Source organism: Anser anser (genome assembly GCF_964211835.1).
Source record: "Anser anser genome assembly, chromosome: 1".
Lineage (NCBI taxonomy): Eukaryota > Metazoa > Chordata > Aves > Anseriformes > Anatidae > Anser > Anser anser.
Window position 1 is genome coordinate 198,022,445 of NC_139720.1, and position 144,179 is coordinate 198,166,623.

Consider the following 144,179-nt stretch of genomic DNA (forward strand, 5'->3'; position numbering starts at 1 on the left):
TAGAGCAGTATACAGAAGTTAACATAGTGTCTGGAGTGAACATGTAACTGATAATGAAAACCTCTTATATTCATTAAATGGACACAGAGTAATTGAAAATATTTTATTTCTTTATGTGCGTAATGACAGAAGGTAGATACAGGAAGAACTCTGATTTTGATCTCAATTATACTGATTTCATAATGCTGTACTTCTATTGATTTCACAGCATCACAGAATCACAGAACGGCTGAGGTAAGAAGGCACCTCTGGGTCCAGCTGGTCCAACCCCAGCTCAAGCAGGGACACCCAGAGCAGGCTGCCCAGGACCACGTCCAGGCGGCTTTTGGAGATCCCCAAGGAGGAGACCCCACAGCCTCTCTGGGCAGCCTGTGCCAGGGCTCTGTCACTCTGCCAGCTCAAAAGTGCTGCCTGGTGCTCAGAGGGAACCTCCTGTGTTCCAGTTTGTGCCCATTGCCTCTTGCCCTGGCATTGGGAACCAGTGACAAGAACCTGTCTCCGTCCTCTTTGCACCCCACCTTCAGGTGTTTATAGACATCGATGAGATCACCCCTGAGCCTCCTCTTCTCCATGTGGAACAGTCCCAGCTCTCTCAGCCTCTCCTCATAGGAGAGGTGCTCCAGTCACTTCATCTTCTTGGTGGCCCTCCACTGGACTCTCTCCATTAGTTCTAGGTCTCTCTGGTAGTGGGGGGCTCAGAGATGGACACAGAACTACAGGTGCAACCTCACCAGTGCTGCGTAGAGAGAAAGAATTGACCTGCTGGTGATGGGTAAAGCAGCCAAGATTACCATTAGTCCTCTTACCAACAAGGAAACATTGCTGACTCATGTTCAATGATGTCCACCAGGACCCCCAGGGCCTTCTCTGCAGAGCTGCTTTCCAGCTGGGTGGCCCCCACCATGTCCTGGTGCCTGGGGTTGTTCCTCCCCGGGGGCAGGACTCTGCACTTCTTCTTGAGTTTCATGAGAGTTTTGTCAACTCACCTCTCCATCCTGTCAAGGTCCCTCTGGAGGGCAGCATGGCCCTCTGATGAGTCAACCACTCCCCCCAGTTTTGTGTAATCTGTAAATTTGTCAGATTACTCTTGCTTTCATGGTGTACATGAACTCTTGAGCAACATCCCTTTACATATACACTCTTTTTGGAAGGTTAATACTTTTCTACTTCCTTGGAAACTAGCAAGATATTTTCCACTTAATTCTATCTAGGTTTGACTTCAAACATCCTCCTACTCACTTAAAATACAGAAGGAGTATCTTATTATCTGTAATGGAAATAGGGGCTTGATGACTTGTAGTGTTCTTTGTCTTTGAGCAGCATGCCTCAGACTACTAGGTTGGAAACACATGGTTTATGCAAAACCCACAGAATTATGTGTAATAAAAATGCAGTGGATTTAATGACAACATTTCACTTGCATTGACTTTTATAATGTAGATACAGTATAGGTGGGCATTAGTGCATGTTTCAGATTTCTAAAACTAATTGACAACAATTAATTACACCATGTAAATTGAGGCAAATGTAGCATGACAGACCTTGTGTGAAAATGATTAGAGAGGAATTGTATATTTTTCACAGAGAAAAAAAAAAAAGGATAATGGTTGAGTGGGATCCTGTAAGTCATGTGTATCTGATCCTGTAAGTACATGTGTATGTGATGGAGGTGGGAGCATCCCTGGCAGCCCCCTGGCAGATAAGTATGCTCCTAGGAATCTCTGTTTCCACTCAAACTAGAGTCCTCAGTATAATTGTACAGGTAGGAACACATCCTCAGTAAATTCTTTCCTTCTCATTCCAGACCTCACTTCTCGCCCCTCTCAGTTCCTACAGTTCCTCAGTATCTCCTGTCCCTGAACACCCCAGAGTCTCCTTAGCCAAGGCGTTTTGGACAGCTTTTGAAACATTCTTGTACTGTTTCTGTGATCCAGTGCTGGTGCTATCATTCAGGTGCCAATAGCCACTAGCCATCTGAGCATACCTCCTCTTTGAGGTCTCCTTCCAGGAAAAAGGTCCAGCTGCCATTTCTAACAGTGGTTATAGTTTGTAAATAAATCAACTGCACTTCAGTTTCAAAAATGTATCCATGCAGCATTCAATGGGAAGAGAAGGAGTACAGGTATGACAGAAGTGACAATGCTAGGGAAGATTTTTAAAGATAGAGGTTTTCCTGGTGGCACATGATTCTGTCCTCACCCACATTTAGACAAATGCATACATGAACTGTGATAAGAATTAGAAGTTGACAATGGTTTTGTTTATTTGTTTGTTTGTTTTGTTTTTTTCATAGAGTGAACAAAACTACTGAGTAACAATGATTGGCTTTGCTGGCCCTTCAAAAACAAATCTTGAGTCCTACGTTGCGCAACAGGAAGGAACTCCAGCAGGCAGCTTACACATCTTTCACACCTCAAACAATCCAGCGTTCCTTTGCTGTTGGGCATACTCCTCTTTTTTCCACAAGATGCTCTCACCCACAGGAACGACACTGCTTACCCATGGCACCATTACACTGAATTGTTCCTTTCCTGGGTATACAAGCCTATCTTTGATAGCTTTCCCTCTTCAGAACAGAGAGAGCTAGGAAACTATGACTGTGGTGTGTGCTGGACTACCTCTGTTAGTACAATCTAGCCAGTTCATGTAAGACTTTGGTTAAACTCAAGCATCCATCCATTATTCTATGAATCTTTTAAAATTTCCTAGTTACAGGTAAAGGTTGGTGTCACTTCCTTTTTTTCCAAACAGGTTTATATTAATCTGCAAGGGAAAAATAGAGTTGCACCTATATTTTCCTCTATGGAGATAACCTTTGTATGAATTTTTCAGTGAGGCTGAATCACGGTGCTGTTGTGTTCCACATTGGTTCTTTTGCAGCTTTCATTGCCATGGTACCCAAGTGACTTCCAGTAGTGCATTTAAGCAATGTGCCTGTCACTTGTCATGTGGGTTCACTCGGTCTCTCATCTTCTCCCTGTATAGAGAATAGGAGCTTTCAGTTTCTGTTTTTCATCTTTCTGAGCAAAATATCTGTCACTATACTTTATTGAGTGAATGATGATGGAATAGTTTGTAATGTGCTATCTGTAATAAAACCAATTAAGCCAGCTCTAAATTAACTCTTCCGTTTCACACTAAACACATCACTGCTTTTTATTCAGGGAGACAGATGTATTTTCAGATTATGTAATTACAAAGATGAACATAGTTAAATGAAGAAATACTGCATTTTGTGTGTGTGTCTGTGTGTGTATCATTACTCAGGGTTATAGATTTTTTATTTTAAAGGAACAAAAAGTTAATATGTGTACAAGTCAGGTAATGATTCGGAACAAACAGGTCTTCTGCCTAGTTCTGTATTCAGATTTAAAATACATCTGGATCAGAAGGACTGCTGTGAGGATCTGATAATTTTTTCTAGAACACGTACAGCAATTTCATTGTAATTCAATTTGCAGTTTAAATGTCTTATGAAACACTGCATAAACATCAATAATAGGCAATTCTATAAAATATATCATATTTTGTTTATCTTTGAAATAGAAACACCAAGTCATTAGCAAAGACAGAATAATATATAAATATGATCGTGTTGTCAGAAAGACCTTCAAAAAGTGTAATGAAGTTAAAATCACACTCTCTGATAGGAATCTCTTTTCTTCTCTTTCACAGCAAGAAAGAACTATTTTTTGCTTCTTCATCCCAGCACCTTGCCATCCAAAATAATTCTCTGTAACCTCATAAGTTTCCAGATACTTGCAGAATGGATCATCAACCCTAGACTATTACTCAAACATGAAGATAGATTCAAGTTCAGTCCTTCTCTATCCTGAACTGTTCAGACAAAAAGGCGTCCAAAGTATCATAAGTACAATAGGACACATCACCTTTGGCTAGGGTTTCCATCATTTTGGGACTTTTGTAACATCCACTGACATCAGAAGATGCGCACTGGTTGACTGTCAGTAAGCAGCATAAAAAATGTTGGTGTAGGCTTCCCCACTGAAGTTGGTTGATATTCTCATGGCTTGTCAGTTCTGCAGCCTGCATGAATAAAAACACCTTATTGTTTTCTTTCACTTTTCATCAGTACCATGAGGGTGATATGATCTGAAAGAAACCACGAGAGACATTGCTGCAGTTCATGAGTGTGTCTTCAGAATTTGTGGAAGATTTGGGATAGATTAGCAAGTAAAAGTGCCTGGGGTGATATGAGCTTACGAGGCTGGAATGAGAATGAAGACCAACGAAGGCTTTGGATCCAGGAACCAGCTGAGAAAATGAGAAATGTGAGCTGGAAGCTGAGAGAGATGTAAAACTATCATGGTGAAAATGGGCATTAATCCTAGAGGCAATCATCAGTAAGCACAACTTTGAAGGAAGCAGCAGAAGAAAACAGAGAAAGGGATAAGCAGACTCTGAAATCAAAGCTTCTGATAACCTACCGGAAAAATAGGATTGTATACATTTTGGAGAAGAAGTAAACATATGAGATGTTGTGCAAGGAAGAACAGTGATAAAAAAGACCTAGAACCTAGACCTGGTTTGAGACACCAATCTAGTATCAAGCAGACCAGTTGAAATAAAACATACCTGTATCGGTATTTTGGGAATTTACAAAAAAGACAAAGGAGAAACATTTTATGACAGAGCAGGAGAGGGGAAACGAAACTTCCATGAACAGGAGCAGTGGAACACATTAGAATTCTCCCATCACAAAGTACTCAGTTACTGGTCAACAATTTTCATACAGTAAAGATGTGAAATATTATAAACAGCACATTTCTCAAATGCAGAGCCTGCCTATAGCTCTATATCTCTTTTTATAGTCATATGAAATAAGAATCAGTATGAGAACTATAAAATACACATTATAGCACTGCTACTAAACCTCCTACTTAAAATATTCTTAACCAGAAAAAAAAAAAAGTTTATCAAAGAAAGGAAGACTTGTAGAACCCATTAGAGTTTAATTTTAAGAGCAGTAGCTATGAGGACAAAAGAAACTTCAGAAACTTGGATCGACTGTGGAATTGTCTTTAACTGTGGGTACTTCAGAGCCTGGTCATGAGCACAGACATAATATTGTAACTTCAGTGAGCTCTGGATCTCCCTGTGCGTCTCCTCCTCTTGCACTTCAGTAGATGAGATGAGTCAGTGGCTCAGGCAATCATCAAAACTAAGACACAGCAAAGAGCAGCAGGCAGCATGGGCTGTGTCAGCCAGCGCATATATCTTGTACAGGATCGTGCTGGGTTAGTTGCCTGGCTAGTGCTCAGACGACCACCAGTTGGTGAAGGTGTGTGTGCTAGAGGAGTACAGGGACGTATACTATACAAATACCATCAATGGTTTTGAGATGAGAGCGTGGTTAGGGATGAGTGAGAGATTTTATTCAAATATATTCATTCTACCTGTACCTCTACAACATTTAGTTATAAACATTACTGTGTGAAATAGTAAGCCTATTATAATGTTACATAATGTGAAAGGTGACTAAAGATCAGATGCTATGTCTTCAATACATTTTTTTCAGAAAATTTTGTGTTTAGTGTATTTAAGCTATTATGATTTGTATTACTAAAATAACGCCACCAAAACTTTGTGTGTTTAAGTTATTACGATTTGTATTAGCAAAATAACACCACCACCAAAAGACAATGTTACAACTGAAACAGGATACATACAAGTGGAATGAGTTTTGCTAAACTGTTGTAACCAGAAGACTTATTATTATTTGGCTAAGAATGGCAATATTTTGCCCCTGCTGTTATCTGAAGTTATCGGAGGTGACAAAAACAGGTTCTGTTTGAAACAGGTGAGGCGTTTATAATGGGACACAAGCACCACAAACACCGTATTTCTAACCTAAAAAAAACCCCAAGAAGTTCCAGATCCATGAAAACCGGAGCTAACAAGTCCCTGTGTGTTTGCAGTCCCGCCAGCTTTCCAGGGGAACAGCTGTCAGTGCGATTTTGCTCAGATCCCCGCGGGCCACGTCGTGTGTAAAAAGCGGCTGAAGGTGAGCATCTCTCCTCCGGGGGTTTTCCTTAGAGTACAAACCCTTTTTTTTGGGGGGGGGGTGGGGAGGGTATTTCGGAGTGATCTCTTCAGAAGGCCAAGCCCTGAAAGCCAAAGGACACAGGCCGGGCAGCCCCCTCGGGGGGTCAGGGGTGTGAGGAGAGCTGGGGGTCCGAGGGGAGCCGGGGATCCGAGGCGAGCCGGGGGTGTGAGGGGAGCCGGGGGCGGGTTGGCGGCGGCGCCGGGAGACGCCGCGGCCCCTGAGGGGAGGCGAGCGGCTCCCGCCGCCCTCCCACCTCCCGCCCCTGCCGCGCTCCAACTTTGCTGCCTCTCGCCTCCCAACCGGCTCCTTCCCTCCCTCCATCCCTCCCTCCATCCCTCCTTCCCTCCCTCCTTCCCTCCCGCCGGGGGCCCGCCACGCCGTGAGGCGGCCGCCGCGGTGTGGCGGGGCGGGAAGGGCGGCGCCGAGCGGGCTCTCCGCGCTGCTCCGGCGGCGCCCTGAGGGATCCGGCTGCCCCGGGCGGGCTCGGCGACGACGACGACCCCTTCTCGCCGCGGGACGCCATGAGCCAGGCTCAGCCTTATGCCCCGAGGAAAGGCGGCTCGCCGGGGACCGGCGCCCGGCGGAACGACAGCCAGGACTACCTGCTGCTGGACGCGGAGCCGGGCGACGACAGCGCCCTGCCGCCCTACGCCTTCTACCCGCTGTGAGTGCCGGGGCGGGCTGCGGCGGGCGGGCCGGGGCCGCTTTCCTTCCTCTCCCCCTGCAGGGCAGCTTTTTTGCTTTTAAAAGGCGAAGAAACAGCCGCGGCGAGCGCCCCTCCGACCGGCCGCAGCCCCCCCCCCCCGGTGCCCGCTCTGCTGGGAGAGGGACCCCAGCGCCCTGAGGAGGAGTAGGAGGAGGAGGAGGATGGCGATGAGGAGGGCTGCCCTTTGCTGCCGTTTGCTGCCGAGCCCGCGTCGCTCCTCGTTAAAATTAACGCTGTGTCTGGTGGGTTCAACGTAGTTACGGAAATAATCACTCGCAGAGTGAGCGCACATCGCGGTCGTGTTCGTACAACCGCGGTCCTTCCCTTGCTGCGTTCTGTCAGAGGCGCGTAGCCCGCTGTAATTTGATTTTCCAAGTTTTGCTGAGTAGCTCTTGCCATTTAAAGTAGGGTGGAAAGACATGTGCCATGAAAACTAAATGAAACATAAACGACAAAGGTTCCGGGAGCCGCAGTTTTTAAAAACCAGGTCAATTAACGCTCACTGTTTACACTTTCTCCCTGGTTTTGTACTGTCAGCATGAGTCCCATAATTATCACTTGTTAGTGCTTCTGAGGAGAAGCTGTCCCACAGAGGAGGAAAATGGGTATTAAGCAATGTGAGATGAGTCTGAAAATCCCAGGTGATTACTGGAAGCTCTGTACTTTCTTTTACACAAATTGGATTTACTGCTTAACTCCATGATGAACTCCAGTTGTGTACCTCTTCTAGTTTTTTTCAGTTTTATCTAGGAGGAACTTACCAGCCATTTGTCATCTACCTGGATGTAGAAAAGGAATAATTGCAAGGAAAATGGTAATACTCACAGTGTTTGATTATTTATACTCTCACTTAAGAACAGAGTTTTCAGAAATCACAACTGTATTGCTCTTCCTAAGTGTTTTTTTGCTGTAGAGTACTTACTAGTTCAGTATGATCATATAGCTATAGGAGCATATATTATTGTACACTGGACTTAAACCCCGTGTCAATATCTATGAATGTATCTCTCTAGTGAATGATTTCCTGAGAAAAATCTAATGATGAGTAGTGCAGGGACTGCTTCTGGCTAGGTGGACTTCAGCTTTGAACTGATATGCCAATTGTTGCATTCTTTTGCTGTGGACTCATTGAGAATGGTTGTCCAGCTGCAAGAGGATATATCTTGCTTCAGTGATTTAAATACTATCTGAAAACAAGATCTTCAAGAGCTGTGGGATGCTAATGTTTTCCCTTCAGTAGTGTGTTAGCAGCTCTTGGTCCAGCACACAAGTATGGAGATCGTTTCTCATCATCTCAGAATGGCTTTGAGGAAAGCCTACATCCTAATTAGGTTGCTTTGTAGAGCTTGGGCAGCACTAAACTCAGGATTTTATCTCAAGTTGTGTCACATCAAGGTCTTAGATGGCTGATTCTGCTGTACAGAAGCCTCTCCCTGTGGAATTTTTTTCCAACAGTCTTTGAGAACAGACAGAGGCTACTGATCTGAGTGGCGGATGTGAACCTGAGGAATGTGCCCATTCTCGGTTTTTATACAGTTGCTACTAAAAAAGGTGCTCTAGGGGACTTTGCTGTTGCTGTGCTTGTTTTTTAGATGCACATTAGGCATGGGAAAGTTCGTTTGGGGCTTCTCATCTTCTTCTAAGGAGCCACTTTATGGGCACCTTGTAGACATTGCCTGCACAGAACCACTTACAAACTCTAACTAAGCTGGCAGGGATGAATGCAGTGAGCACAGGCTCCTCCAGGAAGAGGTGATGTCCTAAGTACAGGTTTTGAATTTTACTGCCTAAAGTCCACGTGCATCGTGTTTTATATACCTTTTGTGCTGTCTCTTGAGCTGGAAGTCAATAGTTTTACCAGTGGCCTTCATATGGCCAAGAACAAAATCAGAGTGCTGGTGTTTGGTATATATGATTTATAACCTTTGTAATCTGCATGTGCTAAGAGCACTTTTCTCTGCTTTCTTTTGAAATCTTCAAATGACCAGTATTTCATGATGTTACGGTGGAGAGTATTATGTGAATCTTACCTTGTATCCATAGAGTCATAAGGTCTCTGAAGATCGTGAAGATAGTGTTGATGAAGGGCCTGCATTACCCAGACAGTTAAATTATGTGAAATCTGTTGTTTGTGTGCTGTGAAATCTACTTGGGCTCAGTGTGCATGCCTTATCAAGTCTGTCCATACGTGTTTATTCTTTAGCTTCTTCTCCAGCAATGTGGCAGCTTAGGGAGCTGGTCATGCTGTAAGGTGCCATATTCTTCCATGAAAGCCCATGGAGGAATCATTGGTGGCCATTGGATTAGGAGTCTAAACTGAGGGGTCTGTGGGTCTGTCTATTGAGAAAGAGCTGTATGTCCCTTGAAACTGAATATTGTGTCTATGATTCAATGCAAACACAATAAAATAACCCTCCAGATTACATCAGTGGGTATTTAAAAAATATTTTTACTAAAACTACTTGTGCTTCACTTATATTATTTCCCGATGCATCCAGTCGCTAAGGATATTTTTGTCAAACTAACTGGAAAATGACATGCATCATTTGCACAGGCAAAAATGCCCCAAGAACATCTTGTGTGATGGTGATTAATGCAGGACAGGGATGCAGAGTACAGCTGAGGTCCAAAAAATCTGCAGTGTACCTCCTTTTCAACATTGTGAGGGGGTAGCATGCTTAATGGTGGCTTGGTAAGACTGTCATTTGACGTGCGGGCTGATACCAAGGAATAGTTTTCTTTGAGTGGTCATTTAGAGCTGACGTCACTGCCTGTGTTGTTGCTAGAACACGTTTTTCATGTGTCTCTTTGTGATTGCCTTGAAGCAGTGTAATGGCTGGATTCTAAAATATCTTTTCTAAGAGAACCATTTTTTGTATTTGCAGCTAAAGCCCTAATCCGTCAACCACTGCTACTTTAGTTCAGTAGTGTTACTTCTGAGCCTTCATACACAGTCCCTTTGTAAGAGCAAATGATTGTCTATTTAATAAAACACCGAAGTTGCCTTTTTTTTTTCTTTGAGATGATTTTTCATAAGATTCATTAATTGTAAAACAGTTCAGTTATATTAAAATCGGAATAATTGCCAAACCCACTGTCTTGGATTTGTGTCAATGAGTTCAACAGCACCGACTGTATTGTTCTCAGGTACGTTTAGGCTGAGACAGAAAAAATACTTTCATATATGTATGTATATACATAATTAAATAATCATTTAATATTTAAATACTAAATTACCTGTAGACTGGACAAAAATCTGAAATATTGACCTGTCAATGCCAACTGACTCTGTGAGTAGTAAGAGAGCTGACAGAATTACTTACATATTTGAGGCTTTATCCGAGTTTCAATACAACGTACTGAATGAGCAGGAATTCAGTACCACTCTTTCTGAAGAACAGCTTTACTGTCTCTGAGGTAACTGCTACCTTCCTTGCACACAAGACAGCCTGGGCTCAGCAGCCATGTCAGACAGGGTCACAGGCTTTTTTTGGTATGTGTATAAAAGAATCTTACTTTTATTTGCAGTGTGGTACAAAACAAAATTCTAATGGGAACTTGTGCTGAAATATCTTGGTTTTCAGAACCTCTGTTAGGGGAAACACACTTCAGACAATTCGCAGAATTTGTTATTAAATGGTTTCCAAAAGATTCGGTTACTTTCTTAAGAATTTAATAACTGTGTTTTAGAAATGTTATGTAAGTAAACATTCTTTCTAGTAATCTTCTTCCATCTAGTTATCAAGTCTGGCCCCTAATGTACCAAAAAATTCCATTGCCACGTATGTCAGAAGATTGCCTGCTGAAATACAAAAGCATGGATAAACTCTTCCTCTTTTGCAAATATTTCATTGGCATAGAATCCCTAGTTTGTAGTTTAAAAGAAGATGGGAAGTGCATTTTAAGGTGTAACCCCAAACGTGAGCACTGATTTGCAGTGGAATTTGAAAGTGATAATCCCTGTACAAACTTCTCTGCTGAAAACATGTTATTGGAGAATAGATTGCCAGCATATGGAGATAGTCAGAATGCACTAATTCAGTCAGACATCTGGTTATATTGCTTATTTATACTTTGAAATATTTTGCATTGTGAAAAAGAAATATATTTTCTTATACGTGTCAGAAAGGACAATTATGCATTAAAATGTCAGTTGTAAAGTAAATGAGGCACACAAATTATCAGATGAAAATGGGAAAGAAAAAGGTTCTGATGTGCCTTGAGTCGCAGATTATTCCTTGGCTTCTGTGGCTGTTAGATCAAGTGTTTCTCAGCATTAGCAAACCCAATACATGCTTTAAGCCACCTTCTCTGTTAAATAATATACTTAATAATTTATTTCCTGTCTCTAATATAACAGTTTCTGCTGTTGGCATAACATCATTTTTATCTGCATCCTCAACTATCTTGCTTGAAATGACCTGTAAAATTATCTTCCAGACTCTTCATTAGACGTAATCTCTTCAGGGAGTAATGTGCAACGTGGCAGCTGTGCTTCAGATTGCTAGTCTCTGCTGAGATGCTGCATCCTCTGAAAATCTCTTGCAGTGGTTTTGTTGACAACAAAAAGGTGGAAGAATTAGTACGGGGAAAAGGAGGTTGTTTCCTTTTATAGCGTGGTGGGTAGAACACTTCCTGTGAATTGGGACTAATGGATCTAGTTCCTACTGGGCAGAGGAAAAAAATCATTCCTGAATTTCTCATATTCTGGGTGACTGAATTTAATCCTCAAAGTCTTGGTTAAAAAAAAACATCATCATTATCACCAAGTCCCTGGCAAACAGCTTTTAGTTCCCTCTTTATTTTGTACAAGTATCTGTAAGAGAATGCTTCACTTTGAACTAGAGATATGCTTGATGTTGAGTTCAGCTTTTTTTTAATGTTTTTTTTTTGGTCTGAGTGAAGAATAACAAATACTTCCTTTGAATCAAAAGGAAATGTGTTTATTTGATATTACTGTGTTCTAATGTTTCCTGTCTCATCAGAATTTTTATTTCTCATCAGAAATAAAGAAAAAAGAAACCAGAATCATGCTTTTATGGTTAGGACATTCAGTAAAAGTTTCTTTTAAAAACCAGCAGAGCAGACCAACAGTCTTTATTTCACTGTGGATAGCTGAGGTCTGTTCCTAGTGAGTACTGCTGTAGCTTAACCACACAAAGTGAATGAAGCTGGTCAGGGATAGGTGGTCTTAAAAAAATTTTGGTGGTCTTCAAAATGCTCCCTTCCAGTACATCCCCAGAGCAGACTCTATTCCACAGGTTAGGTTTCCTACCGGATTGTTTTGTGCTTTGAAGCTGCTAGAAATACAGTAGGCTTATGCTGAAACTGGTACAAGACCAGAAAATTACCTCTCAAAGGTAAACTGAGCTACAGACGTTCATTTTTTGGTGAAGACTTACATGATTTGTTGGTTTTAGTTGCTAGGCTCTTGTGTATTCACTGCATACGTTCACTAATGTAGCAGCAAACTTCCTTTGGTCAGCTGCATTACCTGAGCAATGTCCTGTGGTAAGATTGTATAATCCATTTTGCTTGACCTGTAGTGATATTTCTGTAGCCTTATTCATACACATTCTTAAGAAAAAGGGTAGATCTGCAGGTCACTCTGATGCAGTTACTGAAAAAAAATGAGTTAGCTCCCTGTGGGGCCTAATTTTATAAAACTGGAAGCTTTCCATTTAAATCCAAGTCATTTGTTGGATTTGCATGGTGAAGGTGGAGTAGTGATAAAGAAATGTGTGGGATACGTACAGCATACTTTTCATTGCAAATGTTAATAACAAGTGTGCTCTTTGTCAAACACCCTCCCAACAGCATTTGCCACTGCGGAAGCTGTGGGTTATAATAACTGGCTACTTGAAGAATTCCCACAAAATGTCAATATCCCCAAGTAACAATGAATTGGCATGATGGGTCTACCTCATCAGGCTATGTTTAGGCATTCGAACTCAGCAAACATGATTAAAAGAAAATTTTGGCAGTTAAACTATATTCATCAAATTCTACTTGGTTTCTTACATCAAACTGTGCAAGGCAATGGCTTAGCAAAAGGCTACAATTTGAAAGTGCATAACAATATTCTTATATGTACATGTGCACATGTGCACACATACTTGTGAGTGTAGATACGCACATGGAGTCTTCTCAACAGGAGGCTTAAAGGATTTGGCTTGATAAGCTGAGTTTAAATGTAAGTTTTGATAATTAAATGTGGACAGAAAGCTTAGCGATAATTAAATTACATACAGTTTTCTCTGGAATGGATTAACGTTTTAATCTTGCAGTGGAATGGTTGTTGTTTGTTTAGCAGTGACAATTTAAATACATAATCAAATATATTATCTTCAGCAAAATAGATAAATTATGGAATATAAAGGGAAGATGACTAATTAAAGTCTGGGTTTATTTTCTATATCTGTTTCTACACAACTTCACCTTTTCATACCATGAGAACAACTGACAGCACACATTTATTATCTCACCAACATAATATGTATAAATAGAAATTTGTCAATAACCAAAAAATAGGAATAAGATATGGGAGATTAGGTACAAAAACCACAAGTAAGTGGAACAGTGTAGAGGAACTGCACATCAAGAGTTGTCGTCTTGGGGGCGTTCTCCAGGTTATGTGGGAGGTGTGGATGGCTTGCTTTCTGCAGCAATTGAATGTTATTTCCTTTTGCTAAAAAACAAAAGCCAAAAAACTGATTTGAAAATGGCAGTGTAGTGGATGTGGATTTGGAGGGTTAAGCCTTTGCTGTGGATGGTCTACTTTCTTTTAAAGTGGAATTGTATGGAATTGTAGTGATGAAGTAAAAATGATAAATAGTAATAATAATAGTAATTGTGAATCACTGAGAAGTAGATGTGATGCCTGCCTCGTCGCTCAAACATGCCTTCAGTCGTGTCCTTAGTCATACTGCTGTTAACGTTAACACATCATTAATTAAAAACAAAACCAACCTGAACTTGCCCATTGCCAGCTCAGAAGAATGTGAGTGGTGTTACTCGTTTTTGCCTTAGAAATGGAATAAGTACTGGTTTTGAAGTCAGTATTTACCTTAGTGAAATGATTAAAGAACTGAGGTTCTTTTTAATTATTCGATATGTGAAGTCTTCCCATGCAGGTAGAAGGAAGGATGATGAACCACAAGATGGTGGTGGATGCAAATTGGATTGAAAAACAAACAAGAAAAATGGAATACAGATCACAAGGTTTGGTGATGTGGTACCGGCAATTTTAGAGAATATTCAGACTGGGAAATTTCTATGAAACTTTGCTGCTGCTTTGTTACCAAATTTTGAATGAAACAGTGCATCTCTTAAAAATGGCATCACATACTCGTTTGAGTTAAGTCCTTCTCTCATTGAAGGTAGTGGGAGTTTTGCTGGATAGCCCAGATTTTTAGCAGGTTCACATTACAATTTTATTTTAGTTGTAAGTGAGCAGCAGCAGCTCCTGCTGGCCACCTGCAGAAATACCTGCTCAAACAGATTTATGTCTTGCTTTGTTGTGGTTCGCTGATGTTTGTGCACACAGCAAGTGGTAACCTCTGGGCTGCATGGGACATCTCATATATTCCTTATCAGACTTTGATTAATCACTACTAATAAGGGCAAACTTTTGCTTTTGAGCCTGCTGAGTTCTTAATTCCAAAAGAGAGGGCCCTGGATTTAGCCATGACCCGTAGGGACCTACCCGATGCAAGCAGGCAGCGTTTAACTCAGAGCTGGACAATACTTGTCCTGAGAGCAAGGAGGTATTAAAAAGGCTGCTGGCAGCCACAGCCATCCTGGCTCCTCTGGAATTTTTTTTTCATTTTTAATCACATCCTGATCAGCATAACTAGAAAATAGGTATGTGCCCAACAGACTGATAATGTGGGCTAAAGTGCTGGTCTGGTGCCTCCTGTCTTCTGTCAGCACTGATAATTCAGATGATTGCTGGGTTACTGATTTTTCTCTTGGCCCAGTCTGGATTTTGCCTGTTGTATGTCTTGGCTGGATTTAGGAATTGTGACTGGCTGCTTAGAAGCCTTTCAGAAGGGCAGATTCCCTCATCTTTGAGGAGTGATATATGTTTTCTCTCTCATCTGTAAGATTTTGTCTTTGGTGTACATATCTCACGTATTCTATACATGATTTTTCTCTCCTTTTTTAGCACAGGTAGCCATATCCGACTGCTCAACTTTGTTAGGCCTATGATGTGTACATGTCTTCGGCCTGCCAAGTGGTAATAACCCAATACTTGGCACTTCTTGTAAAGCTCTTTTAGTGCATTGCAAACAGGCACGTCTCACAGAGTCCAGCTGTCAGCCTTCCAGACACCGGGCATTTGGCAGCCGAGAGCAGTTCTTAGCACAACAGTGTTTTAAATCACGGTCTGTGTCAATTAAACACCTCTACAGCACCCCGCATATCGCAGCAGTAAGTAAAATGCTTCAAAGTGCGGTGCAGTTTGTGGACGGATGCTTTGGCAACTGGCATCACAAGGCTCAGAAAGTCTGTACTGTTGAGACTCATTGCAGTGAATGTTGCAATTATCATTTCTCTGCTCATCTCAGGGTCCCTCCCAGCTTCCCCTTAGCCCCACGCATGTGCAGGAGCACATCCGTGAGCTTGTGATGGGGCAGGTGGCTGATACATCTGGTCGCTTAGCATCCATCCCACATGTAACAGCACAAGCAATGCTGAGCTCTGACAAGGGCTGTGTTAACTCACAAGCCCCGCCAGATAGGGACCTAGAGCCAGGAGAGATCCAGATGTTAGCTAAAACAGTAATTTTTGCATTTTTTTTTCCCTAACCATTTGCAGTAACACCTCGTTGTTCATATGTGCCAAGATTTACAGTCACATTCTGTGAGCTTCTAATTGTGTTTAGTGATTTACATAGGATCAGAACCATTGTACTGATCTTTTCATTTTGATAATCCTTTCAGAAAATGCAGTGAACCTCTTTGAAAATCACTCCTAACCAGCTGTTCTTCATGTTCAAAGCCTAAAAAACAATTTTCCCTTCCATTTTGCAATGCAATAATTGATTTTCTATATTAGTTTAGTTCTGCTCTGCTAATCTTTGTTTTTATGCATAATTTCCTTAAGCTAATTTAAAATTACCTTCAATCAGAAAGTGTTTTCTTAAATTTATTAATGAAATATCACAAGTGCCTTAATTTTCTCATCGATTATCTGCACTTGTGGGGCTGGTTGCATTACACATGAGTTGAAGATATATTTCTATTCTTTTTTGTCACGCTAGATTCATTAATTTATATTTAATTGCAATAAACCTAATACGATCCAAATATATGAAGTAGAAAAAGATTTTGAATTGATCATTTAAAGCTTGTGGAATTTTTATCACGTGCACAAGAGGGAGAGTAATCTGGTTAGAAGTTGATATAAATATATAGTGTGTTAGTTGCACTTATTTAAAGGGAAATCCAGTGCTCTGAGAATTCCTGAGCCTCTCATAGCTCTGACATGAAGAATGGATATGCATGTTCATGGGTTTCTCAGCAGCAGTGGATCTCATGGATCTCCACTTCCTTGCTTTTGTTTTCCTCTTTGCACTTGGCTGTGGGTTTGTCCTGGCAGGAGCACATAGGCTAGGACGGCTGCTAGGAGGGTTCAGGCTCAATGTAGGCATAACACAGACCAGGGAGGTGAAATTAAATCAGCTCCTGTGCAGCAGGATACTTGAGGATATTTGCAGTAAAACTTTTAAAATTTCCACTGAGACATTTAAGTCCTGCTCTGACTAAATTATCTGACAGATCAGATGCAAAGAGCAGGCAGCTGGATGGCAGCAATTACTCTTCCTCTGTAGCTCTTCTTTTCCTCTGCCTCTAAAAACAAGTTTCCCATTAATTTCTTAAGACAATTTAGGAAGACTGCTGTTTTCTTAGCTTTCGCAAGTGAATCTTAGAATCTTACAATGCACTATTTCATTTTCATTTCTGTCTCTATGTGGAGAAATCCACATTAAAAACGCAATGAAAATCCATAAATTGGATCTAAGTCTGGTAACACTAGCAAGTTAGTTAAGATAACTCCACCTTTAGGCAGTGGGGATGGGATGAAATCTTCTAAGGCTACTAGGTATTTTGTATGGCCTGCCTTCAGTGTTCTCACTTCAGGATCTTAAAAACTAAAACCACACAGCATCAGAGCCACTGGGAAGTGTGAGCCACAGTCTGTGCTGCTGTCCTGAGCCCCAGTGAGGCCAATGAAGCTGTGAGAGTCTGTAACAACTTCTGGCTGTCCAGGAAAGATGAAGGAGTTATGGCAACACGGCAGATACTGCAGAGGAAGAACAGCAAGTATCTTGAACTGGCATCTAAGCAACAAGCAAAACAAGCAAAAACTAGACTGGGAGAGGAATGTGAGTATCTAAAGAAAAGGTCTATAGTATTTAAAACATTTTGGAGAGCACTTCTAAGAAAAAAGTCAGCAATAACAGTATTTCCAGAAGGTTTGCAGAGTGAACACTCTTTGCCGTACAAAGCAGTACAAGTGAATGTTCTCCGCTTTTCTTCAGAAAAAAATTTTAGAGGGTTAGGTCAGAAAGCTATTTAATCAGCAGCATATGTTGTGGGCACATTGGTAGGTAAACAGCAACTGATGCGATTGTGAAATTTCAGCCCTGCTTTGTATGATAAAGTAATAATGATCTTACTTAACAAGTTGATATATAAAATATATACTGGGATTTCTTTCCCCACAGGCGCTTCCAGCCTAAAATCAGCAACAGCATTTGAAAACAATGTACGCGATGAAGGGAAATGTAAAAAAAGAATCTATGCAAACATTGCAGAGACAGCAAGGCTAATGGCTCTAGTCTTACAAAACTGCCCGAGGATCTTTAATGACCCAAGGTTTCTATGTTATTGATTTTATATCAAATCAGAAAAACAACAGAAATCTCTATAGCTGTCAGTGAGAGCATTTGATAACAACTTAGAGGGAAAGAATATCCCTTGTGGATTGACCACCTTCAGCCTGTGCAGGATTTCTGACCTGTCTGCAGGAATCAATGAGGAAATCGCCAGTACAGGGTTAGCATCACTGCTGTGCATGTGTGCCTCTTCTGACTCTGCCTGTGCCTTGGTTCTTCCTACCAGCGCACAAAGTCTTGATCTATCCAGAGGGCCAGAAACGGCACAGAGGTACATAGTGAAGAGGAGGGGAAATAGGAGGACTCACAGAGGGGAAATACAGTGCCCTTCCCATCTGGATTTCTTTTTCACTGAAACTTGAGGAGGGTGTGAGAGGGCTGCTGCATGTCCAGGTATCTCCCCAAAGGCAGCATACATGCATATGTGAAGGTGCAGGACCTTGGGAGCACTCCTGGTACTAATAATGTGTGAGCAAATTCCAATAGGTTCTTGTTCCTGAGTTTTACCTCTCTTGGAAGCAGATTTAATGAGTCTTGAACTGTAAGGTAAGGTGCTAGGTATTGTGTATTGTGGATCAAGCATACAAGAATTGATTGAAATTTCACACCCATCCATGGTTTGTTTTCAAATTCTACATTTAGTGAAAATGTCAGCATCTCTGACATCTTCATTTGGTTTTGATTTAGACATGGGATTTGGGGTTGGAATGTGGAAATCCTTCTTGTGTCTCTTTCATCTCCGTGGTAGTCATCAAGCTTTCTCCTTAGTTTAAGATGCTGCCTGGGTGGTGGAGGTGGCAGCAGGTGCAGGAGAGGCTGAGGGCTTTGGCTGGAATGAAGCAACTAGCCTGACATCGTGTGGGCTCCTTCCATGCTCTATGGAGGAGACAGGCCCCTTCAGAGCATAGTTCATCAGATCTGTTCCAGGACTGGGTGAATCACACTGATGACTAAAATATAGTAGAATGATTGTTGATGAATGGCACATTTATATTCCACAATGTGCAGATGTATTGCTGCTGACTTCAGTGGGATTTGAATTCATGTGCCTGTGTGGAAAATATTACCCTCAGTCTTTAATATTTGTGAATATGTCTTTTTGACTGTATGTTTTGCAATGTATGTCAACGATGGTAATTTAAATATGGAGGAGAAGATGATGTATTTCTGGAACAGACTTCAAAAATGAGAAATATATGCAGTGAAATGTATGCAGTATGTAATTCTTTGACTAAGACTAAATTCTGACCCATATGTATATGGATAGATGTTCTGACCTTTGAATACTGAACTATGCAACATTTAGATTGACTTTTTTGGGGGAGAGAGGAGAGAATTAAGAGAAATATTTTGCATGTTAATTGTCTGCATTGCATTAGAGAACAGAGGTAGGAAGAAGAACAGAAACTAATGGGTTTATCTTGTAACAGAAATATTTTTTTTTCTTTCTAATTTAAATTCAAACGTGGGCCAAGCAATATCTTTCATTTTGATTAGAAAGTTAGCTTATAACATGCAGAAGTATTAAATCTGGTTATTTGAAAAAATAATTATAACAATTCCATGAGTGTCACAAAAGATTTTGCAGAATTTCAGTTCCTCTCTTTCCCAATTTTCCTCTTCATTGACATCGATAACGTAGAACTGGTAGTGGTGGTGTAACTTTGTCTCAAAATAGAATTTCTTACAATTAAGGCTGTTTACCAACATTCTGTGATATCAGATCATGTTCTCCCCTCTGAGTTACATGCATGACTCACTGATATCACCTTTAATAAATTTAATGCTTTTGCAGTCTGCATGCAGCCTAGCACAGGCTGGATTTGAGAACGTACTTCGGTTGTAACCAAGACTTTGCTCTGCAGTTTTTAGAATGGTAAAGCATGAATAATGTTTACGCAAAAAACAGGAACATTTTCTGTTCAAGAACAAATGGAAATCTGCTTTTTCAATATGTTGGTCACCCATGTATTCATCCAAAATTCTTGTTGTCCATCCACAAACAATTTATATGGGAAGGTTTTTTTCAATTGACTAGCAGCTGCCCTGGGAATTTAAGGAAGGATCCTGCCCACTGATGCTTGTAGGAGAGCATGCCATTTTCTCCTCAAGGCACCAGAGATGAACGAAGAACAAAGACGAACAAAGCTGAAGAAAGCTTTGGAGAGACTGGATTGCATGAGAGATGCAGCAGCAAAGTATCTTTTTTGAGTGATAAGTAATTTCTGAATATATATAGCTTTATCTGGAACAGTTCTTTTGAATATATCAATATTATATTGTGAGAGGGAGAATGTTGCCCCAGGTAGGAATTACTGGCCAGACATCCCCTGAACAGCAGCACAGTATGGCTGGCTGCGTTTCATTGTAAGAAAAACAGTACAAGTTTTGAAGCATATCATTCTCAAGTTCACAGCCTCACTCAGCAGCAGGCTGCTGCTTCTTGGTTTGGAAGGGGCATGGGGTTGGCTTTTCTTAGGGTGTGCAGTGGAGCGTCTGTATCTGCTGAGTTTGTACTGTGGGTGTTTTTTTTTTTTTTTTTAATTCGTGACCTGTTAGCATGAGTGTAGAAGGCTGTCATTTCATCCCATGGGAATCTGAAAATTAGAGATGTCACTAAAGTTCTGAATAGATTAGCATGATCCCATTTGGCACAACCTGGTAATCTTTTATAGCCTGGGCTGAAGAGTTATATTGAGATTGTTTTACCTCTTGCTCTGCTCAGTAATCCCCGAACTCAAGGCTGGGACACAAGATGGAAGAGAACAAGAAAGCATCTACTGCTGCTATGTATGCCAAAAATGATCAGTTCTGAGAATATGAGACAATGGACACTACAGCATCAAATTATGACTGCTAGTTACCTTACAGAAAAGGCAGGGTGCTATAAAGAATATAATTTGAAGGAATATTTCAAAGGAATGTAGAAAGTTAGGGGTATAGAAAATGAGAAGAATAATTCTTATTACCACCTGTCTCCAATAATCACTCAACATCTTCCTAAAAATTCAAGGTAATTTTCAGAAAACAGCAAAGCCAGCTGAAGCTGCTGCATCTTCTTCACCCTGGAATGGAACTTCAGTTTGCCCAGGAACTGGATGTGGCAGAATGGGGGAAAAGGACAGTGAAACTATTTTCATGATATTTCTCATGTGCAGCATCTAGATAAGCGATATGTTGACTAGGCTAGCTTCATATCCCAGAGATGATTTCTGCATGAGAGCAACTTGCTATTCCCTGCTCTTCTACACTGACTGTTATGTATACTGACACTGACTGGATGTATACCACTTACAAGAGGATCAAGGGGAGAAAAAACTTCCAAGTAAACAACAATTGCAAGTAGGTCAAACGCTTTTTTTATTTTTTATTTTTTATTTTTGTTTCATTCTCTGATATCATCTTGTGGACTTTGCCAAAAAAAAAGGGAATATGGTTTTCCCATTTTGCCAAATCCTATGTAAAAGTGAAAGCTTAGTAAGTTTGGAATTTCTTTTCACATGAAATGTCATTGTTTTTGTATCTGTTTTCATGCTAGAATGGTTAAACAATTAAAATCCCCCCATTTTTTTCCTGAACAACCCTTAACAACTCTCTTCTCAGAAATGTTCACCATTTACTATTTGATCAGATTGTTTCTATATGTCTGAAGTAAAAATGTTTAGTTTGGGTTGGTTGAAGCCACCTGCCATCATACACATGTCAAATCAATATTAATTGCTTTTGTTTTTTTTCCCCCTGGCTGATTGTATAGAGGACAATTTCAGCTCTCTCACAGCACATGTGATGTGACTGCTGTGGCAGACGGCAGAATTCAGAGTGTATCTGTGCACTTGTGCATGGCGGAGGGCATTCTCTGAGGAGACCAGCCCCTGTGAGACCATGGTGACCAAGACCCCAGATCTGTCTCTCTTCATCAGGAAAATGTAGTGAAATGGTCTGTGGAACTGGTGCAAAGTGATACACTTTACATCAGTTACAAAGCAACCCTCACAAGGCTTTCTTGTCCATGATATTAGGGTTTGGATCCGAATAACATCTCCCCTGCTCCCTTCTCCCCTTAATTTTAATGTATTTAGTTAAAATCTGAAAAGTGAATTTGGACAGTTTAGACAAGCAACAAAAATACTTACTGAAAGATTTTGCTTTTCAGAACCTGTATTTGCTACTGGATAACGAAAAGGCCACTTTATTTCTAACTTCTGATGACTTAGCTTTTCTCCATTAAAAGAGTTTCCATCCACCCCAAAGAACCAATGTCTTAAGGGTCTTAACTCTACTACTGTTTGTGGGATTTCAGACTAAAAAAATGCCTTAAATTTTTATTCTGCTTTTATTCACCAAATTTTCTGGATGTTTGTGTTAAGTGATAAAGAATGATGTCTCTGCGTAACTAAAAGTTTTAATTAAATTATGATTCTTCTGTAGAGTATGTTGCAAAAAAAAAAAAAAAAAAAAAACGAACAGAATTTCTCTTGACAACAAGAGGCAAGCAGGAAATAGGCTCAGTGGGTATTTGCCATTGCACATAATGTCGGTGTTCCAAAAGCTGTGTGTTAATGTGTCAGTGTGAATAAATGCCTCTTAGGAAGATTTCTTAATTCTTTGTTTCATCATAGCCAATTATTCATTGGTAAGCCACATGCTTGGGGTGTCCAAGACTGAGTTGCAAGTCCTGTTTCAAGTCAGGTAGAACAGAAATCTCAGTCCAATGGGAACTGGTGTGAGTGGGCAGACGCTTCTTCAAATCTTACTGATCTCAGGAAAATATTCCGCAATTATGAAGTTAGCTATTGTCTCATTTTATGTCTTTGATATCTCAAATCGTGTTTCTGTTTTACATTGTGCCATGTATTGGAATCCTTATCACACCTCAGGTCTGAGAAAGGCAAGCGATCTTTTCATGCTGGAATTTGTTGCTTGACTTGCTACCAATTCTGTATTCACTGAGGTCAGGATGGCAAGTACTTCCTTTATGCACAGCAGGGAACAATAAACATCATCATTGTTTCTTTATTCTTACAAAGTAATTATTTTTTAATAACAGTAATTACAGTGATTAAAAGTAAAACAAAGCCATTACTTTAAAAAAAAATATTTTTCCCTTTTAAGTAAGTACATATTGAAATGGAAAACATTTCCTCAGTAACACTTTATCCTGAAGTTATATTGCACTGTTTTTAAGTAGCATTCTCATTTTTTTTTAAAATAAAATGCATGTTTCTTCAGCCTACTTTGTACCAGATAATGGATAACATCTACAGAAATAACTCTGTTCCATTCTTGTTTTCATGGGATTCAGTTTCATGCTTTTTATCTATTTTTATTTTTCTTGGGTAACACCAATCAGCTGTTCCTTCTGTTGGTTATCAATTTGTTTTTTAAGCACTTATAAGGTAAATTCTATCAGATGCCTTGCTTCTTATTTCATATAATTAACTATACATTTGCATAGTAAAGATAAGACACATTTAATTCTTTTCCCACAAGTGGGGGAGGAAGAAATGTCTCCTGTAATGAAACTATCGAGGATTTTTTTTTAATCCAAAGAGGAAGAATTGGTTTAGATGTATTGTTTTCTCTGAATTTGTTCAAAAGCAGAACTCTGGGAAACAGAATATCTGGGAAATTCTTATTTTGTAGAAATACTTTTAGACAAACATATTAGCTGATGGATGCATTTCACTGTGTTACAAATTATAATGAATTAAGAAGTGGGTTAAGTGGTCCTTAGTCAAGCAGTCAAATATGACTGCCAGAATAATCATACCTGCCATCCTTTTGGAATTCTCTTTGTTATATTATTGCATATGTCTTTTATCTCTGGGCTAATTTCTGTCTTTAGTACAATTAGATGCAGGTTTTTTATTTTTTTTTCCCCCAAGCATGAATGACTTATTGTCTGTTCTTCTTCAGATACTGAGTAGAGCGCGTACTTCCTGCTCCTGCAGAAAGGAGTTCTGTGCCACCAAATTCTAGTCACTCCTCTAATGCCAACAGGTTCTCGTGTTGATACTTCCCTTTTACACATTTAAAAGACCTTAAATGCTTTTTCCCTTTTTCTTAGTAGTCCTGAGGTTGTTGGTTGACAGGTCAAGATAAGTGAGAGATACTCAAAGGAGGATATCTAGAAAGATTCTATATTTTTAAAAAAGAAAAGAATCTGAATGATATATGAGGATGAAGAGCTCTGAATTTAGGGTCTATACTTAGAAATTTATGCTCCTCATTAATATTTTAGGATTGTTAAATTTCATATCTGCAGTACTCTGAACAATCAAACATCATCCATGGAAGTGATGAGCAGATTGGAGTAATTTCAGTTGCATTTGGTGTCGACAGTCAGATTTTCAAGAAATAAGAAAAGACTGAATAAATCTCTTGAGTAATCATTTGGTTTTTGGTTTCAGTCCAGAAGGTGACAAATATGATTAAATCTCAATTTATTCCCATGCTGGAGCATTAGCTCAGTGCTGACTACGAGGCATGCTGAAGTTCTGCCATGTGAAAGTTCACTTCTTTGTGCCACACACCACAGGTTTTATGGGTAATCCATACAATTGTGTTTCCCCTCATTAAATTAATCACTTTTTGATTTTCTTCCATGCTTTGGTATCTTCACCTGCATTATAGGTGAAAATACTGGCATTGCTCTCGTCATCAAATTGTCACTTGTCTGGAATTCATACTTTACCACATGATGTTTTTTATTTTCAACTCTGTGCTACAGAAAATGAAAAGTATTCTGCTGAGGATTTTAGTTTTTATGCATGTTTTTCTTGAAAGACGCCCAGTAGTTTCAGCTTGGGAAAAGCAATAGAAAAGATGCTACCAGCTAAAATTAATCATTTTACAAAAATAAAATTAAAATATCTTATTTAGACTGCTAACCTTTGGCAAGCATGTCTCTGGCCAAGTAGCACAAGAAGCAGCTAGCAGAACTGCTGGTCTTCTCATGTCTTATTTAGACATTTTAAATTACTTTTAACATCCGTTTTGTGATCCTCTGTAGTTTTTCTCTTGGAGATGATTTTTCTGTTTCTCTGACCTTTCTGATGATACCTTAACCTATTGCCTGGGACTACAACTCTGAATAATAAACTGTGGTAAAGGTAACAATGAAAATTGGCTCTGACTCATGCCAGAAGTAATTCACACCACTAGGAGAACAGGTAAAGGAAGACAAAACAACCTTGTGAGGTGTCTTGAGGAGAATTCTGCGCCAGTGTTTTGCCCTGTGCTCCAATCTCCCCGTGCAGTTGTTGAGCAGTGGTATTATGGTTGGGTCTAGACACCCCAAAGACTGCAGTGAACTCATTAAACTGTGCTCTGTGATATATGTTTGTTTTCCCTTCATTTATAAACAGATATATAAACGTATATCTGCGTACACACTTATACACATTCCCTTTCCACTTTTTAAAAACAGATAGCATCAAAAGGAATTTAAGGGAATTACCCCTTGTCATTAAATGATCAAGGCAGTGAGAGCTTAGCAGAGCTCTTGGCGGCTGGAGTTATTCTGTCAGCATAGCGTCATTTTCTTCCTTATCTGCTGGAGAGGTCCAGGAGTAGTTGTGGCTACCCTTACATGGGTATGGATTGTGGGACAGGAGTCAGGAGCAGCTTCTAACATCCCATTGCGTGGTCTTATTGAGGGGGGTTACAGCTTTTCAGCTGTAAGCATTTCCTTAGCAATAGCAAACACTACTGTGCTTGCCATAATATGGCTAAGTGCCGTGCACTAGCATCTGGCAAGTGGTTGCAAACATAAGCAGAGCAGTTGAGTCAGAGCATGGCCTTTTCAAACAAGGCCCTACAGAGCTAAAGACAAATGTTTACTGCTTGAGCTTAAGTCCATTGTCCGGAAAGAGGAGAAGACTCTTGAGGTTTTATGTTCAGACTGGGCATAAGGTTGGCTAAGGAAAAGCTAGAGTCCTAGTAAGCGTTACTGCAGATGGCTCTTGTTTGCAAGCCTGAAATGCATTTTACTTCCTCTGTTTCAGTGTATACTGGCTAATATTTTCATGCTTTGTTGCGGTTGCCAAACACAAGGTGTTATCTATGCAGCTCCCCAGGTTATTATAACTGGGAAAGGGTAGTGCTCCTTAGAGCTTACCTACTGCTGGAAGATGATGATATTAATGGGACAGTTAAAGTAAATACTGTTTAAATATTGGAAAATAAACATGTGCAGAAGACGTAGACAGCTGAAGTATAAGAGATGCAGCCTGTGATTTTTTTTTTTTTTTTTTTAAGACAAACTTACTAAACATGGACCTGCAGTACAGACAGAATGCTATAAAACCCAGTTTGACAAAAGCAACAGTAGCTTTATAGCACAAATGTTAAAAAGAGAGAGCCACAATTGTCCATCTGGCTTGGCCGCTTTCTGCAGTCTGCTTGATCACAGATGCCAGCCAGAGAGTTTTGTGTCTGGGGAGACAGGAGCTCAGGGCTGGGAAGAGGGCAGGCACTGCTTGAGGAGGTTCTGCCTCTTCTGAGGCTGTCTCTGAGTATGGGGGCTCCCTTCAAACAAAATGCCACTTCATGTCCAGCTAGGAAAACTTGAACGGATTGGTAGTAGTTTAAAAATAGGAGAGGACTACAAGGCACTTATTTCTTTATTGTTTTACATTAATCTGAGGTTTAAAACAACTATTAGTTTTGACAAATATGATCATGTGTGCTTAAATCACAGCTCCATCCAACCTTCTTTTTCCATACACAAAAGGGGTAAGGAGCAGTAGAAGTAATATGAAAATGTAAATTACCTAAGTCTCTCTGTAGGGTTGAACACACATTTAAGATTGCTTCAATTCAGAAAACACTTGAGCAGGCAATTAAGTCTTAATGGTTTTAATGGAGCTAAAGTGTATTCTTAAGTGAAAACCACAGAGCCTTTATTTTTTTATTTTTTTATTTTTAAACTGAATTTAGGCTTTAGCTACAGACAAGGAAATGAAAAGAACCCATTCTAATATTTTACTACTTTTACGCTCCTACAAAGGTATTTTTTTCTAGTTCCACATCTGCATGGTATTTTCATTGTAGAGTTTAAAGAAAAAGATATTTTTAAATATGTTAAATTAACTCTTTTTTCCTGGTGTATATTTTACATCACATTCCTGATCATGATTCTGGCATAGTGTACTAATATTTAATTATGCATTTTTCTTTTATGATCTGTTAAATTGGAAGCAATAAATTAATTTTTTGGCAGTATTTATTTGAATAGTGATTAGTCGTTTGTCCAAATTCATAATAAAAATGAGTTAGAAATTTCCAAACATAAAAAATTAAGTTCCTGTATTTAACATCCATGAAAAGTCTTCATGTGGTATGTTAGAATGATGAGTAGAGAAAGTGATATTATACATACATATATGGAAATAACTTGTTGTTTATGTTCATTTGATAAAGCATGTTATAGTGCTTTAAAGCATTTGTTAGCTTTTCAAATATAACAGGGGTTATTAATGTTTATGAGTTATTTGCATAAATAGAGATTGAAAGATGATTTGGTATAGCTGAGTGGTAGGACTTCATCTGCTAAGAGGTTCTACAGGTTGTAAGGTATTAGAATGAGAAATAATTTTACACTGATTTCTTAGAATCATAGAATCATCTAGGTTGGAACAGGCCATCAAGATCACCAAGTCCAACCATCAACCTGGCCTACTGTGTCACATCACTAAACCATGTCCTTAAGTGCCATGTCCATGTATCTCTTATAATACCTCCAAGGATGGGGACTCTACCACTTCCCTGGGCAGCCTGTTCCAATGCTTGGCCACCTTCTCCATGAAGAAATTCTTCCTAAAGTCCAATCTAAACCTCCCCTGGTGGACTCCTTCCTCACATCCTACCACTTGTCACCTGAGAAAAGAGACCGGCACTCTCCTCAGTGCAACCTCCTTTCAGGTAGTTGTAGAGATTTATCATTTCTCCCCTCAGCTTCCTTTTCTCCACACTGAACAGCCCCAGTTCCCTCAGTTGATCATCATAACTCTTGTTTTCTAGTCCCTTCACCAGCTCTTTGTTGCTCTTCTCTACACACACTCGAGCAACTCAATATTCTTGGCTGTAATCAAGTGGGGAGTGTTTTATTTTGATTTGAGAACCTTAAACACTTCCACAATTTTTATTTTTAGCAAAGAAGGGTGATGGGATAATTTGTAACTGAATTACATGCAAAGCTACAAAAAAAAACCCTTTGCTTTCTACCCCAGTGGTTTCTGATTCTCTCTGCTAATTACAATATGAGTGTGTGGTTTAGTTCATGTGCCTTTCCCACGTTGTACTTACTTATATATGATAGTTAGGTAACCGTATAACAATGAAGAGCATGGCATATCTCAGTGGTGGTATAACACTTTAATGTTTACATTAGTCATGTTTAAATTCATTTTTCAGGGAAATTAAGCGTCATATCTGAACTTGCATAAATTTATTCCAGCTTCACAATAGGAAGGCTCTGTCTTGCATTTTTGTGTGAATAATGAAATTTCAAGGTATCATGTAGGACACTCATCTAGGGAATCCATTAAAATCAGCACCTCTTTCATCTTTAAACAAGCTTGAACATCTTAAGTATGTTTAGTAAGTAGAACAAGGCCTATAAGAGGCTCAGCTCTGCCATTTTTTGATCCATTATGTTGGCTAAAAATGGACATACTGAGTGGTGTCAGTTCTAATATAAACCCTTCATAATCTTTTTTTTATATATCTTTACATTTTGGTTGTGAATCCTTGCTGAATAATTTAGTCTTTTCTCTCTCTCTCTCTCTCTCTCTCTTTTTTTTTTTTTTAAATAGTATTAATTGTGAAAAGAAGCCCAATTGCAAATATCTTCTTCAGATGGAGGTTAGTGAAGATTGATGTGAGCAGTACATTAACTATTTTGGGTTTCCTAGAATCATCCACTGTAGCTTTCCCTTGTGGTAAAGCAGTGGGCCAAAACTTGCCTTAGTTCCTTGCTTTCTGTTAATGTGTTTTTGGAATAATCTCTGACTACTCTTCAGGCACCTTCACAGACACCTTCAGTCAATTGGAATTTCATTTTGTCCCCATGCTTTATGCTTTTGTATCTGTTTTGGTCTTTGTATTCTTTCTTAGCAAGTTGTGATAGTTTCTCTTTCCAGTACTTTGATGTATTCAGAAAGGCACATGGTTTGGTCAAGAAGATCTATTAACCTTTTGATCTTCCACAAAAGAAGACCTTATATTTGTCCCTGTAATATTGGCTTTTCTTACCTCCTAATTCTCATTAACTCCTTTACTTTTAGATAATTTTCCAAGATCTTATTTACACTTTCTCTGAGTTTCTTGAAATGTACTTTGTTGTATTCCACTATATTTACTTTGCAGTTATACTTCCTTCTCGTATTATAACCATTTCCCTTTTCAATTATTGTCAAGGTTCTCATTTTTTCTACTCAGGCAGTTTGATCTGAAATACGTAAAATTAATTTCCTGTTGCTTTCCAACTGTTTTGTAAACAAACAAACAAAAAAGGATAGATGATTGAAATGAATTTGTGAAATGTGATTGATAAAAATAAGCTATATTTCAGTCAGATATAGACTAGCAGAATAGTTACAAGACTGTCTCTTAAAATGAAATTTCGTGTAGGTATGGGTGATTTAAAACATAAAAAGAATAGGGAAACTATTAAAACCATTTTTTTCCAAGGCTAACGGAAGCTTTCAGTTTCTAAAGGCAATCTTTCCTTTACTATTTCAGTTCTTAATAGGTCTTTCAAATAGGGGTGATATTTCATAACTGATGAATGATAGATGTTCTAAACCTGATTTAAGAAAAATGTAGTGGAATGGTACACAAAGTTTTCAAAAAAAAAAAAAAGGAAAAAAGGTCTAGACAAATTGAAATGCATCACAGGCTAATAGAGGACTATATGAGTAAGAAGGACAATAAAGTTAATTTATCAGAACTCAATAAAGTATTTGATATAATGCCACATGGGAAAATATTTGTTAAATAATGAGATTGGTTTAGTTGAAAAAACAGGTTTAATGGAAGGCAATAGCATGTTGAGTTCTTGTTGCCAAATGTCTAACTTTTACAGCTTTCCTTCATGTAACTTCTTGCCTAGTCCAAGGGAAGAGTTACTCGTTTCTTCTCAGATGCATTGTCTGTGTGAAAACATTTTTGTATAGCAGAAGCCTTCCCAAATTGAGAACAAACAATCCAGTTCCTTCAGTCTTTTCTCAAGAGCTCCTTTCTTGGACTCTATTAATTTATTGCCACATTTGCCCATGATGTTTGGGTCACTTTTCAATCTTTTGCAAAAGAAATTGACTCTTAAGAGTTCCTGCTTCTTAGCTTTCTATGTTTCCAGAATATACTCATGTGTTCATTTTCTAGGTAGAAAGGTTAGGCTACCTCTGTAGTGGTAAAGGAAGCAGTAAATGAATTTCCAGTTCCTGGAAATGTTGCTGGGTATTGGAATGCACTCATTTAACTTATTACATTGTTCGTAGTGTCACTGAATCATAGAACAGCATGCGTTGAAAGGGGCCTTTGCAGGTCATTTAGACCAACCCCATCCTCAGGGAAGGTCCAACTAGAGCATGTTGCTCATGGCATTGTTCAGCTGAATTTGAATGTCTCCCAACAGTGGAGATACCACAAATTCTCTGACCAACCTGTGGCACAATGAGGAATTCTTTCTTTATACCAAATCTTAATTTCCTGCTTGTAGCAACTTCTGTCTGTTGCATCTTTTCCTTTCAATGTGCACTTCTGAGATGAGTCTGGCTCAGTTATCTTTATGTCCTTTCAGTAGGTTGTTGTAGAAAGCAATAAGATCTTCACCTCAGCCCTTTCTTTTCCAGGCTGACCAAGCTGATTCCTTAGTCTTTGCTTTCATCTCCTGTGCTCCAGCACATTGAGCATCTGCTGGACTTGCCCCAGTATGTACCTGTTTTTTTTGTCCTGGGGAGTCCAGATGTAGATATCACACTCCAGATGCCTCCAATAGAGGCTCACCTCTTGTACCTCACAATCTTGTAACACTGCAACTGATACAACACACTACATGATTAATTGCCTTTCCCACAAAGGCACATTTCTGAGTTCTCTTCACCTTGAGGATCTTCAGATCCGTTCTGGAAAGCTTCTTTTTATCCAGTAGGCCCCCAGCCTGTTGCATGAGGTTAATCTATCCCAGATATAAGACTTTACAATTGTCTTTGATGAAATTCATAATGTTCCATCTGGCCCATTTCCTCAGCCTACTCTTCAGTGTATCAAACACTCTCACCATCTTGATATCATCCAGGGACTTGCTAAAGGTATGCTTTGTCTTATCATCCATGTCATACATTAAACGCTATTGGTGCCAGTATCATTCCTTGATGGTAACCAGCTGCAGTTGGACTTCGTGATGCTTATCACAACTTTTTGAGCCCAAAGGTCCAGGCAATTTTCTGCTCACTTTATCATGTTCCTTGCCAAACTATATCCTGGCAATTTGTCTGTCCCACTGTGAGATCATGTTGAAGGCCTTGCTAAAATCAAGATAATTGGTAGCCATTGCTCTCCCTCAGTGCAGTGAGCCTGTCATCTTGTCACAGAAGGCAAGCAAGTTGGTCAGTAAGTGTACTAAGTTGACCATAGTAAATTGATGCTGGCTTTTACCAGTCACCTTGTCCTTCCTGTACTGCAAAGATCTTCCAGAAGGATTTGCTCTAAAGCCTTCCCAAAAGTTGAGGTTGGGCTTGGGCTCATTTGCCTACAGCTCCACATATCCTACTTCTGGGGAAGCCTGCTTTGAAAATAGGTGTCACGTGCCTTTTTGTAGTCATCAAGACTCAGGAACTTTTCTCAATCTCCAAAACATTTTAAAGATACTAGAGGTCAACATTGGGATGGTATTGGCAAGCTCCCTTACCACCTTTGGATGTATCAGATCTGGTTGATTGGACTTGTATACCCAATTGGCTTAAATATTGCCCAACTTAATTTTCTTGTAATGTAGGTAGTGCTTCACTCCCTCCAGACTCTGATAGCTGGCTTAAAGATTGGAGGAGCTTGATGGCAAACCTTGCTGGTAAAGACTGAAACAAAGAATCATAGAATATAGAATCACAGAATCATAGAATATCCCGAGTTGGAAGGGACCCATAAAGATCGTCTAGTCCAACTCTTAAAAGAAAGCACTGAGTATCTCACTTATTCATGTCCTTGGTCACTAGTTTCACTGTCCCATTGAGTAACAGCATGCTCTTTAGACTTCCTTTTGCCACCATTGTATTTGTAAAGGCCTTTCTTGTTGTCTTTCACATCCTTGACTAATTTTAAGTTTACACGAACTTTGGTTTCCTTAACTCCATCCCTGTGTGGTTGGACAATGTATTTGTATTGTTCCTTCTTCCACTGGTCATTTGGAACTTTGTTGGTCATCCATGCTGGCCTTTTATCATAGAATCATGGAATGTTTTAGGTTCAAAGGAACCTTAAAGAACATCTAATTCCAACTCCCCTGCCGTAGGCAGGGACACCTTCCACTAGACCATGTTGCTCAAAGCCCCATCCAACCTGGCCTTGAACACTTCCAGGGATGGAGCATCCACAGCTTCTCTGGGCAACCTGTTCCAGGACCTCACCATCCTCTGAGTGAAGAATTTCCTATTAACCTTTAATCCGAATCTCCCCTCTTGTAGTTTAAAACCATTACTCCTTGTCCTATCACTACACTCTCTGACAAAGAGTCCCTCCGCAACTTTTCTGTAGGCCCCCTTTAGGTACTGGAAGGCTGCAATGAGGTCTCCCCAGAGCCTTCTCTTTTCCAGGCTGAACAACCCCTACTCCCTCAGCCTGTCTTCACAGGAGAGGTTCTCTAGCCCTTTGATCATCCTCGTGGTGCTCTTCTGGACTCATTCTAGTACTTCTGTGTCCTTCTTGTGCTGGGGGCCCCAGAGCTGAATGCAGGGCTTCAGGTGGGGTCTCACAAGAGCAGAGCAGAGGGGAAGAATCACCACCCTTGTCCTGCTGGCCACACTGCTTTTGATGCAGCCCAGGATACCCTTGGCTTTCTGGGCTACAAGCTCACATTGCCAGCTCATATTGAGCTTCTCATCAACCAACACCCCCCCGTCCTTCTCCTCAGGGCTGCTGTCAATCCATTCTCCACCCAGCCTGTGTTTGTGCTTGGGATTGCCCCGACTCAGATGCAGGATCTTGCACTTGGCCTTGTTGAACTCATGGGGTTTGCACATGCCCACCTTTCCAGCCTAGACAGGTCCCTCTGGATGGCACCCTTTCCCTCCTGCATGTCGACTGCACCACACAGCTTGGTGTCAGTGTCAGATTTGCTGAGGGTGCACTCAATTTCACTGTCCACGTCACTGACAAAGATGTTAAACAGTGCCAGTCCCAGTACTGACCCCTGAGGAACACCACTTGTTACTGATCTTGACCTGGACATTGAGCTGTTGACCACAACTCTTTGAGTGAGACCATGCAGCCAATTCCTTACCCACTGAGTAGTCCGTCTATCAAATCCATGTCTCTCCAATGTAGAGACAAGGACATCATGCGGGTCTTGCTTGCTCAACTTTCTGCACATCACAACAGACTGATTTCATATTTTGAAGATTTCATATTTCTGAAGATCAACCAGTTCTCCTTGACTTATTTGCTCTCCTACAGGATCCTGCTACCAGGTCTTTTAACAAGCTCATCTTTGCTCTCCTGAAGTCAAAGGCTCTAATTTTGCTGTTTGTCTTGCTGTCTTCTCTCAGAGCTTTGAGCTGCATAACCTCATAGTTCCTGCAGAGAAGGCTGTCGCTGACTTTCATATCTTCAACCAATTCTTTGCTTGTGAGTAACAAGTTGGAAAGTTCCCTGGCATGCTTTTTGCCTAAGCCATCTGCAGTCTCCCAAACAATTCCCCTCACAGTCTGAGAATTAAGAGTGATGCTGGAAGTGTTCCCAGTAGTTGGTTTTCATGCACCCACTGTTCTTAACATCGAGAGGTTTTACTGGAAGTGAGCATAGCACCATGGTTGTGGACCAATAGTAGGCATTAGTGACCTGAAGCGTTCCTGGGCATTTTTACTAGTGTGGATGTAGCCGAGCAGTAGTCCTATAGGCCTGAAATGCAAACAATTGACTAAAACTGTGAAATACACCATACCAGTTAGTACCAATGAGAAGAGCACACCTCTTTGTTCTGCAAGAACAAACTTTCTTTAGCTCCAAGAAGAAAGATGTAGAACAAATGATAGAGAAATGTAATTGTTTCTGTGCATGTGTACATGGTACTTCAAGCACAGTCATCCAGCCCTGACCTGGGGAAGCTGTAAATACAGAGTCCCTTGCTAGTAAGAGACAAGTGGTCTGTCTGATATCCCAGTACCTCAGTTGCTCTACTGTTTTTTGTTACTCCCAAAGTCTTCCATTGGACTTCAGTTTGCTCTATGCTTGTTCTGGAAGAAAAGCCTAAAGAAGTTGCTGATACTCTTTTAATATGTCTAAACTGGTCCATGAAAACTTCCAAAGTCCCGCATCTAAACATGCTCTGGAAGCTTCCAGGGTCATCATATTTAGCCTTACGTCCTTCTCACCCCCCAGTTCCCCACTTTCTGCACACCACACCTGTCTCCATTTGGTTTTATATAAAAGAAACTCTTAAATGCAGTTTAGGAGGATGCCATAATCTCCAGAGTTTACTCAATGCTCAGCTTTAAGCTTAATAAATAGATCTCCCATGACGGTTTAATTTAGCTGTGTATTATAGCCACAATACAACCATTGAAAAAAAATATCATCTCTGACAATACAATGAATGGGAATTTATTTATAGTTGTATGATAGAAGAGTAAATGTGTTCTTGAATCCTAATACAATCAAAATGTGTCATCGTAACAAAAAAGAGAAATTATCCTGAGAAACACTTAAGAATTTAGTGTATCATGATATTTCATCAAAAGATTATGCACGGTGTTCTAGGTTAAACATTTTTTTTTAAACTGTTTGTAGTGTCTCTGGTGGATATTATAATTCCATTAACTCCTGTATATGATACTTCTTAAAACAGTAATATGGCACACTTTCTGTAAGTTTATTGAAACTACTTAGAAATTTTTTGCATAAGTAATGCTGAAGTTTAAATCTGTGTATTGATATGGTTCTGCAGCTCCACCTCAGCCATGTCAGTGTGAAAGGAGGTGTCCTTCAGTGCTGTGGCTTGCACTGACCTGGAGCTCATAAGCCAGGATTTGTGCAGAATGACCATCTCGGCACCAGTCAGCAGTGCTGGACAAAGATAGTACCTGGATACTGTGTGTCATGTACATACTGGGCCATATTTGCTCCATTGCTGAAATAAATTATTTCTCATGTGTCCCAAAGTGCTGGAACATTTCAGGAGTCCTGTGGACTCAATAACTTCAGTTTCTTGCCAGCATGGTAGTGCTAGGCTGGCTTTGTGTAGTGCAAGCTGTATGTCCCTGCACCATGCCCTCACTGTGCATATTGTCACAGCTTATCTTTTATCTTTGTAATCCAAGAACACCATTACACTGCTAGTAGAAGGCTAGCTGCATTAACCACGTAGAAATACTAGTTTGCAGAAAACTAAAATTTCTTCTATGCAGAGGAATGAGATTTCCTGAAGTTTTAAGCAACAGCTGATTCATGTCTGAATGATGGATCATCCACAGCTCAAGGTGCATGTGAGGTTCATGAACTGTTTCTCTGTGTTTTACAACAGTTTCTTATGAGAATTTTTGCTTGTCGAAAACAGATTATCTTGTTACTCTTGTGCGTCATATGGATTTTCCCCTTGTTAAAACAGGTAGAACTGAAAATATTCTGAAAGGGGATGTAAAGACAGGTCACAACTAAAGTCTGCAAATATTAACAGAAACAAGGCTTATCAGTCTAATGTTCAGTTGATGCTGGAGGATACAAAAACTTGCTGGATGAATAAGGGTGAGTCTTGAAAAGCCCCTTGAGAGCACTGAATTAAGCCAACTAAAACACAAAAATTACCCATCTTATTTAATCTGAAAAGTAGAGGGCTGATGGCTATCACTATAACCAGAGAACTTTAACAGTGAAAGTCATCAACTTCCTGGATGTGGCGGTTTCACACTGATGGGCAGCTGAACTGCAGCACACCACTCTCAATCCCTCTCTCAAGGGAAGAGGAGGAGAAAATACAATGGGAAAAGGCTCAAGGGTCAAGATGAAGGTCAAAAAGACAGGGCAAAACAGACTCAGCATAAGGGAGACTCATGTAATTTATGGCCTATTACCACCTGCTCCACCGGGGGCTCCTCCACGGGCTGCAGCGTGGAGATCTGCTCCGTGTGGGACCCGTGGGCTGCAGGGGGACAGCCTGCTCCACCAGGGGCCTCTCCACGGGCCGCAGGGGAACTTGTGCTGCGTGCCTGGAGCACCTCCTGTCCTCCTGCTGCACTCACCTTGGGGGCTGCAGGGCTGCTTCTCTCTCAGCTCTCACCCCTCTCTCCCAGCTGCTGTAGCACAGCAGATTTCCCCTTCCTTCAATCTGCTCTCCCAGAGGCCCAACCAGCATCGCTCATGGCTCGGCTCTGGCCAGCAGTGGGTCCCTTTTGGAGCCGTCTGGAGCTGGCTCTGATCTGACCTGGGGCAGCTGCTGGGCTTTACTCACAGAGACCACCTCTGCTACCAAAACCTTGCCATGTAAACCCAGTACACCTAATCAATGACTTGCAATGTCACTATCAAAATTCAGACCAGTAATAGAGGCATGGAGGTGAAGAAGGAAAGCACAGAACTTAAACTGCAACATTTTCTGAAGAATATAGGGAAAGATAAATTGAAGATAAGACAATAATTTATAATATCTAGTAAAAGCTATAGAGCAGATAAACAATATTCCGTAGAAGAAGTAAGTGGCATGATGTGCCTCCAATGCAAGCTATGTATTCTTATGTTCTGCTTTCAGAATAGTATCTGATAGAGAAGATTGCTATGATGAGGCTTATATATGGCTTTCATACAGCCATACTGTCTGATTCCTTTACTCTTCTTGATCTCAAATGCTGGGTGCAGTGAGTTGTTGGATCATGGGAAGGTTAACCATCAGCCTCTAGCACACTGGATTCTGAAGAGAACAATGGGCTCCAAGTGCCTACAGTACAATTAATTTCTCTTGAAGATGCTGATTCCTCCCTTTTAATGGTGAAAACAAGAGTTGAAATAATTATTTTATGCTCAGAAAGGGACATATTATTATGTAAGTCTATAGAGGAGCAATGGCACATGTTTTCTGCTGCATGCTCCATCATCCTGGTCCTGTCACTGTCCAGACTGGAGACCTGTCTGGAGCATGCTGTGGTTGCCTTCCAGCTGGCACAATCATTTTCTTTTCCTGGAAACTTGAAGATGTTGAAGCAAAATTTGAATAAAATGATGCTTTCTTGGGTCATGTTCTGCTATGGAGTTAGAATCTCAGTGGAATGCACATCTAGGAAGTGGGAAGAGATCTAAGGCTGTATCTACACTAAAATATGAAGTGTGCTGGGGCCACTGAAGTGAATTGGCACTGAACAACCCATGAGCATTTATTAAATGGTCATGCTACCAAAACAGGATGGCAGTGTTCAGACTATCTAATGGAAATTTTCTATGGCCTGGGTTAACTCCTGAGTACTGTGGGAATATTTGGGAGTGCTAGTTGGCTGAGTCCAAACGCATACCAGGGTCTATGCTAACAAATTAGCCATACAGACTGAGTTCTACTACCCAGGAACATTCCCTGGCACTTATTCATTTATTAGTACAGACATAGCCTAAGGACTCCAGTCCTTGAACAGGAGCCCTTTGTGTGAGATGCTGTCCAGACACCTAAGAAAACATTGTGCCTTTGTGATCAACAGGTTTACAAGGGAGACTCAAAAATATAAATTTCATTGTGATATCCAGCACCTATTGATTCTGTTTGCAGGTGTTTTGTGACACTCCGGAGTGTTTGCAAAAGGTTGGAAAAGGCACACTGGGTCCTGAAAGAAAAACGTGGAGAGAGCAGATGCCCAAGAATAACCCTAATAAAGCTCTTATGTTTCCAAAACAAATAGTAAACCTTGCATACCCCAGGAAACATGTCTAGTTGAATGACAAGATTTTGTTTCTCCATATATTCCCGAAGACAAGCATGAAACAGAACAAAGAGGAGGAAAGAATGCTCTGGTGGTATTGATGGACTTGATAGGAGAGGGAAGCAAAAAAGCCTGAGGTCTCAAAGCCATTATGAATGTATAATGTTCCCAAAATCACAAGTTTTTTAAATCTACAGTTGTTAAATTATATGTTAACATACTGTATGAAAAGTAGAACCTAAAAAACTAGTTTGAAAACTGCAGTTTGAAATTAAAGAAAATTAAAAAAAAAATGGGATGAGAATATTTCATAAAGCATTTGAAAACCTCTTCTATGGGGCTTGAAAGAGGGTATTAGATGGCTTCTCATAGTGGAGATAATAGGGTAGTGGTAGAACATGATTATTTTAAATGTTAACAAAAGATAGACAAATTGATTGTTTCATTGACAAAGTTTTTTCTCTTGCTGATTTGTGTTAGCTATCCAATTTTAACTTTTGTTCCAAGAATTCACTTGGAATTTATCTGCTGTCTTTGCCTCCTGTGGAAATCTAATGAAATACATGCCAGTAAGGCATTTCAAATCAGTAAAACTGTTAAAGCTCCAGTTATCTATGAGCATTTATATTTGAATGGCAGAGTTGAAGTCTAGCATGCAAAAAGGCAATATGCAGAATTTTTCTAAATTTACACAGATTAGCTTATATTTTACGTAGTGCAGTAAAGCAGAATGCGTCTGTTTTGTGAGATTTGTAATTTTGATCATAGCAAGTCAAACAGTGAAATCCCATCCTCAACACACTGAGCAGCAAAACTTTGGATGGTGTGAGAGTTTTATTCCCCCACCCCCCTTATTTATTTATTTTTTTCACCTTGATGTTCTAACACAGTGTGGTAACTGAAGTAAGATGGCTGCTTATTTTAATAGTGATTTATTTCTTCCCAACAGATAGTATTACTTGATCTCATCACAGGACTTTTCAGGCCCTTTTTGACCATTAAGGGTCCAGAGCAGTTCCCACACAAGTCAGTAACACTTGGATCTGATCCAGAGATTTTTGGCTTTATCTAGCTTCTGCTGACATGGTACAAATGCAGCTGCCTGGGGATTTTTCACAGCATTATTTGACCTTTTGCCAGAGCTTAGGCAGAATATCAGAAAACTAGCGTCTTAAGAGGGCATTTGTTCATATTTGAACCTCTGGGATCCATGCTTTAAATCTAATTTCTGATACAACTTCAAGCATAATTCTCTGTATCTTACTTTATAGACAGACGTACAATTCGAAAAATGAGTATACTTCGGGTTCCAGAGGCAATGTTACTATAGTCAGAGTGATTTAAGAACATTAGCAAAGATCAAGTGTGTAGATCTTTTTGGACCAATTATTATAGACCTGAGTAGGAGTGTGAAAAAGTCTTTGATCATCTCAGGTAACTTTAGTGATGTAGATCTGGTATCTACATCTTAACTAGGCATGCTTAGCCCATTTTATTATCGGTGGAGATAAACAGGCACTTCTAATAAGCAATTCAGTGTAGATATTTACTTGGGGCATTGAATCATGCTGTAGAAGGGCTTATTTCTGTCCATCAGCTGTGGTGAAAGTTTGGGGTGCCTCACTCGGCTGCAGATGTCTGCATTGTGTGTGCCTATATTTAGTCAGATCAATCCCATCTGATTGTGTCACACATAATGGGTATGATTAGACATTATCTTATTTTCCAAGTCAGTTCTGGTGTCAACATGAGTAAATATTCAGTCTTCATTCCATTAAAAGTCATCAGACTATTTTCTCCTGTGCTGATGTTTAATTTTTTTTGAGGAAAACTGCACCATACTGACACAGAGTATATTTCTTATTAGTGGATTTTTCATGCAGCTGAAGTTAGAAGGCTTGAATGTAGTAACACAGACTGCACACAACGGGAAACAGCATGTTTGACTGTGGATCTCCCTCCAGATCTCTTTAGTAGTAGAAGCGTGAATGAGTCACTGTTCTGAGTCATTTCTGAGAAGATTTGGAGATGCCTGCTGCGTTCTGCTCGAGTGTGTTGAATTCTGAGGACCAGTATGAGGACCAAAGGCTAATTTGGTTCTTTCAGGTGGAGTCGCTGCCATCCATACAGTCCCTCAAAAATTCTGCAGCTGTTCAAAACAATGTGAGTAAAGATTAGTTTGATAAATGCTATTAAGGACAAGTAACAAAGAAAATTAAGTCAGAGGTGGTAAGCAACTTGTTCTTTGGGTTGTAATAGAAAAAAATGAAGCATTAATTTAGAAATAAAATTTATGAATTTGTGGACTTAATCATAACAAGCTCTGTTTAATCAAACTTGAATTTGATTATAGATTCAGATGTTTTTCCCAGATTATTGCCCAGTGTCTGGGCTTTAGTGTCAGGGACCATTGCAATACTTGTTCCCTAGACAGCAGCTTTACGCCCTGATTCTTGCAGGCCCTGCTAACACAAATGCATACACATTGCTTTCTTGTGCATCTCCCCCATCTAGAACTGAAAAAGTTTTAAAGAAATGAAGTAGAATTCATTGTTGAACAGAATTTTCCTATGACCTAAAACGTGTTTATGTGATTGTTTTAGCAAGGAGCCTTTCTCACAAAATGAGTGAATTTTATTTAGTTATGCATAGTATTTCCATATAACTTTCATCATGTCATTGCCTTCAGTGTGCATGAAATCAATATGAGTTTTGATTCTGATGTAGTGACCAAAGGGATTTCAGTGCACGCAGTGGTAACTGAACACGTCTGCCTCATGCAAAAAGCGGTGGCTGCCCAGCACAAAAGCGATTTCAGAAAAAAAACTGTATAATAATAAAGGAAATAGAACATGAAGAGTGGTGTTTTATAAAGTATAGGAGGCTTATTACTTTTTTACCAGGGACAGCACTTAGTACATACTTTAATCCTAGCAAAACAGGCGATTTAGGAACATTATTTAGCTTCTGGCAATGTTCAGCAAAAAGCTGCTCTAGACATAGCAATACCTACTGCCACATAGATGTAAGGGGTTACATTTTTCCTCTGATTTGTTGCATGATATTAATTATTCAATCTATAATAGTTTTGCTTTTGCAAAGCCTGAAGAAAAGTACACTGTTGCTCAGGGATCTGGTGACACAATGATACTGTTTCCAGAAGTGAAAGCAGGCAAAATTTGATCTCAATATGTCCGATACCAAGTATGAGATGCTAACACAAGACTTATTTTTCCTTTTAAGGTACAAAAATAGTAATTTGGAAACCAGCTTGTGACCTTGAAGATGGGAATTTCAATGTATCCCTTTGACCCCAATCAAACCATTTAAAACATTTTTAAGCTTTGCATTCATGGGCCTGCAGAGAATTCCAAGTTAATTTTCAGGTTTTGCTCCATGCAATCTCTGAAATTTCATTTCATTCTCTTTCATTTCCTCACTAATGAACTTCAGGATGAAAAAGGAGTTCCCCAAGAAAATAAGCTGCTTCATCCTTTACCTTCACTTCCTTTGGTCCTATACAAAATATGTTAACACTGATGGGAATTTTTCCTTTGCTGCCTGCAGATTTTGGATTTGAGTTGCTACTGCTTAAAGAGAAGCAGAATCAGATTAGCTTGTTACTCTTTCAACAGAAACGTAGTTATCTAACAGATAAAAAGCCTAATGGAATATGGACATCCAGGTCACTTCCAAGTAGTGATATCTACAAGTTTGTTTCTGGCAATTTACTTACTTTTTTTTTCTTCTTCTGAAAGACTAATAGAGCAGGGAGGTCAGCTTGAGGGTGTCCAGTGTTTTTGTGGAAGTGTTAGCAGGTAAAAGAAGCTTTTCCTGGGTTCAAGGTAATGTGACTTTTGGGAACCCAACTTGTTCAGGCTGTTTCCCTATATGTTGTAGATGTAGCCCATGATTTCTTGGGGAAACAATTACAGAAATCCTTCACTGTGTGCTGTTTCACCTACTATTTTGTGCTGCACCCAGCAGAGAGACCCAGAATGGTAGCAATACAGATGTAAGTGAGCTGGCGTAATTCTTTTATACAAGAGCGGGGACTGAAATTTCAAACAGGAGCTGTATATTCATTCATTTTATTGCAGTCCATTAATCCAGAGGGATTCCTGAATGCCTGTACAACATGGTTACTGGAGAATGGCATTTCAAAGACGTACAGATGTGTAAATCTTGCATTATTCTGAAGCAAATTTAGGAATTTAAGGATATAAAAGAATATAGAATAGAGAATATAAAAGATTTTTATTTTTTTTTTTCTTTGTAACTCTGTGGCTGTTTGGTGGTATAGTGTGAGAATTCCTAGTGTTCTGAATATGCAGGTGTGAGGAGTTTGGACAGGGAACTTTCACTGGCATTGAAATTCAGTGAAATGCTTTGTAGGGCATAAGAATTCTCAAAGGAACACAAGAATCATGAGGTCTAAACAGAGCAGACCAGGGTGTTTTTCTTTCTTTCATTCTTTTCTTTTTTTCTTTTCTTTTTTTTTTTTTTTTTGGTCTCTCTTTGTTGAAAAATGTTGATTTGGTGATGCAAAACGAGAATAGGAACGTGCAGCTGGAGAGGGCCAGGCACTGTGCTCTCCTGGAGTGTGTATGATCCAAATTCAGGCCATCTGACACCAATGGATTTTAGTTTTGCAGAGAAACATCCAAGATCGTATACTGCTTCAGGAAACTGTGTTTGTATTCTTGAGTAATTTCCTGACCTGAGGTCCTGGTTGTTAACTTTTCCTTGAATTTTCTCATGCTCTCCCCTATTTAAAGAACATTTTTCCACTTTGGCTCATCTGACTGCCATCTTGTCATTTTTTAAGTGCTTTAAATAATCCAGGTGCCAGCATGAGATGTATGTTTATAAGTCAGATTTCTTACATTATTTTCCTTCTTGTCAGCAGTGTTTCCTGATACATCTGTGGAATGATAACACAACCCTTTTAGGTCATTCAACCAATTTTTTTGGGCCAGTCCAGCAAGTCCTACTCAGAAGACTCTGACTTCATTCAAAGTTTTTTCTTTCTCTAGGAAAAACTCTCCAATCAAGACTTAATGTTACTGATCTTGTTTCAGTGATATTTTTTGATATTTGATATTATTTTCATAATTTATTTCAAATTTAAAGTACTTTAGAAATATTTTTCCTTCCCTGACTTATTTTATTGTTTGTTTCTGCTTTTTTGTTGTTGTTGTTTTTTGTTTGTTTTGTAATTTAAATAATTCAGATCAAAATCTGAAAAATTATGCCTTAAGGGCAACAGAAATGAAAGGAGACGTAGTCTCTGTTTTGGGATTGTTTTTCTCCTCTTGTTTATTTGTAATACGGTTAGCATCCTTTCAAGAAGTTCATTATTGCTATTGTCAAGCTGTCTTCATTGCTCTAGCAATTACTTGTAAGCAACAACTTCAACACAGGTACAGTATACATGAAAAGTTATGCAGAAGAACACTGAAGAGTTAGACCATCTTAAACATTGTTATGGTTGATAATACAGAGAAAGGGAATGTAACATACTAAATGTATCTTCTCCCTGCTATAGCAATGAAAACACATTGATTTTCTTGGAAAAGCTGAGGTTGACACAGAATATAAGCATACCTTTCTTATTACTGACATTTCTATAGAGTGAAATAAACACCAAAGAAACACAACAAATTCAGTTAAAGTCCCTGGCCTGAACTTCAGAAAGTTTATAGGACTCACAGTTATAGGCTGATGTAGAAAAGATAAATAGAAGGAACAAAGAGTACAACTTGTACATGAAGGCTTGAGAACAAGGTCCCTACATTTTGTATTTGTAAGTAATTCTGCAACACTGCAGTTCTCCATAGATAATACGGAGTTAATCGGAATGAAGGTAAAATTCAATGAATTTTTATGAAGAATACTGAGTATTCATTTCTTTGTGTCTATTACTTCCATTGTTTCAACTTTATTTCATCCTTTCTTTTTATTCAGTTTTGAAGTTATTTTTATTTTGCTCTTAATTCTTAATTCTTCTTAATTCTTTAACTATTTGTGGAAATTTTCTCATAATGGACAATGGAAGTCTCTGCTTTTTTGCATGTTTCTTCTCAGACTGTCTCATAATGCCTGCCTTTCTTTCCCAGTAATCTATTCCATTATTATTCTGAGAAATAGAAAACACAATATCCAAATCATGCAGACCCTAAAAAAAAAAAAAAAAAAAAGTGCTGATTTCATCCACCTTATTTTTAACTTCTGTTAGTGCCAGGAACTGCACAGCTTTAAGGGAGCACAAAATGTGCTTGAGTAAGAAATGAGTTTATTCTGAAACTAAAGGTTACATTAAATGAATCTATCCACTGTTTTGGATAGCTGAAGTAGTTTTTGTACAGTGAACTTGGCCCAGATGCTTCATATCACTATTACTTATTTATAGGTAAAATGTAAAGTGTTAGAGAAAAGGAAAAGCTCATTTTTTGCTTACAGGAATTCTTTATTTAGGTCACGTAAAAAGAAGGAAATGGGAAATTTTATACAATATACATGAAATGTGGATAAGGAAATGTAGTTCTGACTGTGTTTCCAAAGATACCACTCCACATTCAAGCTGCAATGAAATTTGTAGCAAGTTAAGGAGAGGGTAGAACACCAAACGCTAGCTTCTTTCAACTAAATTCAGCAAAGCTTTTGGTGATCTGGATTACTTTTTCTACTTCCACAAATAGAATCATTCGATAGTTATTTTTTCCTTTCTGTATTAAGTACTCCAGTGCTTTCACTTTGGTATTCTGAGTAGAGATCATTCTCTGAGTAATGATATTGCTTGTCTTGTGTGTGGAGATACCAGACATTTCTATAGAAAGGTTTTCTTTTGGGCAACATGCAGTTGATATATGACAAGATTTTGATTTTTGGCATAATAAACTAAAGTTTCGACTTTGGGATGGTTTGCTTTCTCTGCTTGCTGCCAGGATGGGGAATTTAGATGGATCTGGGCAATTAAATAGCTTAACTAATGTAGAATGAGTCAACTAATTTGGTTAGATATCTACTCAAAGTTGTCCAATGCATTAGCTTAATATTCTTTATCAGTGGGGAAATGAAGCGCTGCACAAATTCCTAGAATAAAAAATCAGAATTTTTTTTCCAATTCTCTCTTAGTGGAATTACACTTTATTATTTAACCATGTCAGACTGCCTCCCATCCATTGGTTTTGTAGAGTAAGGAAGTTGAACCAATGAAAGATTCACAGATTCACAGATTCACAGAACTGTAGGGGTTGGAAGGGACCTCAAGAGATCATGGGGTCCGACCCCCCTGCCAAAGCAGGTTCCTTAGAGCAGGCTGCCCAGGTAGGCATCCAGACGGGCCTTGAATATCTCCAGAGAAGGAGACCCCACAACCTCCCTGGGCAGCCTGTCCCAGTGCTCCGTCACCCTCACTGTGAAGAAGTTCTTTCACATGTTGGTGTGGAACTTCCTGTGATCCATTTTGTGGCCATTGCCCCTTTGTCCTGTCCCTACAAACCACTGAAAAGAGGTTGGCCAAATCCCTCTGTCTCCCACACTTCAGGTATTTATAAACATTGATAGGATCCCCTCTCAGTCTTCTTTTCTCAAGGCTGAACAGACCCATGTCTCTCAGCCTTTCCTCACAGGGAAGATGCTCCAGGCCTTGTATCATCTTTGTGGCCCTCCACTGGACTTTGTCCAGGAGATCCCTGTCTTTTTTGTACCGGGGAGCCAAGAACTGGACACAGTACTCCAGCTGAGGCCTGACCAGGGCAGAGTAGAGGGGGAGGATCACCTCCCTTGACCTGCTGGCCATGCTCCTTTTAATGCACGCCAGGATCCCATTGGCCTTCTTGGCCACCAGGACACACTGCTGGCTCATGGCCAACCTGAAAAGGCCAACTAAAGCCAAAGCTCTGTGCTCAGCAGGTCTGCCTCTCTGGCTTCTACTCAAGCCACGTCTTCTGAGGGGAGAGGTCTGGACCTGTGGCACCCCTCTCCTTAACGGAACCTTTCTAAATATTTAAGACCATGTTTGGTGAGAGCTTCTGTGAACATAATTGCATTACTTCATCCCAGTCTGTTACATTATTTGTTCAGTTGTGGATTTTTTTCACCATTCTTGGCCCAAAGCATAAGTTCACATCTTTATTTATTCCTGAAAGATCAAAATTAATGTAGATTTTAGGTGGACTTATTATTTGTATTGTGAGACAGCTTTTCAGTATATTATAGAAAGAAATTCCCTAAGCTGAACAAAGCTGGAGATAAACAGGAATTTAGTTGTTCTCAAACACAGTTTAACCTTGTCACAGCCTGAAGTACCTCAGAGACTTTTGCTTGCACAGGTGACGTTGAAATAATTCTTTTCAGTCTCCATATGCATATTTCATTCCTATATAAGCTGTGTGTTCACAAAGTATGTTCATGATGACGATAGGTAAACTTGGGAAGATCCAACTAAAGGCCTGTCATGTTCTGATTCCTCTGCATCACCTCATCTGTGAAAGCACAGTCAAAAAAAGCAAGAACACTTAATATTTTTCAAGGAGTGTAATATGAGTGGATTTTTTATAAACTTATTTAGTTCTGAGCAATATTTAACTGCTTGAGGTGGTTACTAAACCTGATGAAGACTAATGTTTGTGGTTCTTTTTTTTTTATTTTAAATTTTTACTCTGCAGAGAAAGTAATGATTGGCTGGGCTCAATATAGTATTACCCATGTTATTATGTAAAAAAAAATGTTAGTTGGTCAAGATTACCTACTCTTTTAGTGGGCTTAGCAAAACTTGCTATAAAATGGCTGAATGCAAAGTTAGCACTCTTGGGAATAGAAGGTGAATCCAGACTCCATATGGTAAGTCCATCTAGGCATATACTTTCTGTTCCTTCTGTGTTACGTCCAGGTCTTGTATTTCAATGGCCATCTTTCATTCTGTTGCTGGTTTATTCAAAGGGAAAGAATGTGGAAGAGTAACTCTATACCACATATATTATATATAATTATGGTATTTCAATTTGATAAATTATTTGTTATATGAAAACTCTGAGCTTTCTGTGGATTGAGGAATCAGAGAATCCTTGAAAATAAATGTTTTATCTATCAATAGCCAAGAGAGTTTGAAAACAAGAGAACAAGCCCTGTTAATTTTCTGAAGTTCTTTTTAAGTACCATAAAAATGTTGCATCAGATAAGTGATACTCACTGGAGTATTTATATTTTCTGAAATCATTTGACAAGATTCTTTGCTGAAGATTATAAACTGTGGTAAAGTGTTGTTGAGTGTCAGATGAAACAGGATATTGGCTAATTCCCAGGAACCAAAGAACAGCCATAGATGGATCTTTTCATAATGGAAAGGGATAAGAATGGAGTAATCTAGCAGCCTATTCATGTGAGAAGAGAAATTCATTACACTGCTGGGCTTCTCCTTGTCTCAGAGGTGAAAGACAGTTGGAAGAGTGGTAATAGCAAAGAGAGGAGATGCAAACAGTCTCCTGTGTCCTGAAAAAAAATCATACCATGTGCTTTGGGAAAATAAGCTTACCCTTTATATTTAAAGAATCAGAAATTAAATTGGTAGATGGGCTTTTTTTAACCCTAAATCCAATCAGGTCTGGATTGTCATCTGATTTTAGGGATAAAACCTCTACATTTATTTCTTACAATTACAAGGCAAGGGATTTTGAGCCCTGATTTCCCGGGAAGGCAGTTGTCTATCTGCCAGAATCTGGTGTAACTCTTTGCACTTTGTGGATCTTCTCTGTGCATATTCCATGGGGAAGTTCAAACCAGGCTGCCCTTGCAGTATGTTCTAGCCTGGTTTCTTGGTACCAACATCTGTCTTTTAAGCTCAGACCGTGTAAAGTACAGCCAATCTCTGTCCTAAACAGCTTGCATTTTACATATAACAAACAGAGAACCTAAAGGATTGGGAAGAATGATGAATCATTTTTCATTTTTTATGCTAGTATTTGAATTTTATTGTATATTAATATTTCCAGGCAATTTATAAATATCTGCTGGCAGGTTTTCAGTATGGAGAAAGTAGGTGGAAATATTCTTTCTAAAGAACATTGATTTAAAAATGAATGAAGGAGGAGTTAAGAAGGTGCTTGGGGAGAAGCATTTAACAAATGAGGTTAATTATCACATATGTCAGTAAGCAGAGTTCAGTTTATCAGAATAAAACAAAGCTGAATGAACACAGACTATGATAAAAGGTAGAAAGGTACATTAAAATTAAATAGCAATATTAGCAAGATTGTGGAGTTTCTCTGCTTTTAAAATGTCTTCTTGAATGTGGCAGCTTTACAAGCTGAAGTGAAATTAATCTTTAAACAACCAGTTCCACTGTTATCAGAAGACCAATGCCTCAGGACCATAATAGGACATCTCTTCATATCCGAGGCATAACTTAAATATATACTTCCCCAGCATTGCTTGAATTTTCTGCTCTTTCCCCTTTCCTTTTTTTTTTTTTTTTTTTTGTCAACAGTATTCGACAAGGACTTTTTCTTGTCCTGCTGTGCAGTCTCCCACAGATCTGCCTGTTCTTGCAAACAAAGAGAACACTGTGTGAGCTAATGTTATTGAAGGCTGCTCAGTAAAGTTTGTCCATTATTTCACAGATTTAGGCAGTCTTTTGCAAGTTGCACCTACCTATAGTGTCCAGCTATGGTCATCTAGTGTCATGTCCCCTGCAGTTCCACAGCTGGCATTTTGCTGGAGCTTATAAATGCTTAACTCGAGACTCCTCTCTCTTTGCCCATACTCTTTGCTTTGGACATATGAACCAGAGATCCCTGGTACTGTTACTCCCCTGGCTGCAGACAGCCTGAAACTACAAGAAATATGAACCGCCCAGTTATTCCAAATTAGATACTTGAGTTTTCCTGCCTTTATTCCAAGGTCACGCAGTCCCACCAGCATTAAGCCTTACAAGTAGTAGAGCTATTAAATGGGATTAAAATGGGATTAAATGTACCTCACTGAAATCTCATGTGGTTGAATCTTTCTTTTCTTTTATTTATTTATTTTTCTTTAAAGGTCAAAATACACTATGCAAAGTATTCTTCATACATTATTATGTGTGCTACTCAGAAGAAGGTAACTACTTTCAGAAAAAAGGTTCTGAGCTGTGCCATCCAATACTTTAAAGGACTTGACTTTCAACCTGGAGTTCTTGGATGACACAGAGGAAAATCTTCCTCAGCTGTATTTTTTTCAGTTAATTACTCTCAGAGAAGTTAATCATCAGCTACATCAGAATCATCAGTCTTACGTCAATGGTTTTCTCCAGCTGTGAGCCATAGTTGTATAAAGTTTTGCAAAGGCAAGAAGGGTTGGATGTGGAGGAAGATAGACGATAATAAAGTGAATTAGTGTTGCTTTAGAGCTTAGATGCGGTTGCTGCAGCTTCAAGTGTTCACGCTATTGAATTTTGATGTCTCAGCTCTGGAATTTGCTAAAGAAAAATACTGGGCCGCTACAGAGCTAATCAATTAATGGTTGATCTCCCTGTCTTTCTGATACATTGTACTCAGATGCTAAAGTATTTTAAACCTCTTGTTTAATTTCAGACATTAGAAAGGAGCCTAAATTATGATCAGCTGTATGAACACCTTAGTCCTTCAAATTCTAAAGAAAAGTTGCATCTCAGGCCAGCTAAGTATAAGTCCTTATAGTTATGTGCACTAATCTCTTCAGTGTATTTTTCTCTTAAGCATGAAGTGGTTTTATAAATATAAATCCATTACCTATAAAGTACCACTATACTAAATCCATTCCACGTATCTATGGTAGAATTGTGGCTTTACTCATAGAAACAATGTAAATACAATTTTGTCTCAAGTATATAGACATACATCCCGTTGCCTAATTTAATTATCTTTATCCATACTCAGGTTTACACACTGTTCATACAGAAAGGAATTTTAATTAAGCTATGCTGTTACAGCATGCACACATTTATGTGATAATTACAAATATAAAAATTAGTGAGCTACATTCCTAACTATTCTAAATCCTAGCATGAGAGAAGAAATAGTTGTTTGAGGAGGTTCCTGTGCTTTTCTTATCTATGGGGCATCAAAGGAAAGTTGTTTACATGTCAGGGTAAGCTCAACAATCTCAAAACCCTAGAAAACATGTCACTACTATGTGCTCTTTACTGTTGTGGGGATCAGAACAGATTACAACAAAAGTTGTTGGAATCTGCTTTGGGCTTTGCAAATGTCTATGGGTACAGGAACAGGAGTACCTTTACTGAATCTTTCTGCCCAGTGTAAAAGATTGGAAAGACAGACCTTTGGAATCAACTAACTATGTATTATTATATATATGATTATATTTGTATACGATTATAGATATAAAAATATATATACAGTGGTTAAGTTACAGACCTCTCAGTATCATGTCTCCAACAGGGGCCTAAAAGAATATGCCTCAGGAAGATGATGAGAACAGTGAAAGGAAGAAGCCATACTTTCCTAGCTTCCTGCAGTTACTGCTCAGAGACTTCAGAAACTGTGCATTTAATACCAATGGTGGATTTAAGTTCTCTGAATTTCTTTAATTCCCCCTTGAATCTATTGTTAACTGTTAACATGCACAGCGTTGTGGGGTGGGTTCCACATACCAACTACGCAGTATGAAGGAGTACCTCCTTTTGCTTGTTTTGGAACAATTATCTGCTAATTTCACTTACTGCTCAATTTTCTTCAGCTTCTTTTGTAGGGGAGAGTTGCAGGCTCTGCTTGTAGTTATTCTTGGGAAAAAAAAAGGAGAACATGCAGTATAAGTCATCATCAGCTGTCTCTCCAGTGCTATTTAAAAACATGCCTATGTGTGGTCAAAATAAAAGCAGACACGACAGAAGGAAAATACACACCATGGAAGTGCAATGTTGAGTTGCCAGACAGTTTTAAATATGTTGTTCTGTCAGTTCATAAGCATATGCTCTCCAGAGGGTAAGTGTGTGTGTGAATGGGGATTTGCTCTTTCCAGTCTCCTCCTGATCTTTCCTGTGTATTGTCAGTAGCAGATATTTCGTCTGTTTATGGTGAAGCAGAGGTTTGAGCAAAAGACCTGTGCATGAGCAGTCCTGGGGGCAGTGAACCAGTTAAGGGAATCACAAGCGTCTGTACTTGTGAACTGTGGAAACTGAACAGATAGTAAAGCATGAAACACTGAGAAAATATCCTGGCCCTTCTGGACTCATAGGTTTCAACTTGTTTTATGTTAAGTGAATCAGAACACAAAACTCAAGATGTAATTCCTTTCAGGCTTTGATGCAGATCAGCTAAGGGACCACCATTAATGACTTAAATAAGAGTAATATAGCCAGGTTCTATTTATGACATGAGCAACCACAATGCAGAGCCTGATAGAGAAAATCCACTTGAGATTACATTGTCTGCTTTGCTTTTCTTCTGTCTTCTAGACCATCTGCCTATTCACTTCATCATCACCACTGATAGATCATCATTGCTGACTGAATACAAAATGTTGATTAATACTTGTATATATTTTCATCTTAGCCTACTGTGCCAACTAATAGAGCTCACAGTATGGATGTGAAGTGAAGCAAAACAGGCTGGTGCAGTGGACAGAGGGAGATCACAAGGAAACAAGGAGGTCGTACAAAGCAATGTGAGAGTAGTTTTTGTGGCACAGACCAGTATAGCTGTAGGTACTTGTTAAGCAGCCTTAATCTTAAAAATAGTAAAAAAATAGATTTCCTTACACTGCAGTGTGACTTTAACAAGCGCTGTCACCAAAAGGATCAAGCCTCCATCTCTCCTCATTCCCCATTGCTTATTCCTTGTCCTCACACCACCTCCTACCATGGCCAGCACAAGTGTTTCCATCTGCATGATAAATTGGGTCGAGGAGCTGGGCTTAGAGTAAGCATTTTTATTCAGAAATATTGTCCTTTGGTTAAGCTCCTTGATTAAGGTCAGCCTGGAGTTGCCCCAGCACTTATGTCAGCATAACAAATGGCATGGTGCGGGAGCAGAGGGCAGGAGGGTTTCTGCAAGAATGTGCATGAAACATCCTGACCTGATTCACTAAGTGGTTAGCAAAAATGTTGCATCAAATAAATTGCGACAATATAGGAATGAACCTGTTAAACTGAATAGAAGTCAATTTTAACCATTTTGAAACAAACAAACAAAAAACCATCTGTATTTGTCTCTCTGTCTCCATGGGATCAACAACTTTTGTTAACCAGATTTGGTGTGGAGAGATGAAACACAGAACCTTGTCTGTAATTTATACTTTGAAAGTCAATGTCTCTTTAAGAATCTTAGAGTTTCCACCAGGGGAGTACCAAGATCAAGTTGGTTGTATATCATAGCAGATTGCTTTGTTTGTATTCAGTTTTAGCATTGGTACAAGTATCCATCCTCTATTTTAAGTGCTTTTATTTATAACCAGTGGGACACAGCACTAAGGCACAAACTAAGCAGTAGCATAACATTCCAGAGATCTACACAAGAAGTGGTTTTTGCTTTTATTTGAACTTCCAAAAGAACTGTAATAGAATAACAAGGGATATCTTGTTGATGTCTGCTACGTCATTACTAATGTGATAATGTTTTGTTTATAGAGGCATGTTTGTCATGGGCAGCCAGCTGTGTTTGCATTATAGCCATTTTAGTGATTCTGAAAGTTCTAGCTGGACAATGCTGAAGCTTCACTTAAAAAAAAAAAAACAAAAAAAAAAACCACAACAATATGACCCACTAGCAAAAATGATTTTAGTGCAGAATTCTACAATTTCTCAAGAATAATATTATGATAGTAATAACAAAAGAATATTAATAGGAAAAAATGACATTAGGAGAATCTGGGGAATGTCAGTGTTGGACCTGATATGAACTAGATAAACCTGTTCAGTGGTCTCAAACCTAGGTAAACAAATGGATCCTAAATTACCATCTCAGGCAATGTCAGACCTTGAATTTTTAGATTGCTAGCTTATTATCACAGAGAAGCTTGCTTGAGGCAGCAATCCATCTAGCAACTGTGAATCTAGAATAGTTTTCCGTGATAGCAGCTACTGATAGTCTACTCAGAATAAGGTGAGTAATGAAAGCTGATAACTCACCACAGATAGCAGAGCAGACATCTTGTAAAACCTATACACTGTATACTATTAGTAGCTTTGGAAAAGGCACAATTTGAACTGGACAGCAAGCGCTTGACCAGAAGACCGAATTTCCCAAAGGAGAAATAGTTTTCAGCGCTTATAAAGGAAACTGCAGAAACAACCATCAACCGCAGTGACGAAGTCAGACACTGCCTGGCTAACTGAAGAATAAACAAGACACAGGACATTTAATTTTGCAAAGCATACAAGCTCAAATAGGCCTATAAAAATTGTTTAAGGCTCAACTCCAAAGGCATATAAATACCTCCAGAATCACAGAATTACTTGGTTAATCTAAAGATAGCTTTACATAAGGCTGTAGGAATAGATACACAATTTACATAGCCCTCGAGATATGCTTATCGTGAGGTATAAAAAGCATGGCAACATAGTCAATGATATACCTTAGGTGTCTCATAGAAGAAACCCAAATCAGTTAGCAATGTAGCCAGTTATGAAATTTACTTTAAAGTTTTTTTCCCTATGTATTTAACTTGCTTTTAACCTTTTTTTCCATTCATGTAGCTAAAATCCTAGCTGTAATTTGAATAATTAAGACTTTTTGATTGCTGTTTTGCTATTGTATAGTATTGCTGAAATTGATAAATTTTGGACTGTACACCTCCAGAGAAGTAAAGGATGTAAGAAAATTATGTGGTGAGGCCCCTAAAGATGTTTCCAGGAAAACGTACAGAACTTGGAGCTGTGAAATTGTTTTAAGAAGCCGAGAAAATTGGAGACTGATGTTACCAAGTGCCAGGCTTAGTAAGGAGTTCCCTCTGGTGGGCACATACCCTCTGCAAGAAACTTTATGGCTTTAAGCATCCTCAGAGTATTGCAGTGAAACTGGACAATTACACTTTAATTAAAGTGTATTTCAAAGGGTGAATGCATTCAGCATTTTCTTACAGTTGAGAAAAAATGTTTTAGCAGATATGCATAAATACAGATCAAGTTTTGTAGACAGATGTTATTCTGAGCAAGAACTTCAAGTACAATTCAGGTTTTCAGTGGTGACCCTAAAATTAGACTTCAAAGCTTATGTTTAATGTCCAGGCTTATTGTTAAAAGTTTTCGGCAGCCAGCATGAAATTACATATGTACTCAGGTACAACAGGATCGTCAGTCCTACAAAAAGCAGTTCCATGGTAGTCTTCTGAAGCTTAAAATTACACTAGTCCTCAAATAAAAGGAAGATAAAAATCATAAGCTCTCTTTTGTCACACTATCCTAAGCAGTCTCAACTCATTTCTGAGTGTCATCTGTCCTGCCTTACCATCTTGCAGTGTTTAATCTGCTGTTTTCTTTGCCTTGCAAGTATATGGTATTGTATAAGTATTGTATATAATGAGTTCTAGGCTGGTAAAGCACTTGCTTCTCTTCTGTTCTTAGGAAGGAATTAACATCCCCTTTCTTCATTTGAAAGCTACCAGCAAGCAGAGTTCTCTAACCTTGTACTTGTTGTTCCTGACAAATCTTTAAGCAGACTCAGTTAGGGTTTCCAGATTGCCTTTCCCCTTGGACCATTCTTCTGCAGACACTATTTTCTTAATCACTTCCCTAAAGTTTTCTATTTCCTTGTAATTCCCTTTTCAGTGGTGGGCATCTTCTTCATCAATAATAAGCCAACTTTCTTATTTCTGTAGTGAAAGAGCCAGCGAGAAGCAGGAAGAATGACAAATTAAATGCGGAGCCTGGGAAATGGCTGTTTGCTCTGTGTTGTGTGCTTTCTCTACATCAGACATTGAATTGCCACTGAACTATTTTTCAGGGGAAAGAGGAAAATCTTCTGCTATTCCCTGAAGAAAACGTTAGTCAGACCATTACCCTTCCAGTTTCGCATCAACAGATTTGACCTTTTCACCAAGCCATGGACAAGGAAATACTTTCTAAAATCAAATTGTTTTTAACTGCTTCTGTACAAAAGCATTTGCACAACATAGTAAAGCAGCTTGGAGAAAACACTTCTCAACAGTATATAAACAAAAAGTGGTAACTGTCCATGTCTCAGAAGTGCCTCCAGGGCAGTCCCAGTGGACACATTAATTTCTGCCATAACTTCAGATAACATTTCCAAAGATTACATATTTCATACTTGGTGTTAGATGTGCTTCTGAGGAAAAAAAAAGCACAAGCCAACATGTCCCCTGCCATACCCCCCCCCAAAAAAAACCCAACCAAACAACCAAACAAAACACCAAAACACACAAACAAACACCAAAAAAAAAAAAAAAACACCAAAAAACACAAGCCCCACCATGTTTGTCCAGGATTTATACAAGTAGAAATACTCGTATTTGCAGCACCCTTTCAAGTGCTGCAGAACGAAATACTTAAGGGATGTTCATTGTGGGCTTTTCTCACATCTATTTCAGTCTCTGTCTTTGGTTATTTGGAAAATATTCTGTAAAAGTCCACCTGTATTTTTGGCTTGTTATTTACAGAGTTCTTCAGCTCTAGCCCCAAAAATGTTTTAGCACCAACTTCAAAGGTTTATGGAGCTAATTTGAATCTTTATACCAATGTGGATATTAAGAGATGTTTCCCATTATCTTTAAGCAGATTGAAGATCATTCAATTAGAAAACAGTGGCAAAAGAATCCACCTTTTACATGTCAAAGATAATTATTTCTGATGCTGTGTGTGTGATGGCCCCACAGGCTGTCCCCGCTGCTCTGTGCTGTGCTACAACCTGGAGACAAGAAGAACCACTGCCCTGGCCTGGCATTCAGGCCCGTGAAATGGGGCTGTATCAGATTTAGCAACTGTGTGATGATGGTGAATTGCAGAAGATGCGTGGCTACCGAATAACATGTTCTGAGGGGTTTGTCTTCCCTCAGAAAACAAGTATGTCCCTGTTAATGACTTGCAGGGCAATTGGACAATATGGCTAGGAGAGACATGGAAACTGGACATCTTATCCAATTCCTCTTCACCAAGCAAGGTCAGCTATCTCATAGCCATTCCTACCAGGGCTTTATCTTAGCTGTTCTTCAAGATCTCTAGTGACTGAAAACTCAAGATTTGTACAAATATTTGTTTCCAGCCAGTAGCTGTCTTTACATTTAAAATTTTAACCTAATATTCCTTTCTACAGCCTATCACTTTCTGTCCTGTAGCATGGCATAAAATACAGTTTCAGACAACGTCTGTCTCAGCTCACATCCTATCTCTGGACTAAGTATATAATATTTAATATTATATACATATTATATAAATATATTTTTATATGTGCATTACAAACTGCATATTATATATTGTTATATACGAGATATGTTTATATTTACATATTTTATATATACATATGTGTAATAAGGGAAAGTAGAAGAGTAGAACATCCAAGTAATTCTCTCTTCTGTAAATATCTTCTCATCAACAAGTTTTAGGGTCTTCAGAGGTGCAGGGTGCCTACCAATTCCAGACCTAAATAGAGATAAATTATTCCCCCCTTACACCATAATTTGAACACTATCTAAATTCTTTCAGTCTTCTCAAGATCAAACAAAATCTTCTCATACTTTATTTCACATCTTCCAGACTTTTGATCAGTTCTGTTGTCATCTACTAAACTAATTCCAGTTGGTCTATACTGTTTTTTATTTTAGACCACTTCTTGTCAGGCCCATTCAAAATCCTGGCATTGCTTTCCTCCTGTTTTTGATTCCTCCTAGACTAAGTTTCTGTGAAAATGTAAAACATGGAGTTTCTACTCTATCATCCAGGAAATTTATTGGAAATACTAAATAATACCACATCTAAGTCAGATTTTCTGAGCAACTTGTGTTTATAACCTTGGATTGATAACTACAATTTTCCAAAGAGTTGTGCTCTCTCTTCAAGGTTTCATTCAGCCTCTTTAGTTTGCATTTAGAATGTTATGTGTTACAGCAATGAAAGTCTAAAGACCTGCAACATATACAAGGGTCCTGCCTGGTTCAAGATGATTTATTCTTCGGTGTTTGCTGTTGATGGCCTTATTTGGTGCTACTTGTATCTGATCTTGTAGCTAATTACTAATTATAGGAAGTTCAGTAACATTTTATGAAAATCTGAAAATGATTGATTTCATTTACATCACCTTTTATCTTTGTTGTTGATTTAAAAAAAAAAAAAAAAAAAAGAGGCCTGTGGCTCTTTCAGGTTTTCTGGAAGCTCACCCAGAGAGGTGATTCAGAGATGATTACTATGTTTTTGACATTGTTTCAGCCAGTTACTTGAGTTTCAACAAGCAGTGGATACAATTCTCATGCTTAGTAATTGGCCAATTTTCATAATTCTTGAATTTAGGACATTGAGTAACTTGTAATTAAGCCAATGTGGCCACATACTGTACTTCTTCCATTCCCTTTGCTCTGAGAGTATTTATGACTTTAATATTTTTATTTAGGATGTTGTTGGCAGTCGCTACACTCTTTTTTTCCTTAGCCATACTTCCAGCCCATAGATTTGCATTACACATTTATTTCCTCTTCATGAGAACTATGGTCACTGTGTCTGTTTGTGCATGAATTTACTTAAGTTAATAGCTTCAGTGTAATCCCTCTCACTAAAGCATGGTCATGAAGGCAGAGACATAATTGGATTTAGTAAGTTTATATGTTCTAATTTCCTAAGAAGCTGTATAATCTTACTCCAGAGGTAATAAAATTTTGAAGTTTAGCCAAAGCCCAAGTTAAAATGAGTTAACAGAGTACCCTTACACAGTATGTAGTTAAGGTCTTCAAATTTTTGAATATAATAAAGCCTTTTACATGATTAAATGAAAAAGAGGAGGAGGCTGTGCTATCACCACCCAAGCTCATTCAGCCTTTAGCTGCTATTACAGACTCTCCTAAAATGCTTTTTACTTTGGATTATGATGCTGGAGATGCTCACAACTGTCTCCCACCCCCAGACTTTCCCAGCTCGACAGCTCTTCTTAGGGAAAGTCAGTGTCCTTGAAAAGAGTTGTGGTTTGAAATAGGATCTTTCAACACAGTTCTTTCAGTTCGTAAATTAGACTCTCACTTCCTGAAAGCTGATTAAGGAGAGTCTGCAAAGGCAGGAGACTTATCTCTGTCCTCCAGAAGAGTCATTAATGCCCATATGATGTCTTGGATGTAAGTGCACCAGTGAGATAGCCAAAGATGTACATTTTAACACAAAATAGTTGCTAATCATTTTACTGCAAACATTGATGTGGGATTACTGTATGGTTTAGGAATGTGTCATTGAGTGGGGTTTTGTTCTGTGGCAGGTTTAATGCATGGAAGTAGCAGGAAATGAGATTAGCTTGATTTAGCTCAGCAAAATGAAGGTTGAGAGTGTGTATGATTGCTTTGTATTTGTGTTTTGCAAGTAAACATTGTCAGGGGAAAATGCTACTTAATTTGAAAGACAATTCTGGTTTCCAAACAAAACCAAATAGATATAAATTGGCCATTATTACATTTAGACTGAAAATTAGATGAATGTTTCTAACTGCAAGAACAATCAAATTCAGGATTAGTTTTTAAGTGGGATTAGTGAGAGAAAATAAAACCCCAGCAAAACACTAATTTCCTTTAAGACAGAACTTGATATATTTAGGGGAATTTTTTGAGATGGTTTCCGTGCTTCGTGGCTTTCTGTGTATGGACTTGACTCCATGATTCTTTGGTGGTCCACATTTCTACTAAGTTATATCCATTAAAGGAGGCCTTAATCTCATCTAATCAGCTAGGATCCTTTTTGAATAATTGAAAAGTACAGGTATTCCGCATGAATATTTATGTTATCTTAAAATAAATATTAAAGGTAGACAGTAGAATTGTCTCTTCTTTATCTAGAGAGTAAATCAACATTAATCTATAAAAGAATCCTACTGTTCCTATAGTAGACATGAGTTGAATATGACCCTTTATAATTCTCAAAGTCAACTCTATTTTGATTTAAGTGGAAAATACAGTGGAGGCTGTGTGACTCTGCTCTCTTGTGTTTCATTTCTTATTTTATAGGACTCCTTCCTGTAATATGGTACCCAAAATGATGCAGGTATTCCAGGCTTGGTTTTGCTGGCTCTCAGACATAAGTTAGTACTGTCCTTTAGACTACATTCCCCCAAAAGTGCATTAATTATCTGTTTCAACTAACAGTTATTCAGTATCTTGTAAAGGCTGATATTTCATGTTGCTTCATGAATTATGTGGCCAGAGTCTGTGCCAATAGGTGCTAACGTAGGTATCTTCTTGATAAAAAATTGAATGAAAAGACCCTAGTAATGGTGAAATAAATTTAAGAACATCAGAGCATAAGACTGAACATCCTCTTCTCAATCAGCAAGTTCTTCTCCCTGCTTTGGGAGGCAGCCAAGTATCTTATACCTTTCTTAACAAACTCCTGAATTAATTTTTACTGTGTGTATCTAATTAAACAGAAATAATAAAGTAGAATAATTTGCTTCCTCTGTTACGATTAAACATATTTAGAGTCTTGTGCTACAAGAACCAGTTTTAATTACAGAGCCTTAACTTTAATTAATTGCAATTGCAAATGGGCAAAACAGGAAATTTATTTCATACATATAAAATATATTGATTCAGGGAAAAGCTATTGAAAATGGATTACACTGAAATTCTAGAGCTCTGCATCAGAGATGTGCTACAGCGAACAATACAAAAATACTCTATTTCAGTCTGTAATAAGTTCTGCTCCAGAAGATGAGCTACTGTCTAGGGAATGTATGTATTTAACTTCCCATTTAAGCAGTGATTTTCTTATAAATCCAGGCAAGGAAAGAGGAAATGTTACTGGACAAACAAGCTGATTCTAAGTGTTCTTTACTAGCAATGATTACTCTTTGTTTTGATAAATCATACCAAATGTGTTGCTGGAATTGAAACATAATCAGTTTCTACTATTTAAAAAATGAAAGTGTTTAATGAACTGTAGATTTTTGACAGTTAACTGAAGTTCAGTTAGCCTGTCAGTAAAAAAATTGGTCAATCCTGTAACTCAAGGGGTTGTTTCCTTTGACTTTATACGGATCGAAAGCTAGCAACATCATTTAATAATGGCTTAATTTTGCAAGGCAGGTGAAAATATGTGTTTTAAATCAGTGATATAAGGTGCGGTAATTTACACTGAACATACCTCTATTTTTGAAGGAATTTTTAAAATTATGATATTTTATTATGGGCTGAATTTATTGTCTATTCAAATAATGTAAATGTAAATTATTTAAATAATGTTTAGCAGTAAATGATGCTGCACAGATCAAGAAGAAAGAAGTAATTCAAGACTAAGTATCTAGATTCAGTTTGCCAGAATGCTGCTCAATAAGATGGCTTATACGTTTTCAGATTTTTCTGCTATTGCAATTCAGTGGTTAGCTTATCCAAAATTGAAAAGCCAATTGGGAGGTAAAAAAGTTGGCAAACTTGTTTCCTATGAATAAAAATTCCTCTAGTCACTATGCACTTTGAGAGATGATAGAGAGCAGCTTCGCTATGACATCTGTCAGCTCCCTCTGTCCCCTGGATGCAAGGTTTCAGGATTGATGTATATCTACATCGCTGAATGTAGATAATGCTGTTTGGCTTGTGCACTTTCAAGGTCTAGGCACAGACTTTCCTGGTAAAAACTGAAGCAGAGAAAGCATTGAATACCTGTCTGACCTATGATGTCCTTTGTCACTAGTTCTACCAGCCTATTGAACAGTGGGTCCACATGAATTCTTTAGCCCTCTTTGTGCTGCTATTTATTCTTAGAAGCTGTTTTTGCTGCTCCTCAATCATCCTTTGCTACTTTTAACTCCAGCTGAACTTTAACTTTCCTAACGCCCTCACTGTGTGTACATTTATTCCCTCAATGTTTCTGCCAAAAGATAGAATCAGAAGGATAAGGATAAGCAGAGATGTATTATCATGACTTGAGCAGATGCAGTGAATTTAGGCTATCGTCTTAGGCTAACATAAACATAACATATGTTATATGAATGATGATAACTATCCTATACTCAGTACATCATCTATGAAGAGATGAAGTTTGTGCTCTGAATCCTTGTGTAATGGTGTCTATTTACCTTTATCGATTATAGAAGCTGAAGTGTTTAAACTTATTAAATTGATCTTAGTCTTTGTGAACACTTCCCTTGATATACAGGAGAGGCATCATGTCTTTTTGGATAGTAGATATTAGCAGGTGGAGTATTCATGTACACACTTGTTGCACATATGGAAACAATGGGAGAAAAATGGATGGAGTAAGGTTTGAGGAAGATACTGTGATACCAGTTGGAGCAAAACAACAAATATTTCTTAAAAGAGTGTGGTTTGGGTCTTTAGAATGAATTGATGTAAATTAAGATTTACATCAGAGAATGTGAGTCCTCTGGCAAATTCTAAGGTGAGAGGTGTTGCAGTGATTGTACTTAGAAGGTGGTCATCACTTGTAGTAGCTGATATGCTGACATATATTTTCATTAAATAAAATCTCTCAAAATCTTTCCTTTGCTAAACACAAGAAATAGATTAAAGATCAGTACACTATAGACACCTGTTACTTACTGCCTGCCTCTGCTGCCTGTTGAGTCAGGCAAAACTTGCACTGAGAAAACACCTACAATGGCTTTTACTGAGCAGAGTAAAGAAATAAGAAAGGGGTTAAAAAACTGTATGGTTTCAGGACTGATCAAGATATTAGAGAATTTTTACTTTAAATTTGTTAATTGGTCTGGAAAATCAAACTTATGCAAGGTATAATTAAAGTGCTCTGTAACGTGTGTTGTATTTCAGAGTTCTATGAATCTGTAACAAATACTGAAAGAAGTATGTTTAATTTCAATAATAAAACTTTCATTTTGTTATTTTGAGCACCTAGTTTCTCTGCTTAGATGTTTCTTTTCTACCAGTTATGTCCTGCATTCAATTTAGCACACACATTTCCACTAAAACACTTGCAGGTATGTCAAAAAAACTGTCCTCTCTTTAGTAAATTTCTGTTTTTATCACCAATATTTTCAACGATGCCAGTTACGTTATCATTTTTTTAGTTTTCATGTTTTCTGTGAAACCTCTTCAAAGGTGGACTTTTCAACACATACAAATATATACATATTTACAAGATATCTGGAAATATGAATGGATTTTTTTCAACTAGCAATTCACCTATAAGACATCAGCGTATATATCCATGCTCTCATGTATGCTTTGAACCAACAGTAAGTGAGACAGTCCTTAACAGAGATCTCAAGGAGTAGAAGAGGATGGGGTCTAACTCTATTCCATATCATGACATAGACTCAAGAAAGGCTATAAACTTGCGATTGTAGTACATTATCAGTACTGTCTGCATATTGAACATTATAATTGTTGATTTACTCTATTCCATACCTCTAATAATCTTGCAAAAGAAATTGCTCTATTGGATTTAAGATATTGACAATTCAAAGCATTTCCAATGATGGGAAGGACTATATCTCCGGAACAGAGAACGTAAAAGGCAGGAAGGAAATGTATAGCAAGGTTAAATATAAACAATCTAGAAGATTATTATTAGAAGATATTTTTTTAATTTTACTTTTTGTAAGGAAGTTTTGAGTCAGATTCAAGTGATTGATTTTTTTTTTTTACTCTGTCATTTAAATACTCAAATTCGTATTCATTGGTATGTATTTAATAAATAAAATGTTTCTCGCGGTTATTATTTTTTGGAAATATTAAAAATACTGAAGCGTCTGTGAGCTCACATATGTAAAGAGTCATTAAGCTACCATTCGAAAAGGAAAAAGATGAAGTTGTAGTGAATATTGTGTAGTTTAACAGTAATTTCAGGAGAGAAAATGATTTGCAATTGAATTTCTGTTGAGGATCAGGATCTCAGTTCTGAGATAGCAGTGTCATGAATTAGATTTTCTTCTTGTTAAAAAGAGTGTATCATATTTTGCCCTTAAAAAACACAGCAGGTAATTCAACATTCCTCAGCAAGCTTAGTTTTGAAATTGTTCATTTTATGTTTTAATAGTTAAATAGTTAATGAGTAAGACAAGTTAAGTGAGGGGTGAGGGTTTCAGTGGTAGAAACAAAAGGATGGTTCACATTTCAGAGCTGTCATTAGGCAAGAATTAGTAGGATTTTAAGGCAAGCCACTAAGTGGATGAATTAATAGGAGAATATCAAGGTTATGTACTGTAATAATGAAAAGGATTGTGGAGATGTGGACGAAGAGATGTCATACAATGTAGCAGATACACTTTTGTTGTGTAGGGATTCATTTTATGACTGAGCAGCCAATTCTAGATATCATAAAAACATCATCAGGGCAAAGAGGAGAAATCAGGCTCAAAATGTAGGCTAGACAGTAGTACTACTATCAGTAGTACTCCTGATGTAGTGATGGCAATAAAATAATAAAAACAATTGAAGTCTGCCTGCCTGCTTTTTTGAGGCAGGTGGCACTTTGGAAAATTTCCATGTTCATGGGTCCTGCTGTGTTGTGCAATCCCTCATTCCGTGGCTGCTGACCCCTTTCATACCACAACTTAGTTTCACTCTGAACTGTGACTTAGCACTAAAGTAGACCGAGAAAAGAGCTTGGGGTGAAATGGCATTCCGGGGGACTGGTGGCTTTCTGGAGGGCCACCTGAGGACACACATGTTCATGAGGTGTCACTGGGACTCCTCCTACCAGCTGAGCAGACAAAGGCTATTTTCTCTACAGTGTGCTGTTGATACCATCAGTGTCTGAACTGAGGCAGTCACTGCACGTTACCTTTCATCACTGTTCTCCAGGTCATCTCTGTATTTAAAATATATGCATTTAAACAATGAACTTAAGATCTGATATTCTTTTTTGCTACTGAGCTGTTACAGTGAAGGTCCTTAAAATATCCCTGCTAGGGCAAGCAAATATGTCATAAAGTAGTACATTCATCCAGCAAAATGTAATTTTGCTTTTCTTGAAGCAATTCACAAACTTAGCTGAATGCTTTCTGCTGAAAATACTCTTCTAGCCAAAAAGTGAAATCTTAGCATGTACAAATGTTATTATAATGCTATCTTCTTTTCTAGATTGAAATAAGAAGCGCTCTTTTCATGAAGTGACTATGCATATTGAAGGGAAGCGTGGGATATGAGACAATGCCGAGAAGATAAGTTTGTGTAGATAGAAAAGTACGAGAGAAACAGAGGATGGTTTCTGTGTAAACCTGGAAAAGAACCTTGCCTTTAAAACTGTTACTCTACCTGTGTAATATAAAGCACAATCCAACTTCACTGAAGGTTATGCAACAGATGTGGAGGAAGAAATAAAAAAAGAAATGTGCTCTTAAATGACGATTGACTAGGGCTTTCTCTTCTTGTTGAAAGAAAGTGTAGCTCACCATGGATTCCAGATCTGTGTAGTGACAGTGGTTACAAATGCACCAAAGTCAGGATTTCTGGTCTTCATACTACATAAAAATATGCTGCAGATATATGATGAAAAATGTTTTTATTAAATATTATTTAAAATGGATATGCCCTTGCATACAGCAGAATTAATATTTTCTTTATTTCCACCCAGCAGAGGCAATGAGAATAGACTAGCGCTACGACGACAAACCATTCTCCGGGAGAAGGGGAGGAGGCAGGCCAGTCGAGGGCCAGCGTATATGTTTAATGACCGCTCAACTAGTCTTTCTCTTGAGGAGGAACGCTTTTTGGATGCAGCAGAATATGGAAATATCCCGGTGATTCGCAAAATGCTGGAAGAATGCCCCTCACTCAATGTGAATTGTGTGGACTATATGGGGCAGAATGCCTTGCAGCTAGCAGTTGCCAATGAGCACCTGGAGATCACAGAACTTCTACTGAAGAAGGAGAACCTGTCTCGGGTTGGGGATGCCTTGCTTTTGGCTATTAGCAAAGGTTACGTTCGGATAGTAGAAGCCATCCTAAACCATCCCGCATTTGCCGAAGGCAAGAGGCTTGCATTAAGTCCAAGCCAGTCGGAGCTCCAGCACGATGACTTCTATGCATACGATGAAGATGGAACACGTTTTTCCCATGATGTTACACCAATCATCCTGGCTGCTCACTGCCACGAATATGAGATCGTCCACACTCTTTTGAGAAAAGGGGCTCGGATCGATAGGCCACATGACTATTTCTGTAAGTGCAGTGAATGCAATCAGAAACAAAAGCATGACTCTTTCAGCCATTCTCGGTCTAGAATCAATGCCTACAAAGGTCTGGCCAGCCCTGCTTATCTGTCTTTATCCAGTGAAGACCCTGTAATGACTGCCTTAGAGCTCAGTAATGAACTGGCTGTGCTTGCCAATATTGAAAAAGAGTTTAAGGTGAGTAGAGTGATACCTATTCTGACAGACACAGAATTATGAAGTTCAGCCAAAGGATTTTCTCCTGTTCCTTGAACAGGAAGACATTGGCGTCTTCATTAATCAGAACAATAACACGAGGAAATGTGTAATTGTTTCATGAATGGAACATTTAAATTTCTGGGAACTTCTTTTTGCTCTATGCTGATTGTAATTCATGCTGTGTATGTAGAAGGAGTCAGTGTCACATCCTATCAGGCAGTATAGTAAAGGAGGCTAGTAAAGGAACTCAGTGAAGTTAAAGGCTTTTTAAGTGTTATACAGAATTTGTAATGTTACACAAATGCATGATTTTGAAAAATAACCAGCAGACCCAGAGATACAATGCCCATTAGATCCTTCGAGCATGAGTGTTCCTTTTTTTTTTTTTGTGTGTGTGGATACACTGGTGCACAGCCTACAAAAATATGTACGACGGTTTATTTCTATTATTTAAGACAGTAAGAATCACAGTTTTTTGCTTTCAGTAACCACCACATGGGCCTTGTTCGAACATAAGGATTGTTAATTTTGACTTACTGTTGTGGTTTAACCCCTTTGGTTAATTAACTAACTAAGAACCAGCTAAGAACCCACAGGCTCTCTCTTACTGCCCCACCAGTCAGATGGGGAGAGAATTGAAAAAGGTAGAAGTGTGATAATTTGTGCATTGAGATAAAGACAGTTGCATAAAACAGAAAGAAAAATAAAACAAAGCAAAGCAAAGAAACAGCAAGTGATGCACAACATGATTTCTCACCACCAGCTGACTGATGCCCAGCCTGTCCCAGAACAATGGCAGCTTCCCCGGCCAACTATCCCCAGCTGTTATTGCTAAACATAACATCATATGGTATGGGACATCCCTTTGGCCAGTGTGGGTCAGCTCCTGGCTGTGTCCCCTCCCAGTTCCCTGTGCACCCCCAGGTACCTCGCTGGCAGGGCAGTACCAGGAACTGAACAGTCCTTGGTCTGTGTGAGCACTGCTCTGCAGCAACTAAAATATCAGTGTGTTATCACCAATATTTTCCTCCAAAACCTGAACACACAGCATCATACAAGCCTCTAGAAAAAAAAAAAAAAAAAAAAAACTCAATCCCAGCCCAAACCAGGACACTTAGATTAACTAACATCATTTGGACTGGGACCCTGTTGAAAGAAGGTGCTAATATATGATATAACTGTGACACGGCAAGATATCTAGACTTCTCTACCAGGAGATCAAACCCTCTCCAAAGCATTAAGAGAATCATTTCCAACATTGTGTTAGGAAGAGTGTGAAGTTGCCACGATCAATATTTAATGTTAATCTTTTAAACACAGCTTCACAGCTTTTAAGCACAGTTCTCAAGGCCATGAACCTGTATTGGCTCAGCTAACCTGAGCTGAGATGCTGCAAATCTGAATTAGTTGCTCCTAACTCATGCTTGCGGTGTATCTTCGTGGCACCAATCCATATATAGGAAGCTGAAATCTTTAAGAGGGAAAAAAAGGAGGTGGAATGTGCAAGGGGAGCTAAAAAACAGGAGCTAAACTGCTGGATAGGAACAGGGGTGAATTTTTATTTTATATCAATAAGACCAAAGTCTGGAAAGAACATTTCAGCTTAATAGAGAGGATAAAAGTCTGCCCCATGAAGTCCCTGGTAGAAATCGTTAGGACCTCGGGACTGACGTTTTATCCAGTGCTTGCATGTACAGTTTAGAAAAGAGTATTTAAACCACATACTCTTGTTTCCTTTGCTTTAGCAGCTGCTGAAGATATGAACAAAAGGACTTGATTAACTTAAAGGGGAGTAAATTTAGAACAGAAGAGAAAAACATTTTTATACACCATAAATGCAGCCTGTTAAGTTCACAGCTATGTTGAGTTCAATGGCGTGTCTGATTTGTAGGGACCGTATAGCTCCGTTTACCACAGTTGGAGCGACACAAGTTAAGATTGTTAAATAAAATCATCATTTGGAACTGTCAGCAAGAATTGTTCTTCAAATGTGTGCTGCAGTACAGAACTGACAGGATGAACAGGGGACACAGTATTTGTCCCTGGTGCCACCAGGGCCCGGAAATGCAGCACAGGGTGTGAGAAAAGATGGACTGGTTCAGACAACAAGCTTCTGCAGCCTGTACTGCTGTGCCATGAGGAGGACCTTACTCCGTGTGACATGGCTCAGCCCCGAGTGACATTTAAAAAAAGATCCTCTTTTGTTGCTGTTGTCTTCTTTAAAATTAGAGCTCTGCTTACAGGATAATATTGTGTGAAGAATTGCAAATGAGATTTTGAGGTACTGTCACTCAACAGAAGCAGGAGGCTGGACAAGAGGCAGAGCAGCTCCGTATTGCTGAGCATACGTCAGCCAAGCTCTGCTGGGGACACATATGGGCTTTAGGATAGGGTGAAAGTGAATAGGAACAGTGAGGAGCAGGTGCACAAGGCAACACAGAAGTTTAAGTCTCTGTTAATTTAAGGTTTAACCAGGAGCAGTCAGCTGGTAACATAAGGTCTTTCAGGAACATTTTTGTGAAACGCTTTTGTAAGTACTAAAATCATATGGCCATTCTGGATAAATATTGAAGACAGTGGAATATATTTATATGTACACTGATAAGTGTTAACATTTACACTGTACGTAAGTAGTAACATTTACAATATCTAGACAACGTGGGGGCTTGACTGCAAACTAACTGGCTTAGGTTCAATGCAGACAGTACAAAGGTTGTGTTTACAAAGCTGCAGGAAATGGACACTGTCATCCATTCTGAGTCTGGGCTGGTCTGTGAGACTGCCAGCTCATATCACAGCAATTTATCTAAAAAATTGTTACCCTTACTTTCTTCAGGAGTTGACTACAATTATTTAGATAGACTGTGAATAAAAATGTGGATTTGGTTAAAATGTGTTATACGTTTGTGTAATTAAAGTATATTTTCTATGCATGGATTAGCTGGACATGGTAAATCTTTAGCTCCACCTAGGGTTTACCTGAGCCATTTGAAATATTCAAAAACTTTCCTAAATGAAAATTGAGCTTACTGGCAATGCACTGTTTTAAAATTCACCTATTTTTCAGTGCTGATGGAGTATTATTTGAGATAACACTGACCATGAAACTGTGATTCAGACCCAAATTCAAATCCCATAGTCAGCAGAAAGCACTATTCTCTGGAACAAACTCCTTTCTTTGCTTCAGACATCTGTAGGAATTGTCCTTATACATGTTTTGGAGGATAATTCTTTATTATGGATAAATACAGAAAAAAGTAGAGGATGACTGTCGAAGAAAGAGTAACTGGACTGTTGTGTGTAGTATTTCCGTACCAAGCACACAGTTAATTTAGGCTTCCCGAGTAATTTTGAAATCTGCAAGATTTTCTGAAAGCCATTTAATTTAACTTTGTACAACATAGCTAAGTGAGCAGCTTCACAAGGTTTGATAGTATATGAAAACTTCTTATTTGGGGGATTGTGTTCATATTTTCTTTCATCTAAATTCTTTGCCCACCCTAGAGCTAATATCTCTGCTCTGTCCATAAGTATGTGGATGATATCTGACAAATGTTGTCCTGCAGAGATGTGGCCTGGAGTTTTGAGAGGGACAGCTGTGGCCCAGCGCTGCTCAAAAAGGAGAAGATTTGCATTGAATGCAAAGTTCTCTGCAGCTATAATGGCGATACACTGTTTTATTGTACAATGTGATGGAGTGGAAAACCATATTTTTTTCAATAAATGTAGATGCGTTGCTGTTTGGTGTAAATTAATACCCCAATAAAGTCTTCTGAGTTTTCTTTCCTGGTGAGAATCAAAATCCAAACTATCATCTCAAAGCCCAATTTTCTGTTTGTTTTCAGTTATACAACCCCTGTTACAGAAATAAGGTCCCAAGTCTTGATTGTGGGTATTCTTAGCTCTTTTAGAGAAAAGTTATCATCACCTTTTAGAGTTGAAGACCTGAGACATGGAAGGGGTAAAGGCTACATTTGTAAGGGAGATAATATGTTTGTCTACCTTCTTAGATGCCTAGGCCCAACATTTAGGATGCACTTGTGTTAACAAGGCACTGGTAAATCCTAAATCCACCAGGAACCAGTGACTTTTCACAGGAGGCAGCGTGGAGAGGGCTCCTTTCTTCTGGGAGGAGAGGCTGTGGTGATGCCAACGGTGCTGTCCTGCTCATGGGGTCGGAGGTGAGGCAAATGGCTGGCCCAGGACATGGCTGGCCCAGTAGCCTCTTTGCTCCCTTACCGGGGACACCAGGAATGGCAGCTGGGAAGGACAGGTGACATCTCTCAATGGTATCCACTGCCTCATTCCTCTGCCACCAGGGTCCTGTTCCCCCGATCCCTTCTCCACAGTGCTCGCCCCAAACCTTCACCTTCCTTTTGCAGGGTGGGAGCAGCATGGGGTGCTGTTCCCTCAACCTTGGTGTGCCAACATTTGGCAAAGTGGAGATTTTCCTGAACTGCCGAGAAGCCCAGAACCAACTTTGGCACATACATAAAATAACACACCTACCTGCTTACAGAATTAGGGGCTGATTCTTTTGAGCCTCTAAGTGTAAATTAATTTCAAACTGTCTTTTTAAGTCTTGTAGGGCTGCTTTTTTAATTCATTGTTTACAATTTGGAGTTTAAAAAAAAAAAAAAACAACTTGTGGAATTCTTTATGTGCCATTGGCTATTTTAGAAAGTGAGCTAAGCCAAACAAATTACCATTTTCTCTTGGTTCACATTAATGGTAAGAAACAGGAGAACTGGAGGGGAAGAAGTGTCTGTTTGTCTGTGACTGAGACAGTGAGATGGTGGGAAGCGTGTATTGCAATTAACCATTTCGGCTGTTACTACGCATTTAAGTGGACTGAGGAAACAAGGGACACAAGGCAGCCCACGCAGCAATCTCTGCAAGTTAGCAGGCCTGATTTCTTAGTGGCGAAGTTCCCTGGCTGGAGCCACTTTCCCTTGTGCTCAGAGGCTGACAAATCTTCCTGCAGCAGTTTAAGACATCATCCCTCCTGTCCTCCATAATCTTCCATAAGAGGAAAAACTCTTCATAAGGGAATACATCTCGAGACAGCAGACTGTGAACTGGAGTAGGGCCGTGTGTTGCCTTTGACTGGCTCTACTGTGTTACAACCCTCTTGTGCCATGGTGGGATGGTGATGGTGGTGTTTCATGGGAGGGGAAGCTGCTTTATTGATTTTGCAAATGAGAAAATAAGCTGATGGAGTTTACTGATGAATTTATGGGGTGCTAAAATATATTATTATACTGTTTGAAGAGCTTATATTGTAATGGGACAGTTTTGCAAAGTATGACTGGGGGTGTCCAGCTGTTTTCATGTGTCCATTTAGTAGACATTTTAGTAGAAGAAAAAAAAATATTTTTAATTAGGGTAAAGAATTTTACTTGGAGAATGGCCAAAGGCATTGGAGTCCACCATGGGGTAATGGTCTCCTCACATACTGTTTTGAAAATCTATATCATATCTCAGTCACCAGAGCTGGCAAGTACTGGTGAAGTATGTGCATGACTGTGCATGTATATGTATTTATCACATACCACAAGATATGCACATACCAGTATATTACAAAGTAGTTACTTATAAAGACTAAATTATTTCATTCATAACTTTATTTTAAAATACTCATTTTTTTCATTTGATGTTCAAGTGTCAGATATCAGCCTAGAACTGTTCATTGTACCTAATTGTAAAAGGGTATATAGGTTGATTTTTATTTTTCCTTTGCCTGGGAATCTCAAAAGGCTGCTTTTCCTCCAGCTCTGAGAATATTTCAGTATTAAAATGATTGAATAGTAAGTCTTATCTTAGCCACCAGTACAAAAATGAAAGCCAAAGAGAAGGTGATATATTACTCTCAAGAAATGTCTTTCTATGTTGCCAAGAAGTTGGGATTTTGGTTAATCTCTATAGTTATTCATTTGAATAGAGGAAAAACAAATAATACAACAGTAAAATATACAACATGTCATGAAAAAGTTAATTGGATTATTTAGTTTCTGTCTTCTCTGCAGAGAAATGCAAAATTCTCTGACAAACCTGAGCTATCTTGCTTACATTACATTATTAAACATATAAATCACAAACATTTATGGAGTCCTACAGCGGTGTATGTATGCATCTATGAATGTCTGAATCCATATAAGTGAAGTGAAATGTAAAACTCAGATGCAATCCTTTAATATATCCAAGTAATAAACTCCTGCTATGTTGTTATGGTTAATAAAGAACAAATACATATGAATTACACTCTCAGCAAATAAATTAGGACATTCTGCATAGTACAGATAGTGGTTTGTATTCCTGGCTGTGCATTAGTTGGCAGTTAGTATAAGGAAGTATTTCAAAAAGGGACTAAACAGAAAGCAAGAATGGTAGAAGAGAGAATGCTATGAAAAACAGACCAGAAGAGGGAGAAATGTTCCACTGTAATAACATTGTTTGTAGAAAGCTACTTTGAACATGAAACTAGAGACTGCATGAGCACTTCTGTATGACTTTTTGTTGTTTTTTGTTTCATTCTTTTGTTTGGGAAAAATGTACAGTAGTTACATCTTTTTAAGACTTCCTAAAAATTAGTAAAAAATAGTAAATTAAAATTATTAAAAAAAATAAAAATTAAAAACATCAGAAAATTGTAACATATGAATGAGAAAATCTCTCAAAAGAACTAAGCAAGGGGTAATAAGTCTATACACATTATTTAGCTTTAGATTTACATCTCTATCTGTATGCATCTATCTACCTATCTACCTAATTTAACTTTTGTGACCCAAACACAGCTGCGAGCAAGTAGTGGTTAATGAATTGTGGGTTACAATGATCTCTTTTCTGTTTTGGCTTACGCCTTTTGGTAACCAGTGACTGAGAAAACTAATAGGTAGTTAAAGCAATAACCAGCTGAACTTGCCATTACAGGGCAACATTTAGGCTGACTCACCAAAGTCTTTTGTCAGATATTTGATCTAGAGAGCGTTGAGTTGAAGTTAGAAATATGGTATCACTGTGCTGTCTGTACCACTGCTGGAAAACAGTGATGAAGACCTGTGTTTGCAAGGTGAAAGAGGTGTTAGAAAATGAGACAGAGTTCAGACAAGATTTAAAAGAATAATTCAAGACTTAAGGAAATTAAATATAATTATGTAATTCTCAAGAAGGTTGGGAATTGGTTTAGTCTTGCTCTCTATAGGACACTCATCCAATTTTTAATATCTACAGTGTAACTTTCTACATTTGAACTAATTATCTAGATTTCTGTGATAGTGAAAAATCATTTCCTCTGTGCTATTAGTATCTCAACTTGAACTAGTCATTAAAATACGGTATTTCTAAAAGTTTTATTAAACTTTTGATTGGCTATAAAGCAAGTCTTGAGAAGTAACTTAGATGTAAAACTTGATGATCTAAATGACCAAGATGAGATGTATCCTAATCTTTGTGAACATTCAGGGGAAGTAAATGCTGGATAGAAAAGTGCTGTTAACCTACCACAAGAAAGCATAACAAGATGCAAAAAAAACTATTGATGTTTAACAAATGTATAACTGGAATGCAGAAGTATTTCTCTGTTAGTTCTAAACATCAAGTCACTTTATTTTTTCCTTTCTTTTCCAGAATGATTACAAGAAATTGTCTATGCAATGCAAAGATTTTGTAGTTGGACTCCTTGATTTGTGCAGAAATACAGAAGAAGTGGAAGCTATTTTGAATGGTGATGTAGAGATGAGCCATAATAATGGAGAACATGGTCGCCCCAGCCTTAGCCGCTTAAAACTTGCCATTAAGTATGAAGTAAAAAAAGTAAGCAATTATGTTGATGAAACATAGATGACATCATGACGGCATTAAATTGTGGGAATATTGAATGTTTATGGTATGGTAGCTTCTGACATTTAAATGAACATTTGGGCCCTTCTACCAACAGTATATTACAAACAAAAGAATACTCACCCCAAATAGCTAGCAATATGAACAAGAAGCAGATATGCAGGGTGGATACTGGCCACAGTGAGTATGCAACTTAATTGTTCTAAGAAAATACTAGCTGTATGCAAATTTTTTAGGTATTTACTTGGTTTTAGTTTTAGTGTATTTAAAAAAATAAAAAGGTGGAAGAAATTTGTACTAATTCTGAAGCCTGGGAAAGTATAAGATTTAATAAAAACCAGAGGATAGCACAGCAGCCTCGTGCTACCACTTTTGGTCAGGCTGTTATGACTTAGAAAGTTGAGAGAACTTAATGAAACTGTGTGTGTCACAGAAAATGTGTATTTTTCTGTATGGATGATTGGAGACACAATCTAGGAGTAAAAGTACTACAGTGGGCTCTAGGCACCAAGCAGTGTTGAAAATATGACTTATAATCACTTCTTTGGCTGACTTTCCATTTCCATTGCCAATTTAAGACTCTGGTCTGCACTTGAAATGTACTCAGTGAATAGGATCAAGCTGAGTTAGTGGCTACACCCAGACCTTTGAATTACCCAGAAGCTTCTTTTGGATAATATAGGTTGATAAGTTCCAGGTGATGTATATATGTGAGCCAGGAGAAATTATTTGATGAGATTTGTGCAAATGAGGGACACAAGGATTTAGTTCAGGAACAGACTTAGAAAGCAGGTTACCCAAAAGTAGGGCTATCTCATCTCAGAGCAGAAAGATCTTTGATAAAATTTCTATATAATGAAACAAATCAGATCAATACAGTGAAAATAATCAATTTCTTATTTTAATGAAAAAAGTAGAAATGGAAACGGAATGCTTAAAAATCCAGTATGGACTGAATATACAGATATAATTGTGCAGGAAGAGCTGCAAATTTTTTATGGAAATGGAGTTCACATCTCTAGGGCAAACCTTAAAAATTGATATGTGAGCAATATTTACAGTGTTCATGAATGAAAGAAGTCAAACTTTTCAGTTTTGCAGTGTATATCTAAAAGATTCCATAATCAAGTTACAAATAGCCCTTCCTCGATTTCCTGCAGAAGTGGCAGTGGTATTCTTATGTCAGCTGAAAAAGTGATATTTTCCATCGTGGCATGTGAAAGTATGGTGTATTCTTTCTTTCATAACTGAACACTGTATAGCATCGTTTGCAAAACAGAAAGACTTAAAGTTTTGGAATTTCTGAGGTAGCAACATGAAAATTAGAGATGTTGGAAGCAAGTGGAGTTTGCACAGATAGAGTTGATGGATAATTATGCTTAGATGGAAATTAGTTTGTGATGGAACACTGTTTTTAAGTTAATGCATGTATTGTTGCTGATAGCAACAAGCCCATTTCTGGGAGATTATTCTCATCAAAAAACCTTTTTCTTATACCCCTGTTAATGCTCCTTTGAATATTAGCTGAGTTTTTGCTAATCTCACAGTCCTAAGACACTTCACATCTGCTATTTTAATAAAAGGTATTCTAATAATAATATTCTTCTGTTGTGTTTGTTTTCTTTGTTATAGTTTGTAGCACATCCAAACTGCCAGCAACAACTTCTCTCAATCTGGTATGAAAATTTATCAGGTTTGCGGCAGCAGACCATGGCAGTGAAGTTTCTAGTTGTTCTCGCCGTTGCAGTAGGACTGCCCTTCCTTTCAATGGCTTACTGGATTGCTCCTTGCAGTAAGGTCAGTTGACAGAATCTTGTACTGGCTGTTTATTAACATTTATAACATCTCCATGTAGATTCCTGGCTGGCAAAGATGAAGCACGGGTATATGTATAAATTACTGATGTGCTCAAATAATGCTTCAGAAATGTGTTATTTTAAAGCTGAGTTAAAATGGAATGGCTACAGTATTACATGTTCTGATAATTGTGACAGGTAACTGTATTGTGTTAAATGCAAAGTATATTAAGTTAAATTACCATAGCTGAACAAGAGTCATCTTGTAGAAACTATAGAAACAATGAGTCAAACTGTTCTTCATTTAGTTGCTGCATTAGTAGTCAAGTGCTGACTACTAATCCTCATTTTCCATTTTCTCAGAGATAGACTAAGTTCAAGCTATGGGTTGACTCTAATTGCCTCGAAGGTAATTTTATTTTTGATGATTGAAAATAAGTAGATAAAGGTCACAAAATCATGAAGCCAGAAATTAGCACAATCATCACTGGTTTCCTAGAAGTCAAGGTGAATTTTGTTGACTTGTCAAGATGGTGCTGAGGCTCATTGTATTCCATGAGATTTTTAAAGCAGCCACACAGCCTCCCCTGCATCCATTTATAACATGATGTTGTTTGGATTTGGGTGCTACCACTTCATCTCTTTGGGTGACACATATACTGTGGAAAGCCTTTCCACTGCGGACAGTTTAGTCTCTAATCTCTCCAAACTTTGTGTTGAAACTCTGTTTTAGTTAGTTACCACTATCCATTGCAAATGGACACTGATGGAAGTTTTCCTTTGAGAGCATATTAGAAGGAACAAATGGGATCCTATAAGGATCTTACAGGGCACAGTATAATATTTTGGCAGGCTGAATCCAGTGTACATATGATTCCAGGGAAAGAGGAAGGTTCAGAGAGCATTGAAGTCTTTTTTTTTCTTTCTTTTATTGTTCTGTGAGAGGGAAAAGGTGGGTCTTTTCTGTTTTGCTGTATTTTTCATTTCTTTCAGTATGAACAATAAAAAATCAGTTATATCATTTTCACTTTTCTATATAGTGACTAGGATTTTTATGAATGTTTTTGTCTGAAAATGCACCCTGAGATTCAACACTTTAGTAATTGTTTTTCAGCTATAGCAGTGACTTGTCTATTTGTCATTTCCCTTTTTCAATGATTTATTGGATCTTAAAGTCATTTTGAACAATCGTACATTCTAGAAAAGCTATTTCAAAGTAGCCTTTTAAAGTCAAGTTTCAAGGGACAACATCCATTAACATTTCACTTCGTCTGTTCCTTTTCAATCATCTCATCCTGTGATCTATATGTTGGATGTTTCATTATATTCTGCAAATGTAAAACTTAATCCATCTTTTTCAACAGCTGCAATTTCTTTTCTTGTACTTCACTCATACTTCAAAATCTGTTTTTTTTTTTTTTTGTTTGTTTGTTTGTTTATTTGTTGTTAGATTTTTGTTTTAAAGACAGTAACGTCTACTGTTTAAGTTCAGGATAGGATTGCTCCAATAAAGAACATTATCTATATCAATGGAGTTCATTCTGTGTATGAACTGATGGAATTTTATAATTCCTTTTTCCTACTGAGATAAATTACCCATACTTTTTCCAGATATGGAACTGTAGGGCACAGTGACAGAAGGAAGAGAAGACAGTATTTATGGTGAAAATAACAGCTGGCATTGAAGTTATTCTGATACGTTTCTTTAAATTCTCATGCCATTCTTGAGAAAGGCAAAAAAAGGTGCAGCCTTATTGTCTTTGTAACAGTTACAACATCTCAGACAGTTACTTGTGCAGCTATACACTTTTCTTTCTAGGAAAAAAATCATTTGAGCTTGACACACATATTGTGAGTTTCACATCTGGAAGAAATTTCAGAGAAAACTGTGGACAGAGTCCTGTTGATTTGGCAGGAATTCACCAGTGTTAGAATTTGAAAGGAGTAACAAATGGCCTCTTAGTGAGAGATCCACTCATCTTAGCTGGTGATCCACTTGGAGGCACTTCAAAAGTTTTGTGAACTATTTGCTCTGGTTTTCTAGCTGGTAGTTTAGTTTAACTACAGACATAATTAACCGAAACCTTCTCAAATACTATTTAATCGCATGACATTTTGAAAGACTAAATATTATTTTCAATTTTCTAGAAGAATCTTTATAAATTCTGAGCTGTTCAGTTACAATTAATAATAGAATTTATATTAATAATTTTATGAATTTATGCATAATTCAGCCAGCCCCTGGCCAAGATGGGGATCTGAATTTGAAATTCAGTCTTCTTTCCCAGTTCCCAGCCCACTGGTGTTGGGATTTCTGAAGAAGTAACTTCATCAGTCCCTATGTGTTTTTAGAAGCGTTCTGAGGGCTGTACATATTCTTCTATTTCACTGTGGTGGAAGAAAAGAAATTGAGTGTTATGTCCAGTACATGAGTAGCTTGGAAAATGTTCCCCCTTAAAAGTATATGCATTATCCCTTTTTGTTACCAGGCTTTTTTCCTTTGTGACAGATGTGCTACCCAGAGTCCTATTTTATCTTCTCTGTATCATTGTCATACTCCATAATGTTATGATACAGACTGTTCTTGCAGATTCACATGGAAGGAATAACATGAAACACTGACTCCAGTCCTGAGACACTTCAGGTGACCCTATGTATGGGGTATATACAATACAACTAACCATATCTGGTCCTGGAATCATAGCATCTTAGAATGTCCTGAGCTGGAAGGGACCCATGAGGATCATCAAGTCCAGCTCCTGGCTTCACACAGGGCAACCTAAACCAAAACCAATATATAAAAGTCTGTCTAAACCATAGTACAAAGGCACTTAAGTTTAAAAAAAAAAAAAAAGAGAGCATTTAGAACATCATGTCGTTGGTCTCTGCAATGGGAAGTAATTTATTATGTCAAACTGTTAAGTGAAAGTGTATTAAAGAAGGACTCTAGCTTATAGAAAAGTCTCAACATCCCGAAAGATCATGCAGTGTTTTACATTTCTCTCTTTCTTGCTCAGAGTCCTATTTTCTGACCTATATCCTCTCCATAAAGACATTCAGGATTTAAAAAGTGCCATTTCAAGATTTTCTTGGATCACTTACGTGTACCAATGTCCTAGTAACTTCCAGCATTTTTGTGATCAGTCAGCTGTGGTCAGTTCTGCCTCCAGGGAGTTTTTTACTACATTATTTTGCTATTTTTTCTGTTTTGGAAGGGGTGGGGGTCTAGGAGTTCAGTTTATGATCAGGAGGTATATTAACACTACTTTCCTCAATATTTTTTCTTTTTTTCTGGCTATGACTCTTTCTGGCATCTGTCTCCTAACCCATCTTCGTTTGTGAACACAAGCTTAGTGCATTTAAAAGGACACTGTCAAGGTACTTTATCTTCAAACTCTGCTTTATTCCGTGTTGTTTATGACTGTTCCTTGCTAGACTGAAACAAAATATTTTCCCATGACAAATATCTGCTCTTTTTGTAGTTAACACAAAATAATTGGTTGTTGAAGATTGTCTCATGAGGCCGAAGGAGTATTTTACTCAAAAAAAATAAATTAGTTTATTGAGTGAGAAAAAATGAATGGCATGGGTTTGCAGAATAATGTATAATGGAGAAAGAAGATCAAATGTTGTGCCTGCTAACCTTGACAGTGTTCCTTTAAGAGTACCTTCTTTTTACATTTGTCTAATTTTCTTAATGTTTTCTGCGCCTGAGACCTTACCATCGCATCCTCTTATTCTTTGTTTCTGTAAAACCTGATTGTAAAGTTGGCAAAAATCTGATTTTGATATTGAAACAAGTGTAGCAAAAATACTTATGGCAATAATTCATCTTTCTGCCTTCCCTCCTTTTTTCCAGACCACAAATAGTCATATATTTCACCTGGGATCTGTGACACTTGTTTTCAATTCTTTCCATAAAATTTTTGTCAAGATGCTATAAGAGTGTTTTTCTACAGCTGCCAACTCAGTGAACTAGCTAAGACTTTTGCTATTAATACAGGCACTCTTAAGACATCCCCTATAGTAAATAGCTGCTAAAAGTTCAGCTTTGTGTGAACTTCTATGGAACTTTTAGTTTTTTTAAGTGCTGCGCTAAACTGTTTTGAAGTCATGCTTAGTCATCACAAGGTTGAGGATGTTTCCATTAAAGGAGTCAGGAAGGAAATTAAGACACTACACGACTATAAACATACCCTCCTGAGGCCTAACGACATTTTTTTAAAAAGGGAGTAAGCTGGAAAAACTGCAAAATAACTGTGTTAAGTGGAGTATCATGTCAGTCAGGAAACAGAATTCTTTATTCATAACGCACTCCTGGTGATAATTTAATGCCTTTAGTAAGTGTCAAAATCCCATTCTCTTTGCTGCCTCATAAGAGCACTGGAATGTAAATTTGAAAAATATTTAACAGCTATAATAAATATTTCTCTTGATTATCTATAATAGACATAAAAATGCCCCAAAGGAATTATAAAATTATTTCTAAACAGTGAGTTAAAAATACATATATGGTGAAACTGAGAATCAGAATTATCCCTCTGAAAACAGCAAATAAGCAGAAACTTTTAAATGTGATTATCAGTATGGCATCATAGTACAATTTTTTTTCCAAGTCTTTGTTCCTTTGTGTTATTGAAACATATATTTCTTTGTGTTTCTGTTCTTTTTATACATTCTTATTTTGGAAGAAGGCAATGCAATATCTTTTTGTTTTATAACATCTGTTGCAGCTGGGGAGGATAATGCGTGGACCATTTATGAAGTTCGTAGCCCATGCAGCTTCTTTCACCATTTTTCTTGGTCTGCTTGTCATGAATGCAGCTGACAGATTTGATGGCACTAAACTCCGACCTAATGAAACAACAGGCAATGTCAAACAGCTATTTAGGATGAAAACATCCTGTTTCTCATGGATGGAGATGCTCATTATTTCTTGGGTAATAGGTAAATATTAGTTTTTGCTTAAGATTGTCTTACTATGATTTCAGTGAAGCTGGACCCAATTTAGTCCTTTGCTATTAAAGTTACATGTAAAAATTGCATCAAAGGGAATTTATTCAACTAGCTGCATTCCCACATTGGCCTCATGTTTCTTACTGGATGTCAGCAGGCCTTCACATGTGCTTCATTACACATATTCAGGTTAATCACAAATATTTGGGTTAATCACAATCACAAATATGCAGGATAAGGACCTTGGTGAAATCTGCATCATCTGAATATGAATGAATGCAAGTTTATGAATGTCAAAGGAAATTGTCTACAATTTTTTTTTTTTTTGAGTCAGACGGAGTGTCAGCTCTCAAGGGGAAGGATTTCTACATCATGGGCCAAGGTTTTTGTATCCAGTTGTCTCTTTCTGTTAAGATTTTCTTACTTTGCAAGTATTTCTTCAGAATTAATAGTATATAGCTTAATGCATTGTTATTTGACAAAAGAGAAGCAGCATATAGATCCCTCAGTATTCAGCTGTAGATTTTTCCATCCCAGCATAGGGATGAAGTGAATGCTATGAATAGTACTTTGACATGACCCATTCAATGCAGCGACTAAGTATTACTCCACATAAGAACTTGAGCACAGACCCTCAAAAATATCTTATCTCTATGATTCCTATTTGCAAGTCTAATTCCATTTATTTCAGTGAAGTTTAGATTCCCAAATATTTTAAGGATCTGGGTTTTGGTTGTTAGTTAAGTCAGTAATATGTGAGTTACATTCAAGCTAAGGAATCTGCTTCCAGCTTATGCATTTAAAAATGTTTGCTTTTATGAGCTATTTGTGAATTGGAGCCATTTGCACATCAGCTGAATCATACAGCTTTAAAAGATATTGACAATTGTTATTTATTCCATCAGATAGCTGTATAAATGAATATAATTGTGTATTGTGGGAATAATGACACTTAGATTTCCAAATATTCTATAAATATGAATGTTTTAATCTGATAATAAGGGACTAAAAATATTTTTCCAATTTAAATGCATAGTTTGCTAATTTAAGCTATTCTTATTTATTTATTCTTATTTATTTCAGCATCATGCAGAAGCAGGTAGTGATTTAAGAAAAATTAATTCAGTGCATACAGATATAGCATTGAATTTAATTACTGTAATTAACATTATAATTGTCCTTATCTGAAAAGTGATGAAAAGATCTTTCAGATGATTCGATAAGTACAAAAAACGGTGACATTACAATTTGTTTTTCTCTTATTAGCTCTCTTAAGAATTTGATAAACTTAGTTCATGATTAAATAAATTTTATCTTGAAAAGGAAAAGGATTTGCTCAATAAAAAGATGCCATAAATGATACTGTATTCCTAGATCTTATTATTTTTATTTTCTATGTAATAATTAATATTATTGATTAGGAATCAAACAGATACCTTTGCCCTGTTGACAAAGTATTTGGTCTGATTCCTACTTGCATGCTCATTTATCATACAGACTATATACCCAGGGTCCTCTACAAATGGGAAAATGTGACTTCTGCTATGAGTTCTGCTACTGCAATACAATCATGCCAGAGCATTACTCCTCTTTCAGTCTTATTCTGTGTTTATAACAGATGGGAATACTCACTTCCCATTCTTTCTTTGAAATCTTTTGGAGTTGAACAGGCAAAAACAGTATTAGAGATTGTTAAGATTACTTACATGAAGTAGAAGTAGTGGCATATATATTTGTGATATATATATATTAATTAACAGGTTCAAGGATTTTAGTGTGTGTTCAAAGTCCCAAAGACCAAAATGGTTTTGAGTTTGACTGAAACCAAGAGCATATTCTAAACATAACACAGTATCACATAAAATGAATATGAAGCTAAAAGAACATACTGCTTTTTCTGTTTTGTCTTTCACAGGCATGATATGGTCTGAATGTAAAGAAATTTGGTCTCAAGGTCCAAAGGAATACCTTTTTGAATTATGGAATATGCTTGATTTTGGCATGTTAGCAATTTTTGCAGCATCATTCATAGCAAGGTTTATGGCATTTTGGCATGCGTCCAGAGCCCAGAACTTGGTTGATGCAAATATGAAAGACCTGTCAAGTCCAACACTGGAGCCCAACATAAAATACTACACCTTGGGTGAGTTGATTGCACATGGTTAGAATGTATTTCTTGGGCCAAGAGTTGTTTTTCTATGATTAGTACATTAGTTCCACAATGTAATTGTTAAAGAAATTCCCATCCCTGCTTTTCTTTCTCATCTCTACTACTTGTTCACAGTTCCCTTGGCTATGCTCATACTTCTCTTTGGGGATTATTCTGGGCATCAGGCACTGAAATCATTTAAGTTCAAAATAGCCCCACTGTCATCACCCCACCCATAAAGATTCTCTTTAATATCTTTATCAGTGATCTGGATGACGGAATTGAGTGCACCCTCAGTAAGTTTGCAGATGACACCAAGCTGGGTGGAAGTGTTGAACTGCTTGAGGGTAGGAAGGGTCTACAGAGGGATCTGGAGAGGCTGGACTGATAGGCCAAGGCCAGCTCTACAAAGTTCAACAAGGCAAAGTGCCAGGTCCTGCACTTGGGGCACAACAACCAAATGCAATACTACAGGCTGGGAGATGAGTGGCTGGAAAGCTGCCCAGTGGAAAGGAACCTGGGGGTATTGGTTAAGAGCCAGCTGAATATGAGCCAGCTCTGTATTCAGGTGGCCAAGAAAGACAACAGCATCCTGCCTTGTATCAGAAATACAGTGGTCAGCAGGACTAGGGAAGTGATTGTCCCTCTGTACTAGGCCCTGGTGAAGCCACACCTCGAGTACTGTGTTCAGTTTTGGGCCACTCACTACAAGAAGGAGCTGGAGGTGCTGGAACGTGTCCAGAGAAGGGCAATGAAGCTGGCGAAGGGTCTAGAGAACAAGTCCTATGAGGAGTGGCTGAGGGAATTGGAGTTGTTTAGCCTGGAGAAAAGGAGGCTCAGGGGAGACTTCATCACTATAACTACCTCAAAAGAGGTTGTAGTGGAGTGGGAGTCTGTCTCCTTGCCCAAGTAACAAGCGATAGCACAAGAGAAAATGGCCTCAAGTTGTGCCAGGGGAGGTTTAGGTTGGATATTAGGAAAAGTTTCTTCACTGAAGGGGTTATGAGGCATTGGAACAGGCTGCCCAGGGAAATAGATGAGTCACCACTGCTGGAGGTATTCAAAAGATGTGTAGATGGGATGCTTAGGGAATGGTTTAGTGGTAGGCTAGGCTAATGGTTGGACTTGATCATCTTAGAAGTCTTTTCCAACCTAAGTGATTTGATGATTCTGTGATTCCATGATTATTTTAATCCAGGTCATTTAAACTGTTCAGTCACACAATGCTATCCTGCAAACATTTGCGTTGGCACAACTGAGAATGTGATGTATGGTAATGCAGGGGCAGAACTAAGCATTGAGATGCAGAAACTTCTTAAACCTTCTTTGCCAACACAGCCAACGTGTCTTTCAGCCTAAATCTTTGCTCATAGACTCTATTATATTATTTTAGTACTTCTCAATCCACTTTCTTTATCAGTAAGAGATAAATATGTTCATAAACTTGCTTGTCATATATGAGGAGTAGAAGCTATTTCATGTGTATGCATGTACACCGAAGCCTGCTTGGAGAACATCTTTGTATGGTAATACTAGCATGGATAATATTAATAGTTAATATTTAATGTCATAGGTTTTGTCATAGGCTAGCAAATATAATACAGCTCATCTGGAGACCTGAAAGACATCTGACTACTAACCCATACTGAAACATCTGCTGTCTTTGCGTCTAGTTATCCATGAAATCTGAGGTAAAGCTAACACAGCTATGTCTGCTTATAGAAAAAAAGGCACAGTATTTTGCCATACAGACATTTTCTCATTTGAATGTAGAGTGTAGTTTTTCAGTAAACAAAAGGATATGCACATACCTACAAGAAAAGCATAGTGGCTAGCAAGACAATGATTGTGCTAACTCAGCCTTGTTATGCCTAAAACTACAGTCATTCATTACAATGTCATGACACATGAATACTGTTATGGGAGTAAATTCCTTGAAGAATAACAGTTTCTGACATATGATGAACGTTCTGAAGCATTGTTGCTCAACATCACTGTATATGGATATAATATATAGCTGTTCAAATAACTGACTTGTATTAAATGGTTATTTGTTAGTTAACAGCTCAAAATAATATTTTTACAAAAGGCCAGTGACTGCCTTCATTGCAGTATAAATTATTTGTTTTATTTTCTGGCATTTACAGTAGAATAAACACAGATGACAACACTCCCTTGGGATGCAGGAAAGCCATCCCAGGTTGACCTGTTCTCTTTGCCTGAAGCACAATCATGAATTGAACTCAAGCCTCCCATCTCATGGGAGAATGCCATAACCTCCAGCTAGGAAGCATCCTGAAGGGTATTACTTTAGGTTTCTCCTTCTGACATTTTTCTGTAAAGATTTCTTTGAGTAGAAATTCAAACCTGAATGTTTCCCCTCTTCTGTTGAATATGTTCCCTTTGAAACAGCAATAACTAACTCACTCACTGATTCAAATGACATTCAAGCAATTTATCCAAGTGAATTAGCTTCAAAAGAAGGGATTGGTAGACATGATGATAGAAAAGATGATGGAGATGGGTGTTTGGTATGTACCAGGAAAGAGCCATTACCATTTTACTATGAGAGATGGAGTAAATAGAAAAACCAGAGAAGCATTACTGTTCCCACAGTTCTGGAGTTACGGAGGGCACTTGATTTTAGATGCCCAGGTTGAAACAGTTCATTTTAGATAGCTCAAACGTACCCCATTTCTAATTTAATTTGCCAATTTTTTATCACTTAACACTATAAGCTTAATTTTACTTAAATTCACTTGTGATTCAAGTCCCAGAAATTTGCTTTAGTGATATTGCAGACCATTTTCATTTCTTGCTTTTCCTTTATAATCAATGGATATCTAATCAGTATAAGCAGAGCCATGAAATGGAGGTAGCACTACCTGGCTGAATTCAATTGACCAAACATAAGGGACTAGTGCCATTTGAGTTGCCTAAGGTTTTCTCCCTTGACTCCAGCTGCTGCTTTAAAAAAAAGACCTCTATCCTATATCTCAGATAGCCTGGGCGTCACAAAAAGATGTCTTTGTTCAGGTGTCTGAATCGAGCCCAGGCATTCACTAGGCTGCACTGATTGTACCTCCTATTTTTATGCCTGTTTGCAGCCATCTTAATTTCAAAATGAATCCCATTCATGGTTTCTTGCTATTAAAATGACACTTCTGGTGAAAGCGTAAAAAGAACAGAATAAAACACTAGTGAAAAGGTAAAACATTTCCCCACTCCTAAGCATAGGAGATGGACTAGTATCCCACATCTGTGTCAGTCTTAGTGAAGTATCTTCCCTTCTTTCACTTTAATTTCTGTCAACATCTTCATGTAAGAAATTTACTGAGCACTGGGAAGTAGTGGGCAACCACTGCTGGCACTATTTGAGCAGTTATACTTGGCACAAGGAAGTCAAATGAATATCTAAGCACTTCACTCAAAGGAGGACATTGTTTTTCTATGTGCTTTTTAAGTTCAAAAGGGTAAAAATTAACGGCTCCTTACTTTTAGGCAGCACAGTTTTATACCTTTTTTCTAATGAAATAGGTCAAAATTCATGATACAACATACAGTAAAGGAAAACACATGCAGGTTGTACTTCAGCTGTTTCAGATTTGCATAGCTCCACTTAACTCAATTCTAACTTACAATGACTTTGGTTCACTATTACCGCTCCCCTAAAGACAGCACTTCTGTGAACAACCCAGGGTGGACTTCAGAATGCTAACAGAAATTCTTATCTTTTGTTTCTAGCTAGAATAAACTGGGATCCGTCTGATCCACAGATCATATCTGAAGGCCTGTATGCTATTGCAGTAGTACTAAGTTTCTCCAGAATAGCCTACATCTTACCAGCCAATGAAAGCTTTGGACCACTGCAGATATCACTTGGCAGAACTGTGAAAGACATCTTCAAGTTCATGGTGATATTTATCATGGTGTTTGTAGCTTTCATGATAGGCATGTTTAATCTCTATTCCTACTATCTGGGAGCAAAACAAAATGAAGCATTCACAACGTAAGTACTACTGATTTGACTGTAATAATTGTGAGCTATTTTTATGGGAAGATAGTTGCTTGCATTGTATGTATTAAGTTTACTAATAGTTTCATAAGGTTTACATCTTTTAAAATACCTCTTTGTGTTGTATTAAGTAGTAATTTTTTTATCATATATATATATACATACATACATTATATTATATACTTGAATCAGCAGATGAGCTCCTGATCCCAACAGTACTACGATAAATCATGAAGAACAGGTTGGGAAGGTGAGGAGTAGTTGCAATTTATGTGAGAGAAGCAGGAATGCCTGTGCATCTGCTTAGGGATAGATAATGAGCCAGCAAGAATTTACAGGTCGTGATTAGAGGGTAGACCAACATGGGTGATTTTCTGGTGGATGTCTGCTGCAGACTGCCTGATCAGGAAGGTGAAATAGATGTGGCTGTCTTCAGACAACTGGGAGAAGCCTCATGCTTGCAGCTCCTGGTCCTCATTGGAAATTTTATCCACCTTGATATCTACCAGATGGGCAACACAGCAGGGCACAAGCAATCTAGAAGGTTTCTGGAGGTCATCGACTATAACTGCCCAACATAGGTGACTGAGGATCTGATGTGGAGAAATTTGCTACACCTGACTTTTACAAACAGTGAAGAACTGCTTGCGGATGTGAAGGCTGAGAGTAGCGTTGGCTGATGAGATGGTGGGGTTCACGTTCCTGAGAGGAGGGAACAAGGCAAACTGCAGGACCACCACTGTGTACTTCAGGAGAGCAGACCTTGTCCTTTAAAAAGAATCTTGTATGAAGAGGAGGTCCTGGAGGAAAGGGGAGTCCAGGGGAGCTGTTTGATTTTCAAGAATTGCCTCTTCAACGCTCAAGATTGGTCCATATTACTGGGTAGAAAATCAAACAAAGGTAGCAGAAAATCTGTATGGATGAACAAGAGTGACTGATAGGTTGTAATGTCACTCAGAGGGACCTCAGCAGGCTGGAGGAATGGGCTGACAGCATCCTCATGATGTTCCACGTGGGAAAATAACAAGTCCTGGCCGTAGGGTCATAGTAACCCCAGGCACCAGGGCAGCCTAGGGCTGAGCAGCTGGAAAGCAACTTGACAGAAATAATTGTTATTGATGCTCTTATGATATCTTCCTCTTTGTGTTCCTGTTTATCTGAAGGTCCGGTCCACGTTCACTTCCAAGATTCCTGAGCTACTGGTGTTTCCTATTCGAGCCTGCTCAGTACTCAGTGCAACCCACTTACTCCATGTAGCATCAGTTGTATGCTTTTTTTCTTCTCCTACCATAAGAAGAGAAGTTCTGAATTTACTCTATCTGTCAGGAGTTACTTGGTATACATTTGTCATGCCATCTTATTGCTAGCCATGATTTTAAGATAAATCACCCGAGTGGATACTCATTCTTTTCCATGCCCTGCAGTCCTTGCCCACTTAATTTCTGACTGTCATAGTATTTAAACTATAGCTGTTATGAGGCTTGCTCAGCCAGGAAATAAACTCGGCCAAGAAGGAAAAAATTGCTACTACTTTTCTTCTTATTATTAGTTCACACAATAGATAAAGTACCTAAACCAATTCACAGATGGTGTACTGATAAAATATTTTATGCAGAGAGGTAGATTCAGAACTATAACTTACGAGTTTCTTTTGACTTTTTCTCTTAATGATAATGCAATAAAATTGAAAATGTGCTTTGCAATGCTACTACATTTGGGTCATGGGGAAATAAGATCTATTCATCAAAGCAAGAGAAAATATGTCTACAAGGAGGTGAAGATAAGAATAGATTCCCCAGACATTTGGACTTATGTTTATGCATGTGTATGTCGATACAGAGAGAGAGAGAAAGAGAAAGATATATATATATATATTATCTGATTAAGAGGAAATACATGTATTGAAAAGAACTAACCTGAAAAAAAAAAAATTAGTGTCACAACACCATGGCTTATTAACTTTATCCTGAATTTGTGGGAACAGTGAAAACTGAACTTCAGGATTATGGTCATGAAGCATTTTTGAAAAATGTTGCTTTGCAGTCAAACAAGCTGCTTTTTTTACAGTTTCAGAATGTTGATCATATTAATGGTATAATACTTAATAACAATTGAACTATTCACATAATTATAATGAAGTATTTACAGGTTATTTTTTGTTATTTACATTCACATTACAGGCAAGTATGTTGCATGTAGAATAAAGTAGTTTATAATGATTCATTGTTATATTCTTCTGAGGCTGTAAATATAATTCCTAAACTGAATCAGATATTTTTATTTTCAGTCCTAAATATTAGGACACATATATTATGGAACAACATATACATATGAAATTAGATAGTCTACTTCTTCTGCACAATATTGCTCTGATACAGGTGTACATTATGATAGTAGAAAATTTTGTACACTGTGTAAAAATGCTTACTGGCAATTTATACAGTAAGACTATACAGTTCTTGTTCAGTAACATATGCATGTGTTCAATTTCTCCTTTTAGTGTTGAAGAAAGTTTCAAGACATTATTCTGGGCTATATTTGGACTCTCAGAAGTTAAATCAGTTGTCATCAATTATAAACACAAATTCATTGAAAATATTGGCTATGTCCTTTATGGAGTCTATAATGTTACCATGGTCATTGTCTTACTGAACATGCTTATTGCAATGATCAACAGCTCATTCCAGGAAATTGAGGTAAAAATTCCATTTATGATGAAATATCACCTAATTTAATGTTATATCTAATTGTCTAAATATCTTGGAAATCCTGTTTTCTTGTCATCTTATAAGCAAAATAACACAGAGAATTTTGGGATATGTTACCAGAAAATATTCATTCCACTGTTCATTTTTATTACAAATCAGCTGGCAATTACTCAGCTGTATGTGCTCGCAGTAAAAAGAACCAGACTGAACCAAGAAACTGCTGCTGACCTGTCTTATGTTCCTTATAATGATATGCTGTATTGTGTGACTTCATGAATCTTTCCTATACCTTGTTTGTAGTTATTATTTGAGCAGTGTCCCTCTTGTGTCAAGGATGTTGTCATTCCTATGCCTCTTGACCTTGGAAGTCTAAAACATGCTGTTTTCTTATTTTTATTTAAACAATCATTGCTTTAGTCCTCTGCATTCAACAGAAATTTAGCTGACAAAGTAATCAGCAGGGCTACGGAAAATCAGCATGAACTTTTCATGCCATGCAATACAAAGGGCTAAATCATTATAATTGATTAGGAAAAAAAAAAAGCAGAGCTCCAAAAGCTAGGCCATCCCAGGTTTTCCTGGGTGATGCCTTACCACAAAGCAGCTGACTCAGGTTGTTTGACACTACCAGTTTCTAGGCATTGGCTTGGGGTCACAGCCATTATCCAACCTGATTAAAAGCAGTGCACATTCTCCAGATTCAGATTTTTCTGACTGAGAAGAACACAGAAAAAACAATTAGGTTTACCGCAAAGAAAACTACACTGCTACCCAAAAGTATGGTGACTGAATACAAATAGCTTCTAAAAACAGCTACAGCATATTTGAGCCTGACCTCAGTCCTTTCTGCAGAATTGACTTCCCTTGATCTTTACAGGAATGAGTAGAATGAGTATTTTGGCCATTGTAAATGTTAAACATAAACCATGGCAATGATAGCATACCTGATTTAATCGTATATTAAAGCAAGTGGAAGGAATTTGATAAAAATCATCTAATCCTCTTTAACATCATGTTTAAAGTAATAAAGTAAAATTCTTATTTAAAATTCTGATGCTATTTCTTTTTCAAAAAGAAGTTTATAGATGAAATTAATTGCTACAAGAAGAGATCAGTAAGATAAGAAATCAAAGCTTGTAGTATCATTGAGGGATTTACATTTTTGTTATGTTAGAATAAGATTTTTCCATTTTATTTACTGAGCATGACAATGTTCCATGCAAGTGACTACTTGACCAAGCCTGAGAGGATGAATTTGAATGTTGCCATGAAGCTTTACATTAGGCATTGTATTGCGTGCTTTTAGGTCACCACCATAGGATTATTAGTCTCATCACAAAGAGCACAAGCCAAGAAGTCGTTGTGATGCCGTATTGCAGACTATTAGCACTCATTCTGGAGTAACTAATGTCTAAAGCAAATTCACTTTGTTCTTCTGTAATTGCATTGTTTTAAATGGATTAATAAGAACAATTCTATTAATTGAAATGTGGTTTTCACAGATTATAAACAAGCTCTTAACCTGTTTGAAATTAACTTCAGCCAATTACATTGAAAGCACACATAACATTTAGCTAGAGCATCTTCAGTTGTCCAGATGCTATTAATAATGTATTAATAGAAATGTTTCTGCTTTGCAGGATGATGCTGATGTAGAATGGAAGTTTGCAAGGGCTAAACTTTGGTTTTCTTACTTTGAAGAAGGGAGGACTCTTCCAGTACCCTTCAACTTAGTGCCAAGTCCAAAATCTTTGCTGTATCTCTTACTCAGAATCAAAAAATGGATCTCTAAACCATTTCTGTGCCAAAAGAAAAACTTTCAGGAAGATGCAGAGATGAATAAGGTAATTTAATAGTGCGTATATTAACTACTAATTTTAAAAGATAAAAACATGTTTAACTTTTCATTGTTGGTGTTGACCCATTTTTCTAATGGATTTCCTTATCTGCTTAGTCCAGACTGAAATCAGTCACTAGGTACAGGTTGAAATTTACTTATTTTTTTAACATAAATATTTGTCCACATCTATAATCAGTTAAGTTAAAAAATATCGTTGTAAATTTACAGTTCTTCCTGCTCCCTGTCACAGAATCAGAAAATAATTTAGGGTGAAAGGGACCTCAGGGGTCTCTTGTCCAACTGCCTTCTCACAGCATGTCAGCTCTGAGGTCAGACCAATCTGCTTAGGACTTCATTCTTGTCCAGTCCTGAAAACCTCCAAGGACAGAGACTTGACAACCTGCCTGGGCAGCCATGCCATTCATTGCATTACTGTTCTCAGGGGGAAAAATGTCTCCTATCCAAGCTGAACCTCTCTTGTTTCAGGCTAAACAAGCCCAGCTTCTCCAGCCTCTTCTCACAGGGCGAGTGCTTTAGCCCCCATCATCTCTGTGGTCCTCCACTAAGCCTGACAGGAGTGTACTCCTGCATCTCCTCCAACACCTGGTCATTGATAAAGATACTGGAAACCAATAATGAGTGGTGTCCCTCAAGGGTCCGTACGGGCACCAATGTTATTTAATATCTCTATCAATGACGTAGATAGTAGAGTTGAACATACCCTCAACAAATTTGCAAATGACACCAAGCTGGTGCCTTTGATATGCTAGAGGGAAGGGATGCCATCCAAAGGCACCTTGACCAGCTTGAGAAGTGGGCCCATGTGGACCTCATGAAGTTCCAAGGCCAAATTCAAAGTTCTGCACCTGGTCTGGGGAAATCCCCAGTATCAGTACAGTTGGTGATGAATTGATTGAGAGCAGCCCTGCAGAGAACGACTTGAGGATACTGGTAGATGAAAAATTGGGTATGAGCTGGCAGCGTGCACTTGCAGCCCAGAAAGCCAACCATAATCTGGGCTGCATCAAAAGCAGCATGGCCAGCAAGTCGAGGGAGGTGATTCTCCCCGTCTGCTCTGCTCTTGTTAGACCCTATCTGGAGACCTGCGTTCAGCTCTGGGGTCGCCAGAGCAAGAAAGACAGGGACGTGTTACAGTGGGTCCAGAGGAGGACCTCAAAAATTATCAGAGGGATGGAATACCTCTCCAATGAAGAAAGGCTGAGAAAGCTTGGGATGTTCAGCCTGGAGAAGAGAAGGCTCTTGAGTGACCTTGTAGCAGCTTTTCAGTACTTAAGGGGGGTTTATAAGAAAGATGGAGAAAGGAATATGGGTAATGGTTTTAAAATGAAAGAGGGTAGATCTAGACTGGATATATGGATGAAATTTTTTACCTTGAGACACTGGAATAAGTTGCCCAGAAAAGTTGTGAATGCTCCATCTTTGGAAGTGTTCGAAGTCAGGTTGGACAGGGCTTTGAGCAATCTGGTCTACCGGAAGATGTCCCCACCCATGGCAGAGATGTCACACTAGATGATGTTTAAAGGTTCTTTCCAATGAAAACCATTCTATGATTCTGTATTAAAAAGTGCAAGTCCCAAGACAAGGCCCCTTACTACCCTCTGAGTGCAACTATCCAGCCAGCATTTTGCCCAGTTGTCCAGGCTAAAATCCTAAGGTAGGTACAAGAATATTTTGGGATATGGAGTTAAAACCCTTACTAAAATCAAGATAGATTACATTCCCAGTTCTTCATTCATCTGCAAACCCAGTAATTTTATCACAGAAGGCCATCCGGAGGGTCAGGCAAATTTTACCCTTTGTAAATCAACACTTACTGTTGTTCTCAGTCACCATCTGCTCCTCCATGTGCCCAGAAATGTTCTCCAAGAGGACTCAGTCCATTGTTTTCCCAGTTACCAAAGTGAGGTTGAGTGGCTTGTGGTGCCGGCATCATCATTTTGGCCTTTTCTGAAGATGAGTTTGACATTTGTCTTTCTCCAGCCTTTGGAGACCTCTCCCAGTCTCCACGATCTGTCAAAGATGTTATCATCTTTGCAAGTTCTCCAACTGCTCTCATAACCCACGGATGCAACCCATCAGATCCAATGGACTTGCCTGGGCCAAGTTCTCTCAATTAACCCCTGACTTAACCCTCATCCACGGTCGGTTGTTCAAAACCCTCTTCAAACCCCTTCACTAAGCACAGAGCCCTGGTAGACTGTTGGTGAAGCCTGATGGAGAGAAGGCATCAAGTCCCTCAGCCTTACCTGTATCCAATGTCACTGAATACCCTGCTCGACTGAGCAGCAGGCCCATGTTTTCCCTGGTCAGCATTTTACTGCTATTGCAGTAGTAGTTCTTATTGCCCTAGCAAAAGCCAGCTTAAGGTGAGCTTTGGCTTTCTTAACAGCACCCTCACATGCCTGGGCAGTGCTTCTGAAATCCCCTTATCCAGCCTGTCTCTGCATCTGCCAAGAAAGCAGCTTCCTTTTATTCTAAGCATTCTGTTATGTTTTATACAAGTACAATAAAGGGCACTTGAGTTTATTTATTGCTGTAACTAATGGTTTTATTTAAGGAGTTTATAGTCAGTCTGTTTTTCTTGCAGTGGTTTGGTATAAATTAAATTAATTGCTTTACAAGAACGTAGGGCTTAGCACATGAGTTTACATGGTGGTAGAAGTGTAAAGACTAGCACTGTTGTAACGCAATATGGAAGAAGACCTTTGCAAGACACCTAATGAGACTTGCTAAGTAGAAAGGTGAGCATATGGTAACACTCACACACGCAAAAAAGAAATTACAGGTTTGTCTGTGTGGCAGAATCAAATGTGTCATTCATGGAACTTTAAAAAGTGAAGGGTCGCTGTTAAAATAGGCAGCAGACTGACCAGAGGCCTCCTCAAGGTTAGTAGTTTTTAAGACTGTGGCTATAGTCGTTAGACAGGGAGCCTGTGAAGAAATTACATGCCTCTGTCAGTTCTCAACCAATCTGATAAACACTTTTCCCATCACAGTTATCAGCTGAAGAGTAAAAGAGAAAATAAATTCATTACAATCCTAGAAGGAAAAAATGGACCTATATGGAAAAATAGTGTGCCTCTGACAAGCCTCTGCCTCTGGTTAAGTTCATAATGGTTTATAAAAGGAGACAGAGGCATTATGAACACTGCCAACAAACTCAAGCTTGTTATTAATTTCAGATGTCTCGTGTGTGCTACTGATAAACTTTCTAGCCTTTCACAGACCTCGTGTCATTTTATTTGGAAAATCTAATACTAATCTATTTAAGACCCATCAGAGATAATATCACATTTGCTTGAATTTTCAGTGACTCAATATTTTCAAAACTTTTCATCAAGCTGCTTGATGAAAATTGATTTCACAACTTCAGTGAGTGATAAGGTCATCATCGAAAAATGAACTTTAAGGAGATACATGCAAACTTCAAAATGGGTGATGGTGAGAAACATTTGTGACTTTGAAATGTGCATAAGTAATTTAGAAGCTTATTTTTAATGATGGCTTTAAAAATGAAATTTCTGATCCAAAACAACTTAGGTACACTTGAAAATCTCATTCTTGCAATTACAATGGATTTTTATCATTCCTTTCCAAAATTATGTTCGTACATAGCAATTGAGATAGCTAGAATGGTGCTGCCTACTAGCTGCAGATGGTAGAGTAACAAATGCTAAATTATACGTTCTTACTTTGCAATCAAAGAGCTATAAAACTGAAAATCAAATTAAAAACAAACAAACAAAATAATACCTTACACTGAAAACCATAATGCAGCTGGAGTTGCATCTATTCTTTTCTCAGCCTTTCCAGCAAGGTGATTGATATTGCCAACTGATTACGTTCTTACTTCCCTTTTGCCCTGCCATATGCCACAGAGTGGATCTATCATGTGCTGCCATCCTTTGCACTTCTAAAAGTAAACTAAAATGTTTTCATGTCCACTATTGATGATACATTACCGTAAAGTCTGTTTTATGGCATAGTCTCAAAGAAATTCTTAGGCTCTGGGGCTTTTAGCTTTGCTCTCATCCCTGTGCTAGGCAGGTTTTTCCTGCTGTGGCTGCCAAGGTGGCCATCCTTGCGTGAGGAGCTGCTGGAAGCACAATGAGCTGTGTGAAGGTCAGAAGAGATCTGGCAAGAGCAGACCCAAGATTTGGTGGCTGTGACTGTGCAAATGCAGGACTCAGGGATGGCTTGGCCCTATTCAACTAGCTTTGTCCCCCAGTAGGGTTGTTGCAAGTGCTAGTCCCCAATCTGTTCCAGTTGCCAAACTGCAAGGGAGAGAGTGAGTTCCTCTGGTGCAAGTCATGCTGGGGAGGTCTCCAAAAGTTTACCGAGAGATGCCTTTACATTGCAGTGCCCAGAAATGTTAATGCACGCTTGAGTTTACTGACTCAGGCCCAGTCTGAGGGTCTTTCCCAAAGCCAGTGTCTTCTCGGTGCAGAAGCAGCAGTAGCACCAGAGTGAGTGTAAAGGTGAGAAGGAAGGTGGGAAGGGGGGAATTCTGCCCCTGAAGCTAGCTCTGCCCTTATTATTGTCAGCAGAAAACAAAGGCGGATGCTGATAATGCTAAATGGCTAGTATGGATAATGTTAATTAACATAGCTGCATTCAAAGTGTAGCACACCGGAAACGTCTTGAGACATGTCTACATTATAATAATGAAGACTGTGAAGACGTTTTCTTACAAGCTGTTGTTTAAGACCTTCAGATTTCTGCTGTAGGGTAGGATTGATGTTTTAAACATCAGATAAACAAGAAAGATAATCCAAAATAAATAAATAAATAAATAAAATAATAATAATAAAAAAGGAGTTTTAAAGAAACCTTCTTGAAGTTTTATTCTAAATCAAAACAGTGCCTTAGGAAAGACAAAGTTTATGTTTTAAGAGTCAAAGAACCTGTTCATCTTCCTGAGCAAATAGTGGCAGATAACCTATATAAGGCATTTTTTTAAACCATGACCTTTCAGAAAAGAAATAAGGAACTAATTATTGAAATAGCTTTAAAACCTGACTCAAACAATGAAAAAATATGTTACTTTCTCTTTCCTAGAATAAAACAGTGATTCTGAAACTTGCACGAGGGACCTCTGGTTATGAGAGCAGAAACTGAATCATTTTCTGGGAACCCACACTCCTGGTCTAAGCACATGCAGTTTAATGGCATTCCACTAAAGTCATCAGCTGCTTCTGAAAATTGGGATTTTAAGACATTAAGAAAGTGCTGCACAAAACAGCTACAGTCATTATAGATGACTGTTCTAACTGATTGCACTGAAATTTAAGCAATACTAGAGAAAGATGTAATGCGAAACAAGTTTAAACAAGAACATTTTTTTCTAAGAGCAGTGCTCCATGCATGCTGCATTTTTCTTTCACACAACACTCCCAGAGGAGAGTTATTTTTGTTAGGGTTCATATGATTGTTGTATTTAAATTACTTTTTCTTTCCTCTCCAGTTACTCATGTGTGGATTCTCAAAAGATAATAACTTAAAAAGATGAAAACTATTTCAATCATTAAAGTGACAAGCTGAGTTTACTCTATTAGTTGTTTTCAGGAGAGGAAAAAGCTATACAAATGAAGCTTAAAGAGTTTACAGATTTTGTTTAAAAATGAAGTTATAATGAAATCTTGACAATCTCTGCCACCAAGTGGCCACTCAACAGTGTACAATAAATGTACATTGTGTGAAGCACACAAATGTGCTTCCTGCATAGGAAGCAAACTCTTCATTTTATTCTACCACATTATTTCCAGAAATTAGGAAACCAGAAGCTGAAGAAGAAGTAAGATTTTTTTTTTCTCATTTAATCTAGTAATGAAGGTGAGGCCCAGGAGAATACTTGTTAGTTTTAAAACCCTCAAAGACACATTGATTACACAGTCATGTAAAATCACTAGCCACTATTTATTTTTTTGTTATAAATCATCTAATGCATATTTTAAGTTAAAACATATTTAGATAAGCTTACATTTTCCAATGTATATTCAAACCATTTAAGGTAGCTTTATTCAAGAAAAAAAAAAAGCAGCAAAAGATTTTACACATCTTTAATTCATTTTCCATCCAAATTCTGCTTAATATGTTACATAAATATTAATTGTGCTATATATCTCTATATCTTGTGAATTTATTTTTGCTTATTTCAAGTAAAAATAATCTGAGTTAATGTTTTTAAAAAGATGTGTACATATACAGAGAGAGAATCTTTCTAATGAACAAAAGGAAGTTCTAAATTCAGCGTAAATTTGATATTAATTTTAAATGAATATGCTGTGCCAACAAATGTGATGTTTTCTTCAGGAAAAAAATATCAAAGTACAAGTGCTAAACAAAATTTTAAAATATTTTAATTATTCCCTGTTTACTGATTTATTAAAACTTATTTGCTTTACTGTAATAGTGAAAATAAAGTTCTTGGGAATTCTGGAGAACTAGAAGACTTAAAGAGCAAGTTCTGCAGCAACAGGGAGAATTACGAATTTTAATTAATGTCCTCTTTGCTGATTATGCACCTGAATATCATGTGTCATTTAGCATTTTTTGTACATATACAGTTCCCAAGTTTTTGGTTTTAGCCTTTTTTTGTGTTAATACATGTAGTGTAAGTTAGACCAAAACCCCAGTAAAGCTCTCTCCTGAGAGCTTTAACCTTTTCTAATTGACATCTGGTGAATATTTACCACGTATTCTATAATCCTACTCCCATTTACTCTCAAAGTTCAACCACAGGAAATTCACAGTGTACCTCAGGAGGTTATAATGATTTCTGTTGTACGAGGAACAGCTACATGAAAGCTTCAGCCTTCATTGGCAGGTGTTGGAGTGTGGGCTGCTTGCTGTGTGACATGGCTGTGCAGCTGCACAAGCATCTAACCCTCCCCTGCTTTCCCAGCTTATCCCTCATACCAGGCTTCAAAGTGCTCTATTTTGCTTAGTTGTAGGTGCTCGATGCGTTAAGACACAAAATAACCAACAAAGGGAACCTCGCTGAAAGTGTAGTGTGATCCCACAGGATCAGAGGTACTGCACTGGGAGCCTAGCGTTTTAAACCAGTGAAAGCCTTATTGTAACTTGTCTACATGTGGAGAAAGTACTTTTTAGTGACAGTCCCACTTATTTCTCGTCCAGACCAATCACAGCTTATATTTCACACTTTTTTATTTCTTGCAGTACCGCTTTTTGTACTGTCCCCATATCAATCAAAATTCATGTAATTCATTTTGGTTTGAGACTCTTAGTGCAGTCCAACCATCCAGCTGGAGCCCCCATTCATAATTTCCTGAAGCTTTAGTCCTTATCAAAGATGTAAATCGCAAACAAAGCCTGCAAGTTGCATCCTCTTGTTTTCATCAGGGTTGAAGACCTTTGTTTTAGTACGTGTAGTAAAGAAGATGCTTTTCAGAAATACCAGCTGATAATTTCGTGGTTCCTGGAAGGAACTGCAGAACTGATTACATTTATTAATGCAAGCGAGGGAAGAAACAAACTCGCTGCATATGTTGTGGTAGTGGGGATCCCATTAGTTACAGGCGAGTGCTACAAAAGGAAGGAAGGGCAACTTTGCCACCTTGCCTTCTTCCTCGACTTCCACATGCTGTGTTGTGTCCTGACTTTCCTTCACCCATTGCCTACTGAGCTGCTCTGCCTTCTGCCTCCTGACATGGACCCCCTTCCCTGCCTGCAGACCCACAGAGATGGGGGGTCTGCTCTGGTCCCTCGTGCACAGTAGGAGCCGGTGAAATGCAGAGGAAAGGGAGGAAATCTCCCAGTTCCTCACTGTCCTATCACAATCTGAAAGTGTTCGGTCAGCTCCTGTGATGGAGTTCTGCACAGGTATAAAGACTGCCACAGTAACTTCATACTCCCAGAATTGGGTTCAATAGTTAATGTTCTGTCGTACAGTATCTGTGTGGGGCAATTTAACTTAATATTGTTCTTGCATTTATTTTGTATTATAAGCTATGTTTCCATTTCAGCTTGGTCAAAGGAAGCAATCAAGTATAAGAAGCTCCGATGAAATCCACTTAAACAGTTTAAACAATCCTCCAAGACAATACCAGGTAAAAAGCACTTTATTTTTGAACTAGATCAAGAAGTTGTACAACTTGTAGATCAGACTGACAACATAAGGACAGTTTGAATTTAAGTTAAACAAGAATCAAGAGTAAATCCACAGACTTTGTATATATCAGAAATAAATGCAATGATTTAGGTACTTACAGTAAAATTTCAATTTTTATCTCTTTTTTTTGGTTGTTGTTTGTTTGTTTGCCCATATAGTGCAATATTTAATTTTTTTTTTTTTTTGATTTTACACACAGGTTGAGTCCTCAACTGTACAGCACAAATTAAGAAAACAAAAAAGAAAAGCAAAATACTCCTGGTCTATTTGCTGAAGCAGCTTAGCTTATTGTGCCACATTTCAATATTTTAATACCTCAAGCATTAGAAATATCTTTCAGCCTGTGTGCTATCAATAGTCTGTTTATCCTTTAGTTCCTAGACAGCTTCAATGAGCCTTCCTGCAGTTAAGCATGAGGAGACCCCAACCTAGTCCACATAAAGCACGGTTGCTCTGGGCTTCTTTTCTTCTGGAGGCTGCTTCTTTCCTTTCTGCAATGCTACTAAGTAGGCAGAAAGGAACGAGCAAGTTCTGCTTAAGCAGGCAGAAAGGAACAAGCAACTTGGGCAGTAGAACAGGACAGTCTGTACACTAAAGGGCATTGAAAACTGTGGAATTAGGCATCGATACCTTTTTTTAACCATAAGGCAAAAACAAGTTGGTTTCCTTGGGTGCCACTGTTACGTTATGCAGTGTCTATACAAATCTGTTCCAAAAACTCTGACGTTTTCACAGCCAATTTCCTTGCAATGCACTGATAGATATGAAGATTATAAATGTATCCTGTAAACTTGAGGATATGTGGCTTTGTATTTGAAACATTCTTGGATTATTAGAATAAACAGTACGGCTGCTGACCTTGCAAGCATGACTGTAATGATGGTCTGGAACCACTGATCTAGGATGATTCACTTCTCAGCTACCTCTGGTCAAAGCTATTTCTGTGGAGACAAAAGCAGACACATAAAACTATAAGTATTTTCTATCTTGTAGTGAAAAACAAAAAATATTGTGTTGTCATGGGTTACATTCTATGAAAATATTAAAGCCAAAGATAGATCTTCTAAGGTAGTTAGATACCTTCTTCCATATTCAAGTCATTTGAACTAATGGGAAAAGCAGGGTCAGGATTTGTTTCTCCTAGAAAGATAAAATGCACCTCTCAATTTGCTGGCATAGGTCCCCCTTATTACTAGTGGACAGGGCAGTCATTTGAATGGTGTGCTTCATTTGCTCAGTTTTAGCTGTCTGAGATGAACTATGCTCTCAGATTTGCTTTTTCTTTCCATAAAGGGAATTATGGGTGACTGCCACAGATACATATATTTACATTATAAAATATCTATTTGTTTAAATGAGTCACAGCTGAGGTGCTTAAATGACTCTTAGAATGTGGGTTCCATTTTTTTTCTGACTTTCACATTGTGAAAAGATAGCTTATCAGTTATAATACTAAAAATAGATTAAAATAAACATTGCAAAAGGGTTTAGCAATTAGCATGGCTAGTCAGGGCCATGGTCATCTTTTGGTAAAAACAGAAGCTAGATATTTTTGTCTATATGTAGATCAATGCTGCAACTATATTAATAATTCTCGTAGACTCTGGTAGTGGTCCAAATCAAGCTTCATGAATGATAACATCAGGAATATAGGCTTAGTTTTCTAACTTTCATATATATATTCGTATAGAAGAATAAATTTTACATAACTACCATAGATGAAAAAAGGTATTTTTACATTACATTCTTTTAAGCTGGCAAGTCCTACACTGCAATGTCTGAATGCAAGAAAAGATAGCAGAGCTCAATATTGAAATGTCATAGCAACCCTAGAAAGTCCAAGTAAGATTTTTTTTTTCTTACTTTTTTCTCTGTAGAAAATAATGAAGCGTTTGATTAAAAGATATGTACTGAAAGCTCAGATAGATAAGGAAAGTGATGAAGTCAATGAAGGTGAGTATGTGCATGTTTATGTCTAATCAGAAAATCAAAACAAATTAAAATGGTTACATATGCAACTTGAAAAAATAAATGTTTCCAAAATGCTTAATCCACTTGCCATACTTACAAGTGCAAAATATAAAATTAACATGAAATTGAAATTAGGGAGGAGATATACCTTTCCCATCAGAAACAGCTCTGCCATCAGATCTCTGCTCTCCCATCAGAAGCTGTCACTGGTCCAGCACCTTCTTAGAATCATAGAATCATAGAATGAAGAGTGATGCCACTTCTAGTAGAGCCCATGCATTTCCTGCAGGGAGGCTGCATTTAATGCAGCAGCTGGTTGGGGGCACTCACATATGATATGCTACTTACTATATCATGTTTGGATATGCTACTTTTTCCTTCTTTTCTTAACAGCGTGGTCTTCTAATGTCTCTTACAGGTGAACTGAAGGAGATTAAACAGGACATTTCAAGTCTCCGGTATGAACTCCTTGAGGAAAAATCTCAAAATTCAGAAGATCTGGCAGAACTTATAAGGAAACTTGGGGAAAAATTGTCAATCAATTCTAAGGAAGAAGAAAACAAAAGATAACTAACCTAAACATTTAAGAAATGCAACAGAATGTTAACAATCCACTTAAAGCCATATTTCTGTTTTTCTCAAGTCTAGCTCACATTTCTACTACAGATTCAGAAATTACATCATTCCAACTCTATTGAAAAAACAGAGTCACAAATCCTCTGTGTCTATGGTAAAGATGAAATACCACTTGAGTAGAGATATTTATTTATTCTTTACCTGCTGAAGAATAGATAGTTTTAGATCATTTTAATATTCAATTTACCTCTTTTAGAAGGTGAGTGGAATCTTGATAAGCCCAATTGTGAAAGATTAAGGACATAAATCTAAACTTTTCCTATATTAGCTGGTTGTTTTTCCAAATTTAATTTTATAGGCATTCACACTATATTTTAGTGAAGCAAAAGAGGGAAATTGTGGGTTTTACATATTTATATCAAATCAAATGCTATTTAATTTTTCAAACATTCCCAACTAGAAAAAAAAAGGCAAAAGGCAAAAGGCAAAAAAAAAAAAAAAAAGCAAACTGCCTTTCTTAAAAATGTGCAGGTTATTAAAGTAATTTATTTGAGCATCTCCTTATTTGAGAGTTAGGTAGCAGAATTCTCAGAGGTCTTTCCTACTTATCTCTATCACTTGATAAACTATCATGAAAGATTCCTAGGTTCCAATGGGAGCTGGTGCATTAAGAAAGAAATATTTTTCACCAAGCTTATTGAAGAGCTGTTTCTGGGGCCTGAAGGAAATTCCTTTAATCCAGAATAATTAATCCTTGAAATTCTAATCTGTTCCAGAATTCCCAGATTCTCCAGCTTTTAGGTCTTGAACTAAAACCCACAAACTGCAGGGAAGTTTGATTGTAAAGCAGGTAACACATTAAGTTGGAGAATATTACAATAGTAGGTGTAAACCCTCTGAATTCAGGGAATGTTACGCATTGGGGACCATGTTTCCTCACAGTTAAACTTCTTTAAATTGTTGAATTTTGCTCAAATATATCTTTAGCAAATGAAAAGGTGTTCCAAAAGCATGAAATCTCCTGTATAGATTTGCATCTTTTGTCCTCTTTTTTCCCTGAAGAATTTCCTGCGCTGTATCTCCTAGGACTTCATCAATGAAGAATCTACTCCATGTCATCATGAATAGCTTCCCACACTTCGGTTATGCCTACTGCAATACTCCTATGTCTCTGTGTAGCTGGACAAGAGGTACAACAGGTAGACATGTCTGGTTGATTGTTTAGATGCCCCATCCCTGGAGATGTTCAAGACCAGGTTGGATGAGGCCCTGGTCAACCTGATCTGATGGGTGGCATCCCTGCCCATGGAAGGGGGGTTGGCGCCAGATGATCTTTAAGGATCTTTCCAAACCAAGACATTCTGTGACTCTATGAATCTATGATTCTATGATAGTTGTGTGACTCACCAGCTAATACCTACATGCAGGATAGTTGGTTGTTTTCTGTTTCTCCAAGTGGATACAGGCTAAATGCCATCTCATTTTTCCCTCAGTTAATGCAGTAAATTGGTTTCTCTCCCCCAACAATCACCCATTCTGTGATTGTTACAAGCATATATTGTGTTGGAGAACTTTACTCCTCTTTAAGCTTGGTTGAAATTAGTGAAAGGGCTGTGAAACTTTATAACAGGAACTTCAAGATGTATAATGTACCTGTAAAAACCTTGTGTGTTTTGGAAACAAGGCTAAAATGACTTGTCAGTAATTACTTTTAAATTAGCTTTGTGAAATTTATTTATTGTGGAATGTATCAGAATCTTTCCACCTCTCCCTTTTAGGCTGAAGGTGTAAAAACATTGTTTTTAATCGGTTCAGACTAGTTTCTAGCTGAATTTACCGATAGCCTTTTTAAGAAAACATTGGTGAAATCACTGTGTATTTTCAGGGAAAAAAAGTGTGAATGAGAACTGGTTTTGTCATCACATAGAGATACATAGAGGCGAGGGGTTCTGTCCTGCCTGGAGTGCAGTCGAAGTTGTGGAGGTTGGCCTTTGACCAGGTTGACTGGGTATTTACTGTGACCTGGGGGAACTTCTCAGCCTTATGCTCAGCCAGTTAGGTTAGCCACAAATGGAGCCTGTGGGATAATCCCACGTACTGTGGGCCTCAGACATAATGAACTCAGGGTTTAGAAACTTTTAAGGCCTCTTCTTCTGAGGGAGGAGAAGAAAATGAGACTTTTGAAGGTACTAGAACAGACTATATTAAAATCCACAGTGTGTGCGACTGGAAAACTATGAGCTACAGAATAGCTGATTTAATAACTTGCCTTTGATTATTAAAAAGCATTACCTCATAACCTGCAGTATTTCCTGCAGTAGTCAACAGGGAGTACTGCAGACTCTGAGATGGCCGTACCGGTTGGTCTTCAGCAGAGATGCTCTGGTTTCTGTGTCAGCCATTGTGTGGAAACGAAGGCGGCTGGCGTGATCTCCAGCTGGAGTCAGCATGAAGCTATCTTCACTGCCTTTTGGCTCCTGACCATCTCCCTGGGCCAGAATTGGTCGCTGATTTTGAGTTCCCCCTTGAACATTTTGGGTCTGGTTTACCGAAGTAGTGAGCACTTATTACGGCTCCAGCAAATGACCACATTAGGGACCACACCACACGAAGATTTTCCACCTTTGAGAAGCCCTTTGGAAAATCTGTTGGCCAGAACTTTTGGTAGCAATTGCAATTAACATTTGCTTTCACTAGTAGGAAGTTTTTGATCATTGTAATGTGCAGTTTGGATCCACAGCCCAGTGCTAGATGTTGGTAAAACTCAATCTCCATAAATCCAGTGTAAGGAAATGGCACTTAAGGAAATGTGTAAACACAGTTTAAGATCCAGGCACTTTTAAAGTGAAGATTTTTATTACAGAGGTAAAATGGACACTGTGAACTTGTTTAAGCCCAAATTTTGACTTACTTTAAAACTATAGGATCGTAATGTATATATTGTATTTCATGAAAAAAAATACATATGGATTTTTTTAATTAAATGAAGATATTTTATATATAGTTATTACTCATGGAACAATTTGTTAAATATATTTGAAGAGGTCTATTGCCAAATGTAGTGTGACAAGCAATGTAGTATTTAAAATGAGCACAATACCAAATATATTATTCTGATAAAAAATTAAACATACCAGACTAAAAATACCTTTGTGCTGCATTTTATAATCACGTTAGTCCTTCACTGCTGGGGACCTTTGGCTACTCTTGCTTGGAAGACAACAGCAAGACAAACACAGAAGAATACTTCAAATTGTGAGCAATTCTACTACAAAAAATAATAAAAAGAAAAAAACATTTCCCAGAAGGATAAAATGTCTTGTCCAACTTGATTAGACTCAGGATCTGTCTTGCCTTCTGTGACTGTGTCACTGATGCTAGATGTTTCAGAACGACCCTGCAGTAGGTAACATGTAATTTCATCCTACATGGTTCTACTCCTGTTTTCTAATTACAAAAGACTATAAGACTGATATAACTTTGATAAGGAAGTGTTTCCAGATTTTTTGTTAATTATTAGGATAACAAGATAGTCTTGCTTTAGTGTTCTTTTAAAAATTTTTTGAGCTCAGCAATTCACAGCTTCTGCAGCAGCAGCTTCTATGTCCAAACCAGACCTACTATGAAAAAGTATTGGCTTTTATATTTTTTTCCCATGAATACCTCTTAAGTTTGAATTATGAGACATAGTGAGTAGAATCCAACATCTCCATGACAGTCTTCTCTCTGTTCATACAAACATATTTCACTAAAAAATATAAGATGTCTTAAGAAATTCTCAACAGAAGAAAGTACTTTCAGAACAATCCCCAAATTAACAAAGGTTTGCATGGAGGTTTCTCTCACTATTACTGTTTAAACCAAATCACACCAAGCTATTGGGAGGAAACCTTATACATCATGGAGGAACACAGATACTAGAGAGTAATAGTGTAATGCAAGTGTACTGTGCTCAAGATTTACAGAAGCAGTTCTTGGGTAGTTTTCTCCACCAAAGGGTTTTACGCATAGATTCAGATATTCCAGGCTAAAATCTGCTTTATTTCACCCCATTTTTGAGCACTTCAGTGCCAAGTTAATGTATCCTACTGGTTTTGGAAGTGAAATATGTAGGGTCACCTAATATTAGATGGATGCCAGCCATGAAGACTTCTGCATTGGAGTTCATCTAGACTTCCTTTACATGCGGTGAATAGAAATGGTCAGTCAAAGGTGTGATTTTGTCTCCTCTCAAGGTAGGCAAGCATCCTGGATGAGTCATGTATTGGAAGTGACCATTTCTCGCCAGTTACTCTAAAGAAGCCACTATAGCTGTTACAGATGCCTATAAGCAAGTGTGAGATGTCCCAACTTGCAGAAATGAACACTGCGGTACACTGAAAAGCCATGAACCATCACAAAGCCTCATCTGCTTAGAAGTGCTTGAACTGATGAGACCATTCATTGAGAGGAGCAGGATCCAACCTGTGTTCAGAAGAACCTAACCCATTTTCCAGGGATAATGGATGAGTATGGTCCTTCATTACTCTGAAGCAATATTACATTTTTTCAATAGTGTAAGTGTGGGTAGGCATAAATGGAAATACCTACTAACTGCATCTTCCCCAGACATAAGAAAAACTGTAGCTTAATGTGCACTTGGAAACTAAACCCTAATTGATGAACCAGGAACTTTATGAGAAAGAGAAGTTCAAATCCTATGCTTTATTACACTATGGTGAACATGTATTTTCAAGATTATGTCTTTAAAGTAAGGTTTACAATATACAATTTGATGTTGGCAGTACTTCAGCTATAGCAGATGTATCATATAATTTATTAAGAACACGTTCTCATGGCTGCAGTGTCCCAAAATGCAGTTTAGTCCAATGAAATCTTGCATTTGCCTCTCATATACTTCCCTCAAGCTGGAAATTTGTAGCTGAACATGATAATTAATACATTATAGACAACATAATGTGCAACTGCACTCGTTCACAGAACAGTAGAAACCTTCCTTATATTGAAAATGGCTCATTTTTCATGTAAATATTTAATGCTTTTTTTAATTCATTAGAAAATGCCTAGTGCAAATAATATTTCTTATTTCTAAGCACTTATGTCCCTGCTTAAATTTTAATTTGGTCTGTGAATACAGAACTCATGAATTAGAAAATTTCTGTTTGGAAAAATGGAAAAATACTTGTACTTCATGATCTCATATCAAAAGAGGAGTTAGGTGAGGCTGAGGAATTACCTCAAACTACGTGCTCTTAGCAGGATAGGGAATACCATGGAATACAGCGCTTTACCCCGGGGCATATGACCTTGAGTAGCTCAAAATGCTGCATTTATTTTATTTTTCCATTGCTGCAAAGCCCAGCAGACTCTTGTTCCTCTTTCTGTTCTTGTCACCATCATTAATGTGACAGTGCAGAAGTGATCACAGGGTACAATCTTTCAGTGCTTTCTATGTCCAGGCAGCTATTCTAGTAGCATCTGGTTTTGCTTTAACCTTTTCATTATTCTGTGATTCAGCTCCTTGACATTTACTTTTTGCTCCTTTAATCGATGGACCTCCAATCAAAGTAATTGAAAAAGATTAGATTGCATAGTCTGCAAATACAGGTCATGAGATAAATCATTATGAACATGAATAGCAATAACTATATACACTTTTATGTATAAACACTTTTACATCACTTTGATATTTCATTGTTCTTTATAAATAATGAGTGTATTCTGATAGGCTTGCACAGTCTGTCAAGAAGGGTATAATTAAAACAACAATCGGTACAAAAACCTTTTGCTGTGGTGGTTTAAGGCAGCTCAGCACCACCACACTGCTCTCTCATCCCCAGTCCTGAAAAGGACAGGTGGATTAAATATGATGAAAAAAGCTCAGGGTTTGAAATAAGGACAGGGAGGTCACTCAACAATTACCATCATGGGTAAAACAGACTCAGCAGAGGGACGTTAATGTAATTTATTGTCTACTACTACCAGACTAGAGCTGTGAGAACTAAAAGCAAACTAAAAACACCTTCCCTCCAATCCACCCTCCTCTATGCCCTCCTCCTTCCCCCCCCCCCCCGCCTCCGAGTGGCGCACGGGAACGGGGCGTGGAGGCTGCGGTCAGGCCCTGGGGCTTCGTCTCCGCCGCTCCTTCACGGTCCCTCTCTGCCCCTGCTCCCCGTGGGGTCCCTCCCACGGGATGCCGTCCTTCCCGAACTGAGCCTGGGGGGCTGCCCACAGGCTGCAGCTCTTCCAGAACTGCTCCCACACGGCTCCGTACCACGGGGTCCATCCCCCAGGAGCAAACTGCTCCAGCACGGGTCCCCCACGGGCGGCAGCTCCCCCCAGACCCCCTGCTCCTGCGTGGGCTCCTCTCCACGGGCTGCAGCTCCGGCCCGGGGCCTGCTCCTGCGGGGGCTCTCCATGGGCCGCAGCCTCCTCCAGGCCACATCCACCTGCTCCACCGGGGGCTCCTCCACGGGCTGCAGCGTGGAGATCTGCTCCGTGTGGGACCCGTGGGCTGCAGGGGGACAGCCTGCTCCACCAGGGGCCTCTCCACGGGCCGCAGGGGAACTTGTGCTGCGTGCCTGGAGCACCTCCTGCCCTCCTGCTGCACTCACCTTGGGGGCTGCAGGGCTGCTTCTCTCTCAGCTCTCACCCCTCTCTCCCAGCTGCTGTAGCACAGCAGATTTTCCCTTTCTTCAATCTGCTTTCCCAGAGGCCCACCCAGCATCGCTCATGGCTCAGCTCTGGCCAGCAGCAGGTCCCTTTTGGAGCCGTCTGGAGCTGGCTCTGATCTGACCTGGGGCAGCTGCTGGGCTCTGCTCACAGACCTGCAGCCTCTCTGCTGCCAAACCCTTGCCACATAAACCCCGTACATGCAGGCAAAACCTACTCACCCTCAACTGGTGAATGGATTCTTACAATAAAATGTACTTTCCCATGACCTTTGTCAAGCCAATTCAACTCTCTGTTGAACTCAGCTTCCCTATTTGTGCCAGGGAAGAATGACAGATTGACACTAACTGATGTAAAGTTCTGAATACTGTTGCGTGAACACGTTTGAATAATTAGTTTGAGGATTTTATAAAAGAGAAAACTTCATCTTTTCCTCAAAGGGACTATTTCTGTGCTTCCAGAAATGATTTTGAATAACTGTATACAGACCTGCAGTAGTGTTATCCACTGCAATAGAGAAAGAAAGTATGGAGGATTTAATGAGATTGATGTCTTCACAGCAAAAGGCATTGCTATGGGACTGTTCATCTGAGCTGCGATTCTAAAAATGCCAGTTAAAACACCCACTGAGCCTGTCCTGTATGTAGCCTGATTATTCAGTCCCCATCTCATCATGGTAAACTGGGGCTCTGCATCTGTCTCATAACACACTCACTTTTGAATGGAAAAAAATCAGGAACACTGTAAACTATTTAAAATACCATGCATTGTGAACAAGTCTTTCTGGTGAACAGAAAATAAAGTACGTAGCAGGTTGCTATCAAACCATGTTGGTAGTAAAATACTCAAGACTAAGTTAGAAGGCTGTGCTAGAGCACATATGAACTCCCCTGAGGTGGTTGTTCTATTTTTCAAATGAAAATACTTGTACGAGAAATGACCTTGTGCTTGAATTCATCAGCATCATTTAACAATGCTGTGAGCTTCTTCCCTCTGGAGTAGACCTTACACTTTGCTTTATACTTTAGTTGAGGAAACTAAGCTTCCGTATACAGCCACATCCCTTCAGCAAAGACTTCTCTTTGACCCTACAGGAGGCCATTTACTGTCGCAGTAAGAGTATTAAAGCTAAGCCTGGCTAGACCAAGAAAGATTTCTCTGTGTCTGAGGGGGAGGAAATAAAGAAAAAATCAGAGAGCCTAAAGTTCTTTTACCATCTGAAGTTTGCATGTAACCACCCATGGATGTTCCATGTGTTTGGTGATTTTGTCTCTTCTGTTTTAGATATTCAGAACATAGATAACTCAGCAAGCCATCTAGGCTCCTCTTCTAGTCTCTGAAAAGAAACAGAAAATTCTAGGGCACGGTTTTAGATGTCTAATATATGCCAACAAAAACATTCTTTCAAATCATCTCTCTCTCTCAACTGCTCAGGTAAGTCCCATCCACTGTCACAAAGCTCTAGCTATAAATGGTTGTGTGAAAGCAAACACAGGCCTTCTGCTTCAGGGGCCTTACTTGGCACAGATTTCTATTGCCTGAATGATGCTTGAGAGGTAAGTCTTGGCTTAGAGCACAGACCTGACCTTGGCCCAATCTATTTGTAGATTAATGTCTTGAGAAAATGGGAATACCTTGTTGGGTGACCAATGAAGTCTGCATGGAAGTAGTGACCCAGACAAGAACTGATGGCAGTTGCCCAAATATCTTATGTTTTTCTCTGCAGATGGTTTCACAGCTTCAGACAATGTACTTTAGTAAAACTTGGATATCTATATTAGATAACTTATTTGTGTCTTTTACAAATTAATCCCCCTTACACTGGCTTTCCCCTGTAATCCAGTAGTTGTAGTTGATCTAGTAGCTGGTCATTCAACCTCCTCAAACTTTTCTAGATGTTTTTTCTTCATGCAGGTAAATTTTCTAATCAACACCCAAAACTTAATCTGAAGGAGAATGATGAGGAGATAGGATACATGCTGATTATCCCAGATTATTCACTCTGGAGTGCATACTCACAGCCCTTCCCTTACTTTATTAAACAAAAGACTCAAAAAATTTGGAAGCATTCCTGGTTACTGCAAGGCTGATGTGTATATGCATATCCAATAAACTGTTTCTGCTGCACTTACCCCTTCTGTTATTCTAATGCTTCTTTTGAAAAATAAATTGTTGAGCTTACTCATTTATTTTTTAGGTTTATGGGTTTATATATTTGGTTTAGGCAGGAATTCAACTCTGATTGAAATGAATATATTTCAAGTCAACATTTTCAATGTCCATAAATTTTATAGTGTTGTCATAACATAGTCAGCAGCTGCTAGCCAATAGCTTGTCATACCAAGCTTTTCCCATGTAAAATGCATAACATCTGTTAGGTAAGCCCTCTGTGTACCTGCAAACTACAGGATGCATGCCAGAAGAAGACAGATGTTGGTAAAGATCCATCTTATTTAACGGGCTATGGCTAAGACAGCCCAGACTTTCTGGAAGGTAAATGATGTGTGAATTCATCAGGGCACTCTGTAGCAGAGCTGCTACTCCAGACTATTCTGTGCCATACTAACCTGTAGTTCTTTGTCCAAAGTAAAGTCAGTCAAAGAGCAAAGGTGAAAACAACCTGGAGAAACTAGTCTCTAAATAATGTCTTAGATATTTGTCAAGTCAGGTGTCTTGGTGGGTAAGAGAGAATGAGAGGAACAACTAAAATCAGGACTGAGTTATGATAGTCTCTGACACTGTGGTTAGGCTTCTGGAGCTCAGCAAGGTTGATTCTGAAATATTTACTGACAGGCTTTAGGAGATATTGTAAATTCTTACTCCTAAAATTATGAAACAAAACCTAAGGATAGTTCCTATATAGCTTCTAGTGACCTCAGAGGTGTATGATCCACCATATAATACTTACAGAATTATAGAATGGTTAAGGTTAGAAGGGACCTCTGGAAGCCATCTGGTCCAAGCCCCTGCTCAAGTAAGAACACCCAGAGCAGGCTGCCCAGGACCATGTCCAGGCAGCTTCTGAAGGTCTCCAAGGAGGAGACCCCACAGCCTCTCTGGGCAACCTGCCAGTGCTCCAACACCTGTATAGTAAAGATGTGCTGTATGATGTCTGGATGGAACCTCCTGTGTTCCAGTTTGTGCCCATTGCCTCTCATCCTGGCACTGGGCACCAATAAAAATAGCCTGGCTCTGTCTTCTTTGCACCCTCCCTTCAAATACTTACAGACATTGATGAGATCCCCCTGAGACTCCTCCAGGCGGAAGAGTCCCAGCTCTCTCAGCCTCTCCTCACAGGAAAGGTGCTCCACTCCCTTCATCAGCTTGGTGGCCCTCCACCAGACTCCTTGTATGCCCATGTATGTTTTGTGCAGGGAAACCCAGAACCAGACACAGGACTCCAGGTGAGACCTCACCAATGCTGAGTAGAGGGGAAGGATCACCTCTTTTGACCTGCTGGTGATACATTAGCCTTCTTAGTAGCAAGGGCACTTTGTTGACTCATGTTCAACTTGGTGTCTACCAGAAACCTCAGATCCTTTACCACAGAGTTGTTTTCCAGCTGAGTGGACCCAGCATGTCCTGGTGCAGAGGGTTGTTCCTCCCCAGGGGCAGGACTCTGCACTTCTCCTTGCTGAGCTTCATGAGAGTTTTGTCGCTCCACTTATTCAGCCTGTCAAGGTCCCTCTGGATGGTAGCACAGCCCTCTGGTGTATCTGCCACTCCCCCGAGTTTTGAGTCATGCATCCAGAAGTCCCTTCTTTGTAACTCTGTGACTTTCTAACATTGTCTGTGTAAGTCCCTCTGAAGCCTATCATTTGCTATGTTCATCCCTGTAAATTTCTTAATTCAGTATGTACTTACATGAAATATCATTCTTTTTCCAATAAGGCAAACATTTTAACAACTATATTTCCCAACTGCAGTTCTATGTTCCTGCATCTACGCTTTTCCTAAGTATCAATGAACTTGAAAACAATAATTTCCCACAGCAGTGCCTTATCCCTGCCAATGTAAACTCATTATACCATAGCCAGAGACTTGAATTAACAAGTTCAGTTAGGAAATACAGGTATTGATTGGATAATGATTATATTATAACCTGCTTATCTTCACACAATACATTTGTCAAGGTCATGGCTAGCTGCATTAAATGCATAAGCTTTCCAGAAATCTTGGTATAAAAAAGGATGATTTCAAAAAAAAAAAAAAAAAAAAGCTTGTCTGAGCAAACTGAATTCTGGAAAACAGAGTTACTGTCCTCATTCTTCTTTTTTCTTTCTTTCTTTTTCTTCTTTTTCCTCTTCTTTTTTTTTTTTTTTTTCTTTTCTTTTTCTTTTTGGTAATGTAAAAGGAATTGAGTATTACAATCAGGCCCTTACAAAAACTGGGAGTTGTCCTTAGCATTCTGAAAGGCTGTAAGCAACTGTAATACAGGTAAATCCCTTTCAATGAGTTTATATTTTCCCCTATAAAAATCAAACTTTATGGCTTGGTTCATATTTTACTTGCATGCTCAGGCTGCTGCAGCTGTGATTGCAATGGATGAGCTAGCTGGGCATCGGTCTAAATTAAACACATCAGCCTCTGATGGTCTGGTGTCCCCCTTTCTGTTCCTACAGTCATGAGCTCTATTTTCCTGGGAGCATGCATGCAACCTGCCAGCCAAGCATGAACAAATGCTTTAGTTCAAGCTACAACTTGACTCTTACACAGATTATTTGGATGAAGGTGTTAATGAAAAGCCAGGCATGGAGGCTGAGCCCACACATACCTTCAAAATATGTTCAAAAAGTATTTCTAGCTATAGTGTATATGGACCTGACACAGGAATCAGATGTTTGAGGTCACTGTTGTAGCACTCACAATGCATTCATTTGACTCCATGTGACTCATGCAGGGCTGATAAATTGGCCTGAAACCCTCTAAATCAGGTACAACAAGGTCTTATCAGTTATACAGGTGTAAGAACAATTTAAGGGCAGTAATGATGCACAGGGCATGTCAGCACACATGCTTTAGGTGATACATGCCTGTCATGGTACTTTTCTATTCAGGAATAAAAATAACTGGAAAAATGCCCTGTGAATAGGGTGCCTGTCTCTGTGAGTCCCTTAGGCATGTGGAGACTGATTGTTCAAAATCAGAAGGACAGACATTGCTTCCAACAATCATTCTAAAAAATCAGCACTGAACTGTTTTTATATATTTGCAGTTGCAGTGGGTGACTTAAACAAAAAGCAAAGCATGAAACTGCTGAAGCTGCTTCCTAGTGCTTCATTAAAAAAACAACCCTATTACCTAAGGTTCACGCAAACAGCCAGCACAAAGTGAAGCAAAACTCTGTGAATCCATATCAGTGGCAAAAGCTTCGAGGACAAAAAGTGAGAAAAAGTTCAGTGAATTGAAGACCCGCAATTTGAAGGGAGCGTGCAAGGAGACAAGCCACCACGCTGGGGCAGTACCTCCCCGTTGATGCTCAACGAGGAGCGTGCATGACCCTACCCAAAGCCCGCAGCCTGGGTGCTGAGCAGGGCGTGGGAACACCCCACCTCTGGCACTCACAGCACACAAACACAGGCGTTTATGCGTATATAAAGATACACACATCACGTACATACTCATATATACATATCTATATATTTTATATATGCATATATTCTGCATATGAACACACCAAACTTTCTTATTTGATTTTTATGGTACCTTGAGCATTCATATAAAATGTTTCATATAAAAGCAGATGGCCAAACAAGACTCTGACTTCAGTGAAACTACCCAAAGGCCACAGCAAATGCTTAAGGAAAAAGTTTCATACTTGGCAAGCCTACAGTTACGCATCTCGATTGCATGAGGAGAATAAGGGGCAAGGGACACAAGATGAGAGAAGGAAAGTTCAGGTTAGACATTAAGAAATGCATTTTCCCAATGAGCATTCTCAAACACTGGCACAGGCGGCTCGGCGGCTCACAGATATTGTATTTAATGCTTAATTTTTGGAGATTTTCACAAATCTGAACAAAACCTTGAGCCATCTTCTCAGGATTGGATTTACTTTGACCAGGAGGATTGTCCTGAGCTTCCTTCAAAACTGAACTGTTCTGTAATTCTCTGATTATAGTATGGATGCCTTTATACACATTTACAAGACTCAGTGATTGAAAGTATTATGTATATTTATCCAAAAGAACTATTTGTGATCCTGGACCAGCTGTATCTGCAAATTTGAACTGATTCATGACTTAGCCCTTGCTTTGTATACCTGTAGTTGGATGGATGCAAGAAATCTGAGATTTCAACATTGCACTTTTCCCTTGGTGAGTTTGGGAAGTGTATTAGTTATTATGCACATGACTTCTCGACCTATGATTAATCACTTCCTTCTCATCTAAGCACAGCAATTTATTTCTGTATTTATTTTATTTTCTCAGCTAAGGAAAATAAACAAGGAACAAACAACCAAGAAAAGCCCGAGGCAGACAAACCAATACAGGCAAACAAATATGGGTGCCTCTGTACTTGGGAAGGCTGGAGAATGCAGAATGTAATTTTTTTTTTTATCTAGCAGAAAAAAATATTATTCTAACCTGATAAAACAGAGTTAAAAGTTGCTTAGAAAATTGTCTAACAACTCTTTAGAAAGATACTGTATCGATTTTTTATAGCATTATCAAAATGAAGCTGTATAAAGGAAGTCATACCTCAAATATCATTCAATATAAAATGTTTTAAATCGCTGAACATGGAAACTTTAAAGCCATAAAATATACCTGCTGCCACTCATCAGGCTAACATTCCAAGCAAGAAATGGGTAGAGTTCTACCTACCTCAGCTATTTTCATCTTATCCTGTTTCTTTTCCAAAACCTTTTTCTTGTTCCCTACCTTGCATCATTTTATTTTTTTATTTTTTATTTTTTACTTTTTAACCATTAAATACATGTTCATCAATGTTTGATGTGGATTTTGGAGTAGCTGGGTGGAGGTGGGAGCCTGATGGAGCTCACTTGGGTTGGCAAGAACCATGAGATGGGGAATCAGAGAACCTGCTCTAGTTTTACAGCAGAAGATCAAATGAACTGGACTTTTTGTATTTTAATTGCCGTGAACCAGCCTTAATGGGTTATAGGTAAATATAAAATATGTCCTGATTCCTCTCTTCTTTTGTTCGTGAAGCTTTACTAGATTTATTCAGATTCTGTAAAAGGAAGAGAGGCCTTTATGTTCTCAATTTTGATTCAGTGTTTCTTCATCAATGCAAACATTTCTTAGTTCAAACATCTAACCAGCACTGTAGCTCTGCATAGGTCTTCTGCTATATTTTTCTCATACGCAAAGGATGAATCCAGGTTTTTTATGAATGCCCCTGTGTAGAAGCCCTCCTTAGGCATGCATCAGCTTGAAGAATATTGAATATGAGTGGGGAAATAGACACAGCAGCCCAGGAGCCGATGCCCAGGATGGGACTCATTTCCTAGCTCTGCATCTGTCCATTGACTCTTCCTTGCCTCATTTATAAACACAAAATCTCATTTTAATGTTCGTTGTCCTTGTGACTTATATTTATTGGTCTCCTGTCTGGTTTCTTCTTTTGGGGCTGGCATGACTGCCATCCTGGCAAGGTCACGAGGGTTGAATGACTTGTTACCGAGCTTTATTCTGCAGAGAAGTGATTAGGTTACACAGCCTTGTGCCTATTCACTTCCTTCCCCTGATCTTGAGCCTTGAGAGCCTGAGGAGTGATGCAAGTAAATTGACCACAAGTTTCCTATGCCTCCTAGAAGCTAAGCTGAAAATGCTGGTTACTTGGAAAAAACACGGTGATTTATTGCTGTATCTCACTGTAACCCTTTTTTTTCATAAATCATTTTCATCAAAGTCATTGCTGCAATGCTCTGCTCATTGCAGCTCAGAAAGAAACAGGGGCTTTTCATGGTTTTAGTGATAATTCTTCAACCAAGCAGATGGCCTTTTGGCAAATAGTAGGTTTTCCATAAAAGGTCATATTATCATTCCCCAGAATTTTTGTATCTATCTGCAGACAAGAAGGCCTGTGGAATTATATGGGATCTAAGAACTCAGAAGTAAATACATTCTCATTTCATGGTTGGGAAAAGCTCTTGTTTCTACTGCTTTATTTTTTGTTTTTTTGTGTGTGTGCATATAGGGCAGGTAGGCAGTAATGCTGTCTGAAAGGTCTGTCCAGCTACTTTACAAGTCCTAAGGGAAGCAGGTTGTGTAGAACAGACACATGTTGAAGGATGTTTTTTCCCTTCAAAACAAAACAAACAAACAAACAAACAAAAAGACCAAACCAACCTAGTATGTTTGAGTTATGGAAACAAACAAACAAACAAACAAACAAAAAACAACAACAACAAAAAACACTTCTTTAATCTACATCAGATGGAACAAGGCATGAAGATCTCATTGCTGTATACAGCACAAGACCAGTGTGTGGAAAACGCAAAACCACACCCTCATCTGTAAATAACAAGACTATAGAGTCACCTCTAACCGTGAGATAGAGCTGGTTTTGTGTGTATCTGGTGCTAGTACTTTGTGATAAGCAAAATAACGGGCTCTGGAAGACTTTCATTGTGAGGGCAGAAAATATATCTTTCTACTTATAAATAAATAAATAAAAAAAAATGCTCTGCTTACTTGAAGGTTAGCCCAAGCTATAATGTGGCCACCAACCTCTGCTGTCATTACTGCTTGTATGGCTGCCTGATTTCTAGCATCAAAAAATGCAATTTTTGTATTAGAAATGCACCGGGGATGGGTCTGTGTGTCCCCACCTTCAAACAGGATCCCCAGCAGAGGGGTCTATGCCTGTGGGATGCTCCCCAGCACTGCTTGCCCCTGGGCTCCAATAGCTCTCCCATGGGCTGCCCCCAAACTCTGTGCGCTTCCCAGCCCAGGGGCCCTATATTCCATGCCCTGTGTGCAACCTTCTCCTTGTCCTTTGCACCATCCAGGCTGGGATGCCAAGCTGGTTTCACATCCCCTCCAACAAGAATCCCCAGCACTTCCAGTGATCATTCCCATCATCACCACGTCTCAAGCTCCAGGCACTGCTCCCAGTTCCCCCAGCCAAGCCCTCACTGTCAACAGGAGCCACTGAGCTCTGGCACCCCCCCCAACTCAGCTGATACACCCCCTCACTCCTTTACTCCTTCAACTCCCATGTGAGCTGTGAGCTGGTCCACCTCTCCTGGCTGACCACGGCTGCCCTCGCAAATGCCAGGAGCCACCGGGAACAAGCAGGTGACAGTGCCCTGTCCCCTCATTCTCCCTGCACATCTAGATCCTAAATGCCGTGCTAGCTCTGGATTTCCAGAGTCTGAACAGACCAGACTTTCTTGTTCTGGGCACTCTACGAGGTCATAAAGATAGCATATTTTTAGGAAAAAAAAAAAAAAAGTACTACTTTTTCACTTATTATTACTTGCTGCATCGTGATTTACTGCACTTTTACACAACCTTCCTGGAGTTTGACCTCAGAAAGCATCCAAATGACAAGGGAGGCGTTGGAATGACAGCCTGCCAGTGCTTTGGAAGTGTTCGGTGTGCTCTTACCGTGAAAAGGGATAAAGCAGGCTGAAACAGGAGCCTGAAGGTTTCCTATTTCTCTTTTTCATAAGTAGGAAATGATTCTTTTTTTCCTCCTGACCAGCACCACCTTCTATTGCTTCTGTACAGGAAAGGACAGAAACCTTACTTTCTTATAAGCGAGTTTATAACTGCACTGGATCAAATTCTGTATTGTGAAAAATCCACTTTTTTCCAAACCTCCTATCTTACTCCTCATATCCTCATATCCTCATGTCATTTATATATTTAGAAACATGCATATGCAATAAATGTGTATGAATACACATACCCTATGTATATTCTCTGTACATATGTGCCTATAAAATGTATTTTTAATGTATATATCCATCTGTATCCATATTAAAACATTATATAAAATGCATGAAAATGCATATAAATATACATCCACGCACATCCATGCACATATAAACACCCACTTTTAATTCAATTGAATGCCAACAGCACATACAATATTAGGGCATAAAATTCTGATAAAAAATCACTGGACTTGCCTCAGTGGCTGTGAATGCCAAACCAGCAGAATTTTCACTTCGCGGTAAATCCAGACCCAGAAAAGAATGCATTTTCCATTTTTAGTATGAACTAAAGGAACTATGAGCTCAGTCTCCTGTGAGTAAAGGGTTTGACAAAATGAATCTATCTTTTAGACCCAAAATGTCACCAAGACATTTAGCTCACAGGATTCTGGCACTCCTAGGCCTGAGCTGCCATTGCTTCACCAATCTCATTCACAGTCATGCACTATTAATATAAATTAAAACTCAAAAACCTGAATTCCATTTTTTTTTTTTTAAATCCATCACTATAAATCACTAATTCAGGGCAAAACTGCGAGATACCACTTCACTCAAAAGGAATCTTTTATTTATTTATTTATTTACTTTTCTTGACATAGATGTTATTAAAACTGACTGAGACCCAGAGGATACAAAGTGGTAGAAGTTGTCAGAAAAAAAACTGCCATTAATTTTCTAAACACAGTTATAGCTTCTATATTTTGCGCACTAAATAGATTACACTTTGATCTCACTCTAAACTAACTGTTAGATATATTGCAACTAAAAAAAAAAAAAAAATCAAGCAGGAACAGGTTTCTTCTGGTCTGAAACTCAAACCCTTTAATTTCTTGAAATGTCTTAGCTTTCCCTACTCAGCTCCCACTAAAATCAATGGCATCACTTTGCCATGCCTGAAGAAATTCCGTAATTGACCACCAAAGTTATAACTGCTCAGGGAAAAAACAAGCACGCTTCCTAGCACAGGGTAAAAATGTATTTATTGATTAAACTGCCTAAGGTGTTTTTTTATGGAAATGGTTTAAAACTTTGTTTTCAGAAGAGAAAAAAAGAAGAGATGGCTGATTAGCTAATATTTTCAATGGAAGTAGATTGAGAAGGAAAGAACTTTTTGGTTCTTAAGCTGTTTGAGGGTCTTTCAAGTTGCCTGGCAAACATATTTTACATTCATCGTGCCTTTCAAGTACACATAATTTAATGATTTAATGGGACAGCATAGACAAAAAAAAAAAAAAAAAAAGGGCAGAGATGTTCCTGCAGTTACACAGCAAGACGTGGAGGGGAGCGAGCAGAGTTTGCTTCCAGCTCTGGCACAGATGTCCCATCTCAATGCAGGCCGTGCCTGCGCTGCAAACTTCTTGGTGCAGCTCAGGTTCAGTGCTTACCACTAACCCGGCGAACACAAACATACATTTCAAGGCAGATGGGTTGTCACAGACTCCTAATTAGATAATTTAAAACTAAACTTTGTGTGCCTGCCATTGTAGGAGCTGATGCACCTTACGCCAGCTGCAGTAACCTGATGTTGCATCCAGCCCAATGTGAAGCTGCCACTGTGGCCCCCCTGCCTGCTGCAGGAGTTTGTCAGCTCACTGGAAAGCATAGCAGGGTTTCACATGGAAAGCTGCACATTTAATGTTTCTGTGTCTGTTTCTTGTCGGTATGAAAGAAACAATAGCAGTTTATTTCTCACTCCTGTCTTGTCTCTTTAGCTTATAAATTCTTGAGCGAAGGTTTTATTTTGTGTTTTCCTATGTCCAGCACAAGTAGAAATCTACGGGGCTGCACTAACAAAAGCAACAGCCACAAAAATAGGAATAACAATTAAGTGCAACACTGTTACAAGTCAACAATCCAGCCAAAAAGGCTTCATACGTTTTATTTATTTATTTTTTCCGTTCTTGTCATTTTGATCCTCCAAGCTGTTTGCTGGGGCTAGGATGAGGGAATCGCTGGCAGCTGCACCAGCAGTTCCTGTCAAGACATGGTCAAAGAAGTCATAAGCCAGAAAAAGGGAGGTTTGTTTTTCTGTCTGTAATTTGTTTTCTGATCATATATTTCCTTTGAACTTTACAGGAGGAGATATGTGTTTGAAGTGAAATGTTTTTTCCAGTACTCCAAACCTCCACTAGGATCTTCATCAGATCTTCCTTCTCTCTTAATGAATTAATTACTATATATTTTTTTTTTAATCTGTAAGGTCACCCGCAAGTTCCTGCAGAGCTCAGTGGGAATATGACTGATAAAAATCTCTGAAATCTACTGAAAAAAATGCCTCCATGGGGTCAGACTCTCACCCATTTGTTATGTGCTACGGTCAGGTTTGCTTTAAAATAGTGCTTTCTGACAGGAAAGGACTCACAACTATTTTAAAATGCTATCTCCATTGACGGTCAACAAAACTAGCCAGGAGTCAGCCTGTTCTTTAACAAACCCATAGATAAAAAGGCCTGAAATGAAATTCAGAAGACCACTTCTCAACCTGAGATGGGATCAGCTTTATAGATGTTTGGTTTTTAACACTCAGGTGCTGGTGGCTCCACAGCATTCACAACATATGCTGGTGCTTTGCAGTCACTGAAGGTAGATCTTTCTTTCTCCTTTTCTTCTGATCTGAACCTTTCTTGCTACCTTTTAAAGCCTTACCAACCCAGCCCAGAGAGCTGGAGCAGTTAGTTTTCTTCTATTTGCTGCAGCCCCCTCCGTGCATTTGAGGACTACTGTCATTTCAGACATTTTCTTCAGAACTAAACACCAATTATGTGAGCTGTTTTCCTTAAAAATCACATTGTCTAGTTTTTTCTCATTATTTTTTCCCTTTTCTATTTATTTATTTATTTAAGTCCTGTACTAAACGTGGCTCTCCAGCTGAGACCCTGTCAACATAAAACAGAGCTGCAGTGTCTTTCTCTTACAAGCTGACCTTCAGTTTGCACTGGTCTTTTTCTTGAGAGCATGTCACAGCTGACTTTCATTTCATTCCTGATCTAACGTAACCCCTGGATCCATTTTTATTTATTTATTTCTCATAATTCCTAGTTAGTGTGTTGCTTCCCAGCATGAATCCACAGCTAAATGCAGATTTCTGCTCATGCTTTCACTGAGGTATATTCTACCGGGAGTGTTTCCTAGATCATTTCTCTAACTTGTCCACATGATTTTGCCTTATTCTGCCTCCCAACATACCTGCAGTCCTTGCCAACCCTGCTAAAGACCATCCTTAGATGAACATTCTGCTTTTTGCAGTTTATGTCTCAGGACCTTCCCGAGTCCAGGAAAAGCTCTTCCTTGCTGTAATGCCGTTGACTTCAGCTGAGGCCTGCTGTTCCTCACGTCATCAGGCTCAGAGCTTGCTGTGCATAAATCAGCTTTTGTGGCAGCTCTCATGGCACAGCCGTTCAGCCTGCCCAAGGAGCTCCTCTCTTCCCTTACAAGGCTGGAGAAAGTGCAGCCAGGGGGTCAGCCAACTTCTACTCCAGCATGTGAGGTGGGCGAAGTATTTGGTGCGAAGTTAAAGGCACAGCAATAGTTCAAATGCATATATGTGGTGATTTAGCATGGTTTTGTATGCTGATGCTCCTGTTTGAGGTTTTCATAACTTCTTCCTGGTTTTATTGAGGACTTTTCCCTGCTTTTTTTTTTGCTGTTTTGGAGATGCATGCTGGTTCCTGGGGACAATGACAGAAGCCCCAGGCTGGTCTATGAATCCCTGATCTCATTTGCTTGTATTTATTTGCATGTGGAGCAGCTCCAGTAAAATTTAAGGGATTTTTGCTTGACTAATGCCACCTTGATTGGAACAAGAAGGTCTGACTTTTGCTGAATATCTAAATAAACAAAGATGAAATAGGTTTCTCCATCCTCTCCCTATGTTAACTCAAGTTACTTTAGAGATCACTTGTAATAACAACAAACAAAAACAAAAAAAACAAACAAATCCCAGATTTTATGTTTTATTTTCTCCAGGTTCTGTTGTAGCAGACATCACCTCCCATGCTGTCTGCTTTTGAGGAACTACTAAATTCAGAGCGTTTCGCATGACAAGCCTCCTGTTCACTGCCTTACTACAGGAGTGCGTCGCAGATTTTGAATTCTTTCAAGGCTACTCTTTACAAAGCAGTTTGAATACACATTTCCAGCAGCACACACGGAGTGGCAAATTTATAACTTCTATCATCACTCACCAACTGAGCCTTTCTTATTTGTCAGGCTGATCTAGCTCCATCCACCTTCCTGAAATAATTGGCTCATTCACAGCTCTCTTTCTGAGCCTTCCAGAAAAACCCTAAGTGAACAAGACACCAAAGCAGGATGAAGACAAAACACTAATGGCTAAATCCCAAACTGCCATCAGAAGTCCTTTCTTTGCTGTTGCCTGAGCCTACCTCACTATGCCCTTTGCTTTCCTTTCAGCAACCTGAGGAGTCCAGAGAAAGTCAGTGAAATTCATACTTGATAGTCGCAGCGCTGCAGCCCTTTAATTAAGTTTCTAGTGAAGTCTCCTGTCTTCATTGGAGTATTTGGCGCCTAAGCGTAGAAAGGAAAGGTTGTCTCCACTCGACCGCTTTACTCTTGAAGAAAACCTTCTGATTTTGCCGTTTACTTTGGGTGGTGAGGAAGATGGGGATGCTGCTCCTTCAGGCAGTATGGGTGAGAAGAAGGACTGATGGAGAATTTTCTATTACTGTTATTGCAAATTAACATCATACATTGTTTCTGCTGCCTTCCTGCAGTTTCCGGGACCGATGATTTTCTTGTACAGCAAACACATAAAATAATCTGATATCATCTCTCTTCCACCATCAGGGGAGTGTGGAATACAAGAGAGTTTAAGCTGTTTAAGTGATCGTAAAAAGGAAACACTGGTCTACATGTCAGTGTAACTATAGTATCCACAACAGACATTATGGGCACTGTTCATGAATTTGTCTTGTTGTGTGTAGTATTGCCCCATCTCATCTTCTGTGGTCTTTATTGCTCTTTTGCAGGGCAGTAGCTGTATTTTTCAGGGTGCACATCGCTGACTGGTGCCTTCCTAGTGTAACTCCTTGCAGGGGTCTGCCAAGCCTGTTGTGTGCATTGCTCTGTCTCTGTGGAGTTCTCTCTGAGCCACTCTCCTCCTTTAAACACATTTTGCAATCTTCTTCAGTTGTCTCATCTCCCCTAAAGCCATATTTAAGGCCATTAGTCCATCATGTTCTATACCGTTTATCTGTGCCCTCCGTTCAACTTGACTTGAAGGGAACTAGCACAAGATATTTGTCTCTCTCACACCAATACTTTCCAATTGTTTCGCCCTTCTGTGCACCCCGAATTTAGGCCAAAAGCCCAATTAAGTTGTTACAGCTCTAGTTTGGTTACCTCTTTCCAAATCCAGGTCATTTACTGACAGAATGGACTATGCACGTATTGTTAGAGAAAATGAAAAGGTAATTTAAACCATTAGATCACTCAAGAAGAGTTAAATATAACATGATGTTTTTGCTGAGGGAAAATCTTTGCGGCAAGTCTGGTGTTTATTCACTTGTGACCTGTCCCTGAGGATTCCCAATTTGGCAGCAGAGAGTGTGATCTGTGTAAGAATCATCTTGTCTTCCTCTGGATGTCACGCATTGATTTTCTTCACTCTTCTGAATGAAATGTTTGTTATCATTCTGATAACGTGAGCAACTGTTTTCCTCACATACCCTCATATGTTGGGGAAAAAAATAATTTTCTAAGATGGTTAACCCTTTCTGTAGCCTAGTTGCACAGATATTCTGTAATACATTTATGCCAACTGAACATTATTTTTTTTTTCCCAGTTGTAACGTACAATAGTCTCTCAACATTTGAAATCTTTTAGGATTTTCCTCTCTTTTTACTAGTTATAACTAATTATATTAACAGTGTGGAGGCCTGACCCTGGCTTCTGTGGCCCTTTCCCTATGTTGGTTGGTTTGGCAGGTTCTCTCCCAAGACTGTATGTCAATTCTGGTGTGGGCTTTGTGTGGTGGTGTCTGTTAGCTAGATGTTAGTACCATGTGTGCTTGACACTTTTTCTCCACTTATTGTAATGGATTATAAGAAATTCAGCTTCAAGTGACTCTCCGTTTGCAAATGACAAACTCCTTGGTAAATGTTCAGCTTGTAAATTTACATGTAGATTTTCCATATGTATTACATTTTTTAAGTTCTGGATATAATGTCCTAGCTGTTAATAAACTATGTAAGGAGCTTGATTGGCAATTTCTCCAGCCAGTCATGATGATCTTTGAATTGAGGAGTTAACTTAATTTTCTTAGAAACAAGCCAGACAGCTGAAATGTTTGTGGTTGATGCCAGATGAAGCTGGAGAGGAGGGGGTGAAGGGGAGAAGTATGATACCTGGGGCTATCTGGGAACTGTGAGTGGTCATAATGCTGCCACATTTTGCTGCTCAGAAACACACCTGAGAACTGTCAGAAAGTGAGACATCATGAATACAGCTGTGTCTGTTCTCATGTAAAGGTTTTATAACGGTTGGAATGCATTCAGCTCTGGGGTCCCCAGTACAAGAAGGATGTAGACCTGTTAAGCGGGTCCAGAGGAGGGCCATGAAGATAATCAAGAGGCTGGAGCATCTCTTCTCTGAAGAGAGGCTGAGGGAGTTGGGGTTGTTCGGCCTGGAGAAGAGAAGGCTCCAGGGAGACCTCACAGCAGCCTTCCAGTACCTAAAGGGGGCCTACAGGAAAGATGGAGAGGACTCTTTGTCGGGGAGTGCAGTGATAGGAAAAGGGGGAATGGCTTTAGAACAAAAAAAGGTAGATTTAAATTAGACATAAGGAAGAAACCCTTTACTGTGAGGTTGGTGAGGCCTTGGAACAGGTTGCCCAGAGAAGCTGAGGATGCCCCATCCCTGGAGGTGTTCAAGGTTAGGCTGAATGGGGTTTTGAGAAACCTGGTCTGGTGGGAGGTATCCCTGCCCATGGCAGGGGTTGGAATTAGATGGTCTTTAAGGTCTCTTCCGAATTAAACAATTATATATTTCTATGAATATTTACAGAGGAGGAAAACTGATGCAACTGTCTTTCTATGCTCATTCACACCTTGGTTGACTTCCTTTCTAAGAAAAATAGAAAAACTGCTGGACACGTGTGCAGCAAAAGAAAGTGTAACTCTGCAAGGAATGGATATGGTGTTTGGCTGACATGGCTGTAACCGCAAGCACTGTTTTACTGTGCTTGATCTCTAATGCTAATGAATCTAAATGCACTGAGACTCTAGAATCAGTGCTCATTTAGCAGCTTCCTCAAGAGTGCCTTGATGCCTCCCCATTTCTGGAACTGGTGGTAGCATGCTGTGTCCTAATCCATGAGCTTTTAGTAGAAAGAGGACCTTTTCAACATTTCCTGCTTTGAGTTGTCCGGTCAATTAGCTAGAAAAAGGCAACTGCTCTTCAGAACAGCTCTACATTTGCAAAGCAAGCGCAGAAGTACTGTAAAAGCTGCATTTATCAACAGCATATGACCAAATCATTATTTAATTAACAGTAATAATAAGCTAACCAATAGTGGCAACAACCACTGCTTAAGTTGCTTGAGCTTCTACATAATTAAAACATAGAGTTTCTCTTTACTTGGAAAACCATACAAGTTTCAGCCCAGAACTTGAAGTCAGATTTTTTTTATTTTATTTTATTTTTATTTTTTCCCCTCACTATTTCTTGCAGGGCAGTTTGTGCTTTTGAGGCAGTACGTCTTGGGAAATGGATGGAGGTGTTTCCTAGGTTCTCACCAGGTGCTATGTGGAGATCAGGATCCTTCATTCTTAATTGTCCGATTTAGTCACTAAAATTGCTGTTCAAGTAAGATTCAAATTGTAGGATCAAGTATGCAAAATATCATTGACAGATCTTGTACAAGTTTGCATATCTTGAATTAAAAAATAAAAGAAAATCTAAATTATATAATCTTAATGTTGGTACCACGTCAGCGTTTATCACTACTTATGACAGTATGGACATAGCTGTGTACCACGGGAACTAATGAAGTCATGGATAGAGAATAACAAGGTAGCTGAGCTGAAGAAGAAAGCGATCCACCCAGGGTTTTTTGCCAGGGTATATCACAGTTACTGCTGAAAATGGTAAGACTTCAAACTTCTGTTTTTAATTATATATTCTAAATACTGTATTCTTTAGTGATGGTCATTCTTTTGATTTTCAGATGCTCTGCTCCTTGAACTTTTTGCCTCCGTTGCTGGGGCTGCGTTGCTTGTAGGAAACGCTTTCTCCCCACACGTCCCCACCATGTGATGGTTCACCTCAGTAAACTCCAGAGAGATCTTCTCTGGGGAACTCTCAGGACTTGACTTCCACATGACATGGAGTAAATCCTTTTTACTCCTGTGGGGTTAGAAATAACGTGTATGCAGTTAGATATGCTACTGTTAATGTAAAAATACATCCTACTGAGGGTGTGAGCACCCTATCTACTGCCAAATCACTAAATGAGGAGTACAATTTCCCATACAGGCCTTGCTTTGCTTGCCACATGTTGGATATTTCTCATGTTGATCCTCTCTGAGATACCAACTTATTGGTCCTGTCTGTCTTCCTGGCAGTCACACTATTTCATTTATAGTCTTTGGAAACAAAGGTAGCTTTCCCAAGACAAAGTCTTCCTCCTAGGATATATTTCATGTTAGAGAATATTTCAGTGCAGGACAACCATAAATAACTTCTATGGCTAAACTAGGCTTGTTTTATTTTTATGGGAAAGAAGGTGAAGGATTTGTATGTATTTCTTTGTGTCAGGTTGATTATGTAATTTCTCATAAATGTAAGAGTAAGAAGGATTAAATGCTCTCTTTGATTCAGGAATAACATCTCATCACTTCTCATTGCCCTTTACCATGTGCGTGCATAGCCATAGCAAGAAAGTGAAGAAGAGAGTTGCTGAGATTTGCTCTTGACATGCAAATTTGTGATATCACTTAACTTCTAGACCTGAACAGCAAAAGTGCCTTTTCAGAAGATGCATGGAATGAAAATACAGTGTTTATTTCAGCTGCTGCTTCTGACCGATTTAAAAGGTCATTGCCACATAACAGAGACAAGCCAAACACAATTCTGTGGTCTCTTTATGAATAGCTTTTTCCTAGAGAAATTATGTGTATCAAATTCAGCTTCAAGGTGGAGCCTTTTAAGTAGGCAAATTTAAATAGCTTCCTGATTAAAGAAAATTTCATGCATTATTAAGTTTGAAATTGAATATATTAAACATACAACCTGTGCCCTTTTCTGGATTAAAATAAAAAACACAGCAACTTTAGAAGATATTTCTCTAGATCTTGCAAATATTTTAAGAACAGTTTCCTAAAGAACTTGTTCTTACTCCATGGTTGTTTCTCAAATGAATTTTCATGTCATTGTTTTCAATTATGCAAAAGGACTGATGTAAAGCAAGCAGTATTTTAAAGAGAACATTCCTTTCAGTAGGCATAGTAATAACCTGTGTGCTGTGAATCATTAGAAGAGACTGAACATCGAGCTGGTGCTTCCATACACCTATTTTATCATTTTCTGTTTGCTGTTTTTCTCCTTTATTCTTTGGACACTATTCCAGAATTAAACAACCTTTTCTATGGTTGTTCTCCTAAGTATAAGTTCAAACATGCTGTGCAATTACTTCTTTTGGATTTGAGATTGTTTCCCCAATACATTCTCGGCATCAGCAAAAACTATTTGGCTGTCTCGAAAAAAGTTCATTAGCTGCCTCATTAGCTTATGCTCTGTTATGCAGTGATCAATAAAAATTGTTTTTTAAAGTTAATTTTTAGTCCCTAATACCATCTTTAATATCATCCTCTTTCATTATAAGGGAAGCTATTCTTGGCTGAAGACTATGGAGCACCTGGAAAGAGGTGACTCTTGCACAGGTTCCAGTAGTAGCTTATTCTTCAATTTGTACCCTCAGTTTTGATGAAGAATCACCCAGCTGGCAATCACGTCTCCATTGGTTTACACCAATTAAGATTGGAAAAGATTATCAGAAGCTAAAGGAAACTGGATTCTCCCATGGTCTTTGCTGACACAGATGATTAGGTAGATGTGATCAGAGAGGTAGGGCAGGACACCTTACAAAGGCTCAGTTCAGTTCCTGTAGACAAGGGGGCATCTGATAGATTTTTTTTTTTTTTTTTTTTTACAATAAAGGCCATAATCCAGGTATCTTGGTTAGCTTCAGAAGTTTCTCAGGATCAGTTCCACGAACATCTAATTCTCCCCAGCACTGACTGACCTAGAGATGGAAATACCCTGGGTTCAGTGCACCTTGATGTTGTTCATCTCAGTATTGCAAACCTTAAGTACATTTAGGATTTAGCCCTTAGTCCGTCTTGTCCATTCATTCCTCAAAGAAATAATGAAGTAGCTACTTCAAAGACACACGGTGTTCTGAGGAAAAATGAATTCTTCAATGTTCGTGAAGAACTCAGTTACTATAATAAAGGAAATAAAAGTGGACAAGCAGATAGATATTGTAGTATAGCCTTCTACTCCAATAGCACAGGGCACTGCATATATGTTAAAAAGCACTTTAATTTATCTGAGGGCAAAAAGAGGTTGAAATTAAATCTATTGAAAATCCTACCACACCTTTTTAGCAGAGAGAGCTATTGCAAAGAATCCAGTTTCATATTTGATCAGGTCAGCTTGACATGGTTTCTGGAACTCAGAGAAAAATATATACAGATCAGCTACAATAAAAGATACTTAGGAAGCTCTTAGAAGAAAGTTAGACTGACAAAAACAGCAGCAGAGCACTTGAAATCTCAGAAGTGGACTGTAAGACATCACATTTGTCATGACTGCAAGCTTCAGTTAGGAATTTGAAAAGCTTAAAAATAATGCTGAGAAAAGATCTTTCTTTTTCTTCCCTTTTCTTCATTTTTCTTCATTTTTCTTCCTTCTTCTTCCTTCTTCAGTATTTTTAATGAATGAAAAAAGTGTCAAATGTGGTTTTGTATATTTATTAGGCTCAGAAACAATGTAATTGCTTCTTATACAATGCTACTGAGTCAATTCCCTTTCCTTTGAATACTAATATAGGACTCAGAAAAAAAAGCTGCAGGCTAAAAATACCTTTAGATAATGATAAAAGTGACATAGCCGCATGTGCCTCACAGAGCTGCATCTAAAAAGTTAAAAACCAACAGAATAACTTGGTTGTTGACTTTAAAATAACAGGCAGGTAAGCAAGCATAATCAAGCTCATATTACTTGTTACATGATATCAGTTGTTCAATGTGAAGAAATTCCAAAAGTATCTCTGGAAATTGGTGTGGTATTGATTTTGTTCTTTGTGTCTTTCAGGACACTTTATGGGGCATTGATGAAGTACAGACAAGCGATCTGCCCTGCAGACTGACTGATTTGGGCCCAGGCATGGCACTACAATCCTGCCCACTTCAAATATTTGCTCAGAGGCAGGTATGATCAGCCAAATTCTCTAGTGGAAAAGGTGTCTTTCATTTGCATATCTCCATGCCAGTGATGCAGGTCTGAGGGTCCAAATTTGGAGTCTGAAATGTACAGTGGGAGCAAGACTCCAAGGAGTTGACTCAGCCCTTCTTCCACCTGGCATTTGATGAGTTACTCCAGGCCATTGAGGAAGACTGGACAAAGTAGCAACTGGGTCTTATGAGTCTCACCCAATGTTTTGATCATTGAACCATACTTAAAAAAAAAATAAAAACAACAACAAAAAACAACCAACCAACCAAACAAACAAACAAAAAAACACAAACCAAACAAAAAAAAACACAAACAAAAAAGCAACACACGTACCATACGGCTGATGAGGTACAGCAATCAGACAAAGCAAATCAAAAGCAAAAGGATAAGACATACATTTAGTTATCTAAGCTAGAAATACATCTTAACCTCATATTTTATCAATTTGTTGAAGGACTTAAACATTCCGAAGTCTTGTGAAACAATCAAATGTAAGGAGGTAAAAGAAGAAAAAGTAGTTTTGTATTTTCCATGCAGAAAAAAATCAAGAAAAGGCAAAACATATCACAACTGAATGTCACTTATATCTCAGTGTAATAAACCATGACTTGGTAAATTTTATTGAACAAAGCCTGCCTCCTTAAAATGACTGCAAGAAGGATAAGGGTGAGTGCAGATAAGGATAACTAAGGCACAGCTTTCAGTGCAGCATTTTTAGGAGTCAACAATCCTCATCATACTGTCCTGAAGTGGGTGGAGGAGACAAACACTTTTAAGGTTAAATGCTTGCTTGCCAAATGCACAGCAGGCCACAGACATGCAAAGTAACAATGAAAAATTAGCTTGTACAACTGTCATTCATTGCTAGAGGGTTTATTGTATTTGATGACTACAAATGATTGCTGGGCAATAATCTCCGAAAGTATTGCCAAGTGAACAAAGTGAGTGCTCTATGGGTGCTTCAGAAATCTCATCCTCTAGCTGACAGGATGATGCACAGATGCGCAGTTAGGCAGCTAAACCAGAGTGACAAGAGCATGTGTATTTTAAGGTCAGTGGCATTTAATGAGCCACAAATCTAGTTTGTTTTCCACATTCTCCTTCTTATGTTTCATGTCATATAATGTGACGATTTCAAGCATTTTTCTCAGCCTTCAAATAATCCGTATAGCTCACAGCAAACAGTAACATTCCTCTGGAAGGAGAAAAAGGAGGACACCTCTGAAAAACTGAAATTCACCAGAAATTTCATTAACAGAACACCCCAGCTTTGTCTGTGTGTGCAGTTGACCACTTCCTTAGCTGCTGGAATTACAAGAGCCTCACTTGTGTACACAGCTGCGAATGTGCATGGGCCAGTATTGGTTTGAGCAACACTTGATGGAGCATAGTCCACTGCCCTCAAAAAGCTGATATAATCGCTTTGATAATATCTGTATTACACGAGACGTCTTCTGGGAATGCTGCCTCAGTGGCATAATCTCTTCCTTATGGCAAGTTACCTGTACAGCTGTATACTTCATACAGACCACTGACTATAAGTTATAGCTAACAGTGTGTGCCAGGGATGCAGATGGACAAATGGAAAGTTGCATGGCTTATTCAATCAGAGGGGTTGCATTTTTGCAAGGTCCCTCATATTTGACTTGCCACATCAATGTCACATGGCTCACCAGGCAGAGACAATGATGTGGTTTTGCTGGCAAGGCAGTCATGTAAACAACAGCAGGCTGCTTGCTTCAGCGAGGGCAAGTCATTTTACAGCACCTGGGCAAAGCATCTTGCTATATTTGATTTCTTGCACAGAAGTTCTTGAGGGCATTTCTATTTCTTGTTCAGCATGAGGGTAGTTGGGTTTTGGAGAACGATTTTGCAGGATGACTCCAAACTTGTTGATGGTCTAGGGCTGAGCAATTTGTGCATTTTTAAAGAGACGACCCCCAGGAGGTGCTGCAACTGGCAGAACACTTAAGCACTTTATGTGGGAGATTGAGCAAATTTGTTTCACAAAAACTCCTATAGGAATGAAACATGGCAAGTGTGAGTGAGAAAAAGGCACGGGTGAATCTAATCCTAGGGACAAGTTGCACTAAACAAGTAAGAGCAATGCAATCCTTCTTGTTCTTCATAACGGGCACTTTTCAGAGCCCAGCGTGATGATGTGGAGGCTCATCCCATATGCCTGAGTATGGGGCAGTGCTTATGGGGCTGTGGATGTGGTTCCTTTCAGAGCCTAATCCTCTTATTCATGATGGTGGTCTGTGGACATTTGTGCTAGCACTAGCCCTGACTCAGCAGCGTTTCCCTTCCCTACGTCTCTCCCTCTCATGTGTGACAACAGCTGTCCTGGGGGCTGTATGGTGGAAAGGGTCAGGGCAGAGAGCTAAATAAAAACTACCTTGCCAAGCGTGGAAAAGAGAGGAGTGTTATTTGAGCCCAGATCAGTGCCTATTCATGGCACAAACTAGCACACTGATGGAGCGCTGCTGGATCTGAAGGACCAGGTGGGGATGAGAGGACAGAGATGTTGCTGAAATGTTCTTTAGCCACATTTCTGTGTGAAGCAGGCATTTGGGGTTCAAAATTGTCTTTGCTGTTTGGGTTGTTTGCATTCAAAGGCAAGGAGGCAGGCACATGACTGTAAATGGCAAGCAACATCTGCAGGAACCTGCTAGAGAGCATCAGAGCACTTCCAGCTGTGGTCTGGGGCAGAAGGCAAGGGGGATAACCTGCAAATTATTTTAGGGAACACTTATTCTGATGTGAGATGAATTCCATTAATTTTATGGCATTATGACTGACAGGTGAAGGTGAGACTGTTTTGTTTATTCATCGTCTTGGCACAGAAGCAGAGAAGAACATGCCACCTGCAAGATGGTGCTAGCAAAAGAAGCTCCAGTCTCCGGCTGCTTGTTCCTCCTGCTGACCCCTGGCTTGCCCCACTTTTATGGCTTTGTCAGTCTATTTTTGGAAGTAACCTGGATCAGGAAAACAGGTTTGGGGATTTTTTTTCTCAGACAAACATATAGTTAAGAGAGAACCAAGTCCATCATATATAATGACAGTAAATGTTATAAGATTGTTCTAAATTAGAAATTATGAAGGATAACAAGGTATCAGGTAGGGAAATGTACTAGCAGAGCTAAGTATAACATAAGCCTATTTTTAAACATGCAAGGGATAGAAGAAATCCTAATGCTAATGTTTGTAAGGAAAAAGACAGTAATGAATGACACCAAAAACAAAGTGAAAACAATAATTGGTCTTCCTGTATGCCTGATTAAAAACAACAATAACAACAACAACAACAACAACAAAACTAAACAACAACAACAAAAAAAACAACAACAACTGAGTTTTACACCATTCTAGGTGATAAGGTACTTCATTTACTGATGGTGATAGTGGACAATATCTGTTAAATTAAAGTGGTTAGCTGTTTATATTTTTTTGCCTCCATTACTCCCCATGGTAGGTTATGCCACCTCCCCACTCATCTTATAATCAGAGACATTCTTTGAATTTGAGGACTATAAATATTTTCAGTGAATTTATACCTATGTGTTCTTGTACCTATACTGCCTTTTAGCTTAGTTTTTTCCCAAACTACATTTATAAAAACAATGACATTTTCCCTCAGCTGTTGTTTAACTATATTGAAGAAATGAATCCCTTCTAGTTCTGTCCTGCAAAAGGCTCTCCATTCCCTACATCAGCCTCACAATCCTTTTAATTCTTGATGAAAATTCGGTTTCCATCAGAGATAGCAGCAGTGTCTCATACACTATCACATACATTTTAACTGATATTGAAAACTTCTACACGATATGCTTCAGAATCCCATTTTCTTTCTATCCCATTATAACACATTAATGAATTAAGTAAAATGTGACCATGTAATATTCTGAAGTCTTTCCTCTTCCAGTCAATGTATTCCCAGTTTCCAGCAATTTTTTGTGTGCTTGAGCCTTTCATGACTGTATTTTTCTGCTAGTACATTCCCTTTCTGTCCTCAAGGTACTATATCATTTATGCATCCTCCTGTACTTTGACAAATCTTTCAGGACTTTAATAAAAAAAATACTCTAAAACAGCTCCTTCAAGAATTTCACCTTTCATCCTCCTTAATCTTACATTTTTGTTTGATGCCCAGTCCATAGAGTGTCCACTTCAGTTTATTCCTGACAATTTTATAGTCCATGATCTAAGCTCCACCTTTTCCATATTAAAAGCTGTCTTTGCAGCAGTGTGTCATCTTGTCTAGGTAACACTACTAGACTGGTGCATTTTGATACAAAGGGGGTTACAACATTCTTCCCCTTAAAATATTTTCTATTGACTAGAATAATAAAAAAGTCAAAGTGAAATCTAGCTGAAATTTTCCCATTTCAAGAAATTTAAGTCATTGTGAAACTGCAACTTTTAGTCTTTAGTCCATGCAGGTAAATCAGTCAAAATTCTACCAGAATGGGACTGGATCAGGAAATTCTGGAGAGAAATAAAGTAGTTAAATATTATTTGATAAGAAATTTGCTGTTTATGTATGATCTAGGGCATAAATCTATACCCTTCCCAAAGCAAATGTATCTACATATCTTAATTAAACAAGAGATGGTACGGTGGGATAGTAGGAAAAAAAGACCAAAAGAAAAAAAAGAAAAACGTTTTCTGAAAAGGAAGCAACACAAACTCTCCTCAGTCCTGTACTGTAGTCACAAACCTGTGTAGTATACTTTAATTTACAAAATTAAATATTCCAGACCAGATGATTACTTATGGAGGAATGCTTCATCAGTCAATCAGACCCTTTCACCAAGTCAGCCTGAAATGGATTGCAGAATCTTTAAAACACCTACCTGGAAGCTAACAAGCTAAGACAACAAGCATGGGCTGGCTTTGATGCATTTTTTTTAATGTGACATTGCACGAGCTCCACAGTACACACACTTCCTGACTGTGATCCTCTTGTACACCCTTGCCCTGGGCAGCCCAAGGCCTAAATAAAACCCCTGCCTGGGCAGGGAGGTGGCTGTGCTGCCCACGAGTGCCAAGTGCAGGGCAGCGAGCCCCCAGCCTGGCAGAGCTGGTGCTGCAGGAGATGAGTGGGCAAGCCAGGGTTACCCCGTGCTCAGGGGCTGCAGGGAGCTGGCCCTACACACAGCAAAACCTGGGGAAGGCTCCCTGTCTGTGGTTTTGTTGCTATTCCTTTATCACTGATCCAGGGCTGGCTGGGGTCTGTCTGCAAAAAAATTCTCAGCAGCTTTGCTTCACATCTGCTGTGCAAAATTTATGATGTGGGTAGGCTTTATTCTCATAACAAATACTGTGTCCCTTGTGCTGCTATAAAGTTGTTCTCTCTTTAAGCATAGAATCTTCAACTACAGATCCACATGGTCTTTATGTCCCTTTTATTAGGCAATAAAATAAAAAATTTATTAGGAAACTGCATACACAGATTTATTCAAGTGACCAAAGTGCACAGTACATTTCACAAGGAAAATATGGAACACAGTGACCTGGAAAGCTTTGTGTTGGTAGCCAGTAGATCTTCATGGCAAAACATCAGACAGAGTGGGTGTTTTTTTTTGTTTTTTTTTTTCTTCTGTATTGTTAATAGTTTGTTACATATTGCAGTCCCTTTCCCAAGCAATATCAGAAAGACAAAATGAAGAGTATTACTAGGGTCTCATCAGTTTTAAAGTGGCATCCAATTGCTATTTCTGTTAGAATGGTTTCCATTAGACTTCTTCTGTCATTTTTTTTCCTCCTTACTTTAAGGTGTATTCAAGTCATGCTCATGTGCACAATGTTTGTTCTGAGGTTAGGGAAAGCTCTGAGCAATGATCTGTGCATAATTGCCCAGTCCTTCAAAGGCACTGCTCCCGCCTTTCCACCCCTTCCCCACCCCAAAACAAGGCACGGAGAGAGAAGTAGCAATTTTCTGTTGATGATGTGATACTTCAAGGAGAGAACTGAAATCAGCTGTTATCTCCTTCCCCATCTGCTGCAGGCTGGCAGCAAGAGGGCTTGCTAGGTCTTGCTACTGATATTTTGGTGGTTGGTGGAGCATGTGATAAGAGGGTTTCTTGTCCTCTCGGTCTCTTGTACAGCTGTGTTGTCTACATCACACTTTAACCCTGAAGAATTAATCTGCTGCTTTGTAGAGGATGTTCAGGAAGTGAAGCTGGCAAAGAGTAAATGTCAAATGAATTTATCCTACCTACTTACTGAAACAAGGTCAGAAAAGGATGAGAAAGTGATTAATTTATATAGTCTGGGAAAACTGAGGTACCATTATAATTCATTGTTCTAATGTGTTATTTTTAATTATACGTCTATAAGCACCTATGCTATGAAATTAAAGAGGGTTGTAAATGCAAAGTCAAGACATCCAAGGAATCGAGTACCTTGATGTATTACACACAGAGTGCAATGCTTGCATTTTGACAGAAGCCCATCTGTGTGCACAGGGAGATAAGACCCATTCCTGGTCTCTTTTCCCATTGCCTTTCCTACCACATTATCTATAAAAAGGACATACCTCTGAAAAACTGTCTTTGCATTTGAGCCCTGATATCTTTTAAATGTGCATTACTTACTGCTATTATGTTTGAATTATGTCTGGGTAAGGCCCATCTACACCTCCTTGTAAATTCACTGCCAAGGGCTGAGTGATAGCACGCCAGGGTTTTGTTTCTGTCCGTACACAAGGCATGGCACTAGCACATAGACCTTTTGCAAGACCTTTCAAACTGTCCCTCCTGCCCGTCACTTACCAGTTTGTGAGCCCATCCTGCTATTAGAATCATAGCATTATAAGCCTGCATCTACCTCACCGTGACTGTGCCTAGGAAAACCCTGACTTTCAAGATGACACTACACAAGCCGTGTCCAGAGTGGGCCTGCAATGTGAGAAGAGGTACACAGCTTCCAGCCTCGTGCTGCCTCTTCTTCCAGCAAAACAGGAGTTCCAGAGGTGCATGCAGCACCCTGACCTCTCTCACAAGATACAACTGGAGAGTTCACTGTGTATCTGGTTTTCACCTCAAAAGTGGATGAACAGGTGATATCTGCCTTATTTTAGCTGTGCTAAGGACAGTCTTGAGACAGTTGTCCACAAAGCGCTAGCTGAGCCAGTGCCACCAGGTAGCAGTGAACATGGAACAAATAGCTGCTTTTGCTTTTTAGTAAAACCTTAGTGTCTGTCTCGACCCATCATCTCCTGGCTACTGACATGTACTTTTGTCTTTTCCCTTTTTTTTCATGTCGCTACTAAGATTTACCAGACCTTTTGGGGACCTAAATCTGATTGCTGAATGGCTGCTCATTGCATGCCACTGCAGAGGTAGTTACCTGTCTCTATAAAACATGGTCAGTAAAGAATTCAGTTCTGGAAGGCCTACCTAACCTCTGGATTTTATGTTTAGTTTTGAAAGTCTTCGGGTGTTTTAAAAGATTTTTAAAAATTGAAATAAAGTCATAAAGATTTGGAAGGAGAAACTTTTTTTCTCTCTTTTTAGATCAGCTATAGTTAGAGTAGACAAGTACTATAATTCCATTTTCATTACAGAAAAGAAAAAGCAAGGGAGAAAATATTGCTATATTTTTCAGCATCTCTTAAAGATGCTTGTAAAATATTTGAGTTTATCAGCTAACACTGAGTTAAAACACAATCATCCTGTTTCTGCTCACTCTGCACAGCAAAGTTCTTTGAAATCACTTTGTCCTTAGCTGATGCATGCATTCATTTTGATGTCTCAAACATTTGCAAAACAGTGAGTCAATTCCCAGAAAAAAAAAAACTTCAGATATTGCCATCATAATCTGAGATAACGCAGTTTATCACCTCTGACTGGGGAAACAGCAAAGAAAGGAGTGACATAACAGCTACACAAAATTTAAGATGCTAGTACTCTAATATAAACTGGATATTTAAACTGCTAAATCTAGGAATTTAAGAAGTTTTTTTTTTTGTTTTTTTTTTTTTTTTGTCCGGCTCCCATCACTGCTAGTGTCCAGGCCTTTTCATAAAAGCTTGAAGCTATTCTCTCTTCTAGACACCTGCTGGCTTCTGCACTCAGCAACATCCAGGAATTCTGGCACACTTCAGGAGAGATCAGCTTTCTATATGCAAGAGGATAAAATTGACACAAAAGAGCAGTCGGTGAAGAAATGTACCAAACCATGCAAACAGAAAAACAGCAACGGCACACATTGATATAATCAAATGATGAAGGCAGAAACCACAGTGGAAATAGATCACCATCTTATTGAATGAAATATCTGCTTGGCAGCCACCAAAAACATGATAGACTGTGAGAGGTTAGCTGGAAATAACTAGACTACAGAGCCTAAAACATTGTTATGCCACTGTCTAAATAGTGACAATGCAAAAAAGTGTATTTCAGTGCAAGAGGTCAGGCAAAATCTCTGAAGACTAAGTACACTGCTTACACTTCCAAATTTTAAAAGGCTTGATTTTGAAAAGCAGAAACTGGGAAAAGGTTGTACGTAGTGTTTGTGAAACTGTCTCTAGATGAGAATACAATCAGAATGAAAGGTCACACAACTGTTTTTAAGTCTGACTCATCTCAAAACACACTTTTGATATTTGCCATGCATTAGATAAATTTATGTACATTATGTATTGCCGTTATAATTTTCAGATTTACTCAGGAGTCTTTTCAAGAGCCAAAGGGGGGAAGCTTTTGTAAATACACTTCTTGGATTTTAAACTTGTTAAACAAACAAGAGAAATTAGATAAATGTCCTTATTCTAATCTCAATAATCAATGCAATACATTCACATTGGAAAACATACAAAAACAAACTAACAAACAAACAAAAAGTCTTCTAATTATCACAGAAGAAGCTCAGAGAACACTGAATTAAAATTGTAAGCATATTTTCCAGTATGGCTTTAATTTAGAAGGTGAGTAATAAGTAACACAAGCAATAACAAACATGTATGTTTGGAAATGTTCCTTAAAATGTAAGAAAAAAAAAAAAAAAAAAAAGATATGTAGAAATTCCAGGAATACTTCCATTGTCTCGGGGAATGGCTTGTGCTGCTGGACAGATAAGCTGTATATTTTATCTATAATCCATTACTTGTTTTCAGTAAATTAGGTTTGGAAAATAAATTTGAAATTTACTCCCTTCCCTTCCCTTCCCTTCCCTTCCCTTCCCTTCCCTTCCCTTCCCTTCCCTTCCCTTCCCTTCCCTTCCCTTCCCTTCCCTTCCCTTCCCTTCCCTTCCCTTCCCTTCCCTTCCCTTCCCTTCCCTTCCCTTCCCTTCCCTTCCCTTCCCTTCCCTTCCCTTCCCTTCCCTTCCCTCTTTTTTTTGGTATAAAACAGCTATTCAAACTGAAGATCATATAGCCAATGTCCACATGTTAGAGTGGATTCAAAGGATGACCTTGACCTGATGCAAGATTAGGGCATATAATATTGTTTGACTCTTGAAAAGAAGGTTGAGAAATGTCTTCAATCCTACTCCATAAGTATTTTCCTTTTTCCCAAGGATCATGTAGAATTTTTCAATATCATTAATAGATACATGACAAAATACTGTCTCTGGATGTCAAAGGTATGAAATTTAGACTAGAAACACAGAGGAAGAACAAGAGGGTGAATTTGTCACCACTTAGCCATTAAAAAAAGGGTCAAATTTTTCTATCAGATCCTTTTTCTGGAAGAAGTTCTGTATCCAATGTGCATCCATGCAACTGCATGTGCAGTTACCTGAAGTTAAATAATGCTTCTTAAACTCTGTGTACTGACTTTTAACTCTGTTAAAACCTCATTTCTAACATTTGATCAGTGATATGGGTTATACCATCTGTTAGGTTCAGTGGTTGGGAAAATCTCTTCTTCAGATCTGAGATCTTGAGGTAATTTTGTTTTCCTCTCTGCTTCATCTGTTATCAGCAAGGCACACTTTATCAGCTATTTAAGTGCCCCGGATTAGCAGCATCTTTCTGTCAGCCACTAGCACAATGCTGCATCCTAATGGCTGCATTTTTTCCCTAAGTCTTTACAAAAGAATATTTGTACAAAACACATTGACTTATAATGACATAGATCAGAATAGAAGATGAAGTACTCCCTCATGGATGTAAACGATGTGCAGTGAAACATTGCTATGTAATGGGTTGTACTGAAAAAGTATCAGGTGGGTTTGAGTAAGAAGGTTAAGAAATGTCTTATGTCATATCTTTAAGGGGCAGTGTGACTCTTGTAGTTAATGGAAGCCAGAACAAATATTTTAAAATTGAATGTACATGAAGAGAAAATATAAAAATAAATGAGGATGTACTGACCCTGCCATGAGTTGCTATTTTCATTGAACATGTTACCTTGAAAAAAGAATGGGAAGACTCTGGAAACCAGTGATACTCACACACCAGAGACATCTTAAAATAAGTAGATATAGCTAATTGATAACCACTGCTCAGTCTCAAAGTACAGAATTGGTCACTGTGCCCTTGTTCCAGTAAACCACGTTTAGGAGTCACCGGCTCCAGACATGTTATTTCTCCCTCAAACACCTTTGCTGGCCTGTATAATCATTAGCCAAGAGTAATTGCTGTCCAATTAAATATTTTATAAATTAGGATAGAATGAGATAGAAATAATAGGGCAGCTAAGAAAAATTTTAAATTTTTAGTTGTTCAGAAGCATATAATTCATTTAAAACACAGAAAATAAGCAAAGTGTTTATGTATGGCCACACAAAATGTTGCACTTGTAAAGATCTGTATCAACATAGAAAAAAAACTTTCTCTAGAGTCATCTAAACATTGAATCAGCTGAGCCCTCCTGACAGGAATAGCCATTAGAGAAGTACATTATGCAGCAAACACTGATGGCAAGGTTTTGGTAGCAGGAGGCTGCAGGGGTGGCCTCTGTGAGTAAAGCCCAGCAGCTGCCCCAGGTCAGATCAGAGCCAGCTCCAGACGGCTCCAAAAGGGACCCGCTGCTGGCCAGAGCCGAGCCATGAGCGACGCTGGGTGGGCCTCTGGGAGAGCAGATTGAAGGAAGGGGAAATCTGCTGTGCTACAGCAGCTGGGAGAGAGGGGTGAGAGCTGGGAGAGAAGCAGCCCTGCAGCCCCCAAGGTGAGTGCAGCAGGAGGGCAGGAGGTGCTCCAGGCACGCAGCACAAGTTCCCCTGCGGCCCGTGGAGAGGCCCCTGGTGGAGCAGGCTGTCCCCCTGCAGCCCACGGGTCCCACACGGAGCAGATCTCCACGCTGCAGCCCGTGGAGGAGCCCCCGGTGGAGCAGGTGGATGTGGCCTGGAGGAGGCTGCGGCCCATGGAGAGCCCCCGCAGGAGCAGGCCCCGGGCCGGAGCTGCAGCCCGTGGAGAGGAGCCCACGCAGGAGCAGGGGGTCTGGGGGGAGCTGCCGCCCGTGGGGGACCCGTGCTGGAGCAGTTTGCTCCTGGGGGATGGACCCCGTGGTACGGAGCCGTGTGGGAGCAGTTCTTGAAGAGCTGCAGCCTGTGGGCAGCCCCCCAGGCTCAGTTCGGGAAGGACGGCATCCCGTGGGAGGGACCCCACGGGGAGCAGGGGCAGAGAGGGACCGTGAAGGAGCGGCGGAGACGAAGCCTCAGGGACTGACCGCAGCCCCCATTCCCCGTACCCCTGTGCTGCTCATGGGGGAGGACACAGAAGAGTGTGGATGGGGACAAGGTGTTTTTTTGTTGTTTCTCATTCTCACTGCTCTAGTCTGTTAGCAGTTGGCAATAAATTACATTAACGTTCCTATGCTGAGTCTGTTTTACCCATGATGAACATTGTTGAGTGACCTCCCTGTCCGTATCACCGTCTGTGAGAGCTTTCTCATCATATTTTCTCCACCTGTTCTTTTGAGGAGGGGGAGTGAGAGAATGCCATGATGGAGCTTAGCTAGCCATCAGAGTGAAGCCGTCACAACAGCATAACATTAGCATGAACAGGGGATGGTGCTGTGACTGAATCCACCATTAGCACTGAGGTTAAAAAAACCTCCTGCAGATCAGTCTGTGTTTGACATAATCCTTATTCAAAAACAAACAAACAAAAAACACCCACGTTTGTAACAGGAAAATTTACACCTCTGCCACGATCTTACACAGAGACAGCAAAACCTATGGAAGGCACTAGAGAAATGGATTAACTCTCTACTGATTCTTTTCTCTTGAGAGAACTGTTCATCTGATGAGCCATAAGGAACATCTAATGGGAAAAATTTTGGGGTGGATTGAATCACCTCTGAGTTACACAGACTGTTTGGCTTGATCTGCATCACCTGTTGTGGGAGTGTAACTGCTTAATTTCTATGCAGTTATCCACCTGCATACACCCACATATGATATTTAAAATATCAAACTGAACCCAACCCAAGCATTTCAGTTACAGCAGAACCAGATTCATTTTATAGAATCATAAAACAGTTTGGGTTGGAAGAGACCTTACATATCATATTGTTCCAAACTCCCTGCCATGGGCAGGGACACCTCCCACCAGACCAGGTTGCTCAAAGCCCCATCCACCCCGGCCTTGAACACCTCCAGGGATGGGGCACCCACAGCTTCTCTGGGCAGCCTGTGCCAGTGCCTCACCACACTTATCATAAAAAAGGTTTCTTCATTATATCTAATCTAAATTTACTTCCTTCCACTTTAAAACTTGTCTCTTGTCCTGTCACTATAGGCCCTGGTAAAAAGTCTTTCTCCAGCTTTCTTTTTAGCTCTCTTTTATATATTGGAAAGCTACAGTATGGTCTCCCTGGGGCTTTCTCTTCTCCAGGCTGAACAACCCCAACCCTCTCTGCCTGTCTTCATAGCAGTGGTTCTCAAGATCTCTCTTTGTGGCCCTCCACAGGTCCCATTCTAACAAGTCCATGTCTTTCATGTACTGTGGACCCCCAGAACGGAATGCAATCAGATGTTATAGTCTCTGAAAGGTACCAAAGGAAGTTTGAATTAAATTGGTGGTACAGAATATTGGCAAAGTTTTCCTAAGCTGTTTGATTTCCCAAGGGGAGAAGAGACTGCACAAGATGTGGGTCAGGCAGGACAGGGAAGAATCAGAAGCTGATACTCATATTAAACTGGCAGCCTCCTCGAACTCAAAGTAAAAAAGCAGTTATGAGTATCCAGCAGCTGTTTAGTATGGAGCCAACCTGGGATATGAGTAGTCATCGTGAGGAAAAGAACCTGTACTCTATTGTAAAACAGATGTTTGGTCTGGGCTGTATGTAGAGCTGATAGTATCAGACTGTCTTGTGAGCTGCTCAGCTCTAAGAAGAGTCATATAAATAGCCTCTTGCCTATTCCAATATTGTGGCAGCAATAGCACGGGGACATTTGAATTAACGAACCACTTGGCCTTCCACAGTTTTAGTCTTTGACAAGTCCCTAATTTTTATTTCCTTCTGTACTTTCTGACTTTCAGCATCTTGACTCCAGGGTGAACATTACACCACGATGTATGTTATCCTGATTAAAGTAATTTAGAAGTTATCTCAGTAGCACAGGGACAGCAGCTTCTCCCTTTTCATTTTTCTCCCTGTGCTATGCTAGCCTGGATTCTCAGGTACATCCAGCTGGATGTAGCCCTACATTTAAAGGAATTCACCCACTGATGACTGGTCCCACCTTATGTTTGATTCCTGATACAAAATGATAAATTATCAGCTTTACATAGCTGTGTGGTGGCTTGCCAATCTCCACCTCTGCAATTTAGCTCCCACACTGAGAAAAGCTGTTGGTGATAATTCATGGTATGTTTTCTTGGTTATTGTTCAGCATTCACTACAAACACATGGCACTCTGCCAAGCATTTAAAATATTTTGCCTCCGAGCCACGGTCCATCATGGGATCTTTGCCCTGCTTTGTAGGCATATCATATAGAAGGACGGGTAACTTGGACCAGCAGGACAACTTCTTTGGCTTGTGAGTAGCAGAAAGGCAGAATATGGTGGGGTGGCCCTGCACACCAGGCAGGCATCTCACCCGTCACCAAGGTGACCCTCACTGTCAGAGGTTCTGCACACTGCCTGGCTGCCTACCTCCAACATCAGTTTGACACCCCTGAGGCCAGCTGATCTCCATCCTACCTACATCAGTTTCACACCATGGGGCCAGCTGATCTCTCCATCCTGCTGCTTGCCAGACCACAGCTAAATCCCTCAAGGTAGTTTGCTGCTTGCTTGTCCTGCATGAGGAGCACTGTGCTCTGAGCCAAGAGCAATCTAGTCCTCTCTTACATAAATGATGTGATTTAGTTTAGTTTTATCAAGTCTGTAATCATCCATACAAACATATATTTCTCATTCAAATGAAGGGGTTACTTTGCAGAGATACAACATGACTGAAGAGAATGAGTCACTGTATGCTTTAATGTAGCCATACTTATAAGTCACTTATTTCCTGCATTTGGAAACTAATAAATGCTATACATTTTTTCCTCACTTTACTTAGTGTTTAAGTTAATGGATTTTAAAACCACTTATACATCTTATTCTGGACACATGTTACCATTTACTCATAACTCTTTGGGTAATACATCTGTGTTTAGTCATTGGCATTGAATTTATGAAAAAGTATGTGTTCAGGTGTTTCTGCTGCTCAAGTACCCTTTTAAGTTACAGTTTAGCAAGACAACTTATAACTATTATTAAAAGAAAGGCCTTCAAGCTAAACCAGCATAAAGTATTTTTGTGATTTAAAAGAAAAAAGTTAACAGAAGATGCTGAAAGTCTTCCAATTCTGTGATTATGATGTAGATTGCTGTAGAGATATATTACTTATGATGGAGGTATATGAGTCACTTTCAAGAGCAGAGATTGTCTCACATATTTTTCAGACTTATGAGA

The 144,179-nt window shown here is 39.0% G+C and overlaps 1 protein-coding gene and 1 long non-coding RNA gene across 5 annotated transcripts; one reads left to right on the forward strand and one right to left on the reverse strand.

Annotated features, from left to right (window-relative positions):
• Positions 1 to 6,093: 6,093 nt before the first annotated feature.
• On the forward strand, positions 6,094 to 107,040 carry TRPC6 (transient receptor potential cation channel subfamily C member 6). Of its 4 annotated transcripts, none has more exons than XM_083819480.1 (12): positions 6,094 to 6,731; positions 64,459 to 65,233; positions 72,881 to 73,066; positions 74,726 to 74,890; positions 79,623 to 79,836; positions 81,761 to 81,988; positions 85,739 to 86,003; positions 88,510 to 88,705; positions 90,358 to 90,561; positions 98,567 to 98,650; positions 100,590 to 100,665; positions 101,102 to 107,040. In XM_083819480.1, the coding sequence occupies exons 1-12, from the start codon at positions 6,589 to 6,591 to the stop codon at positions 101,251 to 101,253; spliced, it is 2,688 nt and encodes an 895-aa protein (XP_083675606.1). In that variant the 5' UTR covers positions 6,094 to 6,588; the 3' UTR covers positions 101,254 to 107,040. The 4 variants fall into 4 exon arrangements, with proteins under 4 accessions (XP_083675606.1, XP_083675607.1, XP_083675609.1 ...); XM_083819481.1 differs by having other exon boundaries at positions 64,462 to 65,233; XM_083819483.1 differs by lacking the exon at positions 100,590 to 100,665 and having other exon boundaries at positions 101,102 to 101,244.
• Positions 99,517 to 101,128, reverse strand: LOC310892130. The gene is made up of 3 exons (XR_014577888.1): positions 101,032 to 101,128; positions 100,832 to 100,904; positions 99,517 to 99,653 (listed from the first exon to the last, which is right to left on the reverse strand). It is a non-coding gene; the product is annotated as an uncharacterized lncRNA (long non-coding RNA).
• Positions 107,041 to 144,179: the final 37,139 nt, after the last annotated feature.

Bases quoted from the DNA above. Each gene is read 5' to 3' on its own strand.
- TRPC6 (XM_083819480.1), top strand. From the start codon at position 6,589: ATGAGCCAGGCTCAGCCTTATGCCCCGAGGAAAGGCGGCTCGCCGGGG. The intron at 65,234-72,880 runs GTGAGTAGAGTG...TTTCTTTTCCAG, and splicing joins ATATTGAAAAAGAGTTTAAG to AATGATTACAAGAAATTGTC. The intron at 98,651-100,589 runs GTAAAAAGCACT...TTTTCTCTGTAG, and splicing joins ATCCTCCAAGACAATACCAG to AAAATAATGAAGCGTTTGAT.